This window comes from Salvia splendens, chromosome 6 (genome assembly GCF_004379255.2).
Source record: "Salvia splendens isolate huo1 chromosome 6, SspV2, whole genome shotgun sequence".
Taxonomy (NCBI): domain Eukaryota; kingdom Viridiplantae; phylum Streptophyta; class Magnoliopsida; order Lamiales; family Lamiaceae; genus Salvia; species Salvia splendens.
In genome coordinates, this window is record NC_056037.1 from 31,735,097 (window position 1) to 31,864,734 (window position 129,638).

Consider the following 129,638-nt stretch of genomic DNA (forward strand, 5'->3'; position numbering starts at 1 on the left):
CTTCGCGTCTCCCACGTCGGTCACATTCCATCTTTGGAACCTTAGAAATTCCATCGGGGATTAAATTATCAAGCTCCAACTCGACTCTCAATTAAATTCCAATTTCTCGTATTTAAATCTCGGTTCGATCTATTACAACCTTGGCCCATACTAATTAATTTCTCAACTGACTTCTTCTTTCCACCAAGCATCGGCCTTTCTCAATTTAATTAAATGGAACTAGTCCGAATAATTAAGTAGTAATAGTCCATCATTTCCTAATTCATTTAGGCCCAAACTATAATTAAATTGTAGACCCTCAACAATTAATCAAGCCCATCCATTCTTCAACATTTTCGCCCATACTCATATAATTTTTGGCCCTATTGATTTATGGGTTGCCTACTGGCCCAATTGTTTTAATTATGTGTAGGAGTAATTTATTTGGTCCAACAAAATTATTAGTGGCCCAACAAGATTTGTGATAGCACCCAATATACTCCTTCCTCCACCCATCGGTATTCCTCCCCAACGATACTTCACTCCAAATTCTCAAAATCCCCAATTTCAACCATGCCCTAATCGAAGAGGAGAATCAGCGGTGCCTTTCGCCCGACGTTACTTTCGCGGCGGCCAGTCGGTCCGTTTCCTCCGCCGCCACACGCCTGCAGCCACTCCGTCGGGGCTTTCGGGGTTCCGTTGACGCTTGCCGGTTGCTCGGCAGCCCATACTCAATATAATTTTCTGCTCTATTGATTTATATGGGTTGACTACTGGCCCAATTCTTTTAATTATAGTTCATGTGTAGGAGTAATTTATTTGGCCCAACAAAATTATTAGTGGCCCAACAAGATTTGTGATAGCACCCAATATACTCCTTCCTCCACCCATCGGTATTCCTCCCCAACGATACTTCACTCCAAATTCTCAAAATCCCCAATTTCAACCATGCCCTAATCGAAGAGGAGAATCAGCGGTGCCTTTCGCCCGACGTTACTTTCGCGGCGGCCAGTCGGTCCGTTTCCTCCGCCGCCACACGCCTGCAGCCACTCCGTCGGGGCTTTCGGGGTTCCGTTGACGCTTGCCGGTTGCTCGGCAGCCCATACTCAATATAATTTTCTGCTCTATTGATTTATATGGGTTGACTACTGGCCCAATTCTTTTAATTATAGTTCATGTGTAGGAGTAATTTATTTGGCCCAACAAAATTATTAGTGGCCCAACAAGATTTGTGATAGCACCCAATATACTCCTTCCTCCACCCATCGGTATTCCTCCCCAACGATACTTCACTCCAAATTCTCAAAATCCCCAATTTCAACCATGCCCTAATCGAAGAGGAGAATCAGCGGTGCCTTTCGCCCGACGTTACTTTCGCGGCGGCCAGTCGGTCCGTTTCCTCCGCCGCCACACGCCTGCAGCCACTCCGTCGGGGCTTTCGGGGTTCCGTTGACGCTTGCCGGTTGCTCGGCAGCCCATACTCAATATAATTTTCTGCTCTATTGATTTATATGGGTTGACTACTGGCCCAATTCTTTTAATTATAGTTCATGTGTAGGAGTAATTTATTTGGCCCAACAAAATTATTAGTGGCCCAACAAGATTTGTGATAGCACCCAATATACTCCTTCCTCCACCCATCGGTATTCCTCCCCAACGATACTTCACTCCAAATTCTCAAAATCCCCAATTTCAACCATGCCCTAATCGAAGAGGAGAATCAGCGGTGCCTTTCGCCCGACGTTACTTTCGCGGCGGCCAGTCGGTCCGTTTCCTCCGCCGCCACACGCCTGCAGCCACTCCGTCGGGGCTTTCGGGGTTCCGTTGACGCTTGCCGGTTGCTCGGCAGCCCATACTCAATATAATTTTCTGCTCTATTGATTTATATGGGTTGACTACTGGCCCAATTCTTTTAATTATAGTTCATGTGTAGGAGTAATTTATTTGGCCCAACAAAATTATTAGTGGCCCAACAAGATTTGTGATAGCACCCAATATACTCCTTCCTCCACCCATCGGTATTCCTCCCCAACGATACTTCACTCCAAATTCTCAAAATCCCCAATTTCAACCATGCCCTAATCGAAGAGGAGAATCAGCGGTGCCTTTCGCCCGACGTTACTTTCGCGGCGGCCAGTCGGTCCGTTTCCTCCGCCGCCACACGCCTGCAGCCACTCCGTCGGGGCTTTCGGGGTTCCGTTGACGCTTGCCGGTTGCTCGGCAGCCCATACTCAATATAATTTTCTGCTCTATTGATTTATATGGGTTGACTACTGGCCCAATTCTTTTAATTATAGTTCATGTGTAGGAGTAATTTATTTGGCCCAACAAAATTATTAGTGGCCCAACAAGATTTGTGATAGCACCCAATATACTCCTTCCTCCACCCATCGGTATTCCTCCCCAACGATACTTCACTCCAAATTCTCAAAATCCCCAATTTCAACCATGCCCTAATCGAAGAGGAGAATCAGCGGTGCCTTTCGCCCGACGTTACTTTCGCGGCGGCCAGTCGGTCCGTTTCCTCCGCCGCCACACGCCTGCAGCCACTCCGTCGGGGCTTTCGGGGTTCCGTTGACGCTTGCCGGTTGCTCGGCAGCCCATACTCAATATAATTTTCTGCTCTATTGATTTATATGGGTTGACTACTGGCCCAATTCTTTTAATTATAGTTCATGTGTAGGAGTAATTTATTTGGCCCAACAAAATTATTAGTGGCCCAACAAGATTTGTGATAGCACCCAATATACTCCTTCCTCCACCCATCGGTATTCCTCCCCAACGATACTTCACTCCAAATTCTCAAAATCCCCAATTTCAACCATGCCCTAATCGAAGAGGAGAATCAGCGGTGCCTTTCGCCCGACGTTACTTTCGCGGCGGCCAGTCGGTCCGTTTCCTCCGCCGCCACACGCCTGCAGCCACTCCGTCGGGGCTTTCGGGGTTCCGTTGACGCTTGCCGGTTGCTCGGCAGCCCATACTCAATATAATTTTCTGCTCTATTGATTTATATGGGTTGACTACTGGCCCAATTCTTTTAATTATAGTTCATGTGTAGGAGTAATTTATTTGGCCCAACAAAATTATTAGTGGCCCAACAAGATTTGTGATAGCACCCAATATACTCCTTCCTCCACCCATCGGTATTCCTCCCCAACGATACTTCACTCCAAATTCTCAAAATCCCCAATTTCAACCATGCCCTAATCGAAGAGGAGAATCAGCGGTGCCTTTCGCCCGACGTTACTTTCGCGGCGGCCAGTCGGTCCGTTTCCTCCGCCGCCACACGCCTGCAGCCACTCCGTCGGGGCTTTCGGGGTTCCGTTGACGCTTGCCGGTTGCTCGGCAGCCCATACTCAATATAATTTTCTGCTCTATTGATTTATATGGGTTGACTACTGGCCCAATTCTTTTAATTATAGTTCATGTGTAGGAGTAATTTATTTGGCCCAACAAAATTATTAGTGGCCCAACAAGATTTGTGATAGCACCCAATATACTCCTTCCTCCACCCATCGGTATTCCTCCCCAACGATACTTCACTCCAAATTCTCAAAATCCCCAATTTCAACCATGCCCTAATCGAAGAGGAGAATCAGCGGTGCCTTTCGCCCGACGTTACTTTCGCGGCGGCCAGTCGGTCCGTTTCCTCCGCCGCCACACGCCTGCAGCCACTCCGTCGGGGCTTTCGGGGTTCCGTTGACGCTTGCCGGTTGCTCGGCAGCCCATACTCAATATAATTTTCTGCTCTATTGATTTATATGGGTTGACTACTGGCCCAATTCTTTTAATTATAGTTCATGTGTAGGAGTAATTTATTTGGCCCAACAAAATTATTAGTGGCCCAACAAGATTTGTGATAGCACCCAATATACTCCTTCCTCCACCCATCGGTATTCCTCCCCAACGATACTTCACTCCAAATTCTCAAAATCCCCAATTTCAACCATGCCCTAATCGAAGAGGAGAATCAGCGGTGCCTTTCGCCCGACGTTACTTTCGCGGCGGCCAGTCGGTCCGTTTCCTCCGCCGCCACACGCCTGCAGCCACTCCGTCGGGGCTTTCGGGGTTCCGTTGACGCTTGCCGGTTGCTCGGCAGCCCATACTCAATATAATTTTCTGCTCTATTGATTTATATGGGTTGACTACTGGCCCAATTCTTTTAATTATAGTTCATGTGTAGGAGTAATTTATTTGGCCCAACAAAATTATTAGTGGCCCAACAAGATTTGTGATAGCACCCAATATACTCCTTCCTCCACCCATCGGTATTCCTCCCCAACGATACTTCACTCCAAATTCTCAAAATCCCCAATTTCAACCATGCCCTAATCGAAGAGGAGAATCAGCGGTGCCTTTCGCCCGACGTTACTTTCGCGGCGGCCAGTCGGTCCGTTTCCTCCGCCGCCACACGCCTGCAGCCACTCCGTCGGGGCTTTCGGGGTTCCGTTGACGCTTGCCGGTTGCTCGGCAGCCCATACTCAATATAATTTTCTGCTCTATTGATTTATATGGGTTGACTACTGGCCCAATTCTTTTAATTATAGTTCATGTGTAGGAGTAATTTATTTGGCCCAACAAAATTATTAGTGGCCCAACAAGATTTGTGATAGCACCCAATATACTCCTTCCTCCACCCATCGGTATTCCTCCCCAACGATACTTCACTCCAAATTCTCAAAATCCCCAATTTCAACCATGCCCTAATCGAAGAGGAGAATCAGCGGTGCCTTTCGCCCGACGTTACTTTCGCGGCGGCCAGTCGGTCCGTTTCCTCCGCCGCCACACGCCTGCAGCCACTCCGTCGGGGCTTTCGGGGTTCCGTTGACGCTTGCCGGTTGCTCGGCAGCCCATACTCAATATAATTTTCTGCTCTATTGATTTATATGGGTTGACTACTGGCCCAATTCTTTTAATTATAGTTCATGTGTAGGAGTAATTTATTTGGCCCAACAAAATTATTAGTGGCCCAACAAGATTTGTGATAGCACCCAATATACTCCTTCCTCCACCCATCGGTATTCCTCCCCAACGATACTTCACTCCAAATTCTCAAAATCCCCAATTTCAACCATGCCCTAATCGAAGAGGAGAATCAGCGGTGCCTTTCGCCCGACGTTACTTTCGCGGCGGCCAGTCGGTCCGTTTCCTCCGCCGCCACACGCCTGCAGCCACTCCGTCGGGGCTTTCGGGGTTCCGTTGACGCTTGCCGGTTGCTCGGCAGCCCATACTCAATATAATTTTCTGCTCTATTGATTTATATGGGTTGACTACTGGCCCAATTCTTTTAATTATAGTTCATGTGTAGGAGTAATTTATTTGGCCCAACAAAATTATTAGTGGCCCAACAAGATTTGTGATAGCACCCAATATACTCCTTCCTCCACCCATCGGTATTCCTCCCCAACGATACTTCACTCCAAATTCTCAAAATCCCCAATTTCAACCATGCCCTAATCGAAGAGGAGAATCAGCGGTGCCTTTCGCCCGACGTTACTTTCGCGGCGGCCAGTCGGTCCGTTTCCTCCGCCGCCACACGCCTGCAGCCACTCCGTCGGGGCTTTCGGGGTTCCGTTGACGCTTGCCGGTTGCTCGGCAGCCCATACTCAATATAATTTTCTGCTCTATTGATTTATATGGGTTGACTACTGGCCCAATTCTTTTAATTATAGTTCATGTGTAGGAGTAATTTATTTGGCCCAACAAAATTATTAGTGGCCCAACAAGATTTGTGATAGCACCCAATATACTCCTTCCTCCACCCATCGGTATTCCTCCCCAACGATACTTCACTCCAAATTCTCAAAATCCCCAATTTCAACCATGCCCTAATCGAAGAGGAGAATCAGCGGTGCCTTTCGCCCGACGTTACTTTCGCGGCGGCCAGTCGGTCCGTTTCCTCCGCCGCCACACGCCTGCAGCCACTCCGTCGGGGCTTTCGGGGTTCCGTTGACGCTTGCCGGTTGCTCGGCAGCCCATACTCAATATAATTTTCTGCTCTATTGATTTATATGGGTTGACTACTGGCCCAATTCTTTTAATTATAGTTCATGTGTAGGAGTAATTTATTTGGCCCAACAAAATTATTAGTGGCCCAACAAGATTTGTGATAGCACCCAATATACTCCTTCCTCCACCCATCGGTATTCCTCCCCAACGATACTTCACTCCAAATTCTCAAAATCCCCAATTTCAACCATGCCCTAATCGAAGAGGAGAATCAGCGGTGCCTTTCGCCCGACGTTACTTTCGCGGCGGCCAGTCGGTCCGTTTCCTCCGCCGCCACACGCCTGCAGCCACTCCGTCGGGGCTTTCGGGGTTCCGTTGACGCTTGCCGGTTGCTCGGCAGCCCATACTCAATATAATTTTCTGCTCTATTGATTTATATGGGTTGACTACTGGCCCAATTCTTTTAATTATAGTTCATGTGTAGGAGTAATTTATTTGGCCCAACAAAATTATTAGTGGCCCAACAAGATTTGTGATAGCACCCAATATACTCCTTCCTCCACCCATCGGTATTCCTCCCCAACGATACTTCACTCCAAATTCTCAAAATCCCCAATTTCAACCATGCCCTAATCGAAGAGGAGAATCAGCGGTGCCTTTCGCCCGACGTTACTTTCGCGGCGGCCAGTCGGTCCGTTTCCTCCGCCGCCACACGCCTGCAGCCACTCCGTCGGGGCTTTCGGGGTTCCGTTGACGCTTGCCGGTTGCTCGGCAGCCCATACTCAATATAATTTTCTGCTCTATTGATTTATATGGGTTGACTACTGGCCCAATTCTTTTAATTATAGTTCATGTGTAGGAGTAATTTATTTGGCCCAACAAAATTATTAGTGGCCCAACAAGATTTGTGATAGCACCCAATATACTCCTTCCTCCACCCATCGGTATTCCTCCCCAACGATACTTCACTCCAAATTCTCAAAATCCCCAATTTCAACCATGCCCTAATCGAAGAGGAGAATCAGCGGTGCCTTTCGCCCGACGTTACTTTCGCGGCGGCCAGTCGGTCCGTTTCCTCCGCCGCCACACGCCTGCAGCCACTCCGTCGGGGCTTTCGGGGTTCCGTTGACGCTTGCCGGTTGCTCGGCAGCCCATACTCAATATAATTTTCTGCTCTATTGATTTATATGGGTTGACTACTGGCCCAATTCTTTTAATTATAGTTCATGTGTAGGAGTAATTTATTTGGCCCAACAAAATTATTAGTGGCCCAACAAGATTTGTGATAGCACCCAATATACTCCTTCCTCCACCCATCGGTATTCCTCCCCAACGATACTTCACTCCAAATTCTCAAAATCCCCAATTTCAACCATGCCCTAATCGAAGAGGAGAATCAGCGGTGCCTTTCGCCCGACGTTACTTTCGCGGCGGCCAGTCGGTCCGTTTCCTCCGCCGCCACACGCCTGCAGCCACTCCGTCGGGGCTTTCGGGGTTCCGTTGACGCTTGCCGGTTGCTCGGCAGCCCATACTCAATATAATTTTCTGCTCTATTGATTTATATGGGTTGACTACTGGCCCAATTCTTTTAATTATAGTTCATGTGTAGGAGTAATTTATTTGGCCCAACAAAATTATTAGTGGCCCAACAAGATTTGTGATAGCACCCAATATACTCCTTCCTCCACCCATCGGTATTCCTCCCCAACGATACTTCACTCCAAATTCTCAAAATCCCCAATTTCAACCATGCCCTAATCGAAGAGGAGAATCAGCGGTGCCTTTCGCCCGACGTTACTTTCGCGGCGGCCAGTCGGTCCGTTTCCTCCGCCGCCACACGCCTGCAGCCACTCCGTCGGGGCTTTCGGGGTTCCGTTGACGCTTGCCGGTTGCTCGGCAGCCCATACTCAATATAATTTTCTGCTCTATTGATTTATATGGGTTGACTACTGGCCCAATTCTTTTAATTATAGTTCATGTGTAGGAGTAATTTATTTGGCCCAACAAAATTATTAGTGGCCCAACAAGATTTGTGATAGCACCCAATATACTCCTTCCTCCACCCATCGGTATTCCTCCCCAACGATACTTCACTCCAAATTCTCAAAATCCCCAATTTCAACCATGCCCTAATCGAAGAGGAGAATCAGCGGTGCCTTTCGCCCGACGTTACTTTCGCGGCGGCCAGTCGGTCCGTTTCCTCCGCCGCCACACGCCTGCAGCCACTCCGTCGGGGCTTTCGGGGTTCCGTTGACGCTTGCCGGTTGCTCGGCAGCCCATACTCAATATAATTTTCTGCTCTATTGATTTATATGGGTTGACTACTGGCCCAATTCTTTTAATTATAGTTCATGTGTAGGAGTAATTTATTTGGCCCAACAAAATTATTAGTGGCCCAACAAGATTTGTGATAGCACCCAATATACTCCTTCCTCCACCCATCGGTATTCCTCCCCAACGATACTTCACTCCAAATTCTCAAAATCCCCAATTTCAACCATGCCCTAATCGAAGAGGAGAATCAGCGGTGCCTTTCGCCCGACGTTACTTTCGCGGCGGCCAGTCGGTCCGTTTCCTCCGCCGCCACACGCCTGCAGCCACTCCGTCGGGGCTTTCGGGGTTCCGTTGACGCTTGCCGGTTGCTCGGCAGCCCATACTCAATATAATTTTCTGCTCTATTGATTTATATGGGTTGACTACTGGCCCAATTCTTTTAATTATAGTTCATGTGTAGGAGTAATTTATTTGGCCCAACAAAATTATTAGTGGCCCAACAAGATTTGTGATAGCACCCAATATACTCCTTCCTCCACCCATCGGTATTCCTCCCCAACGATACTTCACTCCAAATTCTCAAAATCCCCAATTTCAACCATGCCCTAATCGAAGAGGAGAATCAGCGGTGCCTTTCGCCCGACGTTACTTTCGCGGCGGCCAGTCGGTCCGTTTCCTCCGCCGCCACACGCCTGCAGCCACTCCGTCGGGGCTTTCGGGGTTCCGTTGACGCTTGCCGGTTGCTCGGCAGCCCATACTCAATATAATTTTCTGCTCTATTGATTTATATGGGTTGACTACTGGCCCAATTCTTTTAATTATAGTTCATGTGTAGGAGTAATTTATTTGGCCCAACAAAATTATTAGTGGCCCAACAAGATTTGTGATAGCACCCAATATACTCCTTCCTCCACCCATCGGTATTCCTCCCCAACGATACTTCACTCCAAATTCTCAAAATCCCCAATTTCAACCATGCCCTAATCGAAGAGGAGAATCAGCGGTGCCTTTCGCCCGACGTTACTTTCGCGGCGGCCAGTCGGTCCGTTTCCTCCTCCGCCACACGCCTGCAGCCACTCCGTCGGGGTTCCGTTGACGCTTGCCGGTTGCTCGGCAGCCCATTCTTTAAGCTAAGTCACCTTTCCCTTTTCCCCTTTCGTTTGTTCCGTAAATCTGGAGTTCTTGGTCGATTGTTGCTTTCGGACTTGGTGTTCTTATTTACTGGAGGGGGCTTGTTATTATCTTGTTTTACTAAATGTGGCTCCTGTGATTCCAAGACAAGAGTTGAGGCTTACTGGATTGGAGTTGTTCAATGTTGACTAAGTGTTGGTTTTGTCTATTGGTGCACATTATTGTTACGATTCTGAATTAAGGCATTGTTGTCCTTGTTGCTAATATTTGGTTGTTAAATCACTGGAACATCCTATAGCTGTTCTACATGATGCGAAAGGGTGTGGTTAGGGGTTTACCTCAGTCCGATGAATCCTCGGTTTGCCCTCTTACTGCAGCCGCCTTGCTAGTCGTCGCTCCTCACCTTGTGGAATTTAACAGAGTGTAGTTGTGGAGTGGGGAGGGGGGCGACGGCATTTATAGGCAAATTCCCTTGTCTTTTGTGGCAGATTTTGGGGAGTATAAATTGCTACTTTGAACTAAATGTCTCTTATTCTTTTGAGCTTGCTAATTAGGCTTCCTTGCGTACTTTGTGCAAGCCTTGGAAAGCTATCCTTGCTGATCTGCAAGTCTTGGAAAGCTATCCTTGCTGATCTCATTTAGTAATTTGGGAGAATATGATTCCTCTCATTTGGGTTTGAAGATATTTCATCTTTCTTGCTTCACTTGTCACTATTTCCATTTTGGTGAAACTTTGGAAAGGATGGCAACAGTGACTGATTTCATGCCCTACAATGCAGCCCCTGGGTTGCCCTATTTCGCCTACAATTTCCTTTTTCTTACTTGAGCTTGTGCCCCTCTTCCCGTTTATCTATGAGTCATATTTTGATCCCCCATTTGGTGTTAATTTTGTAGGTACTATGGCTGCACATTTGGGGTATTGTGGAGGTGAAAACCGAGAGAAGAGAGGGTGGAAGTCTTGCTCACCTCACCCTCCATGCCTACTTTCTAGAGTATCAACTTCCATCATCTTGGCTTTTGTTCCTTTTTGTATAAAGCTAGGAATGTATATACATGAAATAGAGTACATAGAGAAGGGTTCTCTCTTTCAATCATGTAAGCATTTGTACTAATTATGCTTCATTATTCTTGTATTTTCATTCCTTAAGTGCCCATCTAATAAAAGCATATCCTTTACTTTTATCCTTGAATAATTTTACTTGCACTTTGTTTCTCTTAACATCAATACATTTTATTTCAACTTCGGAAATTACAACGGAAATTTCTACGTCCACACGCCTTCTAAACAAGAATTAATTACGCTAATAAATCCGATTTATCTCAAAAGAAAGGGATGAAATTTTGGGGCGTCACATAAGCAATCTGTGATACATATGCAAACAACTCATCATATGGTTCCAAGCAAACCGTGATACGAAATCAGAGTACTTGGTGACACCATAGTTAAAATGACAGTCTAGTTAAGCAATGTGAGATACATAAGCAAGCAATTTACGATATATAGGTAAGCAACTCAACATATTGTTCCAAGCAATCTGTGATACAAAATCAGAGATAATCAAGCAATCCGAGATTCATATGTAAGCAAGCCTGCCATGTGGCAAACTAAGGTTAATCTGCTCATAAATCTAAAAATCATCATTATTAATAGATTTTCATTTTAATCTGAATTGTCATTTTTGTACAATTCTACCTGGTATAGATACTAGTTTATATAAATCTTTAATAGTGAGACGGTGTCATGTAGCTTTCGTCATTTGTGGTCCATGTATATTAGTATTAATTAGATAGGTTAGTTCAAATCTTGAGTGAGACATCTTTTCCTATGTTCCATCTCACGTCAAAATGTTTTCTTTATTCTTGCACATTGATATATATGACTATTCCTACACCTAGCAAGTCATTAGCCCACCAATATCAAATCTTCCAAATGCAATCACATAAAATAATTGCAAACATGTTTTTGATGTTTATTTGTATTGATATAATTTGATTGGTATACATACTTTTCATAAATCTTATTAATAGAGAGGGGTCTGACGTAATTTTCGTGATTTGTGTATTTGAGTGTAATTTAGCTTTCTGGTCGTTTATGTATTTTGAATATTTAGTCCAAATCTTGAATTTATTTCGATTATACATATACTTGCCCAGCTACGAGAAAGTTTTAAAAATTATTATAATTAAAGTTAAAAACATATCATAATTGAAATATAAAGATACACAAGTAATGCAAACACAAACAAGAAAGAAGTTTGAAATAAAATAGAGAATAATTGGAGTGGCGAAAATGAGAAGAAATTAAAGTATTTATAAATGTTGATATGAATTTAAAAATTAGGCTTATTAATAAAATTAATATTTTCTTAATTCAAATTTAAGAGCACCTTGAAGGTTGAATTGAAAAAAATATTAAAATAAATTTGATTTCTATAATTTAATAAGAATGAAGTCCAAAATTGGTCTACAAACTATCGTAGTCTCATTTGGTCATTGAAAAAAATTAATATTAGAGTGAACTACATAAAATGTTTCTCACGTTTCCATTTGTTGCACTCTAGACCCTTGATAAAAAAAATCGCGACCTTTAACATAATCACATATTGTATATTTGTAGCTATTTTTCGGACCAAAATGCTCAAATGCCTTGAAGGGCATTTCAGACATATTCTACTCTGCACACACCTGCACTTTTGGTCAGTTTAGCTCTTCACTTTTGCCAAATCAATTGATCTTTCCCAAGCTCTGCAATTTTAAGGGTTTAATAATAATAATAATAATAATAATAATAATAATAATAATAATAATAATAATAATAATAATAATAATGTTGAGCGTCGGTATTTTCTCACCATATCTAATATGACTATTCTGCATTATTAAAACTCTTTTCTATAGAATGTGGTTCATGAATAATACATTGTACTTCTCGTTGACTATGATAAATAATTGTGTACTTCTATATATTTGTAAAACTTGTCTCATTCAATAAATTAAATACTATACTGCTACTAGACTCTTTTTTTATATATATAAATTGTGTCAAAATAATTTAATTAATTCGTAGTAGTCATTTCATGTGCTATATGTCAGGCCCACAAAAACAATACAGCCATAAATTAACTAAAAATTTAGTAGCACGTGGAGGAAATTTGAATGAAGAATTGTAGCGTGGAATTGCATCAGTATAGGTATTCGACCACTTCTAGTTTTCATTGGAACAAAAAATCGGTTTTGATTTCTGGCAATCCAAAAATCTGAATTGGACCGAATAAGTTTTCAGTTTTTACACAAATCGTTAGTGTAGGAATCGAAAAACCGAATTTTGCCTCAATTTTATTATAGTTCAAATTTTCAATAATTAAATTAATTATGCTTTAATTCAAAAAATTGATTTCTCATTCAATTTGTAAAAAGAATTTAAATTAATCCGTTGAAACAACATATTCCTAATACAAAATTAATTTGGATTGATTCAGATAAAATTTTTAACAGTTCAATTCCCAAAAAAAAATTAATAATCCAACGCCAAAAATTATAGCAATTCGGTGCCTAAATATTGAAATCAACCCACAACAAAATTCATTATCATGATCTAATATTAACATTATAATTCGTTGAATTTTCGGGAAAGAAAACTAGCTCCTCGTGATCGATAACGACGCATTCAGATGAAAAGGAATTAAGAAAAGAATGGGTTGTTGTGTGTGTTTGGGGAAATGGGAAGAGAACTCATCTACGAAGTTAAACAATTGAAGAAAAAGAAACGTTAGGTCAGCAACACATTTGCTGCAACCGCGTCACTAGGTCAGCAACACATTTGTATGTATAGAAACCGAGAGAGAGAGAGATTAATTATACCCACCGCCGTCAAATCGTCGCAGGTGAACAGCAGTACATACAGGCAGATTGCACCCGCCGCCGGCTGAAGATTTACATTTGATATGACCACAGTACCCTTTTAGGGAGGGGGAATGGATCCCCTTACTGTGCTCCCACCACAGCAAGGAGTGCTGTGCTCTCACAGCACAATTTTTTATTAATAAAATAAAATATTAAAATATTAATTAAATTTTGGTTTTTTTATTGGGCTGTGAGAGCACTCCCTGCTGTGGTGGGAGCACAGCAGGGGATCCATTCCCTAAGGAGGGAGGGTGTTTCCGTCAGAAAAAATATGATATGTGATTATGTTAAGACCATCCACAATAGGAATAGCCCAGCCATAGCCTAGCCACTGCCACATCATCAGCTGCCTCCGTCGCTGTCGCCGCCTCCGCCGCCGCTGCAGCCGGTCTCCCTCCGTGCCGCCTCCAACTCGTCCTGCAGGCTCATGAGCAAGGTTTGAAGCACTCTCTTCTCCACGGGATCCGTCGCCACCCGCCATTCGGCCATCGTCTTGATCAACTGAGCGCGCGTTTGGGCGCGAGCGAAGAATTTGAGATCCTCGGTGGATTGGCCAAGGGGGGATGCCGACTGGAACTCCTGGGAAGCCCCGGCGTTCCCCCTCGCCTCCCGCTGAGCGCGCTTGTGCCCCATCGGGCGAGGTCGGCCACAGACCGAACACGGCGTGGGGAACTCCTGCGTCGTCTCGGGGAGGTCGTGGGAACCACCGCTGCTGCCGCTGAAATCGCCGGTGTAGTTCAGTCGTTGCTTCTTCGGCCAGCCAGAGTCGACACCTACTCGGAACTTCTCGGACTCGTTCAGCACAAGATAGCAGTTCCAGTAGGTGAAGTCCTTGTATACCCCCTTCAGTGGGAAGGCTTTCTCAGCTATTCTCCTGCAGTCCTCCTCCGTTTGGCCACTGCTCATCATGCGGAGTGCGTTGGTGTACAAACTCGAAAATCGGAAGACCGCACCCCTGATTCGGTTCCAGGCCTTCCAGCAATCCTCCCCATTGCGTGGCCTCCCCTCCGGGCAAAATCTCATGTAGGCTGCTGCTATCTTGCCCCACATGTTGACGATCCTCTGCTCGTTCGAAACGAGAGGATCGTCGCAAACACTCACCCACGCCTTGCAGAGCGCGACGTTCTCCTCGTCCGTCCACCTCCTCCGTACCTCCTCCTCACCCGGCTGCGACGACTCGCCGACCTTCTTCTTGCCCTTCTTCGCGGGGGCGCCACGCACCCGCTCTGCCCCCCCTTCAATGAGAGTTTCCGGAGCTCCGGGAGTATCAAACACCAAGTCATCTAAGGAGAAACTATCAAACCCAAGGGCGTTTGGGTCGATGTGTGCGATGAACCAGTCGAAAAATCTAAACTGGGGCGATAGACATCCCCCGCCGTCGCCGGGGACCCCCCATAAGTCCACTGTGTAGCCGGTACTACCCCCGGAGTCCCCTGTGTCGGCGGTACCCCCGGGCATCATCTGCATCCCTGGTGCCCATCCCAATGGTGCCCACCCCGGCGGACTCCCCCCCGTTGGCATCCCGGAATACATCTACTGCCACGGGTACATGTTGTAGTACCCGGGCATCTGACCCCATCCACTTCCCACGGGGATCGACGGAGTTTGTGACCCGCTACTCCCGGAACTAGGCTCGTTGTTGAGATCTATTTCCCTTGTTGATCTTGTACAGAATTAAGATAGAGAGAGTACTCGTTAAAACAAGTGGTGCGAATGAAAATGACGAGCAAAGCGCGTATATATAGTGTTTCGGAAAAAAAAAAATTTAAATTTCGCGCTAGGCGGTGCGCTGGGTGATCCGGGCGCTGCAATAGCGCCGAGCGGACCGCCAAGCGCACCGCCCAGCGCCACACGACTGCCCAGCGTTGCGCGGTTTCTCTCTCCATTCGCCCGCTGGGCGACTGCAATAGACCGCCCAGCGCCGACGCTCGGCTGGGCGGCATTGTGGATGGTCTAAAGGTTAGAGTCTTGTAATGATATTTTTTTGTCAGAGGTCTAGAATGCAACAAATGAAAACGTCAGAGACATTTTATGTAGTTCACTCTTAATATTATTATATGTCCCTAAGGCCATTCACAATAGGAATAGCCCAGCAATAGCCCAGCCATAACCTAGCCACAAACTCCTCCTGCCACATCATCAACACTAAAAATCCTCCTGCCACATCATAAATAGCCCAGCCATAGCCTAACCACATCATAAATAGCCCACCCACATCAATAGCCACATCACTCAAAATTATATAAAACAAATAATTAACAATCACACAAAATACGCAATTTAATTTACGAGACATATATGAGAAAATTCAATAATATTATTAAAATTTAAAAAGTACATTAATTAAAAAAAATTACATAATTAACAAAAAAAATACTGCCGTGCAGTCCTCCGCGCCCATAACTCTTCAATTAAGATAGAGAGAGTACTCGTTAAAACAAGTGGTGCGAATGAAAATGACGTATCTGACGCGTATATATAGTGTTTCGAAAAAAATAAAAAAAATCGCGTTAGGCGGTGCACTAGGCGATCCGGACGCTACAATAGCGCCGAGCGGATCGCCCAGCGCACGGCCTAGCGCCACGGAACCGCCGAGCGCTAGGCGGTTTTTAATTCCGGAAATGGCTGGGCGGTTGCAATAGATCGCCTAGCGCCGGCGCTCGGCTAAGCGGTGCGCTAGGCGCAAGGCGCTATTGTGGATGGCCTAAACTAAGATGAAAATATTTAATAGACTTAGTAGAACTTTTTAACTTATTGATCCTTTTTAAATAGTTCTCACTTTCCTTTTGCTTACTAAGAGCATTAGCAATGGGGCGCCCTAAGGCGCGTTACGCCAGCAGTTTTATCCTCATACCTCCTCACCTGCAGTGGGGCGCCCTAAAGCACGCCCTAAGGTGCGCCCTATGGCGCGCCACATCATCATTTTATTGTTTTGTTTAATTAATTTAACTGTTTTCAAATAACAAGTAACGAGTAAATAAAAAACAGTCTAAATAACAAACGACTAAGTTTTAATAAAAAAAAGTTACATCATTGAACTAATAAAAAAAAACTAAGTCGGACCAATTCCCAACTTCCGACGCAGCTCATCGAGTAACGCCCGAAGATATTCGGCTTCGTCGGGGTCGGTACACTTCTTGAGGGCCCTGTGCGTCTGCAACATCGTCCTTGCCATCGACGCTGTTCCTAACGACTCAAACGCGGTGGCCGTCTGGGTCGGGAGCTCTACCGGGACCGGAGCTTGGGTTGCAGCGGTCGACGATGAGGTCGCGGTCGCCTTCCCCTTGGCCTTCGCAGCCTTGACGCCGGGAGGACGCCGGAAGGACACCCGTGTGCTGGAACTCCCTTCATCCACGTACGTCCGGTTGAGGTCAACCGGGTGACTGCCACTGCCGCTGCTCGTGTAGTCACCAACTTCGGTGACCTTCGTCCTCTTCGGCGCACCAGTGTGCAGAATTCCACCTTGGAACTTCTGCTTGCTTCTCCCTCAAGAGCGCCCAGATGGCCTCGTGCTTGAAATCGCCGAACATCGACCGGTACGACAACATCGCTTTAGTGCGCACGTCGCTCGCGCTCTCGCTGCTCACCTGTGACCGCGTGAACTTCTCGAACTCCGCCGCGTACAAGTTCACTTGTTTCTTGACTTGATCCCAGTGCTTGCGGAGTTGCTCACGCTTGCGCTTGTACGCGGTCGGCGGCTTGACCGAATTGTAGAGGTCCCGATGCGTTCCCAGTACGTGATCTGTCGCTGGTTGTTCGCGAATTTCGGATCTTCCGATATATCTACCCAACACCGAGCCAAAGTGAGAGTTTCGTCGTCGTTGTAGTTCGTACGGCCGGGGGCGTACTCATCGCAATCACCGGGAGGCGGCAACTTCTGCCCCCGGTTCCGCTTCTTTCTGCCAGTTCCGCTTCTTTCTGGCTGGGGCGGAAGCGGTCGCGGCGGGGTAGGGATCGACCGCTGCGGTTGGGAGGTGCGGAGACGGCTCCATGTCAGACAACCCATACGATTCCGTACTTAAATCGGGATCGTAATGGGTGTTGGTGTCGAACGAACGATAATCGCCGGGTTCTGTACCCGGCCAATGCGCCCTTGCGCTAAACGTAGGACTATTGGGGCTTGAATCCATTTCGTAGTAATTATGTAAATGTAAGTTTCGAAAATGAAATCGCGTGAAATGAAATATTACAAATGAACGGTATTTATAAAAAAACGAAACCGCGTGCCATCATCCGCGACCTCCACAATGGGGCGGACGATGGCGCGGACGATGGCCATCGTCCGCGACAGCCGCAATGGGACGGACGATGGCGCGGACGATGGCCATCGTCCGCGCTATCCTCCGCGACCGAAGTATAGGGCGCAACTATCGTCCGCGGCCTATGGCACGCACCCGCAATGGGTGCGGATGATGGATGGCGTGGATGATGTACGTTATCGGGCGTGCCATCGTCCGCCCATTGCGGATGCTCTAAGGTCTTCTCTTTATCCCCAACCGGTCTCCATTTTGGTAAGATTGCGTGATTTTTTGACAACTGCAACTTGGAAATGGTGATTATAAAAAAAATCATTTCTCTTTCATGCATGATCCATGTTCAATTAATCTATTATGAAATAACTTATTAAAAAACAGTTTATTTCTCTTTCATGTATGATTCGGTAAGATTGCGTGATTTTTTGACAACTGCAGCTTGGAAATGGTGATTATAAAAAAAATTCATTTCTCTTTCATGTATGATCCATGTTCAATTAATTTATTTTGAAATGACTTATTAAAAAACAGTTTATTTTTCTTTCATGTATGATTCGGTAAGATTGCGTGATTTTTTGACAACTGCAGCTTGGAAATGGTGATTATAAAAAAAAATTCATTTCTCTTTCATGTATGAGCCATGTTCAATAAATCTATTATGAAATGACTTATTAAAAACAGTTTATTTCTATTTCATGTATAATGCATGTGTATGTTTTATGTCTCATATATCACATGTGATAGAATTCTAAACAGAATTGAATTTTTAATATAATACATTAATTTGATATAAGATATATTTTCCCTAATTAATTAGCTCTCAATTAATTATTTTATTAATTAGAATGAAAAGGGACTACCAATTAGCTATAATATGTTCTCTAAATTATTAGTTGATCACTAATATATACAGTACATTCCCTTTTCTATTAGTAATTCCAATATGGAAAAGGGCGTATATATGTAGTTGTTCAAATTAGAGCACATATTTATAAATGTCAATGATAACAATTAATATTATAATTGGATAGTGATCAATTAGTAATACGATTGATTAAGGAATTATATTCCTATAATTATGATCAATATATTACAATATTAATGCAAAAAATCGTCATGTTATTATATAGCCACTTTGATGGAAATGACTTTAAGGTTTAATAATTAGGGTTTGTCCTCTTTCTGCCTATAAATACAAGTGTGGTAATTCCATCAAAACACACACATTACAGAGAACACATAAACAAGGGAAAGAGAGTGAAACAAATCTTTGGAGTTGGAGTTGCGCCACTATGTCGGAAAAGGTTCAAGGAAATTGTCTCCTCCTTCCTCAATCGCTTCCGCTATGGATCGTGAAGGTAAGTTTTCATTATGTTTATAATTAATACGTGAAATACATGATGTTCAAAGATCTTGCTTTATTTATATTCAATTATGTATTCTTGAATACATTATAATTTCAAACGTGTGGTATCAGAGCATGGTTGAGAAGTCATGTATTTTCGTATTATTGAAAAACCATAATGTTTGAATTTTAATTTGAATAAATTATTGATTAACTTGAGAATCATGTTTGTGTATATTTGGTTCTCGGTTCCTTTGAAATTTCATGAATTGTGAATTCAAATTTAGTTGATTCATATTAAATTCATGTTTAAGTATATTTGATTCATTTTATGTATGTCGTATTTAAATTTGTGGTGTAAATGAATTCATATGACTAATTGAACAACTATATTTGGTTGTGGTTGTCCTTATGAATTCCGCATGAATCGATACAGTAGGATGGAATTGATAATTTACTTTATTTAATTTTGTTCACATAATTTGTCTGTGAATTGTACTGGTTAATTACTGTATCAATTAAAGATCGTTTATTTTGTATGATTATACTTGAAATATATTGTTTCCAAATTAATTCTATTTATGCAAATGGAGGTGAGGTAAAATAAGGAGAGTCTATAATCAAGTTTATAGGCAAAATCGTTTAAGCAATTAATCATTATACATTTTGATTATATTATATTTATTTTGCAATCACCAAAGTGAGGTAAAATAATAAGAGTTTGTAATCAAATTAAGTGAAAACCGGCTTAAGCAATTAATCACTATACATTCTTGATTATATTATGTTTATTTTGCAATCACCAAAGCGAGGTAAAATAAGAAGAGTTTATAATCAAATTAATATGAAAATCTATTTATGCAATTAATCATCATGCTTGTTGTGGCTATTCATTATCTACATAGTTTGTTTGTCATAAAAAAGGGGCTACATTCCCAAAGGAAATAGTCTTTTGCGACATAATGAACAGTAATGGAGTTAATAATATAAATTGGCGTTGATTACCTAAAGGTAACGCCAATTTATTATTACTCAATTATTAAACTAAGATGTGAATATTGAGCATGATGTTTATTATTGTATGGAGACTACCCAAAGGAGTTTTCATAATCACCTTATGATATGGATTTTCAAATTAATGTTCGTGTTATTATTCAAAGCTTTTATATGTGAGCATTGATCTTTTAATTGCTCCTATAATGTAAACATATTTTTTCTACTAGTATGTTTGCCTCAAACGTTCCCCAACTTAATGGAACTAACTTCTTTGAATAGAAAGAGAAACTTAAGTTTACTCTTGGAGTAATGGACTTGGACCTAACACTGTTGAATGATAAGCCAGTGCTCTTATGATCAAAGTAGCTGGCTGATTGCCCATAATGCTTGGGAAAAATTGATAAAACTAATTTCATGCATCGATTATGGGTTAAATTCTATGATTTTTGTGAACTAATACACGTTTTAAGTTTAGGTTCGTAGAGAATCTGCCAGGTCAAGGGAACATAAGGAAAAATCCACTAGGCAGAGGAAACTGAAGGAAAAGTAGAGTGAAGAAGCCAGTTGCAACCTGACCCGGGAGATCGAGGAAGCAGTTGTGAGTAGAAAAGTGTCTTGATAAAGGACTTTCTAGGAGGGCAAAATTGACAATTCAGCAAAGAAACTACCCTAGAAGTTCGAGCCTCAACTATAAATAGAGACAACATGAAGAGATAAGACATCATTCACTTTTCGCTCTTAGCTCATCACTCACACACATCATTTCTCTGCGCACTTAGATACTTATGGGGTAAAATTCTGGGAATTCGTGGTAGTCTAGCTTGGATTCTGTGGTGTAACACTGTCCTCGTGAAGGGCGAAGATACAATTTATCGTTTTATATTATTTTCCGTCATTTTAAGCAGAGACTTCACCGTTTTAGAAGCTCAGCATTTATTGTTTCCGAGTTGAACCTTGACTATCATTGCTATGGAATTTCATGTTTTCTGTTCAGCTGCTTCTGATGTTTGATTGTTGGTATTTACTGTTTTGGGTGCTTTTCGCAACTGCTGTTTGAATCGGAGTGGAGACCGGGTTGATCGAAGTTGGATTGTCGTTGAATTGGTTGAATCGGAGTTGAAGAGTATGGGTTTGACGTATTGGAGCGTTGATTTGAGTAGAATTGTTAAAAGGAGTTGTGGATCTGAGTCGTGAAATTCTAAATTTTGCATGGTTATGGATAATTGTTGTTTCTTGCTTGTTCTGCTCGGCCTAGTAGTTAGGTCTAGTCGTTCGTGTTCTGTCATACTGTTTGCAGCAGGTATAGTGTAGATTTCCTTTTTAATTGTCGTTCGTGTTATGGATATAGTGTAGATTTCCTTTTTAATGTTTAAATCTGAGTACGTACTTTTAGATCTGCATGGAATTGTCTGTTATTGTTGATTTGCTTGACCTGGTAGATTAGATATGGTGATATTTAGCTTAATCGTTTTGTTTAACGTTCGATTTGAAGTAAGCTCTGTTTCTATGCTCTGTTTCGTTCTTTTTCATGTTCGTTTGCTGAAGAAGATGAAGTCGATTGGTAGTTATAGTCGAGTTTGCTTTAGTTTGTTAGTTGCAGCTTTCTGGTAGTAGCCAGTTAAGGTTTGTCGTTTACTTTTGCATGCCTTGTGTCTAGCTATTTTAGGGAACTTATTTGCTTGACCTAGGAAATTTGGTGAATGGTCTAAAGTTAAATTCAGTTTCGAATCATGCATGCATTTATATTTCACGCATTTCCCATTCTCTGGATTCAGTAGATAGAATAGATTAGGTTTAATTTCCCAGGTCTAGTAGTTAAAACTCAACCCTCTCGTTGCGTGGCAGCAACCAACCCCTCCAAAGTTCTCTCAATGCATTCTAACCCTTCCATCATCGTGGATTCGATCCCGACTTCCCTATATTAGCCAATAGTATAGAGGGTTGAGGTTTTGAAGCGGGGTTGCTGTGACAACGACTGAATTCTGAAAGTGCATGATATCCTAGACCCTGTGATCTAGCGAATCCTCTGGACCTAAGAGTTTAACTTTTACAAATACGTAGCATTCTTACGCCAGCAGCACACACAGTGATCACCGCCGCTTCAAATGGCGCCGTTGCCGGGGAGCAAGAAGTGGAATTACTGGAAGTACTCAGGAGGAACAAGAAAGCCATAGGATGGACTCTGTCAGACCTGGTGGGAATCAGCCCTGACCTCTGCATGCACCATATTCGCTTGGAGGAAGGAGTGAAACCCCACCGAGACCCACAGAGAAAGTTGAACCCGAATATGAGAGAAGAGGTCTTGAAGGAAGTGCTCAAGCTGCTGTCTTTGGGTATCATATACTCGATTCCCGATAGTAAGTGGGTAAGCCCAGTCCATATGGTACCAAAGAAGTCGGGGATCCAAGTGGTGACAAATGAGAAGAATGAGCTAGTGCCCACGCGACTAATGACCGGCTGGAGAATGTGCATTGACTACCGGAAGTTGAACGAGGCCAATCGAAAAGATCACTTTCCACTGCCTTTTATAGATTAGATGCTGGAGAGGCTAGCAGGCAAGAAATTCTTCTGTTTTCTGGACGGATATAGTGGATATTTCCTGATTTACGTTAATCCGGAAGATCATGAGAAGACACTTTCACGTGTCCATTTGGGACATACGCATATAGAAGGATGCCTTTTGGCCTGTGTAATGCATCGGGCACTTTCCAGAGGTGCATGATGAGCATTTTCTCGGACCTGCTGGAAGAATGTATCAAATCTTTATGGATGACTTCACGGTCCACGAGAATTCTTTCGAGACTTGCCTCGCCAACTTGGATCTGGTATTACGGAGGAGCATCTGTGCTATATAGGGGAAACCTCGCATCCTATCCAATGGGATAAAGTAATGGCAGTAACTGGGCCAGGAGTTTCAGACAGAGGGAAATATCAGCTGAATGCAGAGCCATGGTTTGCGGACTTAGCAAACTACTTAGTCACGGGGGAGCTACCTAGTACTCCAGAGATTTCTCTGGCCCAAAGGATGAAAATCAGAAGCGAGGCCAAATATTAGTTTTGGGATGATCCGTATCTATGGAAAATGGGATCTGACCAAGTGATTAGGAGATGCATTCCATAAAGGGAACAAAGAGATGTACTGGACTACTGCCATGCATTAGCGTGCGGAGTACATTTTGGTCCTAGGAAGACCGCTCGGAAGGTTTTAGATAGCGGATTCTATTGGCCGACATTGAACAAAGATGCTTATGAGTACTGTCAGAGTTGTAATCGATGCCAGCAGACCGGGGGTATTTCCACTCGTCATGAGATGCCCCAGATTCCAGTGATTGTCTGTGAGGTGTTCGATATTTGAGGGATGGACTTCATGGGTTCATTCCCATCTTCCTACGGTAATTCTTACATACTGGTAGCAGTGGATTATGTATCAAAGTGGATAGAGGCCAAGGCGACTGCCACATGCAAGGGGAAGGAGGTCACAAGGTTCCTCAAAGCGAATATTTTTAGTAGATATGGAGTGCCAAGGGCGGTCATTTCAGACCAAGGAACTCATTTCTACAATCGGACAATGGAAGCGCTTATGAAGAAGTACGGGGTACATCTTCGACTATCTACTCCATATCATCCACAGAGCAACGGTCAAGCAGAAATTTCTAACAGAGAGATCAAAGGGATTTTGGAGAAGACCGTTAACCCATCAAGAAAGGATTGGAGCAAAAGGTTAGATGATGACTCTGGGCCTATCGAACTGCGTTCAAGACCCCATTGGAATGTCACCATATAGACTCGTGTTTGGCAAGATGTGCCATATTCCGGTTGGGATAGAGCACACGACTTATTGGGAAGTCAGAGAAATGAACATGAAGCCTTAGGCCTGTGAAGAGGAAAGGAAGCTGCAACTGCAAGAGCTGGAGGAGTTGAGACTTGAATCCTACGATGCTGCAATGTGGTATAAGGAAAAAACCTAGTTGTGGCACGATAAAAACCTTCGGGTGAAGGAACTGCAGGTTGGACAGAAAGTGCTCCTTTTCCAGTTAAGGCTGAAGCTGATGCCCGGGAAACTGAAGTCTAAATGGACCGGACCTTACACTATTGTGAGCCTCAGAACTAATGGAGCCGTGGAAATTCAGGGATGTACTCCTAACTCTATCCCTTCTCTTGTTAATGGTCATATAGTCAAGGTGTTTAGGGATAGTTCAGAGCTGTGTGTGGTGGAAGAAGTTCCACTATGCATGCTCCCCACTATCGCCTAACAGGGTCAGAAGGTTTAAGTATTTTTCGGGAATTCTTGGGTCAGGTAGATGAGTAAGAAGTTTTGAAAATTTTGAGGACTGTACCCATCTTCCCAAGAATACTTAAACGGAATTATGTAAATATTGTGGATATTCTTTTTATGTTTTCTTATAAAAATCCAAACAAAGAAAACAAAATATTTTTGAAATACTGAACAACCCCTGGAAGGTCATTTGAACTTCAAAATGTTTATGATTTAATTTCCTTTGACCTGGGAGTTCGGTGTTTCGTTTTTAGTTAAGCTTTCTTTAGTGTTGCGGGTGAGAGGGTATGAGGGAACGCAACGTTTTAAGTAAGGAGAAAGCAGAAGAAAAGGCGGGAGTTTTGATTTTTTGAATTTTAAAATTTAAAAGAGAGAAGGAAATGTACGATTGCTCACGTCACACGCAACCGTTCCTCTGCCTTCTTTTGTTTTTATTTGCTTCCTTTTATTATATTTCCCCTACCTCATATTAAAACTTCTCCCCCATGCTTAACCCTCTCACACACACTTTTCATACTTTCGAAACCCCTAACTTCAAAATTTCTAATTTTCTGTGTGTAAGCTTCCGGCGGTGCCATCACCAGACGCCAAATTCCGATACCATGGATACCCGGAGCGGACAAAGCACTAAAAGAGGGAAAGCTGTAGAAGGTAGAGCAGCGGCGAGACCACCGGTGAACCCTGCTGCTAAACGACAAGCCACATCTTAACCAGAACTCATCGATCCTCCAAGTGCATCAACCAAGAGACGGCTTGAGATGCCTATCGAACCACCGCCCACATCTGCCACACTTGCCCCCGAGACCGACCAAGAACAAATTATGAGTGAATTCTTACAAATATTCGGTCGAGGGGCGAAGGCCAGTGCAATCTACACCTGTCTGGCAGAGGTTTGCAGATCCGGAGAGACAACCGCTACTCCATCTCAGACAACTTCCATGCAACCTCCCATCTGCGACACACCTGCTTCCCACAATGAGTCTACAGAAGCAGGGGACCCCGATCAACCACGAATGGCCATGACTCCAGTTGAGGAGTTTTCTTCCCCATTGACGCACGCCGCTCCTCAGGCGACGATATTACTCCCAGCTCCAGATTCCAACACATGCTGACGAGGTGGGTGGCCATGAGGAGGACAGGGAGGAAGAGACCCACGATGAAGGGAACCCGAATGTTGACGGTGAACCAGATGAGGAAGGCGACGAGTTTGCAGAGGATGAAGGTTTAGTGAAGAGCGACAAGGGTAATGAGACTGCAGAAGAGTGTGAGGAAACGAAGAGCTGTTACAGAAAATGAGGAGACTGGAAAAGATGTGATAGAAGAAAAAGAAGAAATTGAGGAACCGGAGAGTGAGGATGCTCTGGAGGACGACAGGAAAACGCAGAAGGATAGACAGGTAAAGAAGGTGGTAGCGGCCACGAGGCTAAGGAAATCGGGGTCTGATCATCCGGCGAGTGGAGAAGAGGTAGAGGATAACGCATACAAGAGCTATGGCACGCAGCGCAGTCTCAAAGGAAAGCAACCGGCGATAGCCACAACCAAGAAACCAATAAGCTCTGAGAAGACGAGCGAACCCACTACCAAGCCAATCAATGTGCTTTTCGCTCAAGATACTGAAGAGGATGCAGGAGAGGATGACGGAGACTCCGAGAATGACGGTACCGAGGAACCCATTTATCTGCTAGAAGAAGTTATGGTCACAAAGAAACTCTTGGGAGAGATGACCTATTTAAGCGATCATAAGAAAGCCAGAACGTATGCAGAGCGAGGAACGAAGGGGAAGCAGACTAAGTCAGGGAAAAGCTACCATCCCAAATCCCTTCAAGATATCGAATCAGAGGAAGAGTTCATCTCTTATATTAGCACCATCGGATTTGAATGGCTGCTGAGCCATAGCACAACAGAGGTGCCGGTGGCCCTTGCTAAGGAATTTTTCACATCGTTCAAGTTCAAGTCTACCACAGACACTGACACTGACTCGATATCATTCCGTCTGTTCAATGTTGATACCACGATGAGCATCCGAGAGTGGTCCATGAGGTTGGGGCTGCTGACTATGGAGGAGGACATCAGCGGGGGTTGGGATGAAAGACAGATCGGTCCCCCTAGGAAAACCTAGGATTTGACACGCAGCAGGCTTGGAAGCTCATCATGCACAAATGTGGAGGGCACTTCAAAACCAGCATATCACGGAGAGTCCACATCACCAACCACCTTCTCCGTTTTGCCCAGATTTTTATCGGCTGTAATCAGATGGGTCAGGTCAGCTCCACCCCAACAACACCTGAACTTTACTTCACCTGGTGTATGTTGAAGGGTGTGAAAGTTCACCTCGGGTACTGGTTAGCTCAGGCGTGCCATCTAATGACTACCCACGCCTCTCGCTATCTCTATACGTGCCATCTTCTTGGGGTGTATCTGCAGCGGAATGTAACGATAAAAATTGCGAAGTCAGTGCCATCTCTAGAAATGTGCGACCCTCGGAGCAGTTTAATGTGGATTTCTTCTTTAACAAAGGGTTGTTGTACACGAAAGACGACGAAGTCTACTTCTATGAGGTGGGACAGACTGAAGCGGCCATTAAGGTGGAAAGAAGCTCAGTGACTGATACGACCACACTAGAGTGGAAAAAGGAGTCAGAGGGAGTGCGGACCGATATACGGGATCTCAAAACTGAGTTATCCGTGTTTACTTCGACTGTTCTGGGGCTGAAAAAGCCATTAGGGATACACACCGACAGAATGACCGAAGCCCTGACCCTGATGATGAAGATGGTCAACTTCGTGGAACAGAGGACCCCTAAACCTCAACAAAGCTTTTCCCTAGGAATTACTCCGCAGAAGTCCGTCCCAACTGCCCCAGTTACCATGCCAGTGAAGAAGAGAAAGGATCCCACCCCATCCATTACCAGTGAATCTGCCGGCACATCAAGTAAGAGACAGAAGGAAGAGAAAGAACCCACCACCACCACTGCACCAGTCAAAAAGGAAATCCCGAGGCCTATTGGAGTGAAGGTCAGGAAGGATGATGCACCACCACCACCACACCCCAAGAAAGCCCGGAAGCCTGGTCCCCGTGGGGACCAGGGAATTGATCCACCACCCCCAGTAACCAAGTAAATTTTATTTTCTGTTTTTCATTTGTTTCTTTTAGTTTAGTTTTCTTTAGTATGCATGCTAGGTTGTTATTTGTTGATTTTATGCCTTCTCCCACTTAGGCCATGGCTTGGCCTAAGTGTGAGAAGTTTGTGTGCTTAGCATGTATTATTTTCTGTGTTTCTTGTGTAACTCTTCCCACTTAGTCCATGGTTTAGCCTAAGTGTGAGGAGGCTGTTATGTATATATGTTTTGTTGTGTTCTACCTTCTTACACTTAGCCCAATTCTTGGTCTAAGTGTGAGAAGTTAATGTTTTGTATGTTTGTTTTCTCTGTTATGTTGTCGCCACTAACTGCCCTATTTTCCACCTCATTAGGATTGCTTTGGGACAAGCATGAATGATGTGGGAAGGGGAGAGCAGTCAGTGTCAAGCATGTAAATATTCTGTTAGGTCTAAGAGTTAGTAGAAGCTTTTTTAGGATCTGTGTTTATGCATAACTGGTATAATAAATAGCAAAAGCCCCTTAGGGAGAGTAGTTGAAGAGAGAAGGCATGCCAATTTATGAATCCTTTTCCCTTAATAAATCAAAGTTAGTTGGATGAAGTCAGAACTATAGAAAATGCCTTAATTTGAGACTAACTGTTAAGCCCTCTTAAAAGTGAGTTATAAGCCTATAGTAGAACACTTTCTACTAAACACATTGAAAATAATAGAGTGGCTGCCATTGATGCTAAGAGAAAAGTAACGCAGGTAGTAAGGACTAAAGGCAATAGGGATAACTATTTTGAACTTCATTCTTTCGAACTTGCTGAACCTGCCTCATTGGAAATGCACCCCGTAGTGAACTCTTTGGGCCTATACTAAACTGTATCCATTTATTGGAACCTTTAGCCTTCATGCCATGTGAACGAGGGGGCAGGGATGGAGTAGCTCGATGGTAGGGGTAGAAGATAGATTGAGAAACAAGGGAAAATGAGAAAAAGTTAGAAATAATAAACGGGCAAGGAAAGTTGTAACTTGACCCGAGAAAAAATGGTTAGAATATGGGCAGAAAAAATGGATATACATCTCATCAGGCCCAGGAAAAAGAAAAGGAATTAGAAAAGAAAAGGGGCAGGAACAGTTGTGACCTGACCCGAGAAAAAATAGATATATATATATATATATATATATGTATTCATTTCCTTTTTGTATCTTTTGTTCTATTGTTCTTTTTAATCTCAGCCCCACGATTTTGTCATCCGACGGTTAGATTGATGCCACTTGTCATTTAATAATGCAGATTTTTAGTTGAATAATGTACACCGACTAATAATGCACCATTATAGTGTAATAATGCAGATTTTCAGTTGAATAATGCACACCGACTAATAATGCACCATTATAGTGTAATAATGCAGATCATCACAACCATCCAATTCAAGTATCCAAGGGCTGTGATTAAAAAGAAGCTTGGACTGAAAAGCTGCGAAGGACCTTAACACACCCATATATATATATATATATATATATATATATATTTATCTGGCCCAGTAAAAAGAAAGTAGGGAAAATAAGGCTAATTAGCCAGGGAACATCTCCAAAATGTTGGGAAAGATAAAATCATACATGGGAGGTTGTTACCAAGTTTTGTCCCCAAGTTCACATGATCGCATCATGTTTTCACTTGTACTTCTTGAACTTAGGCCCCCCCTTAGGATTGTCACCGATATACACTATAATCCCCTAGCCCCATTATAAACCAATGAAAGGCCTTAAGGAAATGTTCTGTGACACCCGATCTTAAGGTATCAATGGAATGGTAAAATGAAGAGTGAATGATCCTAACATCCCTGGTGAAGAATGAGCGATCGAGTGAATCCAACAGATAGGGAAAACTAAGGCTATCTTGACGAACTGACAACTTCACTAGGTAAAAGAAGGGAGAGGGAAGAATCTGAGGCTGTAGATACTTGGATTGACCTTAAACTTGTGGGGATGGCTGCAAGGAAAAAAATACTAGTTTATGCACTTATGTGTTACGTTTCTCTTTGTCTTGTGTGTGTTTGTGTCTGTTTTCTGTTCTGTATCTGTTTCTGTGTCTAGGTCTAGGAGTTTGTGTTTTGTTTTTCTTTTCTTAGGGTCGGTTAAAAGGGGAAACATGCATTGAAACTTGCCTTATTTCTTTTTCTTGTCTTTCATACTTGAGGACAAGTATGATTTAAGTGTAAGCTGTTTGATAAGACTCGTTTCATGCATCTATTTTGGGTCTAAATTATGTGTTTTCCATGGTGCTAACGTGTAATTATAAGTCCAGGTGCGTGAATATTCTGTCGGACCTAGGAACGTGTTCTATTTTCCAGGGCAGAGGAAATAGGAGCAAAAAGTGAAGAAAATGAGCAGAATCCTCAAGGGCATAAACGTCAAACCGCAAAGACCGATTGCCTTAGGGATTGGAGCCGTGCCTATAAATACGAGGAAGAATATCAAAGAAAGAGTCTGGGCTGGGAGAGAGAAAAAAACCTTAGTTAGTTTCGACTCTCTACATATTTTCACTCACTTAGCTCTCGTTTGGTTCTTTGATGGGGAATTCTGAGTAGTGGTGTAGTTTCGGTGTCTTTGAAAGTGTAACACCACTCCGATAAGGGGCGAAGAAACAATTTACTTTTCCGCACGTACTATCTTTCGCCGATTTCCTTGCTGGAAATTCGGCGACTGTTTTGTGACTCATTTCGCAGTTCTTATGGTTAACCTAGCTCTATTTTCTGTTTTCGTTTCGAATATGATGCTTACTATTTTACTGAATTGGATACTTTTCGCAATTGAATGTTCATTTGAAGTTGAGATCGGAGAGATCTGAGTGGATTTGTTGGTTGTTGGTTTGAATCAGAGTTGGAAGTTATGGATCTGAGTTTTGTTGGTGTTGAATCTGATAGATCTAGTGTAGATTTCCTTTTTAATGTTTAAATCTGAGTACATACTTTTAGATCTGCATGTTATTGTTGATTTGCTTGACCTGGTAGATTAGATCCGGTGATATTTAGCTTAATCGTTTTGTTTAACGTTCGATTTGAAGTATGCTCTGTTTCTATGCTCTGTTTCGTTCTATTTTGTGTTCGTTTGCTGAAGAAGATGAAGTCGATTGGAAGTTATAGTCGAGTTTGCTTTAGTTTGTTAGTTGCAGCTTTCTGTCAGTAGCCAGTTAGGGAAATATGTTTTGTCGTTTACTTTTGCATGCCTTGTGTCTAGCTATTTTAGGGAACTTATTTGCTAGATCCAAGAAATTTGGTGAATGATCTAAAGTTAAATTCAGTTTCGAATCATGCATGCATTTATATTTCACGCATTTTCCATTCTCTGGATCCGGTAGATAGAATAGATTAGGTTTAATTTCCCAGGTCTAGTAGTTAAAACTCAACCTTCTCTTTGCGTGGCAGCAACCAACTCCTCCAAAGTTCTCTTAATGTATTCTAACCCTTCCATTCTCGTGGATTCGATCCCGACTTCCCTATACTAGCCAATATTATAGAGGGTTGAGGTTTTGAAGCGGGGTTGATGTGACAACGACTGAATTCTGAAAGTGCATGATCTCCTAGACCCTGTGATCTAGCGAATCCTCTGGACATTGGAGTTTACTTTTGCAAATACGTAGCATTCTTACGCCAGCAGCACACACAGTGATCACCGCCGCTTCATAGCTTAGTTGTTGCGTTTCTTTAGTTAAATCATCCTTTCTATTACCCATGCATGCATACGCTCTCTTTCTGTTCTTAGGTCCAGTAGATGGAGTAATATGATTATGATTTCCTAAGTCTAGTAGTTTAATTTCTCAACCCACCTCCCAAAACATCTTGAATGCAGTTTCGTAGCACATCCGTCCTCGTAGGATCGATCCTTTACTTCCCTATACTAGCCAATAGTATAGTGGGTTGAGGTTTTGAAGCGGAAAAAGCGTATCCAACGATCATTTCTGATAGATTCATGATCTCTTAGACCATATGATCTAGTGAATCCTCTGGACCTTCTGAATTGAGAAACATCAATTGCACTCGCTCTTTTTAGCTACTTCAAAAATCTAACAGGACTAAGTTTACAGTTCATTAGAATCTTTGTTGCAGATAAAGTCTCTCAACGACTAATATTGCAAAAGAATGTTTGTAGAATGTTGACGATCGCTTCACAACTGCATATAACTCTCTTGCGGAAAAACTTATGAAGGATCTCATAAGCATGCAATATGATGGTTCTCAGACTATGTACGAGGATGTGATGGACATAAATAACATCTCTTCTAAGCTGGAAAAGTTAGGATTATAGGTGGATGAGGATTTTCTTGTCCAATTCATCCTAACTTCCTTACCTCCTCAATATGGATCATTCCAAATTGATTCACTATAAAAGATAAGTGGACTCTTAATGAATTGGGAAATGTGTTGGTCTAGGAGGAGCAAAAACTGAAGGAACATAGAATGAGTGCGTCTCATGCTCATATTGCAACCTAAGGAGCGTCTAAAGGATAATATTCATTCGAATTTATCATTCTTATGGCATAAAGGAACCGGATCATATTTCCAGTGAAAGAATTGAGAGGCTTATGAAGGATAATATTCATTCGAATTTAAACTTTAAGGAGCTCAGTGCTTCTTGTGGCATTTTTCTTGTTGTGTTTAGTTTGTTTAAACTTTTTGGCGTTATGAATTTATTTATTGCAAAAAAATCTCAAGCAGCAGAAACAGTTGAACATTTTATGACTGGGGTTGAAAGGCAATTAAATAGAAAGGTGAAAATTATTCGACCTAATAGAGGTGGTGAATTTATGGTCGCGCCACTAAAATAAGTCAATTACCTGGACCGTTTGCCAAATACTTAGAAACGCATGGCATTTGTCCTTAATACACTATGCCAAATACGCCTCAGCAGAATGATGTTGCTGAGAAACGAAACCGAACTCTCATAGAAATGGTTAGAAATATGATAATTCTACCTTACCCATATCGTTTTGAATTTATGCTCTTATAACCGCTATTTATGTATTAAACCTGGTTTCTAGTAAGGTTGTACCAAAGACTCCCTTATGAACTTTGGACAGGTAGAAAACCCAAGTGGCAACACCTTCATGTTTGGGGTTGTCCAGCGGAAACTAGAGTATACTTTTCGCAAGAAAAGAAATTGGATGTTAGACAATTAGTGGTTACTTTATGAGTTATCAGAAAAATCCAAAGGGTATATGTTTTATTGTCATTGAACATAGGTGTGGAAGAAGCATCTACAGAAGTGCCATTAAGGCTTTTTCAACGAAAACGAAGGTTGACCATTTCTGATGACTATGTGATATATCTCTGAGAATCTAAATTCTATATACGTATACATAACGATCCAGTTTCATTTTCACTACTCATTAAGCACAATAATTCTAATATATGGATTGATGCCATGATAGAAGAGTTGAAATCTATGGATTATAATGAAGTCTGGGACCTTGTCGCATTGTCTGATGGACACAAGTGCATTGGGTGAAAATGGGTCTTCAAGACCAAATTTTACATGAACGGTTTAATCGAACGATTTAAAGCCGGACTTGTTGCCAAAGGTAACACTCAGAAAGATGATGTTGATTATGAAGAGACCTTCTATCCTATATCAAATAAAGACTCACTTATAATATTTTGCCACTTGTAGCCCATTTTGACTTGGAACTATGATAAAGCCTATTTCATGCATTGGTTTAGAGGGTAAAATGTAGGCTACTTGATCAGTTTATCGCGCAAAGCGAGTGTTAATTGTGCATGAATGCCGCTTGACCAAGGACAGCAAGGCCAAACTGATCATATTGGCGCAGAAGACGAAAAATGCCTAAATAGTGTGGGTTGATCAAGTTGATCTGCAAGCAGTTAGTCGGGGACCACTACATTGCATAAGAGGACACGTATAGCCGATGCGCTGGAAAGCGATCCTCAATCGTTTATCAAGGACCACTGCGAAATAGAAATGGGACACGTATAAGCTGACTCGACGGATGAGACGTGTAATTCCAGCAAGGACTAAGATTCTCTGCCAAAGTTGTTATCACAGCTGGAAGTTGTTATGAAGAGTCTATAAATAGAGGACGCATCGCCATAGAGGGGGAGCTTGGATCCTTTTATCTTCTTTTTAGTTCCGTTTTTTTAGTTTTATTTCTTTTTCATTTTAGGAGTTACGTTTCAGTTTCGTTTAGAGAGTTAGTAATGGTTAGCTAGAGAGTAAGAAGGAGTGCGACAGAAGGGAGCGCGATAGAGAAACCCAAATCTGTTCGGCGCTGTTTCAGTTTCCGACCAATGACCTTTTGGATTTATCGCTTTCTTACATTTCAGATCTAGTCACTTAGTTAAGTTCTGTGTCTGTTATGTAGTTGAAAAATCGTTCTTGTTTTGTATTCTTCACTTTCCAAGTTCTGTTCTGAATACTGTTTCGAATCAAAGTTATTTGTTTTCGGAAATCTCGTCGACTGTTCTAGCTCAGTTTCAGTTTTAATTTCCCAGATCCAATGTTTAAACTTGCATAATGATTGAATGGCAAAGTATTTCATAGATTCGTAGTATGCTTAAGTAGTTAAGTCATTTATTTCAGTTTGTCGCTTACCTGATCAGTTCACTGTTTCCAGCATGGTATGTCACTTGATCAAGAAGATAGTTTACATTCTGCCAAGCTTAATCCAGTAGTTTAAAAAAATAACTCCCAACTTAAAGCGTGGCCGCAGCCAAAACCCTGTTCACTAAACACACACTCAACGCACCAGCTTTTATATGGGTTCGACCCCGTACTTGCCGCTTACTGTTTAAAGTAGGTTGCATGTTAGGGAGTTATAAATAGTTTTGAAAGAGAGAGGGGTACCTTGATCAAGTCGCAACGACAATTGCAAACTGATCCACTCGATCGGTTATATTTTTATATTACTTGATCGATTACTCGCAATCCTTCTGCCCTTTCCAAATGGCGCTGTTGTTGGGGATGCATGGTGTTATTACAAAGATGTGTTTAATGCATAGGTGTAAATAGTTTTATTTCTTTTTTTTAATCTGTTTTTCTTTCATTTCATGAGAAGGTACCACCGCGGAGGACACTAGAATCAACCGCTCATTTACAGAAATACAAACGCTCAGTGGCGAATCCAGGAGGCCGGTGTAGTAAGCACTCGCTATAGAGCCGCGTTAGCAGCAGCCGCATCATCATCTACTGCTGAGCAACTGACCAGTGAGGAGGAAGGAGAGCTGTCCATGCCACCTAAACAGGACGAACCACGAGGAAGCAGAAACACAGATGGCCGTCGTAGACAACGATTGGGGAATTGGCTCCCTACACGCCCATGATGAGAAGGAGCCCACTCATGCCATCGCAGTTACCCAGAAATACGGACAATCGCAATCAAATCGGGGGTGCTCGCGGTGTTGTTAAATTTCTACGGACTCTCGAAGGAATGCCCTTATGCCTTTTTGGAGGAATTTTACAGATATTGTGACATTCAACCAGTACCAGCTGGATCCACGTCAGAAGATTACATGCTCAAGGCGATACCCTTCGTTTTGAAGGGTGATGTAGGAATCTGGTTGTCAAGGCTGCCAGAAAGCTCGATTAGAACCTAGGTCGAGTTCTGCATGCTCTTCCTGGACCGCTTCTTCCCAACATCAAAGATAAGTGCCCTGAAGAGAGAAATTACAGAGGCGAGGCAGGAGTACGATGAGCCTCTTGGGCAGTATTGGGACAGATTCCAGGGACTGCTGCAAGCGTGTCCTAATCACAAAATGGGAGAGCGGGAGGTCTATTCAACCTTTTATGGTGGGTTGACGGTGGACAGCAAGAATGATCTCAACCTAGCTGCCGAAGGGGATTTCTCCAAAACCCCATTCAACCAAGCAAAAAGCATTCTGGAGAGATTGATCGAAGCAAAGAGATCATATGAGACATCTCGAGGCCAGTACAGAAGAGGAGCGGTGCACGCAGCAGAAGCAAGAAGCGACGAGAAGTTTGAGGCTCGATTTGAGCAAATGGAGAAGAAGCTGCTAGAAGCAGTAGAAAAGACCAGAGTGCCTCCACCTCCAGCTCCTAAAGAAAAGACATATGTGCCACCACCTCCGGAGGAACACCATTATTACTACTGCGAGTTTCCTCCTGAAGCAGAAGCTCCGAATCAAGTAAACGCTGTCAGCCATTGAAACCTGGATGGCAACTGGGTCCAAGGGAAACCGAGGGATGCTCCATGGAAAGATCATCCAAATTTCAAGTGGAATGATCAGAGCCCAAGACAACCACCTCAACCATCTACACAACAGACACAACCCTCCGAAGGGCAGCCCAATTGGCCTATTCGAATTCAAGAAAGACCGAACACTGGAGGAAACAGAGGGCAGAGTGGTCAAGGAAACTGGTCAGGCGGACCCCATGGTAACTGGTCCAGCGGAAGTCAACCCAACTGGTCAGGAAGACAACAAGAAGGGAACTGGGGATATAGACATCAAGGCCCCCAGTCAAGCAACTCCGGGAGACAACCAAACAACCAGGTGGTGAGCTATATTCCGCCACATCAAAGAGGAAACCAACAACACCAAGGGAACCAACCATACCATCAGCCCCAGTATCAATCTGAGCACTATGGGCAGTTGGACTATCCTCAGCCCAGCCACGGTAGAGGACCTTCAAATCAGAGATATAACAGGCACGCCAATGAAGGTCCAGGAGAGGTTAATGGCTCCGCACCATCCAAATGATGCGATGCACGAAATCCAGGAGGCACAGAAGGAATATAGGGCAGCTCTGGACATGCTTACAAAGAACTTTCTCAAGTTGCCATGTCACTAGGGGAACTGAGAGGGAATGAAGGAAAGATCCCTGCTACGGTGCAGCCTACTGGGCGAGAGAACATCAACGAGGTCTCTCTGAGGTCAGGAAAGGTATATCAAAGCCCCCTTCCACTTGTAAGTACCCCAGTATTTACATCTGGACAGAGCCGCAAAGAAGGAGCAGAGTCCAGTTCCCTTGATCAAGCCGCCGGAGGAAGAGATAAGGGAAAAGCGAAAGTATGCGGCGAGACCTCAGGAGAAGGTCAAGGCGAAGAAACTGAGAAGGCCAAGCCCTACCCCTACCGCGGCATGATTACAAGGATGAGAGATGCCACGATTGATGTGGCCAGTTTATTCAAGGACGTGGAAGTCAAAGTGCCACTCCTGACGGCATTGAAGATGCCCCCAATCAGTAAATTTGTTAAAGACTACCTGGCAGGAAAGGTCACTGAAGAAGGAAGGATGGTTATAGAGGAGAATGTCTCTGTTGTGATCCAGCGGAGTGACATCCCATCGAACAAGACCGACCCAGGGATGTTCACTCCCAATCTCAATTGGAGACATTCAAGTGGTGCACCCAATGTGCGATCTAGGTGCTTCTATCAATGTACTGCCATATTCTATATACAAGAAGCTGGGAGAGGCTAAGCTTGTCGACACTGACATCATGATACAGCTAGCCGACAGGTCTTGCATTCACCCCGAGGGAATTCTTGAAGATGTTATAGTAAAGGTGAACAATTTCCTATACCCAGCCGACTTCTTCGTCATCAAAATGACAGAGCCAACAGCGAATGAGTCCAGTGGAGTCCTATTGGGAAGACCGTTCCTGTCTACAGCCAGCACAATAATCGACGTCTACAATGGGACGATTAGTCTGGACTTCAATGGAGAACATTTCACTTTCAACATTGACGAAGCGATGAAAAGGCCGAGGGACAGTGAGAACGTGCACTCGGTGGACATAACCGAGCCTCTGGTGCAAGAGTATCTAGAAGAAGAGTTCCTACAGAGACTATTCACAGACTCCGCAACAGACGAATAGATTGAGAAAGAAGTCGCTGACTGGTACGAGGCTATGAAAGTTGGCGAGATGGATGATCAAGCCATCGCGAAAGCAGTAATGGACTTCTGTGAGCGACTACGGCCAGCTGGGTCAAGCGGGATCGCTTAACTATCAAGCATCGAGAAGCTGCCTGATCAAAGCACTCCACTGAGAAGAGAAGCAGACGAGAATCCTTTGCCGACTGAAGTACCCATGCCCGCAAAAGAATTGAAGCCGCTTCCAACGCATTTGAAGTACGCCTACCTGGGAGAGAATGAAACGCTGCTAGTAATCATCAACAAACAGCTGACCCAGAGGCAGGAAGAGCAATTGCTGGGGGTGCTGAGGTGCAATCAGAAGGCAATCGGGTGGAAATTGACGGACTTGGTGGGAATTATCCCAGATGTATGCATCCACCACATCCGGTTAGAGAAAGGAGCAAAGCCCCACCGTGATCAGCAGCGCAAACTCAACCCTAATATGAGAGAGGAAGTGCTCAAGGAGATAGTCAAGCTGGTCTCCATCGGAATTATTTACTTCATTCCGGATAGCAACTGGGTCAGTCCAGTTCACATGGTGCCAAAAAAGGGTGGAATCCAAGTGGTAAAAAATGAGAAAAACGAGCTGATTCCAACGAGGCCCGTTACTGGATGGAGAATGTGCATAGACTTTATAAAGCTGAATGCTGCCACTAAGAAGGATCATTTCCCGCTGCCGTTTATTGACCAAATGCACGAGAGATTAGCCGGGAAGCAATACTTCAGCTTCCTTGACGGGTATACCAGCTACTTCCAAATTGCTGTGAACCCAGATGATCAAGAGAAGACCACATTCACATGCCCCTTCGGCACCTACGCTTTTAGAAGAATGCCGTTCGGACTCTGCAATGCCCCAGGTACCTGGATAAGGCCTATATCATGCATCGGTTTAGGGGTAAAATGTATGCTACTTGATCAGTTTATCGCGCAAAGCGAGTGTTAATTGTGCAGGAATGCTGCTTGACCAAGGGCAACAAGGACAAACTGATCAAGCTGGCACAGAAGGTGAAAAAGGCCAAAAATTGGGTGGGTTGATCAAGGTGGTGATCAAGCAGTTAGCCGGGGACCACTACATTGCAGAAGAGGACACGTATAGCCGATGCGCTGGAAAGCGATCCTCAATCGGTTATCAAGGACAATTGTGAAACAGAAAGGGGACACGTATAAGCTGACTCGACGGATAAAACGCGCAATTCCAGCAAGGACTAAGATTCTCTGCCAAAGTTGTTATCACAGCTGGAAGTTGTTATGAAGAGTCTATAAATAGAGGATGCATCGCCATAGAGGGGGAGCTTGGTTCCTTTTATCTTCTTTTTAGTTCCGTTTTTTTAGTTTTCTTTCTTTTACAATTTAGGAGTTACGTTCCAGTTTCGTTTAGAGAGTTAGTAATGGTTAGCTAGAGAGTAAGAAGGAGTGCGACAGAAGGGAGCGCGATAGAAAAACCCAGATCTATTCGGCGCAGTTTCAGTTTACGACCAAGGACCTTTTGAATTTATCACTTTCTTACATTTCAGATCTAATCACTTTTTTAAATTCCGTGTCTGTTACGTTGTTGAAAAATCGTTCTTGTTTTGTATTCTGCACTTTCCATGTTCTGTTCTGAATACTGTTTCGAATCAAAGCTATTTGTTTTCGGAAATCTCGTCGACTGTTCTAGCTCAGTTTTGAGTTTTAATTTCCCAGATCCAATGTTTGAACTTGCATAATGATTGAATGGCAAAGTATTTCGTAGATTCGTAGCATGGTTACGTAGTTAAGTCATTTATTTCAGTTTGTCGCTTACCTGATCAGTTCACTGTTTCCAGCATGATATGTCACTTGATCAAGAAGATAGTTTACATTCTGCCTAGCTTAATCCAGTAGTTTAAAAAAATAACTCTCAACTTAAAGCGTGGCCGCAGCCAAAACCCTTTTCACTAAACGCACACTCAACGCACCAACTTTTATGTGAGATCGACCCCGTACTTGCCGTTTACTGTTTAAATTAGGTTGCATGTTAGGGAGTTATAAATAGTTTTGAAAGAGAGAAGGGCGCCTTGATCAAGTCGCAACGACAATTGCAAACTGATCCACACGATCGTTTATATTTTTATATTACTTGATCGACTACTCGCAATCCTTCTGCCCTTTCCAAACTACATTAAATGGATGTGAAAACTGCTTTTCTGAATGGTGATTTGGAAAAATAAGTCTAATGAAATAACCTAAAGGCTTCATTAAGAAAGAGAATGAAAATTTAGTCTGCAAACTTAAGAAACCAATTTATGGACTGAAACAGGCTTCTCGACAATGGTATTTTAATTACATGACACTTTTACTGCTTTTGGTTTTAAAGAAAACACTGTTGATCGGTTCATATACCTCAAGGTTAGTGGGAACAAGTTCATATTTTTGTTCTGTATGTTGATGATATATTTCTTGCTAGTAGTGACATTGGATTACTACATGACACTAAATTTATCTCTCTAAAATTCCAACGTAAGAGATATGTGTGAGACATCCTACGTCACAGGGATAGAAATAGCTCCTAATCAATCCCGTGGACTTTTGGATTGTCTCATAAAAACTACATAGATCGAATTTTAGAGAGATACGGGATGAGTGCATGTTCTCCAAGTGTTGTTCCAATTCATAAAGGTGACAAATTCAGTTTGAATCAATGTCCAAAAACTGAATTAGAACGTAACGAGATGAAAAATATTTTTATACATCTATCGTGGGAAGATTGATGTATGCTCAAGTCTGTGCTAGACTAGACATAAGCTTTGCGCGCGTAATGTAAGGTTGTTACCAAAGTAACCCTGACATTGAACAATGAAGAGCTGTAAAGATGATAATGAGATACTTAAAGGGAACAAAAGATTTTATGCTCACATTTTGGAAATCTGATCAATTAAAAGTGATTAGATTCAGATTATGCTTGATGTGTTGACTTTAGAAAATCGACTTTTGATTACATTATTCTTATGGCCGGAGGAGCCATATCATGGAAAAGTGTAAATCAAAGTTCTAATTCAACATCCACTATTAAAGCTGAATTTATGGCTTGCTTTGAAGCATTAATGATTGCAAAATTTTATTTCAGGCCTTGGTATTGTCTCCCAATATCCATGTCCTTGAAATTGTATTGTGATAATATTGAAATCATATATTTATGTAAGTATGACAAGTATTCAAGGAGCTAAACACATGGAATTAAAGTTTCTTTTCGTGAAAGATGACGTTTAGGAACAAAGAATATCTATATAATATATAAGCACACAGCTTATGGTTGCTGATCCATTGACTACGCGTTACAGCCTAAGACATTTATGGAATAAGTTAACAGAATTGGTCTTGAGTATGGAAACGTCTAATCTTTATGTTTCCATGTTGGTTCAGACACTCAAGTTATGGATATTTTGAATTCAATAAAGTTGTTTCTACTTTTCTTGCATAAACTTTTTATTGATATGCATATATACGTTTTTAGTATTATTGCAGGAGGTCTTGAAATAAGACAATTATGGACGTTGTGTCACTTATAGATTATATTAGTGCAGCTATTGGTGATGTGGTATATAGAAGGAACTATGTTGACTGAATGACATACGCCCGCTATGACCCACATCAGTAGTCTCACTAATATAATGCTTATGTTTGCCAATGATGAAAGTATTTATAAAGTCCAATATTATGCGTGCCTTATGTTTATTATATCTATTTTACCGTGGCTCTGTCAAGTGTGACAAGTGGGAGAATCGAAAACTTTGTGTCCCACATATTCGCCAAGTGGGAGAATGTATATTTTATGTCTCACATATGTGATATGTCACATATATGACATGTGATAGAATGACATACGCCCGCTATGACCCACATCAGTAGTCTCACTAATATAATGCTTATGTTTGCCAATGATGAAAGTATTTATAAAGTCCAATATTATGCGTGCCTTATGTTTATTATGCCTATTTTACCGTGGCTCTGTCAAGTGTGACAAGTGGGAGAATCGAAAACTTTGTGTCCCACATATTCGCCAAGTGGGAGAATGTATATTTTATGTCTAACATATGTGACATGTGATAGAATTCTAAACAGAATTGGATTTTTAATATAATACATTAATTTGGTATAAGATATATTTTCCCTAATTAATTAGCTTTCAATTAATTATTGTATTAATTGGAATGAAAAGGGACGATCAATTAGCTATAATACGTTCTCTAAATTATTAGTTGATCACTAATATATACAGTACATTCCCTTTTCTATTAGTAATTCCAATCTGGAAAAGGGCGTATATATGTAGTTGTTCAAATGAGAGCACATATATATATAAATGGCAATGATTACAATTAACATTATAATTGGATAGTGATCAATTAGTAATACGATTGATTAAGGAATTATATTCCTATAATTATGATCAATATATTACAATATTAATGCAAAAGAATCGTCCATGTTATTATATAGCCATTTTGATGGAAAGGACTTTAAGGTTTAATAATTAGGATTTGTCCTTTCTCTGTCTGTAAATACAAGTGTGGTGATCCCATCAAAACGCACATATTATAGAGAACACATAAACAAAGGAAAGAGAGAGAAACAAATCCTTGGAGTTGGAGTTGCGCCACTATGCCGGAAAAGGTTCAAGGAAATTGTCTCCTCCTTCCTCAATCGCTTCCGCTATGGATCGTGAAGGTAAGTTTTCGATCCATTATGTTTATGGTTAATACGTGAAATACATGATGTTCAAAGATCTTACTTTATTTATATCAATTATGTATTCTTGAATATATGATAATAAATAATTTCCAACAGCATGGTCGATTAATCTATAATGAAATTTTATTTATTAATTCAAGTCAATAGTTGAAGGTGAAAGTTATCAATTTGGAGACTAATGATTGATCAGATAATTATACTTTTAATCAAACTAGGGCGAATTTCATGTGTAATAACATCATGAATCAATAATTAAAATAATTATAATAAAAATATAAGTTATTTAAAAGTCTGGATTTATAATTTTAATAACTTACATCCTATATTGAAATATCATTCTTGTAAAGCTAATGCCTAATAGTGAACTTAATATCACAACGTTTCAATTTTTTAATATGTTTTTGGTTTAGGTTGATCCAAGTCGATAATTATAATTGAAAACATGGCGACGGTTAATGATTCTCTACTATTTTCTTTATTAAAAAAGTCCTTTCTACAAATGAAATATTAAAAAAAAACTAATGTTTTTAGTGGTAAATACTTGGAACAATTTAATGTTATCAACGTATAGCTCAACCAATCCCAAAATATACTGTAACATAGTAATTAAATACATATATTATACAAAAGTAATAACTCACTAAACTACTACTTTCTTAGTCTCACAATAATAATCACATTTTATCATTTTATTTTATTTCATAATAAGAGTTACATTTCACTTTTACCATAAATAGTAAATAAGTCTCGCATTCTACTAATTCACTTCACTCACATTTTATTATAAAACTAATATAAATAAGTGGACTTCATATTCAACTAACTTTTCTAAACCCAATATTCTATACATTTCTTAAAACCTATACCTAGTGGCGGACGTATGATTTTAATACTGGGGGGTCCAACCACTGTTAATAATTGTTGCATATTTTTTAGTGTCAACGACACCCTCAACAACCCTGACATGAATAATACGTGAATAACGAGATATATACTTATAATTTAAGAATGAACACTATAAATTAAAGATACATACGATGACAATATAACCGTACAAATGAATTAATGTGAAAAATATTATATTTGTGAAGCATAATTTATGATCTTACAATAACAAAATTTACATAAATGAGAAATAAAATAAAATTTACTCAGTTGCTAGGGGAAAAAACCCAAAAATATATAAATGAATTAATTATGAGCATTGGATAAATAAACTAATTTGTCTATAATAAAATCTACTATCGTGATTGTATGAGAAATTCAAAATATATATACATAAATAAATAAATTGCAAAACAAATGGTGTAACAATGTGAAAAATTTACAGCCATTAAAATAGGCAAATGATTCTACTGACGTGAGAAATTAAAATATTAATTACCAAATAAAAGTAGCAGACGCATATGTAAAACAACTCCGCTACGTGAAACTTTAATAAGTTCCACATGTGTATAATATATATAGTCATATTTCAAATGGCTGGGGTTCCATGCCCCAACGTGGGTCCGCCCTTGTCTATACCCACATCAAATGCAACTTCTATTCCGGAACGGAGGGAGTATATAACAAAAAATATTAATTACATATAATAAATATTTAGTAGATAATATAATTAAAATGTATTAGATGATATAATATATATTATTATATTAATTTAATCAACTATTTTATCAGAGATAAAATTAATATAAATTATATTCTACCGTATATTATATTTAAAGTTCAGAATATTTCACAGCTGTAATATAAATGATATTCTACAGTATATTAAATATCAGAATATTTCACAGCTGTGCAACTAAGGTCTAAAGAGTTCACCACAAACGCATGTCATTGTCAAGCCATCAGACCGCCATTTCGATCCTTCCAAGCACTATCACATTAGACTTATAAATTTACAAACATGTTATTGATGTTAATACAAATGAGTATTTTTTTAGGGGATACAATTTTATATTTGGTATACATAACTTTTTATATATCTCACTAGTGGAGAGGATACGCAAATTTCGTGCAGAATTGTGTATTTTAAACATAACGGAAAATTGTTTTATAGTCATTGAAAGTCTATAAATAGTTGAGATTGCAACACCATAACTCGATCACATCGAGCTTCGAGACATAAAGCATCTTCACCAAAAATGTCTTATTTATTAATGCATACACCTCTTAACATTCCTCACAAGCCACCCCACCCTTCTTACACCACCTTCCATGGCGGAGCTCCGACGAAACTGCCGTGTATCGTGTCGTCTACCCGAAGGAGCTCCTCCACCCGATGCAATGCTATGCCTTCCACTCAGACGACGACCTCCACTACACGACGATCTGCAAACTACAAACCTCCCTTTTGGGATTTCAACTATATTCAATCGCTCACCACCCAATATACGGTAATTTCTTGATCTACATCTGTTATATTAGATTTTATGAGACTATGCACGATACTATCATTTATTGAAATGTACCTGATAAGTTGATATTTTTTTACTTTATCTTTTTTATATAGAACAACTCACGTGTAAATATGTCAATTAACATTATAAAGGATTAATTGGTCTCTAAATATCACTATAGGAGGAGAGACATTCGAAGCGGGCTGCAGAGCTGATTGCGCGAGTGAAGATGTTGTTGCTGCTCCAAGAAATGGAAGGTGATCAACGACTCGAGTTGATTGATGATCTGCAGAGGCTCGCTATATCTCATCACTTCAACCGAGAAATCAACCTAATCTTGACTTGTATTTACCACGAGAATAATTTTGATACAAAGGAAAGCGATTTGTACTCAACAGCACTTGAATTCAGACTACTAAGAGAGCATGGTTTTCAAGTTTCTCAAGGTACATGTTATGACTCATTACTCATTATTTATACATGCATATAGTATGATATAAATGTTTGAAGCTTTGGACTTATAATTGGGCTAATTATATTTGTTGTATGATAGATGTGTTTGATTGTTTCAAGAATGAGAAAGGCGATTTCAAAGCATGCCTTTGTGATGATAGGAGAGGAGTGTTGCAATTGTATGAAGCTTCTTTCCTACTTACACATGGGGAAGAAACCTTGGAGTTGGCCAATGAATTTGCCACCAAATATCTGCAAAGAATTGTTGATGAAGGTGACGACGATGATCATAATCTTTTAGAAAGTGTTCGCTACGCTTTGGACCTCCCAATCCATTGGAGGATTCGAAGGCCGAATGCAAGATGGTACATTGAAGCCTATGGGAGAAGATCCGAAATGAATCCAACAATTCTTGAGCTTGCAAAGTTGGATTTCAACATTACTCAATCAATGCATCAACAAGAACTCAAACTCATCTCCAGGTATATTAATTAATTAACCATCTATAATAGTAGTGTTTTCTCACATATTCTCTCATAAACTTTACTGTTTGTGAATGATATTTATAGATGGTGGAAGCAAACAAGACTAAGTGAAATGCTACCATTTGCAAGAGATAGGATAGTGGAGTGCTACTTGTGGACATTATTTGATGGACTCTCCCAACCTAAATATGGTTATTCAAGGATTATGGCCACCAAAGCCAACAGCTTAATTACACTAATCGATGATATATTTGATGTCTATGCTACCTTGGATGAACTACACCTCTTCAATGATGCAATTCAAAGGTGAGTTACTTTATTAATAGTAATAAATTATGTTGGTATTTTTACGTTGTTTGGAGGGACCACTTATACTCAGAAATTAATATACCAATGTGGTTGATTATTGATAATTACTAATAACTAGGGTATAGTACAATATATATTAGATGAGGTTCTGTCTCATTCATCGTGCCACGCCCCAAATTACTTATTTTAATAATTATTATTATTATAAAACTAAAATTTATATAAATACTACTCCAATATACCTCATAATCAATCGTATTTATTTGAAAATATTAGAATTTGAGAAAACAATATATTAATATACTTTTGACAAAATTGAAATTAAGAAACATACGTGAAAAATTTACTACTAAAATAATTACATTGAGTGAGACACAAAAGTGACCCACTTAGAATAGCGCACTCATCATAATATTATAGATACTTTTCATAATGCTACAATTCTGCCATCATAGACATAACGATAATCAGTCTAATGCTATAATTTGCTCATTACAAAATTAGAGTTTTCATATTAATGTTATAAATTTGTTAAGGAAACCACAAAATTAATGAAAATAAAGTAACATAATATAATAGCAGGACTTTAGATTAGACTATGAAAAAAGGACATGCTAACTCTCTTTTTTTTTAATTAAATATAATAATAATAGATTGTCTCGTGTGAAAATAAGATTCGTAAATCTTCAAATCTAATTACTTATTTTTTTTTTCTTTTCAGATGGGATCTAGAAGCTGTGAATCAACTCCCCAACTATATGCAAATTTGCTTTCTCACACTCAACGACTTCATAAATGAGATGGCATGTGATGTTCTAAAAGAACAAGACATTCTCATTAATAAATATTTGAGAAAATCAGTAAGACAACCTCAAAATTTGAACCACCGTATACTATGTTTTTGTTTCTATAATTAATTAATGCATTGTAATTGGTTAACAGTGGCAAGATTTATGCAAATCATTTATGCAAGAGGCTCAGTGGCATATGGCAAAGTACACACCAACACTAGATGAATATATCAACAATGGATGGATTTCAAGCTCAGCTCCTGTGATTTTGTCAAACACATTCTTTCTCACCACAAATCCAATACAAAAAATCGATGTTGAGAGCTTGTACCAATATCCAGACCTAGTCAAATGTCCATCAATGATTTTAAGACTTGCGAATGACCTTGCAACATCACCGGTTCGTACGCTTAAGTCTTATTTATCTTGGCATTTAATTTAAGGTATGATCGTAACACATTTTTTGTATGTTTGTTTGTTTAGAATGAGATGGAACGAGGAGATGTGGCGGAATCAATTCAATGCTACATGAAGGAATCGGGAGCCTCGATTGAAGAGGTGCGCGACCATGCTAGATTTTTAATATGGAAGAGTTGGAAAAGGATGAACGAGGAAGGAGTTGGAGATTCTCAATTTTCGAAAGAATTTATAGCAAGCGCTGTTGATCTTGGTAGACTGGCACAATATATGTACCAACTTGGAGATGGGCATGGAATTCAGAACCCTCGTATTAAGGACCGGATTTCGAGTTTGTTGTTTGAGCCCATCGTTTAGAAGTTGAGCATGTTAAGTTCACGAGAATTAGATGTAGTCTCTGTCAAATGAAGAGGCAAAACGGCTAGTTAGCCACATTTCAAGTACCAACTACGTGGTAATTGTTGTTGCATTTAATAGGTAGTATTTACCTAGACAAACAATAAATTAGTGAGAGTTCCTAAAAGTTGTAATATCCCTATAAAAGGGAATGTTCTACATCAAACAATTTATAACAGAAAATTACAAAACATTTCTCTTCTCTTCAAACTCTAGCCACCATGAATCTTCTTCTACTTATCACCTCTCTCGATTACCATCTTTAAGATGGTATCAGAGCAGGTTGTAGTGGTGTGGGACTCAGAAAATTCTCATCACCGTCCCGGATATACCTTTCCCGGCCCTTTTTAAACCTGCAAAAATCAGAAAATAGCCATGTCAGAATCTGACCCAGAAGCTACAAACACCAACCAACCTTTGGTGAATTTCCCAGGGGAATTCGCTGCCCAATTGGCCGAGTTCCTCAATCAGATTAATATACCACCAAAAACTCAAGAACAACCACCACCTCCTCCCTCAAACCAACCAGAATCATTGGGGGAGGTTCATGTCCAAAGTAAACTCAATGGGGATAATTATCCTATGTGGAAAACCCTGATGGAACGAGCCATAGGAGGCAAGGGTATGTTGTCTCACATAAATGGAGTAACCGACCCTCCTCCAGCCACTCATCCCAGTTACCCCAAATGGCAACAGAGAGATTACTGCTGCTTTAACTGGATAATCAATAACGTTGAATCCAGTCTCATCAACGAAGTATCACAATACGCGACGACCCGAGACCTGTGGGAGGGTCTGGCCATCACGTACGCTAGTGGAGCCGATCCATTTCAAGTTTCAGACCTGCACAGACAGGCATACAACATGAAGCAAGGAAACATGAGCCTCGAATGTCTGTGGAACAAGTTTCAAAGCCTCTGGATCTTTATAGATGAAAGGGATCCTAACCCTATGGATACCCCATCAACAATAGAGAAATACAACAAAATCATACAGAGACATAGGCTATATCAGTTTCTATGGGCCCTAGACGACAGATATGATGCCATAAAGAGAGAGATCTTAAACAAAGATCCAATACCCACAGTAAGGAACGCATATGCAATGGTTAGCCGTGAATCGGCCAATGAACGAGTTCTCAAACCCACAGGCGACTCACAAGAAACAGGAATCGGCGTCGGATTAGTAGCAATCAACCGGAGCAGACCACCGCCGCCGCCCAAATTCCACCAAAACACAGACAAGAGCAGATTAACATGCAGCCACTGTGGAGGGAGGAAACATACCGCTGAAACATGCTTCCATCTCCACGGATTTCCCGATTGGTGGGAAGACATGAAGAAGTCTCGACAGAATTGGAATCGCGTTAGTGGAGGCAGAGCGACGGCGGCCGCAGCAGTTGGCGATCGAGCTACCCACACTGGCAACACGGCGGGCCAACTCAACCAGGGAACAGCCGTCCATCAACTAGCGACGGAGACAATGAGGGCAAGGCGACAGCATCCGTCGCGGTCGCAAGGGCATGGTCAGAAGGTAATCAAATCACCGGCGGTCCCATCTCATCACCGATCGGAGACAAATCGGAAAAGGAACCGGCAAATCATAGAGATGGAGGAGGAGTGGAACCGACAGTAACTAGGGTTAGAGAAGGAGTGGAGGCGGCGAGTTTTAGCACGTTGGGGGGTTTTTTAATCCCAAATTCAAAAGAACCCCCCATTTCTTTCCTAAATCCGAAACTCCCTCCCCTCACTCTTCCAAATCCCGTTTTAAACCCCATTCCCAAAAACCTATCCAAAACTACCCCAAAACTTTCACTATCTCCAGGGAATACCCCAAAACTTTCATAAAACACCAAAATCACCCCAATATTTCCAAACAACTGCAAATCAGCCCCGACACTTTTTCAAACTCTGAAATTACCCCAAACAAATCAAATGATCTTCTTTTTCAGCCTACTATACCGTGCCACAACTCTTTTAAAGCCTTAGCCCTTACCTCATCCACCACTATTGCAAAGAAAGATAGTCAATGGATTTTTGACTGTGGTGCTATCGATACAATCTCTTTTGATCCAACAGATTTCCTCCTCATATCTAAGCCTACCAAAGCCTATGTCCAAACTGCCGGAGGGGATTTAGCTCGAGTAGAGGGGGCGGGTACCATTGATATTTCTCCAACTCTCCGGCTCTCTAACTGCCTCCTCGTTCCAACTTTCTCAAATAAGCTTTTATCCGTCAGTCATGTGATAAAGGAGATAAATTGCAAGTTACTGATGCAACCTCGTTTTTGTATATTACAGGATACCAAGATGGGGACGATAGTTGGGCGTGGCACTGAACGAAGTGGACTGTACTATGTGGACGAGATAGCTCAACAAAGTACGACATTACTGACTCATGGATCAACTACAAGGAAGACTTGGCTTTTACATCGTCGGTTAGGACATCCTTCTATATGATATATGGAAATGTTGTTTCCTAAGATTGCTTCTAGCATGCACTCTCTTGATTGTGAAACTTGTCATCTAGCCAAAAGCCACCGGCACTCTTTTAAGCTTAATAATACTCGTGTGTCTACCCCGTTTTCCTTAATTCACTCGGATGTGTGGGGTCCTGCCCCAATCCATGGGGCTCGGGGCTTCCGATATTTTCTCCTATTTATTGATGACTTTTCCCGTATGACTTGGTTATATTTCTTAAAGAGGGAATATCATTTTTGGTCCACGAACTTTGCCATAGTATCATTTTAGGTCCGTGAACTTTGAAAATATCATTTTAGGTCCGTGAACTTTGAGTTAGTATCATTTGAGGTACTTTTTACTATTTCCAAGTTTTTTTAGACGAAAATACCCTCAATACCTTAAAGTGTATATATTTTGTATCATTATGGGATTGATTACGATGAAACTTTCTCCCCTGTTGCCAAGCTTAACACCATCCGAGCATTGTTGTCAGTTGCAGCTTGTAAGGATTGGTCACTACATCAGTTGGATGTGACTAATGCCTTTCTCCATGGAGAATTGGAAAAGGACAAGGAAGTCTATATGACAGTTCCACCAGGATTTGATGGCGAGTTTGGTCCTGGACAGGTGTGCAGACTGAATAAAACCTTATACGGCTTAAAACAATCCCCGAGGATATGGTTTGGAAGGTTTTTCCAAGCAATGATCAAACATGGATTCAAACAGAGCCTTTCTGATCATACACTCTTCACGAAAAGGAGGGGGGATAAGGTTACCTGCCTTATCATCTATGTCGACGATATGATTATCACAGGAGATGATACAGAAGAAATCGATAACCTCAAGACCAATCTGTTCAAAGAATTTGACATGAAAGATCTTGGCCCCCTGAAATACTTCTTGGGAATAGAGGTATTGAGATCAAGACATTGAATATTTCTAAGACAGAGAAAATATGTTCTCAATCTACTAGCAGAAACAGGCCTTTTAGACTGCAAACCGGCCGACACACCAATGGTGCCAAACCATGGGCTTAAAATTGTTGAAGGAGCTGAGTCGGCAGATCGAGAGAAATATCAAAGGCTGGTTGGAAAATTGCATTATCTCTCACATACCAGACCAGACATTACTAATGCAGTTGGAGTTGTTAGTCAGTTCACGCACCAACCCCAAGAAGAACATATGAATGCAGCCTTACGAATTGTGAGGTACCTCAAGGGAACATCAAACTTTGGAATATTCTTAAAAAGAGGGAAGGATCTTGAAGTGGATGGCTATAAAGATGCTGATTGGGCAAGTAATCTAGTCGATAGAAAATCAACCGGCGGATACTTCACATTTATTGGAGGCAACCTGGTCACTTGGAGAAGTAAGAAGCAAAAAGTCGTTGCCCTATCAAGTGCTGAAGCAGAGTTCCGAGGAATTAAAAGTGGGCTCATGGAGATTATGTGGCTAAGAAGATAGCTTACAGAGATCGGTTTTTCCCCAAACCGTAAGAGTAGGCTATTCTGCGAAAATAAAGCAGCAATCAGCATATCAGAAAATCCAGTACAACATGACAGAACCAAACATGTCGAGGTCGACCGCCACTTCATTAAAGAAAAACTGGAAGGAGGAATTATAGAGTTCCGGTTTGTTCCATCAGAAGAACAGTTGGCTGATATTCTAACTAAGGCAGTGAATCCGAAGAGTTTTAGAGAAGTATTGTCCAAGTTGAACATCAGAGATACCGTCGCTCAACTTGAGGGGGAGTGTCAAATGAAGAGGCAAAACGGCTAGTTAGCCACATTCCAAGTACCAACCACTTGGTAATTGTTGTTGCATTTAATAGGTAGTATTTACCTAGACAAACAATAAATTAGTGAGAGTTCCTAAGAGTTGTAGTATCCATATAAAAGGGAATGTTCTACATCAAACAATTTATAACAGAAAATTACAAAACATTTATCTTCTCTTCAAACTCTAGCCACCATGAATCTTCTTCTACTTATCGCCTCTGTCGATTACCATCTTTAAGAGTCTCATATTCAATGATTCCCAGATTTGGACCGCATTCAAATAATTTGTTGTTTGACTCTATCAGTTACAAGTTGAGCATGTTAGATTTTACGAGGCTTAGATCGGATCAGATACGATCCAAGACTCGTTAGTCTTAATAAAGTCTACGAGAATTAGGGGCGGTCTCATGTTAGATAATGAATAGATATTTCGAATATTTTTATTTGATTCCATGACTTAATTAAATTATACCACTTGCATGGCATAATTCTGCAAACGGCGCTACATACTCACCACCTCTATCACTTCGAACACGCTTAATTCGACAATTAAGTTGATTTTCAGCTTCATTTTTGAAGTCTTTGAACGCTTTAATTGTCTCATCTTTACTTCTTAATAAGTAAAGGTAACAACACCTTGTGCAATCATCTATAAACGTGATGAAATACTTTTTTACCACATCTTGTTTGCACAAAAATTAACTTAGATTTCTCAATATATATTACCGTAGATTATTATCTTAGCATCAAATGCAAGTTCTTATATGATTTCAACTAATTTTTCCATTTTATGCAGGAACATTCATCAGGGGGATATTGGTATATCGGTGATGTGTTGGACTTTGTTGGGCTGCGAGCATTCAAACGGGCTGCCCGAGACTTGCACATCTTTCCCTTACGATTTTAATAGCTTAGGCTTTGATTATTTTGTAATATTGGACATGAGGAGCATGTATCAGATATTAAAACTTTTACTTTGAACTTATTCTTTGGATCGTTACCGAAAATAATTGCTAAATAACACAAAAGTTTGTCTAGATTTTCTTATCTGAACTTGAGATTCTTCAAAATGCTAGTGCCGCTTTGAAATATCGCAACATCAGCCCCAACGTGCTTTTATTTGATCTCGGAAAATCCTTTTAAAGTTTTGGGTTGTTACAATTCTATTCCCTTCAGGGATCAAATTTATTTGCAGTTGTTTTCAATTAAAATTAAAAGTTGAATTTCGATATAATTTTATTTCCTAAAGGAATTGAATTTAACTTTTCGTTTCCAATTAATAATAGAATTTTTGTTGCATATATATATATATATATAGGCTTTATTGTTAGTTTGAATGATAGATATAGAAAAATTTAATAAACGATGTTTCGAAACTTGAGTTTGCATATGGGTTGGTATTTGTTTCTCTCATATGATTCGAGTACCAATTGATGATCGCTCTTGAGAAAGACCGAATATATCAGAGATCGCAGAGATACCATGGCGACTGAATGAAAACATCCGTCGATATATGAATTCTAAGAGGAATCCACGAGAATGCCAACAAGGTGTCACTTGTGTTCGAAAATGAGGAAATGGGTGATAACTGATAACGAGTATGAGAGAGAACATGAAACTAGGTTTTTCAGATTTATTTTCTTAGTAGACATGATCTTTATCTAAACCCTATGCGGTTCGCCTATCCTATTACGATCCGGGAAAGACAAAGAAAACCCGGACATTCACTCGATTACGTAAATTAAAACAAATAAAACAAGGGGAAAAAACTAGGTTAAACATAATCTTATTGGCGGACGACAGTGGGTGGGCTTGAGACGCTGAGGGCAGCTCACTAGATGTCTTGGATTATGAGTTGTTGCTCGAACAAGGATTTACCACCGAGACGGCTTTGAGCGATGCTTGACTCCAAGTATTGTTTATACTCCATCGAATGGTATAATGGAGAGCCATCCTTTTCGACCAGTGGCGCAGCCGGCCCAACAATGGCGTCCCATGCCGGAGCATTTAATACCACCAGTGAAATTCTCTCTCTCTCCTTATTCACCGCAGCTCTATGCTTTAGAGACTTAAACCTTCCATTCGTAAATACAATTGAATCCATCTTCATAATGTTTATCCAATTCCAGATATTCAGCCGCCGCTTCCATTATCTTCTTATTATACAATTCTAGGATTTTTTAAGTGTAATCCTTCACAATTTCCCTACCATTCATCACAATATGTTTAGTATAATGAAATTCAATTTGTATTGTAATTGAATTTAAGGTTATTTTAATTCATTCTAATTCTTTATTAGTACTATAAAATAAATTTAATTCCAAATTCCCGTAGATGAAGATTTAATTACCTGAGGTGGTGAGGGCAGTGGAAGTCGGGATGGACACGCAGCCTAAGATACTCTCTCCAAAATGTGACGCTTTGGTTTGATGTATTTGCAAGTGTCAAATTGCCACATTGAATCGAATCTAACACTAACTTCGATTCATACTGCTTCTTCTCACAATCTGGCAAATCGAAGAACTCTCTCACAGCTGCAATCGCATCCTTCATCAACCTCTTTGCTATCCCATGATTCACAAGCTGCAATTTATAATCATTACTCCATTAATCACATAATTAGAGGAATAGGCGAAAATGTAGGACTACTAGTTTGCTCTTACGATGGAAAAAGCCCCAATCTCGACATGCTGCGGCGAGATCTTGGATGGCTTTGGAGCGTTGGTGAGGATCGTCGGAGATAAGGGCAGAGAAATCGACACTAGGAAGTGAATCACATGCTAAAGCTGTGTAGTCATTAGCATTATTGAATTTGGAAGGCACGGCTTCTAGAGCTTTTAGGCTTTCATGAACCCAAGCGGAAGCCATTTTCTTTTTTTTTTCACTTCCTTTTTCGGTCGTTTTTGGGGTGTGAGGATTGGTTTTTGATTCTAATATATATAGCACATGTATGGAAAACTGGTTTACCATTGCCACTCAGATATCTTTACATGTGCAAAACTACTAAAAAATAAATAAATTACAGTAGTATTTTTTATGGGCATAAAAATTGGGACGCAATTACTTGAGTTTGAAAATTTTAAAAAAAAATACAATAATTTAAGACACAAAAGAAAGTAATACTGAATTAAGGATAAATTAACTTAATATTTTGCGTTTTTAGGATGCTTCCTTTTTGCATTCTTTAATTTTAGTTTGGAGAACAACAATAAAGACACTTTTGAAGCGTTGTTGGTATATTTAGAAACACAAATTAGCAGCTTTAATTGCATTAAAAATGTTCTTAATAATTTTTTTTGTTGTAGTGAATGAGTGTTCGATGTTCAAGTTAAAATTTGGGTTATCAAAGATTGAGTTGAGTTTGTGACTATCCAAGATAAATACTGTTACCGATGAAGACGAGATTCATTGGTCAAGACTAAACCTATATGGTATTGTTTTAACTTTCAAGGTTGAGTATACATGAGCTATTCCGAACAACATTCATATGATTCAATCTTGTCTAATACTCTCTCTGCTCCTCTGTGTTTGAGACGTTTCTTTTAAACACGACAATTAATAGTTAGTTAAGTGGAGTGAGAAAAATGAATTAGAAAATAAAATAAAATAAAAAATGAAAGAGGGATTAAGGTAGGAAAAATATTTAAGTAAGACAGATTAGATATGTTACTTTTGCCAAAAAAAAAGAAATAATACAATTATAATGAAACCACCTTAAAAAAATACTGCTCCTTCCGTTTGTTGTATAAAAAAAGAATTCTTTTCTTTAAACATAAACTTTCTATTTTAGAAAATTGATCCTATAATCTGCTAATATTAATTTCACTACCGTTTTTCTCTCTTGTACAGTATCTATTTTTTTTTCATCTATTTTACTTTATCAATTTTATATTAAAACTCGTATCATTTCTAAAGTTTCAATTTTTAGGAAACAAAGAGACTAAGATAGTCCTACTCAACTAAATTATACGGAACACCGTCGTAATAGACGGTAGTACATTAAGATCACCACGAAGGGTGTTAGAAAAATAAGCCACAATAATTTAGTTGTCATAATAAATGCTACTGTTGACCCTGAGCTTGTTCACTAATGTGAAAACCAATGTTTTAAAAACCGGACCGGACCGGCCGGTTCGACCGGTTCAACCGCGAACCGGTAGGTGGTCCGGTCTGGTTAGCACTATAAAACCAGTGACATGTTCAAATGCCATGAACCGCCGAAACCGGCCGGCCGGACCGGTCTGGCCGGGAACCGGAAACCGGTTCAAATGCTTTTCAAAATTTTATTCTATAATTTTGGCTTTGATAGGGGTCGAACTCAAGATCAAGACCTCCTGGTGAACTTACCAACAATTCTACCACTACACCACAAGGACATCTTGGTAGAAATATGAACATAAGTTATTTTCATATGTTAAACACGAAATATTTTATCTATATAAACTAATAATTCGTGTTTAATACGTATATATGTATATTAAGAATATGTGATTAATTATAAAAATTTACTACTATTTGATTATATACTAGGAGTATTTACTAAATATATGTTTTTAATTTATGTTTATTCATATATCTTTGTGTATAATATTATTTTGCCGCATTACTTTTTGAAAATAATACTATAAACTTATTTATTTCTATACATAAATATTAAATTTTTTATTTACAATAACTTACTACTAGTATAATTTATATATTTAATTATGTTTGTTGATAAAAAAATAATAAAATTCTATCATTCACTAAAAATATGTTCTTTTTAATTTTATATTCTTTTAAGATAATTCATTTTAATTTTATATATTCTTTTAAGAAATTGTTAATTATAATATATTTCTTATATTTTAATTATACTTTTACAATCACTAATGTTTTATAATATAGGAGTTTATAATTATACATAGAGTTTAATACTGGTTTTTAATATTGTGTATTATAATTTATTATTCTATTTAAACTTAACGTCATTAAATATTCTAATATACTAGTACAATACTTGTTTTCTATAATAATACTATTAAATGTATAATACTATAATATTTATTGATAAAACATTTAATTAAATTTTATTATTTACTACTAAATAAATAAATATATATATATATATATATATATATAAATAGTATTCCGATTCAACCAATGGTTCGACCAGTGAACCGGTTGAATCAGTGAACCAGTAATGACGCCGGTTCGCTTGCCGGTCCGGTTTTTAAAACATTGGTGAAAACAAATTGTGATATTAGACTTGGACAAAAGTGAAAGAACGGTAAATGAACTTAGGAAACATATGAATTCAAAATTGGGCAGTAATTTAGACATAATGTCTTCATACTATAATACCCTAACTTAGGTCTCTTTGACATAAGATTAATTTAAATATGGACTAATATACCCTAATTGGATTATACAAACCAAATCAAATTAGATATATATCCGTATTGATCTTAGCTAAATTGTAATATTCCGTTTTCATTTGTGCATTAGATTATAGTTTATTTTTACAAATATTAGGCAGATTTTTATATGTTTTTTTAAGTAGTATTAGGAAGCTAGTAGTATATTTTATTACTATATTATTTTTATGTCTTAATTATATTCGTAATGTGCTTTGTATAAGTTTGATTTTTTTTCTATTTTTTATACTTTTATATACCATTAGTTAGTTTGTATTTTTATTTTTATGTTATTTAGTGGTTTTAATCTTTTGGTATGTGTTTGAAAGTTCAATTTGTCACTGTATATTCATTTTTATGGAGTATAAGATATACACCGTATTTTGTATTTTGCTGTTTATTTTGTGATTATAATATTGTTAGTTTTACATAATATGACTTGTTTTCTTAATTGTCCTATAAAATAAGTAACTATTTTAAATTTATAATATGTCTATGACTTTGAAATTGAACATTATGGTGATAATAACTCAAATTTTTAATTTTACAAAATACTCCCTCCGTATTTTAAAAATAGCAACTCTTTCTATTTTAGTCCGTTCCTTAAAAATAGCAACTTTCAAACTTTCTATTTTAGGAAATCTTTACACCCATATACATTAATTTATTTACCACTTATACCACTAATAAAGTGGACCCCATAATCACAAACTTAATTTATACCAATATATCATACTTATATCAAATTTTAATATATTTCACCATAATGAATTGAACTAAGAACTCTAATATTTTATAAAGCATATGAGAAAATATTTAATATATAAATTTTAAATATAAAATAGATGAGTTTTAAAATATAAAATAGATGAGTTTGGAACATGTGATTATTTCTATGGTTGAAGGTTAATTGTAACGTTCTAAAAATTAAAAATTTAAAGAAATTTTAGAGAGTAAAGAATTTAAAATAAAATTATAAAATTCTCAAAATCAATACCGTAAACTCAATTAGTATCAATATATTAGTATTATATATCAAAAACTTTTTTCCTTGATATAGTGAATTGACCTAATAACACGTATTTTATTACAAAAAAGATAAAGTAAGAACTATATATCTTTAAATTATCACATGATTATGTTTTGGTTGAAGTTTGACTGTAACGATCCAAAAATTAAGAATTTGGAAAGGAAAGAATTAAAAACAAATCAGAAATTCTTAAAATCAAAACCATTACAATTAGTATTATTATGTAGTATATCAATTTATAATATGTTTCATGATATAGTGAATTGACCTAAAAACTCTAATATCTTAGTACAAAAGAGAAAATAGTACGAACTGCATAGTTTTAATCTATTAAATGGATGAGTTAGGAATATGCGATTATTATTTTTATCTAGGGTCGACTTTAACGATCTAAAAACTAAGTACTTGAAAAAATTAAAATTTTGAAAAGTAAAGAATTCAAATCAGAAACATAAACTTGACTAGTATTAAAATAGTATATATTTTAAATTTGAATTTAGATCTTAATATATTGATTGAACTAAGAACACTAATATTTTATAAAGAAAAAGAAAAAGTATTAACTTTAGAGCTTTAAAATATTAAGCAGATGGGTTAAAAACATATGATTATTTCTTTTTATTAATGTTTGACGTAATGTTCCAAAAATTAATAGATAAGTACGAGTGAGAAAGAGAAAAAAAGTGTGAACAAATTTCCGCGAATAAAAAGGATACTAATTGCAGTGGACGGACCAAAAATAATATTATGTCCGAAAGAGTAAATATTAAATTTATATTTTTTGTAAAATTATTAAAGCATTTGATTTTTTAATATTTTAAAATGATTTGTTTTATTATTTTTTCATATTAATGGAAAAATAGCTAAAAATTGATAAATTTTACTTATACATTCATTAATTTATTTTACCCGCTAATTAAAAAAAAATCAACTACGTATAAAAATTACTCCCTTAGACAAATAATCTTCGAACTTATATAGGAATGTATTTGAATATTAATCCATATCTTCCATATATATTTTCCATAATGAAGTCATCTTATTTATATCATATGTAATTAATACCCCTTAGTCAAATTTTCCATTTTCTAGATGTAGGGGCAAAAGAGTACCTTTATAAAATACAAAATTTATTAAAAGTAGAATATAATGTTATATTACTCTTTAACCCTCACTATTGCATTGCCATTATGTCTCTAAAACATTTCTCTTCAAAATTATCTCATGAAATGAGTATAGAAAGTTGTGATCAATGTCATTTAAGCAAGAGCAAGAAGATATCATATCGGTAAAACACATATCTTCAATGCATCTTTAATATTTCAATAATATATTTATATTAATAATACTTTAATAAGTAGTACTCCTACTAAGTAACATATTAATCTCTATTTTATCAGTTTCTCTTTAAAACTTGTGTCATTTTCAAATTTTTGAGAGGGAGAGAATATATCCATTGTGATTTGTGGGGTGTCTTTATAACCACTATCATACGTGGATGAAACTATATGTCATTAAATATGAGTTTATGTTATTAAACATGAAATGGATTCATTTGATAAGTTTGTTGAGTGGAGCATAGAAGTAAAAACTGGAAAAAAAATGCTTGAGAGAAAGTTCTGCAATTATTTTAATTTCCATGTGAAATTTATTTAAATAATATATACAAAATCTGTCACTAATCATTAGTAAATTTTTTTACGTTAATAATGATCCTAGCATTTACCGTCAAATAGTAGCGACGTAATTTGTCACTAATTTTACTCACTGCCTTAGCAACAAAATAAGTTGTCGCAAAACCAATAGACGATTGCGAACGTAAAGCCTAATTAGTGATAGATAATGCCGTCACTAATCTTGAACAGTAACTGCCAAAAATAGGACTAATAAATTAATTCACACCAGAAGTTTGGTCAGTAATATAAACAAGTCCTATTGTCAAGATTGAAGTCTGGTCAGCAATATGTATATTACGTAATACATAATAGTACATAATACATAATACATTTATCTTTATTCTAATTATAAATGCAATCTCCAAGTCCAAAATTAATAACAAATCATTCTTTGCGCTGTTGTTTGCAAACATCGAATAGGATCCATAATTATTAAAGGGGTCATGCTCATCTGATCTTTTCTAATTATTTATACTCTTATTCTTTTTTAATATTTATATTTTATATTTCAATAAGATCATTGTGGATTGAAGATTTTAACCTCCACAATTTGTGTGTATGACTAAAATATAGTAACTCATTTTGATTTGGTAGTGGGTTGAACTGATGAAAATAAATAAAATAAACTGTAATATTTTTAAGTATTAATATGATATACTATATTAGAATGAATTAATAATAAAATTTTTGGTTATTACTCACTCCGTTCCTGAAGAGTATGCACTATTTCTTTTTTCGTCCGTCCCCAAAGAGTATGAACTTTCAATTTTGGAAACTCTCTTCTCTCTAATGAGGTAAGACATATTCTCCACTACATAATGCATTAAAACTCGTGTCGAACTCAAAGTTCATACTCTTTGGGAACGGAGGAAGTATTAGCTTTAAAGTAGTCCTACCTACATGGAGATTAATAAATTATCAACTCATACGTGACATTGCAATTATTTAAATTTCAATTTATTAATTAGTGCGGATGAAAATACAATTATTTGTTCCACACTGCCTGTACCCAAATACAAAATATCCAAATTTATAGCTCGAACTCTACCGTGATGAACCATCTAGGTTAAGTGAATTAATCACATGATCAATCCAGGTTTGTCGTGCCCACATTTCCTAAAGATATAAAGAAAGATTGATCACGACTAGGGGAAGTTAAGAGGCAGGAAAGAAAGAGGAATGAGAATCAAAGATATACACTTGGACATTTCTCAATAGCAAAAAGACTTGTAATAAGAGTAATGCTTGGGAAATAACAACTCGAGTTAGGAAAGAATTCAACAATGAAGCATAACTCATAACATTGTATCTCACACAAAAGACGCTATATCATATTCAATATATCGATGGAAGCCATTCGAGGGAACGAATGATGTTAGGTAAGAAGACACAACACATTCGTTACTAAAATGCCATAGACTCCATTGGCTCAGCCTCAACACCCACCACGATCATCATCGCCTCAACCTTCACTTTTTTTAAACATGTGCATGGCTGAGTTTTTGATATATTTGAACACATGTCAAAATAACATTTGATAAAACAAGTTTGTCAAGCCGAGTGACTCGATGTTTTCCTTTTAAATGCCTAAGACATTAAATCATTTCCATTTCGTAAAAGTCGGTTCCAATCACATACCATATCTAAACCAATTTATAATTTCGTGAACCAGAAATATGACCACAATCCACGAGTTCAATAAACAAGCCAACTCAAATGACGACTCATAGTCTCCAATATGTGCTTTGTGCCCGAGGAGGGTTTGCGGTCCATACTGAGACCCGAATTCGTTTTCCAATATATACTTTGGCAGGGCAAAACCAATAAATAGTCCATAAAACAAAACATGACAAGACAAGACAAGACAAGACAAGACAAACATTTGTAGAAATTATTTCACGTAAAAACGTGCTCAAAATCATAAAGTGTATTTCTTTAACTAAAAGAAAGCCCACATCGTTCATTTACTATCTCCTTAACTCGTTTCTCTTACTCGAATTCTCAACTGGCTTGTGCAGAATACTCCCTTCGTCCCGCAATAGGAGTTCTATTTAGTTATGATACGAGTTTTAGGAAATATAAAGAAAAGTAGGTTGATTAAGTTAGTGGAATATGAGTCTCACTCGTATATATATGTGTAGTTTTATAATAAAATGTTACTGAAATAAGTTGATGGAATGTTGGGCATATTTACCATTTATGGTAAAAGTGAAATAAGACTCTTAGTGGGACAGATTGAAATGACAAAATTGAACACTTATTGTGGGACGGAGAGAGTAATATGTTTCAAATAGAACTATTTATCAGCTCAACTGCTCTAGTATGACATTTAGCTAAAGTGCATGCATCTTTACTTTATTTTTCGGTTATTGGCGGCATCGTGAGGCGTTGCAGGAAATGCCGGGAAGGCTTTCTTCTTCCCAAACTTACTCACTTCGCTACGTTATTATTGTAGAACTTGTTAAACGGCTGAGAAGAAGGAATATTTAGTGTAAGGCTTGATATTATTTTCATTCCAATCGTCCATGTTAAATAGGAGTACAATCACCTCAACATGGTAACTAAATCATCCTTAGTCTATACATGATTTGATCAATCCCTTAATGTGATGAATTGATCCTTAATTTATTCTCCTAAATCTTTCCTTATTCTAACACTCCCCCTCAAATTGAGTAGTGGGATCTCCGATACTCAATTTATCAAGTACCTCTTCAAGACTCCTTGAGCTAACCGCCTTGGTTAGTATATCTGCCAATTGATCTTCAGAACGCACAAATGGAAATTCGACAATTCCTTCTTCAATCTTTTCTTTGATGAAATGTCTATCCACTTCGACGTGCTTCGTTCGGTCATGCTGCACTGGATTCCCTGAAATGCTTATGGCAGCTTTGTTATCGCAGTACAGCTGACTCTTGCTTGGAACAGAGTCAATCTTTGTCATCAGTTTTCTCAGCCACACGATTTCAGTCAGACCACTCTTGATTCCTCTGAATTCTGCCTCTGCACTAGATAGAGCTACCACCTTCTGCTTCTTACTTTTCCATGTTACCAAGTTTCCTCCAACAAACGTGAAGTAGCCCGAGGTCGACCTCCTATCCACTGGATTACCTGCCCAATCTGCATCAGTATACCCATGGATTTCTAAGCCTCCATTTTTCTTGAATATTATTCCATGTCCAACAGTTCCCTTCAAATATCGAACTATCCTCAGCGCAGCTTCTAGATGTTCGGCCTGGGGTTGATGCATGAATTGACTTACCACTCCTACGGCATAAGCAATATCAGGTCTAGTATGAGATAAATAGATGAGTCTCCCAACTAATCGCTGATATTGCCCTCGATCTGCCGCCTCAGTTCCATCTCGTATCTTCAAGCCATGATTTTGAACAATCGGGGTCTCGGCTGGTTTACACTCTAGTAGGCCGGTTTCTGCTAGGATGTCCAAGATGTATTTTTTCTGCCTCAAGAATATCCCTCGTGGTGAGCGAAGAACTTCAATTCCCAAGAAGTACTTGAGGTCACCTAAATCCTTCATTTCGAATTCTTTGAAAAGCTTTTCCTTCAAACTTACAATTTCCTCCGCATCATCACCTGTAATAATCATGTCATCTACGTACACAATTAAGCAGGTAGTCTTTCCCTCTTGTCTTTTTAGGAAGAGTGTATGATCTGAGTTGCTTTGTCTATATCCATAGCTTTTCATCGCGTCTGCAAACCTCCCGAACCAAACCCTCGGTGATTGCTTTAGTCCATACAGAGTCTTTCTTAGTCTGCATCATTCACCTGTCTTGAATTCGTCTGAGAAACCTGGTGGTGCCTCCATGTATATTTCTTTCTTCAACTCGCCATGAAGAAAAGCATTTGTGACATCGAACTGGTATAGTGGCCAATCTCGATTGACAGCAATGGAGAGTAGTACTCGGATCGTATCCATCTTGGCCACTGGAGAAAAGGTCTCCGAGTAGTCTATTCCGTAAGTCTGAGTGTACCCTTTAGCCACCAACCGAGCTTTATACCGCTCAATACTTCCATCCGGTCTCCGCTTAATGGTAAACACCCATCTGCACCCAACTGGCTTTTTCCTTCGGGTAGTACACACATGTCCCAAGTGTGATTCCGCATCAAGGCATCGATCTCCTTTTTCATGGCCTCCATCCAATTTTTGTTTTTCATTGCCTCCATCTGCTGACTGTGGGATCTCTTCCTCATCGTATAGTGCTTCCTCAAAGGCCTGAGCCATTTCAGTTAGATGACCTTTGGCCAAGTTCGCAATAGAGTATCTTGCCTTTCTGTTGATTCTCTCTGGAGAGTATCTCTTCGGAGGTACTCCTCTGTTCACCCGTGGAGGTAGTATATATCTTACAGTATCGGGATCGATCCCTTCAATGTCGTCCGTTTCAACTGCTTCAAGTTGATCACTAATCTCCCCCTGAGTCTCATTCACAGTATCAGATTCACTAATCTCATTGACAGGAGCAAGAGTACTTACATCCGATATCAGAAGCGGAGAGTCAATATTAGGACTTGTGTCACCTGCCGCTTCAGTCTGTACCACATCAGAGACTTACCCAGCGGAGTTGCGTACTGCTTCCTCTGGTAGGTCCGCTTCTGGTACACTTGGCACTGACACCCAGCTTAGTGGGTCACTAATATTTTGCCTACTATCGCTCTCCTCCTGACCGCTAAGATGGGTATAGAAGTATTCAGATTCAAGGAAATCACAATTCATGGTTGTGTACATGCGATTTGACTTAGGATCAAAGCATCTATAACCCTTTTGGTTCACTCCGTACCCCACAAACACACATTTAACGGCACAAGGGGATAACTTTGTTCGTTCATGTTTTGGTATATGGACAAAGACTGAGCATCCAAAGACTCGAGGTTCTAGGGAAAGATGCGGAGGTATGGTTGTGTGTAGGGCTAGGGTATCGGTTGGTGTTTGGAATTTAAGGATATGGGTGGGTAGCCGATTTAGAAGATAGACGGAAGTGGCAAGGGCTTCAGGCCAGAAGGTGTTTGGAACTTGTGATTCTATGAGCATGGCCCGGGTCATTTCGAGTAGGATTCTATTTTTTCTTTCGGCTACCCCATTTTGTTCTGGAGTGTGGGCACATGTGGATTGGTGTATCATTCCTTTTTCTAGGATGAACTGTTTCATTTTGGAATTAACAAACTCCCCCCATTATCAGATCGAATGACTTTTATGGGTTTTTGGTATTGTGTTTGGACAAGGTCACAGAAATGGGCAAAGTGTTCGAAAACCTCAGATTTATGCTTCATAAAGTATACCCAAGTCATACGTGTACAATCATCAACAAAGATAAGAAAATATTTAAAACCTTGTCCCCCAACTACTGGTGCGGGCACCTAAACATCGGAATGTATCAAATCAAATATGGATTTAGTACACGAGTTACTCAAAGGATAGGAGTTTCTATGGCTTTTAGCCAAAACACAAGTTTCACAATACATGTTCGATTTTGGAGTAATATTGGGAAAAAACAATTTTAAATAACCCGGAGAAGGATGACCTAAGCGTCGGTGCCAGAGCCAAGCTTCCCTATCCGCAGACCCGTGAGTTAGCATGGCAGCTCCTTTTTGGGCTATCTCATCCACGTAGTACAGCCCGTTACTTTCAGTGTCACGCCCAATAATCTCTCCGGTCCTGATATCCTGCAGTAGACAGAAATTCGGTTGCATTAGTAATGTACAATTTAATCCCCGGGGCACATGACTGATTGACAATAATTTATGGGATAGTGACGGAACATGCACACAATTAGACAATTCTAGGGTTGGAGAAATCTTCACAGTCCCAGCCCCTTTTACAACCGTAAACTCCCCACTAGCAGTTTGAATATGAGATAAGTGAGGTGTATGAATCTCAGTAATATCCGACTCATCATAAGTCATTGTGTCTGTAGCCCCACAATAAAAAATCCACCAATTGATTTTCCTAGATCCTGCAGACATTGAGCATGCTATCCCAACATTTTCTAGGACTTTAAAACTATTTTTAGATTCAATTGGGGCTGATTTGCAGTTTTCAAAAAACCTGGGGGTTACTTTAGAATTTCAGGAATTACTAGGGACAGAAATGAATAAATTATTGGGATGGGGTATATTTTGTAAATGATAGAGAAGTTGAGGGTTAGGTTGTAAACCTAACCCTAATACCCCTTTACCTCCTGCCGCCTCACTCGACTCGTCTCCATGTGTTCCTCCAGCGGCGAATTGAGCACTTCCGGCTGCTCTCGGTGGTGCGCCAGTTAGCTGATCGTTGCCCCGGGTGTGAGCGGCCGCGTCGCGGTTGCCCTCGGTGGCGGCGAGGCTCGCTGTTTCTCCATCTGCTCCAAAAGCTACGGCGGCGTGGCCTTTGCTCCATGGTGGCCGAGTAGCCGCCGGTTTATGCTTCGACTCTCACCAGTCAGGATATCCCACCAATTCGAAGCATTGTTCTTTGGTGTGTTTGCGTTTTTCACAGTTTGTACACACTAATTTTGACCGATCTTCATCCATTCTCCGTTCATCGGAGGTCCGATGGTTCCACCCCCCGTTTCCGCTACTGCCGCCGCGACGTGGAGCGGAGGGATGATTCGGCCTTCTCGCCGTGAACAGCCCTGCTCCAATTCCGTCTCCTGGGGATTTTCCGTCGGTGGGGCGAAGGATTTTCCGACGTGGAGCGGAGGGATGTTGTATGCCTGCTCGGCTGAGGGAAGTGGTTCCATCTTCAACACCTCTCTCTTTACCAACTCATATTTACCATCCAATGCAGTAAGAAATTGATATAATAGATCTTGTGATGTTTCTTCGTTGTAGATCTCGATATCTTCTGGGTATTTCATCCGATTGGGCCGTTTCTGGTCAATTGCAATCCATATTTCATTGAGGTCGTTCCACACCTCTTCCAGCGTGGTGTTCGCCTGTCTTAGGGTGCTCGCCCTACGGTGGAGATCGTATGTTTGTAGATAATCTCCGTCGCTTTTGTATGTTACAGCTAGGCTGTCCCATATATGTTTCGTCGTTGGTTGTTGAACAACACGGCTAACCAGCTTGGTCTCGATGTTTTGAACTAGCCACGTGAATACACAATGGTCGGCTTCCTGCCACTGTGTAAACGTTGGATCGGTTCTTAGCAGCGGGGTCGGGACTCCTGTGATGTGAGATACCATCCCCCTTCCACTGATCGCGTTATGCATCAGAACGGACCACACCGGATAGTTCTCTCCGTTGAGTTTGAACCCTACTGTCAAGGGTTGAGAATCGGTTTTGTATATGTGTCTTTCTGGTTTGGTTTCGTGATTTTCTAGTGGTTGGCTTTGCATAAGGCTTTTACGCATGAAGTTTGAAAGAGGCGTGCAAACTCATCCGCTTCGGATGTGTTCGGGCCGCCGGTGATCTCTTTTTCGGTTTCTGACATTTCTACCTTTTTACAGGTTCTTGGCCAAGAGGTTGGGAAGGGTTAAGAGCGATGATGAGATTGATTCTGAGCTCCCAGAATTGTTGTTGGCTCTGATGCCATGTTAAACGGCTGAGAAGAAGGAATATTTAGTGTAAGGCTTGATATTATTTTCATTCCAATCGTCCATGTTAAATAGGAGTACAATCACCTCAACATGGTAACTAAATCATCCTTAGTCTATACATGATTTGATCAATCCCTTAATGTTGGGAATTGATCCTTAATTTATTCTCCTAAATCTTTCCTTATTCTAACAGAACTAAGTTCACAAATTAATTAAACCAGAGTTTAATTAAATGTGTTATTCATCTCTTTAATTAAATCATAAACTTAATTATTCTGAAAAAAGAATAATTTCACAATTATTTACTCCTTCTGTTCCTAATATTTCATCATTTGAACTGGCACATGGTTAATAAATATAATAGAAAGTATGTTGAAAACGTTAGTGATATATGCGTCTTATTTTTATAAATTGGTTTTATAATGAAATATGAGTAAGAATGAGCTAATGAAAGGTGAGGTCACTAGCAAAAATAATAATAGTGAAAGTGACAAATTTTTACCCGATCGGAATAAAGTAGAAATAAATGATAAATTTCATGGGATGAATTGAGTAATTACTTCATGAATTAATTAAATAATTACCCGCAATTATTATACTTTGCCCGATTCGACTGTAGCTCGCTACCCCGAGCAGCCGTTGCTGGTCGTTGCCTCGCCGCCCAGCCACCGCTACCTGCTGCTGTCCGCCGAGGGCAGCCGCTGCAATTGAAAATTGGAGTGAAAATTAAGTTTTTAATTTGATTTTCGTTTTCTTATGTTCGATTCTTTAATTTGAGTTGTTCGATAATTACGTATTACTGCAATATGATGAATGCAAAAGGGATTTGGGACTTGAAAATATACATTTGCTGCAACTGAAAATTGGGGTGAAAATTAGATTATGCTTCTTCTTGAAAACTCTTGGGAATTGAGTTGAGTGTGTGAAATAATTTGGGCGTGCAGAGAATGAAAAGGATCCATGTACTTATAGAGCTAGGTTTATATTTTTCTCTCCAACTTTGGTTTGAAAATGAAGATAGGAAATCTATCAATATCTAAAGTGAGAGTTTTTTGGTCTGGCACCTGGCAGCATTTTGGCGGGAAAGTGATAAAAATGGAGTATGTTAGTCATCCAGCTGTAGTGCAATCTTTAGAACGCTGCCCATGCGCTATACCTTAGGCCTGCAAATATAGCTAGATCTATATTGAGTATTCTGCAATGTGCAGTATTCGAAAAAACTGGAATGTGCAGTATTCGAAAAAATAAATGGCTCAAGAAGGGAAATTAAAATGAACTATAGCCGGTCCAAAAAGTAGGAAGTGTACAAGACAATCTAATCAGAAAAAAATGAAATATTAGGCAAAAACTTGCAACAATTAAAATGATTTAATTATAATTTAATTTTAAATTATAATCAATAATGAGAGCAGGCATACCATTTCAAGCGAACAAATCAAAAAAGAGAGAGAAAAAGTCTAGATCTAATGAAATCAGTAAGAGCATCCGCAACGCGGTGCCGTCGCCGTTCCTATGCCGTTCCGGAAGAACGGTTTCGCGGCGGCACGCGTTGCAGCGTGCGTTCCGTCGCCATTCCGTGCCGCCACCGTTCCCATGCCGTGCCGCGTTTCGTTCCTCCGGAACGCGGAACGAAACGTTCCGCCACGCGCCGAGGCGACGTGGCGGACTCCCATTCGATGCGTGAAGCCCACTCGCTGCCCCGCGAGTGGGCTTCGTCCCGATGACGCAATAATTCATTTTTTTTAAAAAAAAAATTTCGAATTTAATAAAAAAAAAATAAAATTTTTTTTTATTAACGGTAATGAGACCGTTAATTTTATAGCCGTTTGTTTTTTTTTTTATTATTTATTTATTTACTCTATAAATACTCCTATTTCATACTCATTTCAATCACAAACACACATCTATTTCTCTCTATTTCCACCACAATTTTCATCTCAAATCAACTCTATTTTCCTTCTCCCAAATTTAATCAAACTAATGGATCCTTATGAACAAATGCGTCAAATATTGGAACAATCACTTGAAGAAGATCGACGACGGGAGGCGGAAGAAGCCGCTCCGCCCCAACGTCGCTCCCGTACGTACATCCATCGTAACCGGGAGGAAGCCGCCGCAAGGTTAGTACGCGACTACTTCTGCGATAACCCGGTTTGGGGGAGATACGTACTTCCGTCGCCGTTTCCGCATGGGGAAACCGTTATTTCTCCACATCGCGAATACTTTGGCAGCCCGGGAAGAGTTCTTCCAGGAAGGGTTCGACGCGGTCGGACGTCCCAGCCACACGACGCTGCAGAAATGTACTGCAGCAATCCGCCAGCTTGCGACTGGACAAACGGCCGACATGTTCGACGAATACCTCCACATCGGAGATAGCACTGGGCGAATGTGCTTGCTCAAATTCTGCAAAGGCGTCCGGGCAGCCTTCACCGACGAATTTCTCCGGAGGCCAAGCACGGCCGATTGTCAGTTCCTTCTCGACCTTCACGAAACAGTGCACGGATTCCCAGGGATGCTCGGCAGCGTCGATTGCATGCACTGGCAATGGAAGAATTGCCCGGTGGCGTGGAAGGGGTCCTACACGAGCGGCCACAAAGGTACCCACCCAACCGTTATACTCGAGGCTGTTGCCGACTACCGCCTTTGGATCTGGCACGCGTACTTCGGGGTCCCCGGGTCGAACAACGACGTAAACGTGCTCAACCAGTCCGACCTCTTGACCGAAGTTTTGGATGGTAAAGCGCCGGCCATCAACTTCGTCGCCAACAATCGGCTTTATAAAATGGGGTACTATCTCGCCGATGGCATCTACCCGAAGTGGCCTACCTTCGTGAAGACGTGCAGTGGGTCTGCGAACCCAAAGCAGGCTCTTTTTGCGCAGAAGCAGGAGGCTGCTCGCAAGGATGTGGAGAGGGCGTTCGGGGTTCTCCAAGCGCGCTTCAACATCATCAAAGCCCCGGCTCGTACGTGGTTCATGGAGAACATGGTCGACATCATGTATACGTGCATAATCTTGCACAACATGATTGTCCAAGACGAAGGATCCGAGGCGGGAAATTGGTTCGACCCCGAATCCCCCGGAAGCTCAACCGCAAGTAGTCCGCCTCGAAGTGGAGCGCATCCGTCTATACAAGAACGGTTATCTATTCGTGCAAGGACACGCGACTCTAGCGCCCACTCCCAACTCCAACATGATCTAATTGAGCACATTTGGGCAAACTTTGGCGGATGAAATTATTAAAATTGTGTACTTTTATTTTTTTATGATTTTAATTGTGTGCTTTTTATTTTTTTAAGTTTAAGTTGTAACTTTGTTTTAATGTTGTGTGTTTTTTAATAAAATGTGTTTGTTTTTTTAATTGAATTGAGTTGAAATTAAAAAAAAATGAAATTGAATGAATAGTAATTTAAGGAACGGTTAAGGAACGGTTAAGGAACGAGGGTTGCAGGTTCCGTTCCTTAGTTAAGGAATGGAGTAAAAAAGTACAGTGGGGCCCTCAAATAGTGGTTTAAGGAACGGTTTAGGAACGGTATAGGAACAGCGTTGTGGATGGCCTAATACTCCTACTTCTTAAAAGTTGTGTTGAAGCAGATGAGGCTTTCCGAATAAATTTCAAAACCCTATAAATACTAAAGAAAAATCAGAAACTCAACACAATCAATACAAGGTGGGTGAAAGAAAAAACGAAGATGGAGGACGGTGGGGCAGCGAGACAGCACGACCGTGAGCGTGGCCGCGCGATAGATGAGGCGTCGGAGAGGTGGTAACGGGGAGAGAAGAGGATGCGGTGAGGGCGGCAGCAGAGAGGGGAGAGAGAAGAGGCGGAGTGAAATTGAGGAAATTATTGAAAAGAAAATTAAATAAATTTTTTTCATCAGAATAAGATGAAAAACACAACCCAAACTTACCATGACATCCAAGGCTGACGGAGAGGGCAACAGCGAAGCACAACCATATGAAATGAAAGGCTGAGGCTGTTCGAAGAGGAAACGTCTAATTACAATCTCTAATTAACGTCCAATTTGATCACTTTTGCTACTTTTAGAGTGTATCTAACCTTTTATTTCAGGAATTTTGAAGTTGGGAGATTGGATATGAACATGAGTTCTTTTCTTTTTTGTAGAGGAAGGAAGGTGTTTGGGCTATGGTCGGTTAGCGATAGAGGTGAGTGCAGAGGAGCGGCGCACATAACAAAATTGAGGAGGAGAGAGAGAGAATTCTGTGGGCTGGTGTGTAAGCAGAGAAAGAGAGAAGGGAGGAAGATGGAGGCTTTTCTGCAGGGTTAGGGAATAAAATTGGGCTGCGATTAAAGAGTTGGGCTGATTTCTCTTTTTAGGCCCTGCCAAGTTAATTTGAGGTTAATTAATTGCCCAATTATATTTTTTGAATCTCCTAATTTGATTAAATTTTAATTATTGAAATCCCTGATGATGAGTAAATTCACAGATTTAAAAAAGAATAATTCTAATTTTTTTAGTTGATGGTATTTGACCATTGAATTGCATATACGTTCGCATTGATCAAATATTTTATGATAATTATTAATTAGTATAGTTTGTTGTATTATTTTAAGTTTTATATTTATTTCAAGTTAAAAAAGTAATAACAATACTATACAAAAAATAATAAAATAAAGTTATAGTATGTTGTGAAGTATTAAAGAGATTAATAAAAACATGATACTAGAGGTATTTTTTAATCGTAGCTTGGTTACTTTTGTTATTTCTTATTTGATTGATTGTATATTTAAAATTGTACCAGTTTGTTATTTATGCTTTACTAACATTTTGTTTTTATTGAATTTTGGGATATTGATGATCCTTCATATATGTGTTCACATTGTGGGGCATTATTTTGATATGAGGAACATCTTGGCAAACCAAATAAGGCCACTAATCCAAGATATTCGGGTTGTTGTATGAATGAAAATATTAAGATTCCAAAATTGACTTCTCCGCCCGATGTTTTGCACCAATTAATGTTCTCTAATGACGCCAAAAGTAGTCACTATTTGAAAAATATTCGTTCATATAATTCGATGTTTGGTTTTACCTCCATGGGAGGTAAAGTTGATAATAATGTGAACACCGGTGGTGGTCCCCCTGTATTTCGTTTACACGGGCAAAATTACCACTTAATTGGAAGTTTACTACCATTAGATGGTTGCGAACCAAAGGTTGCCCAGTTACATGTTTATGATACGGACAATGAGATCAAGTATAGAATAACGTCTGTGAGGTAAATTGTTTTCATTTTGTAACACATTAAATTATTATTATTTTGTGTTAAAAAATAAATATAGTAATTTTGATTTAACAGGCAAAGGGATGCAGTGAATAATCTTCATTTAGAGATTATTAGTGATTTGCAACATATGTTGGATGAAGAAAATGCGTTAGTAAAGTCTTTTCGTATGGCCAAAGAAACGATTGGACATGAAAATCGACCCAATGTAAGTTTGAGGTTGCTTGGTAAGACAGGTAGGGATGGAAGAACTTATAACCTACCTTCTGTTTCTGAGGTTGCTGTGCTTGTCGTTGGGGATTTTGATGAAGCTTTGGGTGACAGAGATATTGTTGTTGTAGAGAAGTCAGGGCAGTTACAACGCATTAGTGAACTGCATCCTTCTTATCTTCTACTTCAGGGTTTGAAGATTTTGGTGTGTAAAGATGAACAAGGTGAAGACAATGGTGATTCTACTGTTAACATTGTTTATAAAGAAGTTTTTCAAAACTTATGAACTATTGGATTTTTTATGTTTGCGTAAGCTCCTATTTATGAACATTGCATTTTTTTAATGAACTTATTTTACAATTGTATATATGTATCATTTTCTCATCTTTATTCTGTATTATATTTTATTTATTCCCCTCATATCTGCGTTGTAAATTCATAACAATTATTTGTTCATTGGAAATAGACACTTATGTATTTGTCTTGATATTTACAATGTGTTTTTTTACAAACAACGAATTCTCTGTCTGCAAGCATAATCATACAATATTTATCATCTACTTTTTTTAAGTTCATTTATCGTAGAATTTATTACAAGTTTTATGGCCCGTGCATAGCACGGGTGGTAAAACTAGTTTGGAGAAAACTTGAAGAAAAAGAAGAGGAAATCGTGCCAGAATGAATATTTGATCTTCAAGAATTAATTCCATTGGGCTCGAAGGAATTAAAATTGAGCCAGAACAAAGCATTTGATTGGGCTCCTGCCAGTACTTGTATTTTAATTATAAACCATTGTGCTTATTTGTTTGGGGCTGGCCCAAGACACAATGAATCAATTCACTCCCTTTTAAAGTCCAAACTACTCTACTGTTTATAAACACAAATACACTTTCGTATAAATAAATGATTAATAACTTCATGTTATTGAGTTATACATTTCTGATGGTATTATATGGAGTAATTTGTAGGTACAATTGATTAAAAATGAAGCGTTTGATCAATAAGTTAAGCTTTATCATCAAATACAAACTTATAATACCATTACTATATCTTTGTTGTTAATTGCATAAAAAATATTGATTATTTTTCAGGTGCAACTTCACAATGCAAAATTGCAAACCGTTAATAAAATGAACACTAGATAAATTAAATATATTAAATTCATATGCTAGTGAGTAGTGCGTAGCACGCCAATAGGGTATTTTAATTGATATAACGCGTAGTATAGCACGCCAATGGAGACTTTCATAATATTAATAAATGATTTATAAAATGGAAAGCAAATATAACAAACGAGGACATGTGGAGTTGCTTGGATCCCTAATAAACATGGAATAGCTAGCCTACAAATTCCGAATCTCTTGAATTGTAAGCTTTGATATTGGGAAAGCTACTTGACCATTGACCATGATATGATCCGTCAAAATAAGAAAATATTTATAAATTTAGAATAATATGAAATAGAGATGGATTACGTAAATACGTGCAACCCAAAAAGAGAAAATAGTTTAAAAGTAACAACACAAACACAACGTTTCAAGACAATGAGATGGATTACATACAATTTCAATCTCCCTTCAAATACTCCGATGCAAACAACACGAGTTTATAAATCGATATAGGTAATTTTTACTATTCAATGTCACATGAATTAGCCAAGATCTAGTTGTCTTGGATTATGACTTATTGCTCAAAAAAGGATTTACCATCGAAACTGGCTTTGGTGAGTTGCGATTCCATGTAGTGTATCCATAGAATGGTAGATTGCAGAGCCATCCTTTTCGACCAGTGGCGCAGCCGGCCGGCCCAACAATAGCGTCCCATGCCGGGCCATTCGGTACAGTGATTGAAATTCTCTCTCTCTCTTTCTCTTTATTCACCACAGCTCTATGCTTTAGAGACTTAAACATTCCATTTGTAAATATATATACATGCAAAAAGTACATATATATTCAATTCTCAATTTTACCATAACAAGTTTTCTATTTCTTAGAAAAGTCATGGAAGTATTCATTTAAAAATAATTGAGAAAATTACAACAAAAAAATCATTAAGTCAATTATTCGAATCTTCTTAATTAAATGGTTATAATGATTTACCTCAAGGTGGTCATCTACATTAACCAAAATGGAATTAGGAGGAGATTGGACGTTGAACCATTTGCCATCATGCTCAATTTGTAGACCCTCGACTCCATTATTTATCAGAAATGTCAGCAAACCTGTTTTTTGTACTGTTTGGTTTAATAAAAGAGAGACAACGAAACCAAATAAGAGAAGAAAGAAGAAGAAACCTGGACCTGGATCGGTATGCGGTGGGAGGCCAACGGCTTGATCAGGTTGAGGGGACGGAGGAAAGTACATAATTAAAATCTTAGAAAATAAAAAATTATATAATTAAAATCCTAAAAATTGAGATAATTAAAATCTTAGAAAATAAAAATTACATAATTAAAATCCTAAAAATTGAGACTGAGAGAGTTATTTGGTGTAGTGGGATTTTTTGTAGTGAAATGGGGGCATTTGTAGATGAAAGTGTATTGTTTGAAGCGGCCTTAGACACCACTTATTCATAAGTGTATTGTTTGAAGCGGCCTTGGACACCACTTTGGATTCATAAGTGTATTGTTTGAAGCGGCCTTGGACACCACTTTGGATTTATAAGTGTATTGTTTGAAGCGGCCCCACTTCACACTTACATATGTGATTCCTCATTAATTATCTTGCCATACTTGGTCTACTTGAGAACTTCATCTCAACGAGATCCTTTAGGGATCATTAAAAGTCATAGACTTAACCTCACCACTAGGCAAGTTTTTCAACACTCTATTGTTCTCTAGGGAATAGATATAGATGAGTGTTTCACACGAACTCTCATAGCTTAGTTTTTCCATTGAACCAAGTTCTTGGGATCTCTAGTCATCATGGTTGGATTACCACTATGACAATTCTTTAGTTTGTGAATTTTAAACTCATTCCATCTAACAATTTATTCATTTGATCACGATTTAACCATATGGTTAGCGGATCCGCTAGATTACCCAATGACTTCACATAGTCAAATGTAATTACCTCTGTTTTGATCAAATGTCTCATGGTATTATGTCGTCGACGAGTATGTCGAGACTTACCATTGTAAAAGCCATTATTTGCCCTTCCTATAGCAGCTTAGCTATCACAATGAATCAACACTGCAGGCACCGGCTTAGACCACCATAGAATATCATCAAGGAATTTCTTAAGCCACTCGGCTTCCTCACTAGCTTTATCTAAAGCTATGAATTCCGATTCCATGGTTGATCGAGCTATACATGTCTGTTTTGTGGATTTCTACGGGACAGTACCCCCAATAGTAAAGTCATATCCACTTGTTCAAACTGAGTCTTTGTTATCGGATATCCAGTTCGCATCACAGTACCCTTCAAGTACCGGGGGTGTATCGAGAATTATAGCCCATGATTTTGAGTATATTTTAAGTACCTCAAAACTCTTACAAGAGCTTTCCAATGCTTCTTGCTTGAATTGCTCGTATAACGACTCAACTTGTTCACTACGCAAACAATGTCAAGTCTAGTGCAATTAGTCAAATACATAATGCACCCAATGACCTGTGCATAATCTTCTTGTGCAACAGGCTCGCCCTTGTTCTTGCTCAAGTGAACATTGAGCTCTATAGGTGTCTCAGCCGACATGCCATCATAGACATTTAATCTCTTTAGTACTTTCTCAACATAATGAGATTGTGTCAAGATGATTCATTTGAATTAGAATTTTTCATTCCAAAATTCACATCGGCTAGACCCATATCTAGGCTTGCACAAGGGTCGGAACCCGCCGGTTCCGGGCCCGAACCGGCGGGTCAAGGGTCGGAAAATCCGCGAACCTGAACCGGCCCGCCTAGCTCCCGGCGGTTCCGGTTCAGGTTCAAAAAACCGGCGGGTTACGCGCCGGTTCAAAACCGCCGGTTCCGGGCCCGAACCGGCGGGTTGACGATTTTTTTTTTTTTTTTTTGCATTTTTCAACTTTTCAATTTTAATCAAATTACATTACACTTTTCAAGTTTGCTTTTGTATGCAATGTGAGTAAATAAAATTGAAAAAAATACGTCTAAAGTTGCAATTTTATTGAAATTGCATGTTTACAAATTACACGTTACAAGTTACAACAATTACAAATTGAAAACATATGGCGGTCTTGAATTCTTAAACAAAATTTAAATACAAATGAGACTACTAGTGAAGAACTAATTACAAATGACAAGAAACGACGTTGAAGTTCTTAAACGTATAAGTGTATTATATATATACTCTTAACCGGCGAAGAAGATCTTTCTACATAACTAAATTAAGGACACCTTTAGCAATTCAACTTTAAATGTTGAGTTTCGTCTAACAATCAACAATTATAGTAGAATTGTCAAAAGTTTCCCTCATTTAGCCGTATAGAGAAATATACTTCATCGACTAGAGTATATACAAATACAATTATGTAATTGTATTTGCATATTTTTAAAGTAGGAATTAATGGGAAAAAAAAAGAAATAAAAGAAAAAGGACTTGAGCTCAACTTAAATTAAAAATTTAAGTTGAGGTGCCTACGTATCCCAATTGCTCATTTGCATTAGGGAATCAAAGTCCACGTAGTTCTCTTACCTTACTTACCTATTTGGTTTGGCCGGCGGCGGTTGACGGTTGGCCTAATCTTCATCCCCGGTGAATTCATCTTGTGATCCCTCTTGACGATCATTCCAATCATTTTCTTGTTCTCGGACGTCAGCTTTGGCCCAATCATCAAGTAACATCACGGCTTCCATATTTTTCGCCGAGAGCTTACTTCTTGATTCATCCAAAACGCGCGAGCCAACACTAAAAGCGGACTCGACGGCGACGGTGGAAGCCGGAACAGAAAAAATCTCCTTGGCCATTGAAGCAAGGATGGGAAAATCTTTCTCGTGGGTTCCCCACCAATCGAGGACGTCGATTTGGGCGGGAGGAGTAGGACCTTCATCACCAAAGGAAAAGAGTGATTCAAAATATAAATCTAATTCACTGACCATACCTGAGGACCTTCCGCCGGTGCTGTAGTTGTATAGGTCGGCTAGTTGGGATTGCGCGTCGGGGTCATCATAATCGGCTTGAAATGCAAAGCCATAGTTATGTTGTGGAGGAGGGGGTCTTCTGACTTGGTGAGTGGTGTTATACTTGGTTTCATATTCGGTGTAGAGAGAGCGCAAGTTATACTCGAGGTTTTGTTGCACAACTGACCGGTCCGGGAGGTTTATTTGAAAGGTTTCTGAGAGGTCGACTCCAAATTCGTCACTGGTATCGGATTGGATTGCTTGAAGGGGACCAAGATCAATTGAACTCAAATTGTTATAATAAAAATCTAAAATTCTAGAGGTACCTGCTAATTTCCATTTTGGATCCAATACCTTTGCAATCAAAAACACGTTAGGAATCTCACTGAAATACTTGAGCCATTTTTCAATCATATAATACAAAACGCACATTAACTTGGGAGAAGAGGAAGCATTTTTCATTGAAGTTTTAAAACCAAGGGATATGTACATGCAATGCTCCAAAACACGAACAGCAGTGCAATAATAAACACCCGACAATTCAACAGTAGCATTTTTGAAATATTTGAACAATTTAAATAAAGCCAAACTGTTATCCCAACAACTATGCGAAAGATATAAATCACGGTAGGGGTTAGTTCTATAAAAATCACATAAAGCATCTTTATGTGTCAAGGTAGAATTCAGACAATCATATGTCGAATTCCATCTATGAGACACATCCATAGTAAAATTCGTGTACCTGACATTCTTTTGATGGCAATATTTCTTCCATGCTTTGCCAATAGCTGGCTTTTGATGGATTAATCTAACTGCATTTCTAATAGGAGAGACATGCTTTTGCCATAATTCAAGGGCATCCTGTACACATAAATTTAAAATATGGCAAATGCATCTTTGATGAAAATACTTACCTCCAATTACCGGTGTACAAGCCGCAATCAAATCGGCAATACTTGCGGTGTTGGCAGTTGCATTATCAAAACCAATAGAAAATATCTTGTTGCATAGCTGAAACTCATTCAACACTTGTATAATCAAAGAAGCAATTTCTGGTGCAGTGTGTGGACTTTCAAATTCTCTAAAACCAATTAAACGCTTGTTCAAAGTCCAACTGTTGTCCACAAAGTGAACCGTAATACCCATGTATGAATGACGGTTAAAACAATCCGTCCAAACATCTGAGCAAATGTTCACCCTGTGGCCCATGTTAACTAAATAACGTGATAATTCTACCTTTTTCTCCAAGCACTGCCGAACGGTAGATCGTTGCACGGTCATTCGACCTATTCTTTTGATTGCTACATTCAACCCACTTTGCATAGTAACCTCAAAACTTTTGTCATCAAAAACATTAAAGGGCATATGCTTCATAGCCGCCCATCTAGTCATTGTATCATCAAAATTCTTTTTATCATATTTAAATAGAGGCGCACCTGACGAACCCGAGCCGGCGCCGGCGGGTTGGAAGTTTAGTTGGCTTTGGGTAGAGGCAGTGCCACATTCTACCGGATGCTTTGCCACTAAATGGCGACGGAGGGTGCCATATCCACCACCGGCGGACCATTTGTACACTTTATCGCAATAGTTGCAATAAACATGAAAGTCCGAAGTCTCTTCTTGAGAGTTCGGATCGTGAGGACTTGGAATCACCACCGCCACCTTCTTGTAGTGTTTGATAAAAATGTCCGATTTCAAAGGTTTTGCCGTGTTAGTGGGTGCAGGGGGAGGCATCTCCTCATTTCCGCCGGTGCTAGAAGGAATACGAGAATGCGATCTATCCTCGTTGTTGTCCGAGTCCGACGATATAGTAACGTCGAACTCCTCATCTCCCCTACCCCCGCCTTGTTGCATTTCAGCAAGTAGCATGGCGGTCCTATGATCTTCTTCCATCTACAAATATTATGTACGTAGAAGTTAAAAGTATGAACGCAAAAAAAAATTAATGAAATTTTGTGCATGTGAATTGGAAAACAAATTTTTCATTACTTACTTGCATGCGTTCGGCTGCCAATCGGGAAACCTCGTCCATAACATCTCGACGACTAGGTCGTCGAGATTTTGAGGGACGCGTAGTGCTTTGATCTTGGGCTATTCCCTTGCCCCGATCACCACGTCCCGATCCACCACGAGTAGAAGACATATTGAATATATTGATAAATGAAAAGTAATATGGACTTGGAATAAAATATGTATGAAGTATAAAAGAAGTGGTAAATTATGAGCACAACAAATATAGTAGTGAGTAGAAAGTGTAGAATTAAACTTGCGCAATTAGAGAGAATGATGAGAGAATAGAGAAATGGAGATTGAGAATGAAATCCTTGTTAACACAAGAATGGGGTAAGGAAATATGAAGGAGAAGTGAGGTATTTATAGGAGTAAAATTGGAAGAAAAAAAAAAAAAATTCAAATTTCAAACTTTCAAATTTTCGGCCGAACCGCCGGTTTACCGCCTGAACCGGCGGTTCAACCTCAAAACCGGCGGTTTTTCCACGAAACCGGCGGGTTGGTCCACGGTTTTCCGACACAAACCGCCGGTTTCTGACCTCACCTAGCCCCCTACGCCTGAAAAGCTTCCGGAACCGGCGGAAACCGGTCGGAACCGCCGGTTCAAACCGGCGGTTTTCCTCCAAAACCGGCGGTTTTCGCCCAAAACCGGCGAACCGCCGGTTCATACCTATCCCTACTTTGAACCCCTACGAACCCCTACGAACCCTAGCCGTTCGACCCTTTGAACCGGCGGTTCGAACCGCCGAACCGCCGGTTTTGAACCGCCGGTTCACGGTTCAAGTTATGCCCGAACCTGAACCGGCCCTTATGACCCTCCGACCCTTCAGCCGGTTCAACCCGCCGGTTCCGGGCCCGGTTCCGGTTCATGAACCGGCGGGCCCGAACCGGCGGTTAACCGGCGGGCCGGGCCGGATTGTGCATGCCTACCCATATCCTTCTTGTCAAAGTTTCTCTTTAACAAGGTTTTCGTATAGTTAATCACTTAGGTGTTACTACCTATGATTAACATATCATCAACGTAGAGACACACTATAATGTATCCATTATCAGTGTTCTTAATGTAGACACATTTGTTACATTCGTTGATTTTAAATTCATTTGATAACGTCACACTATCAAATTTCAAGCAACGATGATCGTTTCAATCCATAGAAGGACTTAACCAGTTTGCAAACATTTCTCTCTTGTCCAGGTACTACAAAACCTTCAGGTTGTTCCATATAGATTTCATCTTAAGTCACCATTTATACTTATCAACTGTTCCAACGACCTTAAACTTGCTTTTAAGGACTCATTTGCATCATAAAGGTTTAGCACCTTCAGGTAGATCAACCAACACCCGAGTGTGGTTTAGCAAAATTGAATCAATTTCGCTTTGAACAGTTTTTCTTTAATGCAGTCCGTCTAGGCCAGCAAATGCTACTTTTATCGATGTTAGTTCTTCATCCAACATAAAAGCAATATAGTAAGGACCAACTGTCTTTGGTGTACTGACCCTACTACCACATCTTAGCATTGTATCGTTTGGATCGGGCCTTGTTTGCTTGTGCGATTCTGGCTCTTCATCCGCTGATTCAGAACTAGTGGCTTCATCCTCAATTCTCATCTCAGAATTGGATGCAACATTTTCCTTATCTTTGCAAGGAAGTATATTTTTCAAGAAATACTACATTTCTTGACTCGATTGTTATTCCTACGGTTGCAGTCTGTATTTCAGACTTGTAGACAACAAATCGATAACCACTCATATTAAGTGCATACCCAATAAAGATGCAATCAACCGTGTTAGGACCGATTGTAACTTTTTTCGGCAAAGGAACCATCACCTTTGTCAAACACCCCCACACTTTGAGGTATTTGTAGGATGACTTCCTTCTCTTCCACAACTCATAAGGAGTAACATCCTTACTTTTGAGTGGGATTTTGTTTAGGATGTAGTTGGCTGTCAAAACAGTTTCCCCCCACATGTTCTGGGGCATCCCTGAACTAATCAGTAACGCATTTATCATCTCTTTAAGTGTTCAGTTTCTTGGGTTCTGTAGCACCAATAGATTGTGGTGAATATGGTGCAACAGTTTGAAGAATTATACCACTTGTGTTGCATAATTCCTCAAACGGGGCTACGTATTCGCCTCCTCTATCACTTTGAATCATTTTGATTTACAATCCAAGTTGATTCCCGACTTCGTTCTTATAATTTTTGAACACTTCAATTGCTTCATCTTTACTTCTTAAAAAATAAAGATAGCAACATCTTATGCAATCATCTATGAACGTGATAAAATATTTTATACCACTTCTAGTTTGCACGAATTTTAAATCACATACATCAATGTGAATTTTCAAGGGGTTTCATGTTTCGTTCAATAGAATGAAACGATAATCTAGTCATTTTCGCCTCAAGACAAGTCTCACATTTGTTTTGGGTATTGACTTCTTTTGTCTTTAGTAAATCAAAGTTTACTAAACTTTTATAGCATTAGGATTCACATGTCCTAATCTATAATGCCACAAATAGGAGGAAGTATTTGCATTTTCATTATTAGCCAATGGCATTTCAACGCGGCGAATAGCCAATACACTTAGTTTAAAAAGAACCCTCGGTTACGTAACATTTTCCGATGGGTTTTCCAAACTTATACACAAAGAACTTATCAGACTCAAATACAAGTTTAAACCCCTATTTACAAGTATTGATCCAGAAACTAAGTTCTTGCGTATGTCCGGGACATGTAGCATTTTCTTAGAGTGATTGTCAAGCCGGACGTCATCTTAAGGACCACATCTCCAAAGTTGACACATTTGGACGAGGCTTGGTTCCCCATATTGAGCTTCCTCCCCTCAACAGTCTTGTAAGTATAGAACTTACTTCTATCGGCACACACGTGGGCAGTGACGCCCGTGTCGATATACCAACCACCTTTGTTCTCGACGTGGTTGACTTCTTCAGTTACCACAGTGGCTATGTTGCCTTTGGCATGTTTGATAAATTTGGCTCCACTAAGCTTCTTGGTTGGTGGCTTCATCTTTCTCCCGACATCTGAACGGGAGCCAAATGTCTCCCCATGTCTCCCGACATCTTGGTTGGTGAGTTGCGATTCCAAGTAGTGTATCCATAGAATGGTAGATTGCAGAGCCATCCTTTTCGACCAGTGGCGCAGCCGGCCCGACAATAGCATCCCATGCCAGGCCATTCAGTACAATGATTGAAATTCTCTCTCTCCTTATTCACCATAGCTCTATGCTTTAGAGACTTAAACCTTCCATTTGTAAGCAAAAGTACATATGTATTCAATTCTCAAACATTTTACCATAACAAGTTTTCTATTTCTTAGAAAAGTCATGGAAGTATTCATTTAAAAATAATTCAGAAAATTACAACAAAAAATCATTAAGTCAATTATTCGAATCTTCTTAATTAAATGGTTATAATGATTTACCTCAAGGTGGTCATCTACATTAACCAAAATGGAATTAGGAGGAGATTGGACGCTGAGCCATTTGCCATCATTGTAGACCCTCGACTCCATTATTTATCAGAAATGTCAGCAAACCTGTTTTTTTTACTGTTTGGTTTAATAAAAGAGAGAGAACGAAACCAAAGAAAGAGAAAAAAAAAACCAAAGAAAGAGAAGAACAAATCTGGACCTGGATCGGTGTGCGGCGGGAGGCCAACGGCTTGATCAGGTTGAGGGACGGGGATGGAGACGGAGGGAAGTACATAATTAAAATCTTAGAAAATAAAAAATTACATAATTAAAATCCTAAAAATTGAGATAATTAAAATCTTAGAAAATAAAAATTACATAATTAAAATCCTAAAAATTGAGACTGTGAGAGTTATTTGGTGTAGTGTGATTTTTTGTAGTGAAATGGGGGCATTTGTAGATGAAAGTGTGAATTTTAGGGTAAAAATAATGAAAAATAAATTAAAAGTGGGGAAAAAATAAATATATTTTATTGGGAAGTGGAAAATATTTTTTTTTATTAAATCTGAATTTTCAGATTTTTTCGAATTTAAAAAAATGTAATACCAACGGCATTGCCGTTGGCCAACCAGAGAATGCCACGACGGCAAGAGTGCATCGGTGAGAACGGACGTGCTCTTGCGGTCGGCACGACAGGTGCTCTTGTGGAAGAGCACCGATGGGGGTGCTCTTATTTATTTGGGATCGGATTCCGTGGAATGCAATATTGTTTAAATACTCTAATGCTCTTTCTATCCCATTAAAAATAAACATTTACTTTTTTAGTTGTCTCGTTAAAAATGAAACGTTTCTTAAAATGAAAAGCATCATTTTTATTTCTTATTATGTCTTACTTTATTTTCTATTCGTTAACTTGCAAAATAACACTATATAAAATCTCATGTATCGAAAAGTAAATTCATATTTAATTGGATAAATGGAGTATTTTCTAAAAAAATTAATATTTTAATATTATAGGATATATGTAACAGCACCACTGCCGTGCATTTCACAACGAGAGCGGATCCAAATCCTATTGCTCTACAGTACAACACGGCCTACCATCCCCAAATTGATAGTTCTATTACTACTCCACAATTTTATAGTACTTTGCAAGTTTTGCGAGGTATATGGTCCTAATAAACCTCTGGCCTAAAATTTGTATACTGCCTCTGTAACGTAATGATCCAAGTATTTGAGTTGTTTGTCCTTATTGGTTTAATTACTCTTGAATATTTGTGCTTTGGACTTTGTTTGGCTGTGTTTTATGATGGTCCAGATAGAATGTGGGCTGGTCGCTGCCCTAGCCTAATACTCAGTTGATATATATCCTGCCTTCTCCTTTGTCGATTCATATCATTCGAATTAGGGTTTAGGGTTTAGGGTTTAGGAATGCTAGGATTACTTCAACGAAGGATTGTAATAGCTAGATATTGTAATCTTGTATCCTAGCTTGTTTCTTTGTAAAGTCAGTCGCGTGGTTGAGAGTTTGGCTGAGCTCTCTTGTATAAGAACAAAGAGGTCTCGGTAATTAGTGAATCCAGACTGGTCTGATCCCTACGTGGTATTAGAGCTATGGGTAGACTAGTCCAGCACGCCGAGTCGCATTAAGAAGGTGGGCAAGTGGAATCCTCCTTTGAGAGGGGTTTCGCTCTAGTAAATTGGCTGAATCTCCTGTTTTCTTTTTCTGTTTTAGTGCCAACTATAGGCTTGGGATATTGTTTGCTGGTACACAGACTTTGGCAAAGACTTAGGTCGTTTCTTGCTTTCTCTGTGTGTTCTGCTTCTGTTGTTTCTTGGTGCTCTGTGTTTTCTGACCTCTCATTACTTGACCACCAAGCATTGGTACTGCCTAAGTGACTCACTGCACCCTTCAGAAGTGAGTGATTGCGAACTGGGATAGCCTTAGCCAGTGTTGTTCGTGACAGCCAGGGATTTGAGGTCTGATTTAGTGTGAAAGTTGTGTGAAAGTGTGCTTTGTCTTGTGGTGTATGTCTCTGTGCTATAAAGTTTTCAAGGTTCTGTGTTTCTGTCTTGGTTCCTGTGTTCTTGCAAAAGTGATTTTAAAAATGACTCAACCAGTTGGTTTGGTTCCTTTTAATGGCAAAAATGATTTTGTTATTTGGAAACAGAAATTGAAACGCATTCTTATTCAGCAAAAAGTGTTTAAGGCTGTTCATGGTTCTTTGCCTGATGACACTCCTCAAGAAACGCTGGATGAGATGAATGAGTTAGCTAGAGCTACTATTGTACTCAATCTGTCTGATTCTGTGATTAGGAAAATTGATCATATGAGTCTGCTTCTGAAAAGTGGAAACACCTTGATACTTTGTTTACTGAAACTTCTATGTCTTCAAGGATGTACTTGCTTGAAAAATTGTTCAAATTTAAGCTTGACTTATCCAAGGATATTGATGATAACACTACTAGAAAATGAGCCTTTAATGACACCTAAAATAGCTACTAGAAAACTATTGTTGTGGCACTTTGCCTGTAATGGCACTTCATGCAAGTGCATTATCGGTAGCTGTAGTTATAGGTAACGTGTAAGGATAGGTCTTGTATTATGGCAATCAAAAAGTGCCATGAAACATGACGTGTAATGTCACTAGAAAATGCCACGATATATTTTCTTAAACTACATTAACTTTTGGAAAAATATACAATATACCCCAATAAATATTTATTATTACAATTTTCCCTCATTTTATTTAATTTACTTTTTTCACCTACATATTTCTATAATTTATATTTTTATCCTTCAAATATTCATAAATTCATTTTAATCCTTCAAATTTAATAAACTACTCACTCAAATAAAATGACAACTATTAGAATAATATTCAAACCATCAAATGATTTTACACAAAAATGTAATGTGTTTGAACACACAAACTAAACAATATTAAGTGTTGGTCATCTTTGACTTAAACTACACAAACAATACTAGTACTAAAAATTATAAAGTGCTAATATCCGTTGCGTTGTAAGTTACTGTATCGGGCTTACACCCGTTTCCCCTCATCTCCTCCAACAATCCAGAAACCTCCCCCTTTCGATTAGCCTTGAAAGGCGCACTGATCAATGTAGAATAAACCGCAGGAACCAATTCCACCTTCTTTCTCAACATCTCACCCTTCAACCTAATGGCCTCATCCAATCGAAATACCTTACAAAGCCCCTTCATCAAAGCTATCTAGATATGTGCATTAGGTCTGATTTTGAAATCCCTCTCCATCCTTCTCTTCAAACTGAAAGTAGCATCCAGCTCCGAATTCGCGCAAAGCCCGTTAATCAAAGTCCCAAATGTCACCACATTAGGCTCAACCCTTCTCCTCAGCATTTCATCAAACACCTTCCGCGCGCTCACCAAATCAACCATCACACAAAATGCATTTATCAGAATGTTGTACGTACAAGCATCAGGGCTCCCGTAATCCTCAATCCGGTCATAAACCTCCATCATCTTATCGAATTCGTGACATACAAGGAGCCCGTTTAGCAACGTGTTCACTAATTATCTGCAAGTCAAGTTCGGGAGTCCAGAAGCGACGGGCTGAACCGCGACAGTCGCGCGGCGCTGCTGAACGCCGGGGAGCAACTGGCGATGACTCTCCGTCGTGAGGAATGGAGCGACGACAGTGATGCTCGCCGAGAGCGGAAATTTGGCAGAGGGGCGGCGACAGATTCGAGAGAGAAGAGAGGGCGACGGCGCTGAATCGCAGAATCGGAAGACGGCGACAGGCAATTTTTGAACTAACGTCGAGAATGAGAGAGCTAGGGTTGTTAAGTTTCAATTGGGAATTTACCTTGAAGAAGAAGAGAGAAAGAGGGGAAGAGATGGAGAGATGGAATGATTTTGAAGAAAATGTTGGGCGAAATTTTTTGAGGGAAAATATATTTGGAGTCCATTTTATTTTGAGTTGAAACAAATTTTTCAATGTATTATTTATTGGTATGACACTTGGCACAAGTACCACTACATGAATCTCTTCATGGCATTTATTTGGAGATGCAATATTAGTTTAGGATATAAGTGTGGCTAAAGATTGGTGTATTGAGTGACTATCTGTAGTGGCAGTTTTAAAAAAGTGCCACAAATTTAGTTAGTCTTAGGCTAATTTTCTAGTTGTGTAATGTGGATAGATTTCAGAAGCTTGTGCAGGATATTAAAAGATCTGGTGATATAACTATTGATGAATACACCAGTATTGCTCTAATGAATGTCATACCTGATTCTTACAGTGATGTGAAAGCTGTCATTTCCTCTGGATTTGATTATTAGCTCCCTAAAATCTAAAGAACTTGAATTAAGGGAAATGACTGCTGATAAAAATGCTTTTAACAAGGCTCTGAATGTCAGGGGAAGACCTAAGTCAAGAGGGGGGAATGAATCAAATGGTGGATCTGGTACCAACTCTAATTCTAAGAAAAGGAACAGATCTAGGTCCAATAGCAAGGACCCAAAATCTTTCAGGAAGTGTTTTAATTGTGGAGAAGTTGGGCACGACAGAAAAGAGTGTACAAAGCCTAAAAAGAATAAATCTCCTAATAATAACTCTCAGCTTGAAAATCTTGTGAATGTGGCCAAATATGATGCTGATAATGAATCTGTGTATATGGTGCATGATTTGATGTATATAAATGCTTCTCCTATGTGCCCCTTACTTCAAATGATTTGTTATGTGATTTTGGATGTATTTATCATGTCAGTCCCCTCAAGGAAGTGTTCACTGATATTAAGCTTGTAACTAATACTTATGTGGCAATGGTTGATGACAAGAAATGTGAAATTCTTGGAATTGGCACTGTGTGTTTAAAGTTTGATAATGGCCATGTGTTGAACCTGAAGGATGTAAGATATGTTCCTGATCTATGCTATAATTTGATGTCTTATACTGCCCTTGAGAACTCTACCATTGAGGGTAAATGGGGGGAAGGTTGCGTGAAAATCTGCAAAGGTTTTATGTGTCTGTTTAAGGCCAAAAGAAAATGTGATTTGTATGTCTGTACTGCTGTGCCTCTTACATGTGAAAAAGCATGTGCCAATGTTGTTAAAACTGATAAAACTATGTTGTGGCATAATAGGCTTGGTCACATGAGTGAAAAAGGTCTGAATATTCTGAAAAGGCATGATATCTTATCTGAAGCTGATGTTTATGGTAAACAGCATAGGGTTACCTTTCCTACTCATGTACCTACAAATATCAGTAGAAATGTTCTTGATACTTGTATATCGGTGTGTGGGGCCCTGCTTCTGTGTCTTTTCATTCTGGTTCTGTGTATTTTCTTTCAATTAGTGATGATTTTTCAAGAAAAGTTTGGTGCTTCCTCATGAGACATAAGTGTGAAGTGTTTGCAAAACTTGTTGCTTGGAAAACTTTGATTGAAACTCAGACTGGAAAGAAAATTAAGGCTATAAGAACTGATAATGGCCTAGAGTTTTGTAATAAACAGATGGATGATATGTGTGCTGGTTTTGGAATTAGAAGACATAAAACTGGTCCTTATACCCCACAACAAAATGGGGTTGCTGAAAGAGTGAATATGACCTTACTTGATAAAGTGAGATGCATACTTGCAAAATCAAGTTTATCTAAAAAGTTTTGGGGTGAAGCTTTGTTGACTGCTACTTACTTGGTTAATAGATCTCCCCTTGTGTCTTTGTTAGGGCAGTGCCCTGAACATGTTTTTACTGGAAAAACTTTGAATCTTTCTCATCTAAGGTTGTTTAGTTGTCTTGCTTTTGTGCATACCAAAACTGATAAACTTGAGCCTAGATCTAGAAAGTGTGTTTTTCTGGGATATCCTAAGGGTGTTAAAGGATATAGGGTCTGGTTGAGAGGTGAGTCTGGGTTTAAGGTCATTATTAGCAGGGATGTGGTTTTTAATGAAGATGAATTCTCTTGCTTAAAGGTGACAAACAACCCTGCTTTAGATATTGTGAACAATGATCCTCTTATTGAGGTGGAGTCCACAGAACAGCCCACTAGTGTGGAGCATTCAGTGGATGCTCCAAGTGAGGCGGAACAGCCTTTATGGAACTCTCATCCAGTCTATACTCCTGATGAGACACCCAATGAGGGAAATCTACAAGCTAATGATGTCAACAATGTGCCTCTACTTGATAATATTTATAATGCTTGTGATATGCTGTCACGCCCGCATTTTCTAAGGATAGAAAACACGGTTGATCGCGACTAGGGGAAGATTAAAGAAGCGGGGAAGAAAGGGGAAAACAACACAACTCGACCATAGCTCGAAACAAATGAGAATAACTCGAATAAAATCAGAGTATCTCAACAATCAACAACTGAAAAATGAATATTATTTCAGCGATACAAGAACTCAAAAGAAGGACAATTACTTAGCGTAAGCATTTGAGAGATGGAATATGCCACGTGTGAAGACATGACACATTCTAGACACTTAAATTTCTTCAACGGTCTTGCTCAACACCCACCGCACCCGTCTATCTCAACCTACACATTTTTAAAAATAAATGCAGGGCTGAGTACTTGATGCACTCAGTGGACTCATGCCGAAAACATTTTATAAAAAGTATTTATCATGCCACCATTGAGTGACCTCGGGTTTTAACTTTGAAAATGTTCGAGACACTAAAATCATTTCCATTGTAAAATTCGACTGATCAGTCAATTTCCCATAGATGTCAACCATATCTGATCCATTGATGACAAGGAATGTGGCCACATTCCAAGTCACTAGACCGGCCAACTCGAAGAGATAGCAGGCGATCTCCATAGGTGTACACTAGCCTGAATAGAGACTCACTCCCTAGACAGACCCGAATTCGATTATCCATTGATGGCAAAAGCCACATCAGATAGGTTCCATAGATAAAACAAAACAAGACATGACAAATATTTATATTATTTTCACATAAAAATATACTTAGGGCATTGCCCTTATTTAAAAAGAAAGTCCACCTCGTTCTCTTAATATTCTTAACTTGATAACTCTCACTTCACCTTACTTGCTTGCGAAAGAAAACCCATTTGAAATAAAATAATAAACTCATCAAACTCAAGAAAACATCTAATTAGAATGCATACATCCTACGTGTGTGCTCGTATTATTCCTCATCTCCTCTTAGAAAGGTTTCTAGATTCTCGTATTTTAAAAACTCTGCCCGACCTCAGCTTCGCAAAATATTTAATACGCATACACTTAGTCAAACTAAAAGTTAAAGAAATAAACAAATAACTATTAAACAAATAACTATTCCTCCTATTCCCTGCTTTTTCTACACGTACACAACCATTCCACTCCTATTTCCCCCCTCTCTCTCTCTCTCATCCTCTACAATTCACAAACAGCATTCTCCTCTCTCTCTAACTTTGGTTCTTCACCAGTCCCTACCGAGTTCACGATGGTCGCCGTTCAGCAGAATTGGAGCTGCCTTGCCGCCGTTGTCTGTCGGCGGTCAGCTCCTCCGTCGGCAGCGCCGCTTCTCCAACCTATAAGTTTTCGTCCCCCTTTTCCCCCAATTCACTCTTATTAAGTTTTCTAATTATTTGATTTCAGTTATTAATGGGCATCAAGAATTTGAGACCGGACGAAACAAAAGGCAACATCTAAGCATTAAAGATTGAGTCTTTAATAAATCATTCAACAAATTCCCAAGGGCGAATTAAATTCTCGTGGAGGAACTACCGTGAATTATGAATTATTCCAAGAAAATTGAGGGGAAGAGGCTATACCTATTCGTTCAATGTGCAGGGTGAAAACTTGATGAAACTCACGGCTGCCCTACTCCAAACGTGATGAAAATTTGTGGGACAGTTTGGGTGTATATATAAATTGTAGATTTGAAACTGATATGGAGTAGTTGAGATATATATGGGTTACACGTTTGGATATGGAGAATTAAAAAAATTGAGAATATATCTCCATAGAAAGGATTTGACTAATTATATTCCTCTTTTTCAGGGTGGTGGAGAGATAGATAACTACTGTGGATTTGAAAATTGAAGAGTGGTAGATATCTTTGGATTAAAATTAAGAGGACTAATTTTGGGCTCAAAGAAGAGAGAATTAAAAAGTTTTGGGCTCATGACAAGTGGGTTCCTAATTGACAGTAAAAGAACAATTGTTTGGCCCAAAAAGTGAAATACTTCTCTCGACAAATAAATAAAGGCGAAAAATTTTCAGATGCACAAACGATGTCACTACGAGAACAAATAAAAATGGTAGAAAAAGTCAGGGTGTTACATATGCATGCCAGTCCTGTGAGAACTAATCCTCCTGTTTCTGCCCAGAATGTGTTAAATAGCCCCACTGGTATTCAAAATGCTATTGATGCTCCCAACTTGAATGACTATGTGTTATCTAGGGATAGACCTAGAAGGCTTAATGTTCAGAAACCTTCTAGATATTATGGTTATGTGGGGTTGATTGCTCTGATTAACTTGGCTTTCAATGGGTATGAATCTGATGGGGATGAACCTCAGTCTTATAAGCAGGCTGTCATGTCTAAATTCTGGAGTTAGTGGCATAATGCTATGTTGGAGGAGATGCATTCTCTAAAAATTAATCTTACCTGGATTCTTGTACCTTTGTCTCCTGGTGTATCTGTGGTTGATTGCAGGTGGCTTTATAAGTTGAAAAATGAGGTGGAGGGCCTTAAGTACAAATCCAGATTTGTGGCAAAAGGTTTTACTTAACAAGAGGGGGTATATTATACTAAAATTTTTGCTCCTGTTGTTAAATTCACTACTGTGTGGTTAATGCTTGCTTTATGTGCTCATTTTGACTGGGAGTTCAAACAAATGGGTGTTAAAACTGCTTTCTTGCATGGTGACTTAGATAAACAAATTTACATGAAACAACTTGAAGGCTTTGTTGATCCTAAGTTTTCCAATCATGTGTGTTTGTTGAAAAATGCATTGTATGGTTTAAAACAGTCTCCTAGGTAGTGGAATATCAAGTTTAATAATTGTATGCATGAGTTGTGCTTTGTGAGAAGTACTTTTAATGCATGCTTATATGTGAAAAATCTTGATTTTGTGCTTGTCTTCTTACTGTTGTATATTGATGACATGCTTATTATGGGTCCCTGTTTGAAAACCATAAAGGCTGTACAAACTGCTTTGAGTGAGAATTTTGATATGAAGGACCTTGGCGATGTTCAGAAAATATTGAGAATAAATATTTTCAGGAACATAAAGGAATGTATGCTTGTGTTGCATCAGGAACCTTATGTGTACAAAATTCTGAAAAAATTTAACATGTTTGATGCTAAACCTGCCTCTGTGCCTTTAGCTGCTCATTTTATGTTGAGTAAAGATTTGTGCCCTAAAACTAAATTTGATATTGATGCCATGAAGAAAATTCCCTATGCAAATGCAATTGGATCAGTAATGTATCAGATGGTAAGTACCAGGCCTGATATTGCCTATGCAGTGTCCTGCCTGAGTAGATACATGGCAAATCCTGGTCTTGTTCATTGGGAAGCTTTGAAGTGGCTCCTGAGATATTTGAAACATACTACTAAGTATGGGTTGTGCTATTCTAAATGTGATGATGGTGTGTCACCAACTGGTTTTGTTGACTCTAATTATGCTAATGATATGGATAAGAGGAAGTCCACCATTTCCTATATGTTTACAGTTTGCAGGTCATGTATTAGCTGGAAGTCTCAGCTGCAGCACATAGTGGCCCTGTCCACTACCGAGTTAGAATATATTGCCATTACAGAGGCAATGAAAGAAGATGTGTGGTTAACGGGAGTGCTTTCTGAACTAAAATTTGTGAAGTCTCCTCCTACTGGCTGATTCTCGTCTGCTATTCAGTTGTGTAAAAACCCTGTATTTCATGATAGAACAAAGCATATTGATGTAAGTTTTCATTACATTAAAGATATTGTAGAAAAATGTGAAGTTTTTCTTCAAAAAGTGCATACTGATAGAAATCCCGCTGACACGGGAACTAAGAGCTTACCACTTGAAAAACTTCTTTTCTGCATAAAATACTTGCATTTTGACCTTGGATAGGTTGCATGTCCTGGGGGAAAGACCTCAGTCACCTTATCAGATGTGGTAAGGGTGTTAGGTGACTAGAGGCATGAAGTCCTTTAGACTAATGAGTGTCAGCCCTCTGGTGTCTAAAGGTAACCTGGTGGCTTCCCTAAATGCTAGTGAACTTATGTTCTTTGGAGCTGACGGGGCTGCCTTGTAGTGTGTGATGATTTTAAACCTTAGCCGATAGTGCAGATTGGTTTCCCAGAATAATGTCCAAGGTGGAGTATGTTGAATATTTGGGATGTGGACTTTATTTGGGTTGTGTTTTATGATGGCCCAGATAGAATGTGGGTTGGTGGCTGCCCTAGCCTAATACTCAGTTGATATATTGTCACGACCGTATTTTCTAAGGATAGAAAACACGATTGATCGCGACTAGGGGATGATTAAAGAAGCGGGGAAGTAAGGGGAAAACACAAATCGACCATAGCTCAAAACAAATGGGAATAACTCGAAATAAAATCAGAGTTTTGAACAAAATAGACTTGAGTCTTTTAAGATGCACAACGGAAGCAAATGAACGCGGTTCCATGTATGAAGACATGAACCTCCGAGAGTCAAAATATGACTGAATTAAATGTCTTGTCTCAATAGCACTTCCCCCACCACTTCGCTACTCAACCTGCACATTTAGAAATATATGCAGGGCTGAGTACAAAAAGTACTCAGTGAACACATTGCCAAAAAGTACACATATACATTTAAAAATATTGTCAAGCCATCATCACAGTAACACTCGGGGTGTTGTTGAAAAGACCCGAGCTTACTAAAAATACTCACATTGGACTGCAGTACCTTTTTCCTGTACTTAGCCATATCTGATCACATTGTGCCGTTGAGATGGTGTTCTCACACGGTTACCTTACATACATGTGCCGGGAAGGTGGCCACCTTCCACAGTCACCTTCTCTGCCCAATATGTCAGAGGTATCCTTGTGCCGGGAAGGTGGCCACCTTCCTCGGTCACCTGCTCTGCCCAACATGTCAGAGGTAGCTTGTGTACACTAGTCCGAGCGGGGACACCACCCTCACTGGGACCCGAATTCGACTTATACCATCATTCATAATTCACTTGGCCTTAGCCAAACAGATAGGCATCATACACAAAACATTTATGGCAGGACAACATCTTTAAAGAATCACGAACATGTATTCGTGTTTTCATAAAATACGATTTGTATTTCAGTACAAGAAAGCTCACCTCGACTGCTTAAAACTCCTTAACTTGAATTTTCCTGACTCCACCCTTAACTCACAGAGATAGCCTTTTGAAAACAAATAACGTCCATAGTCTTCCCTGATGGTGTACCGGACTTTCTTGGAGTGCGAGCACGACCGTTGAACGGGCTGCTTGAACTTTTCTCTAATTGTAATAGGTAAGGATTTGATAAATTTGTATAATAGTAATTTAGCGGACTTCGGAGATATGCCGGACATTATAAATTTTTATTTGGTGTTACCTTTTTTTTTACTTGAAATATTCATTCGAGAACGAAGCAACGATTATTTATAATTTCAAGATCAATTATCATACATGAAAATGGCATATTTCGAATACTACAACGATCACTTATTATTTATCTTTAGGCTAATAATAATAATAAGGTACGAAAGTTCGAGTTGTTACATATATATATATCCTGCATTCTCCTTTGCCGATTCATATCATTCGAAACTGCTCTCTCTCTACTCTCTTGACTCAGAAATTCCTCTCTTCTCTCTCTTCTTCTTCGATTAGTCTCCGGCTATTTCTCTGTGATCTATCACGGTTTTTTGAGTGATTGATCTTGTGTGAGTGTTGGAGAAAGCAACTGCTTCGGTTGATGTGGTGTTGGTGAGAACTAGGGTTTTGTGTGTGAGGTTCTGTGTGAGTTTGTGTTCGGAGGTTCCAGATCTGGTATGGTGGAGTCGGTTGGTGTTGGTATCTGCGGTGTGAGGTGAATCACTGGTGGATTCAATGTTGCTCCGTTAGATCTGGTTTCTGGAGTATAGATTTGTGTTATAGGCGGGTGGCTGAGCCATTACCGAGATCTATTATGTTTCTTGAGTTTCCTGTTTACTTGTGTGCATTACTCTTTAGATCCGAGAGGATCCTGTGTTGTTTTGCTAACAAGTTCACTTAGTGTGCAGGTTCTCCTTGGTGATCTAGTAGCATTCGTTCGAGGAGTGCTAGGATCACTTCAATGAAGGATTGTAATAGCTAGATATTGTATTCTTGTATCCTAGCTAGTTTCTTTGTAAAGTTAGCCGTGTGGTTGAGAGATTAGCTAAGCTCTATTGTATAAGAACAAAGTGGTCTCGGTAATTAGTGAATCCGGACTAGTATGATCCCTACAATTACGGTTGTAGAAACTTATAACTGGCTTTGAAGTGTCAAAAGGCATCTCTACTCCCGCACTCGTATTGTGATGTATTTTTGGTTGAACACGAGTTTTAATGAGTAACAAGTAAAATAAGAGAGGGATAGAAAGAAAAACTAATTAAAATATTGTTAATGGAGAATGAGTCTCACCTTATTAAAAAGAATATAATTTCCAAAATTAGAAAGTATATATGAACAAAATAAAAAAGAAAGATTGCATTTTATTCTCTTGTTATTAATGAAAGGCACCATAGACATTAAAATTCTCTTGTTATTAATGAAAGACACCGTACACATTAAACTCGATAGAGAGAAACATAAAAAAGTACAACTCCATAATTTAATAGGTAGAGAATATCATTTGCTGTTCCAAAATGGATTTCCCATCGACGCGTGATTTGGTGAGTTGCGACTCCACATACTCTTCATACTTCATTGCATAATACTTTGCTCGCCCATCTTTCTCCACCAGCGCCGCCGCCGGTCCGATCACCGCCTCCCCTGAGGGACCATTCGCCACCACGATCGAGATTCTATCTTTCTCCTCATTCACCACTGCTCTGTGTTTCACGCTCTTACACTTTCCGTTGGTGAATATCTATTTGGTTATACGCTGTTAGTAATTTAGTACTATATGTGTGTTCCTTTATTAATTAAGTCACTTCTTTTGTAAAATGATAAATAAATTTAGTGGAATATGAAAGAAAGTAAAAGTCTTATCTAAGTACATTATTATCTCATTTACTTTTATTTTTTTCCATATTAATTATTTATTACTACTATTAAAAAAATCAATAAAGAATTGAGGTAGTACATTTATACAACCTAGGCTAATTCAGTGGTTTATACCTCAAGTTGGTCAGCTGCATTGACCAAAATAGAATTCTGAGGAGAGTCGGCATTGAACCACTTGCCGTCGTGCTCGATTTGGAGACCGGCGACACCATTGTGTATGAGAAACGTGAAGAGACCTGGATCTGTATGCGGCGGAAGGCCGATGGCTTGATCCGGCTGAGGACAACGTGGATAGTAATTTGTCGCAAACATTTGAAAACTCGATTCCATTTTCAATATTTCATCCACGTAACGTTGATTCAATTCTAGGGCTTCACATACTGCTTCGATTAGCTCTAATGCTAATTTCCTTGTTATTTGGGTGTATTCCTGCACCATATCCCTGCAAACATAACATCATTAATATTTAATACTACCATCACATTAATCAAAATGTATATGAAAAAGGGGCTAAAATGTAGTACTAACTTCGTCCAAAAAAATGGACTAGTTTTATCAATTTGGGTCTGTTAGGATCTTAATATTGTTTGCTTTGGGTCAAACCCGCACGGATTTGTTTTTGGGTCACTCCTAAAAGGCCTCAAACTAATTAGGGTTGGACATGAATTATATATACACCTTCCAACTTTCCTCTCACATCCGATGTGGGACGGACAGGGTCGTCCATCAAAATTAGACTAATTCTAAAAATGGAAAGTTTTAATTCTATACTAACCACACACCATAATCCACTAACACTACTTCCACCACATTTTATCTCATTCTCTCTTACTTTGCCAATTAAGCATTAAAATTCGTATCATTTACAACTTTGTCTATTTTTTGTGAATGGAGATGGTAATATTTGTACCTCAAGAGTTGGGGTTTGTGGGGGCAGTGGAAGGTGGGATGCACATAGAGCTTAAGATAATCTCTCCATAAAGTGAAGCTCTGGTTTGAAGTGTTGGCAACGTTGAAATTCCCACATTTGATGGGATCTGAAGCACTCTTGGCTTCGTACTGCTTCTTCTCCGAATCAGCCAAACTGAAGAACTCTTTCACTGCTTTAAACATTGCTTCCATCAAGCTCTCGGGCACACTGTGATTCACAAGCTGCCAAACACGAACATAATTTCTATATTAATAAACAACATTTAATCAATATAGTAACTATATATGTTGTTATAGTATTGATCATACGATGAAGAAACCCCAATCCCGACATGCTGTGGCGAGATCGTGGACAGCCTTGGAGCGTTGAGGAGGATTATCTCTAGCGACGAGGGCTGAGAAATCGATGATAGGGAGGGAGTCGGAAGGGAAAGCAGAGCGCTCGTTGGTGAAGTGGAATTTGGAAGGGACGGAATTCAAAGAAGAAGAAGATGACAAGAGTTTAAGAGTGGTATCAAATTCGAAGTGCTTAAATGAATCTGAAACTGCAACTCTTGATGCCATTGCTAGTTATAACCTTTCTTCTCTTTTTTGTTTTGTTTTGTTAGGTTATGGGAAACAAAAAGTGCGATGAAAAAAAAAGGAAGTAGTAAGTGAGGTATATATAGAAGGAGGAGTGAGTAGAAGAATAATGTTGATTGGTTGAATATGTAGCAATTGCAATAGAGAGCATTTCAGGTACTGGGGTTTCACTATTCCGCCACGTGTTCCCACGTTTATTTTGTTAATTTAGAAATCAATTGACGGAATATTATGAAATCTATTATAATATGTGATTATGAAATCTGTTTGTATTATAATATAGCCTAGTGGCGTGCGTGCTAACAACACATGAAATCTGTTTGTATTATAATATAGCCTAGTGGCGTGCTACTAGTATATAATATGTATAGCGTGTAAAATTTAATTGTAACGAAAAAAAGCGTTAAATTCCATGATATTAAACGTTTGTATAGGGAAAAATCTTTGAATTCCATGACACAAAACTGTCCATCCATTCATTTACTGAATGCGCAATAAACCAATCAATCAAATAATAAAGCAATTAATTAAGTATCAGAGATAAAAAAAAAATAGGTATTGAGATTTGATCCGACTTAGCACAATGCTTCACCGTTAACTAGTTGTAAACAACTAGTGTCATTACATTCTCTCTAATTCATAATTTGATAGTCAGTATAAATTAAAAAAATATTTATAATAAATAAATATTGACTAATTCTGATAAATAAATTAAAATGAAAAAATAAAATTATTTTTCGTAAACGAAGGAAAATCTTGTAGCAAAATCTAATTACAATCAATGTAGCATCTATACTTTTAAAATTGAAAGTTAATTTCGTTACACAGGAAAAAATACACTCCCAATATTATCATAATTTATAATATGATACTCTCTATGTCCCTTCCCAATTATGTGTCCAAATTTATCCGACAAAAGTTTTATAAAATATAGTGGAAAATGAATTTTAAAAAATTAAGTGAAATATGAGTCTCATCTTATATAGTACTCTCTCCGTCCCGCTTTAGCAGTCCTAATCACTTTTAAGCACCCATTTTGTAAAAATGATAATAAATAATTAAAGTGGAGAAATGGTAAAGTAAGAGAGTGAATAATGTAGAGAAGAGTCTTATCTTCGTTATTCTCTCTCGTAATTTACCATTTCTCCACTTTAACTTTTTATTATCATTTTTACAAAATGAGTGCTCAAAAGTGACTGAAATTGCTAAAGCGGGACGGAGAGAGTATTAGTTTTGTAATAAAATATAAGTGAAAATGAATTAGTAGAATATACGTTCCATTAACTAATTTAGATTTATCAAATAAGACGAAAAATTATGTTATTTAGTAATAATCTCTTGGGCGCGCTCATATTGACTACCGCCTTGTCTCGATTATGTGTGATTAATTTAATGGCAGAAGGGAATCAAAATAGAGATTAATAGTGTTGATCTGTCAAATTTGGAGAGGCACACGTAGCAAGCTTCTAGAACATGATCATTCCGCAATATGCGAGATTGTGTTATATTACTCGCCCGATTTAAACGTTAATTAAAAATTATGTACTAAATTAATACTAGAAGCGTGCTTGATCTACTGGCATACACATTGATACAACCAAGACAAATGATTTCCTTGCAATTATAAAAGATAATAAAACACTTGATCTAGTTCGATGCCCGTGTGTACCAGGTTCAAATATTTACATTTCCTCTATTGCTTAATCTAACAAATTAACGAGGTTTCTTGTTTGAGTAATGCTAAATGGTCATAATATGGCCAGTCATAAACTTAAAATATTAATTAAAATTTGTGTAACTAATGCTAATTCAACAAAATCGATACACCTTACAAAGAATAAATATATTGTGTCTATTGTGCCCTTTAGTTGAAATATACAACTCCTACTACTATCTTTTATGCAAATATAATTATAACCCATGTAGCTGTATATATTTTTTTATATTTTTAATTTATTATACTCCGTAGTTCGTAGATGCATCGGTTTCATTTTCTTTTTTTAATTTTTAATTTTTAACCATATTATAGTTTGATTCCATATTGATTTATAAAATATGATACTAATATATATAGTTCAACAAATATTATTTTTTATTATTGCATCATACTAACTTTATTTAGGGAGTAATAATTAATTATAGGCATTATCTTAAAATTATTAATAATAAACTATTGCATTTTAATCCATTTTTTATATTTGAATGACTGTGAATATTAATAAAAGGTTCAATTGCTCTCCGACTCAGTTTAATATAATGATCATATATGAAATTAATCTTAATAATCATAGTTTTATAGTCATCTTACATCGGCTAGCTCATTTTGAGTCTAGGTAATTAATTTATATTATCACTGCTTATTTATAACATCATAAATATGTACAAAGTAAAGTAATAAGTAAAAGTACTAAACTAGTACCATACAGGTAATAGTAACTGATTATTAAGTTATGAAGTAGTAGCAATAATATAAAGCAATAACAACTCTTAATATTATATAGCATATTGTAATATATATTAATAATAATAATAAAATTAATTGCTATTATTATTAGATTATATCACACCTACAATTGGAAATTATATTAATTAATAAATATTATGTATTACGTTATATTTTTTGTTATTATTCATTAATTTTAAATATATTAGTATATTATAGGCTCATACATTAATATACTAGTGCAATGTGTGAAGGATTTTGAGTTTTGTAAAAGAGTGGGAGATGATGGAGATTTACGGAGAATGGAAAATTTCTCATTTTTAGAAATTTTACTCTACTTTAAAGATTTTATAATTTCTAAAGTAAAGTTAGAAACTAAGTGTCATAACTGTGTTAAAATAAAAATAAAAATATAATTATTTAAACACCACTATATCATAGTATATAAAATACTCCATAATTATTCATTTAGGAAATTATATAATATTAATTGCTGAAAACAAAAAATGAATAAACCTAAATTAAAAAAAAAGTTAGAATTGGATTAGAGAAAACAGAATAAAAAACAACTACAATTAAATAAAAAGGGTAATAGTGTAAAGTTAGTAGAGCATTAAATCAGATATTTGAATAATTAATATCTATAATATCTTAATTTACTAAAATGTCATTTTAAGGCCAGTCATAATATGGCCACATAGCTTTTCCCTTCTTATTTTGCGTTTGACGTGAATCAAATCTCTTTTTTTGTAGGAGTATAAGATTCAATAGTATAAAGTGTGCTCGATCATAGCTCGGGCTAACATAGAAAAAAATGAATTTTGGGATATAAAAAGAACATTAGAGAGTTGTACACATGCCAGCAAATTCACATTATATATCGACCGTTGCGAACTACATGGCCAATGTGGAAGGCCTTTTTTGGTCCGAAATTTATATATAGCACAAATCACGTGGTTCATCACTGAAAACCACTTGACCTGTGTAGAACTTTCAAAGTTCTGCAAAACAAAAGACACAGACCGCGTGGTTTGTCGTTCCAAACAACACAAACCGCATAAAAAACGTCATGAGCAGACACGCCTTCATCTTACCAACTTTACATAATTTCTTTTTTAAGTCTCTTGCGTGATACACCTTTATCTTACCAACTTTCAGCTCGAACTCCTCATCCACACACTGCCGTATAGCTGCCAATGGAATGTGGGGATTCGCTTTGATTTTCTCCATGTAACGCTCAGCTAGCCACTTGGACGTGAGTCATCTCTGATCCAGCGTTTGCGAGCACGATCTCTCTGCATATTCACTACCACAAAATCGGTATTGTTGTGGGTTTCGATCTTCCTTGCATACACATACCATTCACATGCCTTGCATTTACAAATGACACGAAGTCTCTTGTCATCATTTTTGGATACATGTATACGTCGTCTGGTCATTATCGCGTACTGGCGAATAACCTGATAGAAGAAATCTCGATCCTTAAAAAAATCACCAGGCTTCCAAGCTGGAACCTCATTTGTCAGCTTGAAAGGGGTGTACTTGATACCCTTTTTACGCAACCCTTCCAAATCCTCTAGATCTTGTAGCTCATCAACTGTTTCTTGCTCGTATAAAGGGTTTGTATCCGACGTGTTCCTTTTCTCCACAACAGGGGAAAACTTTCACCTTTTCGTGGACCCTCCCCTGCCTTCACCAGACTGTTGTCCAGACCCTTGTGGTTCGGTCTCCGGCTCCGCACTCCACGGTCTCCGGTTGTTGTTGCTGACATAACGACTCGTAGTATGAGGTAAACATCTGTTCATCGCGACACATGTTGGCCAGCGAGATAAAATGGCCGACCTCATCAGCATCATCATCTTCATTACTTCCCTCATTATGAAGATGACATCCGTCGGGAACATAATCGAACGAAGGACAATAAACATCATCTTCCTCCACCTGATGGGGTACTTCTCCTACCACTGGTACGGGTTCTTTAGACGCCGCTTCAGTTGGAGCTGACTCTTGCACATGGGTGTCAGCTTCGGACATGAACAATTCATGGGTAATGTCCTCAACGATTGAAAAGAAATCATTGTCTACCCGTATGTCCGATTGTGGTTAACAACCACCTTCCATGACCGGTTGGTACACGTCTTTATCCACAAATGTTCCTGCCCTGTCCGAATCTGGTTGGTGAACTACAGATTCAGATTCAGCTGCAGGTGCGTCAACATGGACACTTGGACCAATCGGATTGGAATGGTCCACAGATGAAGGTCTAGCTACATCCTACAATACACAAAATCACAAATGAGGGACTAAATCACAAATGAGGTACACAAAATGTACACAGATGAGATACACAAAATGTACACAAAATCACAAATGAGGTACTAAAACAATTATGTAAATCACAACTCATTACCTCTGGTACGTGTGCATGTGAGTCTTCACCTCCAACATATCCTCCTCTAACTTCTGCTACTTCTCAAACATATCCTCCTCCAACTTCTGCTATAGATTCAACGTCTGGTGCTGCTACTGGTACTTCTCCAACCTCAGAGACCGGGGCTTCGGATGTTACTGATTTAGATGACACCGCTTCAAATGCATTCGCCAAATTTTTAGTAGCTACCTCCACGTCCCTCTTCCTTTGAGCACGATCATCTTCTAAACTCTTCGTAAGATATTCCTTGAACTCAATATCCATATCATACCAGCCAATCATCAAAGGCTTACTTCGGTGCCCTTTAAACTGACCCCCGTGCCTCTTCTTCGTTCTGGGTTTTTGCTTTGGCACATTTGGCTCGGTTTCTTCAATCTCTTCATTAATGACTCCTGGGGGTTTCGACGCCCTGAATCTGAGAAGCTCTTGCGCTTCATCCTTCATTTTTTTCAATATAGCGTCAGCCCGGGTTATCTCCACAACGTAGATGTGAACTAACTTTGTCGTAGTAGCCGCCACTTTGAGGAAATCCGTCAAATGTGTATCCTCAACAATGGGCAACAAAGGGCCGCCGATTAAAACCCCCTCGCAGGCATGACTGTACTTTGGATCACAATAATAGAACTCACATATCATCTTCCTATCATACTTAAACTTTAACACCATACTTGAGAGGTCTATGAGCGCGAAATGATTTATGTTACAGAAATCGAAGTTTGTCAAATACCCACCAACATACTTTTTCTCACAACTAGTAGAGAAGAATGAACCTCCAAGATGGAAAGCAACTGAAAACTTTCCAGGTTCTTCCCCTCTTAAGAAAAATAATAATTGGATAATCAAAAATCAAACCAAAACATCAAAAAAAAATCACAAAACATTCAATTTTCGGAGCCCTAAATCACAAACTGAGGATTAAAAATCAATTTCCGGAGGACTAAAAAATATTCACATAAAATCAATTTCCTAAACTCTAAATCACAAACTGAGGATTAAAAACATAACTTACTATAATAATCTTCTGGGACGAAAAAATCCAGCCGAGGATCTCAGATATCCTAGGTTTCTTCTTCCACATCTATGACCACCGGTGCATGTCTCGGTGGTGGTCGCCAGTGTGGTGGACGATGCGCCTGAGGATCCAACGCGCTTCCGTTTAGGCGCCATTCATGCAAGATAGATTTTTACAGAGGGGAGCAGAGAGAATGAAGAGTGAAAACAATGTTTGTGAAAATTTTAGGCGGGGTGGAAGAGTGAAGACCGAAAATAAGGGTTGTGAAATTTTTGAAACTTATTTGATAAATCACGAATGGAGTATTGTATACGTGGCGTGTATATGTGGTGTAACTGCATACAAACAGCCGCTGACGCACAGACATCATAACTGACGGCTGACGCACAGACGTTAAATCGCGACAGGTTGCAGGCCGCCACTGCAGAACTCCATGTGATATGACCATAATGCCCTTTTAGGGCTGAAGGGTCTTTTAGTCCGAAAAAACATGATATGTGATTATCCCAAATGCCAGAGTCTTGTGGTGATATTTTTTTTTGTCAGGGGTCTGCAGTGTAATAAATGGAAACGTCAGAGACATTTTATGTAGTTCACTCTTAAAAATATTATAGTATAATATAAATAATTATTATATATATTACAATTTAATATTATATTATCTTTTTTAAGGCATGGTAAAAAAACACGTCACACAACTTCATATAATATATTGTTTAGACTAATATAGAAATTTTAATATTTTAAAATATTTTATTTTAAAATTTGTGATATGTTATGTAATTTTTTTAATCATTTTTATTATTTTAAGTACGTTTTTTTAACTTCTAATTATATAAATAATTTTATTTGTAATTTTATAAATATTAGCATTATTTTTTACTAAAAATGGATGGGTAAAAAATATATTTTATAAAGTTAAATAAGTATATTACATATGTAACATAGGTAAATGAGTAGTTACAAATGTGATTGAAACATAGGCTTTTCAGTGGGATTTGTGCGGGCCGAATACCAAACACGGGCTACGTAGATTGTTAACATAGCTACCAAATGCACAAATAAACCCACATTACTCCTCTTATCTAGACGTAGCATAGCTACAAAATGGCCTCTTAATGATAATAAACGGGACACGAATCGCTAGTACCAGCGTCTTTTCCATCTCTTAGTTGTCAGGTTGAGTAACCATACTTGGTCAGTTTCGTTTGTTTTACTTTTCTCTTTTTTTATAAAAAAAAATTAACACTATAATATAAACAACATAATATTTTAAAGTATTGTGAGATTTATAAATATCACTAACTAAGGTTTTTAAAATTTATGGGTTGATAGTTATTGTACGAGACACAAAAGTATAACAGTAGTTGTAAAATTAAAATTTAGTGACATTTAGGGTTGTAACTTTTTTGTGATATGTAAAGGTGTAGTTATTTTCATGACATATGAATGTGTAGTTATTTTCATGACATATGAATGTGAAATTAGAGTTGTGATCAACTGAGATTTTTTAGCATAACTGAGAATTGAGCTGTATCAGCCACTCATTTTTATTAAATTAGTGGTTCAGAATTTGCCACATAGAAAATATTTCAATTCATGTCAACTACACATATAATGTCAACTACATATACAATTCATGTTAACCATACACATATAATATCAACTATAAGTTGTTGACATTTGATGTGCAGGCTATTGACGATAATACCCCCGAGTTAACATAATCTATTTGCAGTTGACATTTCAAAAATGTTGTGGATGAGTGGCTGAAAATACATCTCAAGTCTCAATTAAGCTAAAAAATCTAACCTAACAAGACCTTGTGTAATTATATATAAAAATGTATTTATAATTAAATTTTAGGAATAATTGCATACAGTCGTCTGGGCCAGGCCGGGCCAGAAACGAATTTCCTTTAAGACCTATGTAGTAGTATATAGTTAGTTGTTGGGCTCATGGGATTGGGCTGTGACAAACATTAATTCATTTGTTTTAAGTATGAAAATCTTGCTCACATAATTCACGTCTGCCATGTTATTTTAGAACCTAAGGATTAAAATGCCTTGACATATATACTACTTTTCCTTACCTTAACGAAGTTAAAAAAATGTAAAGACAGTTTAAAAACTACTACTAAACTGATCCTCACAATCTTGATTTATTTGATGATATACCATTCATAGAATGATCAACGAGGAATAAACAACATCATGATATTTCCAGAAGTTTGCTAGTTTTGAATCCGAACTCGTTTCAACATAGTTTTCCCATCAAGCTGGCCACTCTGTTGTTCCAATAGATAATCCTTATATTTCATCGCAGCATAGGCCGCCACCATGCCACCCCTGCCTTCCACAAGCCGACGAGCAGGGGCTACCTCTGCGTCTAGACATGGCCCGTTTGCCGTTGCAATGGAAATCCTCGCCGTTTTATCGTTCACAACGGCCCTGTGCAATACACTCTTGTACTTTCCATTGCTAAATATCTATATTAATGAGTTGTGACTTTTGAGTGAAGCAATAGTGATATATCATAAAAATATACTTGATGGAATATCACTCTGTTGGCAATTGAAACTAAAAATATAACATATAACTGTCCCACATCGGTGTCAAGATAAAACTGAAACTAGTATATAAGTCTCATGGGCCCCTCCTCCTATCACCAATTGGTTTTAGGATGGAACCCACGGATTTCTATCATGGTATCAGAGCGGGTCGCCGACTGTGGGTCATATTTAACTGACCCAGTAGTATATCTGGGCTGAAACCGAAAAAAATGACTGACCCAACAGTATAACTGGGCTGAAAATTTGGGCCAAGTGGTCCCAACCGATCCAATAAAATTGGACCGATTGTCCAATCGATTAGAAAAAAGTCCAACCCCTCCAAGGTTCACCTTGAAGGGTTTGAGGGAGGGTTGGTTTTAGGATGGAACCCACGGATTTCTATCACACTCATTTGTAGGAAATTAGGAATGATAATTTTCCACTAGGGGCATGGAAAAAATTAGAGCTATCTTTTTTTTTCAGTCCACTTTAATTTAATATAAATTATAATAAGACGTTGATGTGATAATTTTTCCCTTTCTTTTTCTTATTATAAATTTACAACAAATTAAAAAAGAACACGCTAACTGAATCCAATGAGATTATACGTACCTCAAGATGATCGCCGGTGTTGACTAGTATGGAGTTGGGCGGAGGGTTTACATTAAACCATCTTTGGTGATGCTGAATCTGAAGGCCACCGACGTCGTTTTGTATGAGAAGTGTGAAAAGGCCGTGGTCGGAATGTGGTAGGATCCCCATTGCCGCTTCTGGATTAGGGCAGCGTGGGTAGTAATTTGCGACGAAAATTTGTAACGATGACCTCAATTCCAATTCCTTCTCCATTTCCGTTTCCTCCAACCCTAGGCTTTGCGATATAGCTTTCGACAATGTCGCTACCACATCGCGGCTTCGTTCACAATATTCCGGTAGCAATTGTCTACATATGCATTTTATGTACAAGAACAATAACTTTAATAAAGTAGTTGTTGCTTGAAGAAAAACTTTTTCCTAGAGCGATGTCACAAATGTTTTGGTGCCTAAAAATCTGTTTTCCATTGTGTGATACTCCTATATAATTTGATAGCCATTATCCAAATGTATATAGATGAGTAGTTGTTATATGGATATTCATTAGAGTACAAAATAGGTCAATTAACATAGCGTGTCCATGTTATTTTGTGCATTATCTTCTTTGCCCCACTTCAAAATATTGATATATATATATATATATATATATATATATATATATATATATATATATAGGGATGTATTCATTTCCTTTTTCCTATATTTCCTCCTTTTTCCTTCTTAATATCAGCCATTAGATTAGAGAAATGGACGGTCAAGATCAACATTGGGTAATTAATCCCGTGTTGCATTATTTGTCCTATTTTGTGCATTATAAGGGTACAATAGTAATCTAATAATGGCTGGAAACCGCTACGAATAATGCACCACATGGTCACGAGTAATGCATATAATTGCCTATATAATGCACAATATGTGAACTGCAATGCATACGAACAAGATGTGTTGTGTTATGATGTTTGACACACGTTTCTTGTTTCCCCTAAGGGTTTAATAAGCTTAGGGGCTAGGGTATAGTACGTAGACATGTATGTAATCTTCACATGGTAACGAGTAATGGATATATTTGACTATATAATGCACAATTTGTGAACTGCAATGCATACGAACAAGATGTGTTGTGTTATGATGTTTGACACACGTTTCTTGTTTCACCTAAGGGTTTAATAAGCTTAGGGGCTAGGGTATAGTACGTACGCAATAATAACAAATTATAAAACGATACGAATAATTCACCAAATTGTCACGAGTAATGGATGTTATTAACTATATAATGCACAATATGTGAACTCCAATGCATACGAATAAGATGTACCATGTTATGATGTTTGACACACGTTTCTTGTTTCCCCTAAGGGTTTAATAAGCTTAGGGGCTAGGGTATAGTACGTAGACATTACTAACAAATTGTTGTAATCTTCAATCCGTTGATTAACCCATATACACAATACCTCTAATAATGCATAATATACTGAGATAGTGACAATTAACAGCTACATAATGCACTACCTAAACCAAATAATGCACATACGTATATTCCAATAACAACAATTTGTTAGTAATGTCTACGTACTATACCCTAGCCCCTAAACTTATTAAACCCTTAGGGGAAACAAGAAACGTGTGTCAAACATCATAACATGGTACATCTTATTCGTATGCATTGCAGTTCACATATTGTGCATTATATAGTTAATAACATCCATTACTCGTGACAATTTGGTGAATTATTCGTATCGTTTCATAATTTGTTATTAATGCGTACGTACTATACCCTAGCCCCTAAGCTTATTAAACCCTTAGGGGAAACAAGAAACGTGTGTCAAACATCATAACACAGCACATCTTGTTCGTATGCATTGCAGTTCACAAATTGTGCATTATATAGTCAATTATATCCATTACTCGTTACCATGTGAAGATTACATACGTGTCTACGTACTATACCCTAGCCCCTAAGCTTATTAAACCCTTAGGGGAAACAAGAAACGTGTGTCCAAACATCATAACATGGTACATCTTATTCGTATGCATTGCAGTTCACATATTGTGCATTATATAGTCAATTATATGCATTACTCGTGACTATGTGGTGCATTATTCGCAGATACCAAAATGTGGCAGTTACTTTTCCGTCAAATGTCAATAATAACCCTATAATGCATACAACCACCTTCTATAATGCAACACGGAACCAGTTTTATAGAATCAATCTGATACGTTGATGCCTTAGATCTAACGCGTAATATTAAGAAGGAAAAAGTATCTAAGATGTGAAAAGGAGAATAACGCTCCAATATATATATATATATATATATATATATATATATATATATAGGGTCATGATCTATGGCAAACACCCCTTAACCAAATAACTAGAGAACAAATAATAGCCACAAGATCAAGAAAATCAAGGGCTAATATTAATACATGTGATTTTGGAATTTAAAGGAGAAATTAGTTCCATCTATCAAAATTTACTTCACAATAACAAGGAGGGGTATAATGGTCATTGCACAAAAAAAATTAGATTACCACCACTGTCAAAAAAATGGATAGCAGTAGCAGTAACACACTATCACGGAGATCTACACCGCCCCTTGCGACTCTCACCGCGTCGGCACCACTGTCACCGCTACCTCTCCCACCGCCGCAACTCCTCTCTCGTGGTGGGGCTAGGCGTCCTGTGGTGGGTCCCCGCCCGCGCCGCCACGCTCCAGCTCTGCGTGCTGCCCAACTGCCACATCTTCCAGCTGTACCACGCCCCCCGCGGTGCTCTGCCGCTTCCTCGTCGACCCCGACGTGATCCTGGTGGGGCTGTGGAACCACAGTGACGCGGCGATGCTGATGCGCTTGAGGTGGGGGAGCTTGTGGATGTGCGGGAGCCGGCGCACGAGCTGAGGGGGTGCCGGCTGGGGGCGTCGATGGGGGAGCTGGCGGATGAGGTTTTGGGGATTTACTGGATGGGGAAGGATAATGCGGTGGGAAGGAGCGACTGGGAGGATGAGGATCTCACGTGGGAGCAGGTCGAGTATGCGTGCCATGATGTGTTTCTTTCTTATTTGATCACTATAATCATGGATTAAGTAACAAATGTTTGTTGCAAGGAGCACCTGATTACCAAAATCACCATCGATACCATACTTCCAGTAGCTACTTTAGGATTTATGAGATTGCAATTCAGTCAAATGAATCAAAAGACTTGTACAAATAATGCTAATAGTGATGTGTTTTGTAAACAACAGTGAAGTAAAATAATGGTAAGAGTGATGTGTTTTGTAAACAAGAGTGAAGTAAAATCAGAATAAGAGTGATGTGTTTTGTGAACAAGAGTGAAGTAAAATCAGAATAAGAGTGATGTGTTTTGTGAACAAGAGTGAAGTAAAATCAGAATAAGAGTGATGTGTTTTGTGAACAAGAGTGAAGTGTTTTCTGAACAAGAGTGAAGTGTTTTGTGAACAAGAGTGAAGTAAAATCAGAATAAGAGTGATGTGTTTTGGGAACAAGAGTGAAGTAAAATCAGAATAAGAGTGAAGTGTTTTGTGAACAAGAGTGAAGTGTTTTGTGAACAAGAGTGAAGTGTTTTCTGAACAAGAGTGAAGTGTTTTGTGAACAAGAGTGAAGTAAAATCAGAATAAGAGTGATGTGTTTTGGGAACAAGAGTGAAGTAAAATCAGAATAAGAGTGATGTGTTTTGGGAACAAGAGTGAAGTAAAATCAGAATAAGAGTGAAGTGTTTTGTGAACAAGAGTGAAGTGTTTTGTGAACAAGAGTGAAGTGTTTTCTGAACAAGAGTGAAGTGTTTTGTGAACAAGAGTGAAGTAAAATCAGAATAAGAGTGATGTGTTTTGTGAACAAGAGTGAAGTAATTGAGTCATATTTGATCATTAAGCTGATTATTGGGCTATTGCCATATTAATGTTTATCCAATTTTGTTTTGACGTATTCACAGTACAATGTAGTGTCACATACACATTACTGAAATATTTCGAATCATATCCATCTTCTTACTAATACGTCAAATTTCTAACTACAATTAGAATGGGACCTTGAATCATGAAAAAAAATATGTGGGGTCTTAATTGATGGGCAACAAAAAGAATCAGAAAAATTGGAATCCCTTTATAAGGTTTCAAGGTCATTTTGCTTCACAGATAAATTCAAATCCCAATTGAAAGTGTTAAGATTACTCAACCTAATCGGAGATGGTTTATTGCGAACGAAGAAGATGAATGGAATCGAAAATATGATTCGAACTGATCGGCGAGAGATTACAGTATGGAATTGGGGAAAAAGCTTCAGCCGCACAAGCTATTATTCATTCCGCCGATTTCTTTGATTGCTAGCCGGACGACGTCGTCTTTTCTATTTTCGGCAAATTGCAAGACGCGAAATCGTTGTGCCTGTCCATGTCCACCTGCAAGCGCTTCCGATCCATCGCCCCACAGTATGTAATATAGTTATTTAAATTTCATAATGTAATTTCCTAAAATACCCTTGGCCTATTTTATATAATTAAAATAAATAATATTTGTTCCATTAAGATGTGTGGCTGAGATTTGTTCTCTAGTTATACACTTAAGATTAGTTATATATTGATCACTACCATATATATATATATATATATATATATATATATATATATATATATATATATGCCGGCAAACATAGCCGGATGCTGTCGATGTTGCTATCCAAACACAAAAAAAAAAATCATAGTGTAGGCCGCACCAGTCGTTTTCTTTTCTTCTAGTGTGATCCATTTATTGTCCTTGTTAAATTTCTTTCTTTATTGATCAAATAAAGGGCACTAAACAAAGTTTAAGGAAAAAATTAATGTAATTATGCACATTTTAGATCCGTCAACCTAATGTCTTATTCTATTTTACTACTAGTAATTACTCACACACAAATCACTTATTATAACCGTCAATATTACCTTCGATATTGTCATTAATGTGGAATACTATATAGTACTATTTCATTAATGATGCATAGTTAAATCGAAAAGTTGGTTTAGTTTAAAATCTTATAAATTAGAAGTTTAGAACTATTAAATCATTCCCAAAGAAAAGAGAAATTTACCTTAGAGATTGGGGTTTGTGAGGAGAGACGAAGTGAGGATGCACAAAAACCTTCAAAAAATCCCTCCAACAAAAGACGACGTCAGTTGCAGCATTAAAGCTGGTGCCATACCTAATCGGGCTCAATACATTTTCGGGTTCGAATTCCGGTTTCTCCGCTTCGGACAGGTTGAAAAATTCGGCCGCAGCTTCAAGCACACCCTGCCTCAACTCTTCCGGCATGCCGTGATTTACCAGCTACACCCAAAATACAAATGAAAATTCATTAAAAAGAAGAAATATATGTTTGTTTTTGACGAAGTAAGGGAATTAATTAATTACGATGAAGAAGCCCCAATCTTGACAGGCTTGGTCGAGATCATGGATGGCTTTGGCCTTGTGGTGAGGGTTGTGAGAGGTGAGAAGCGAAAAATCGATAACAGGAATTGAAGCTTGGAGTTCAGTTTGAGCAGGATCGGTGTGGTAGATGTAATTGGATGGGATAGAAGAGAGATTGGGTGATTCTGCAAGATGTTTCACGCAACTAATGCTTCGTGCTGCTGCCATCTTTCAGCTTTAGAGAGATGGATAGAACTAGAAACACAGAGTTCGTATACAACTACATTTCTGTAAATGTTAGTATGATATTTTATTGTGGTCTACTAAAGTTTGATGCAGTCATGTCACCTACTATTTTCCAATATACTATCTCTACAACTTTCGACTTCTCTTATCCTCTTTATTTTTAAATAACTGGTCTAGAATCGATCTCTCACTATTTTCAGAATTTTTATTATGCTTTTAATCTCTAAATGAGCATGTGTTATTTTGTCTTATTGTGTAACTGTTATGTGATATTTTTGTTTGATCATGTTGTCTATGGGGTTTTTGACTGCTGAATTGGGTCCATATTTATCTTAAATTTATTCTCTACTTAAGTTTATCAGTTAGGAAAATGATAATAAATAATTAAAATGGAGAGAAAGTAAAGTAAGAGTGAAAACTCTTTTTTTTATTATTTTCTCTCTTACTTTAATTTTTTTATTTTAATTATTTATTGTGATTTTTATAAAACAAGTAAAAAAATAAATCATTTTTACTGGAACACATCGACTATATGTTTTGTGAAAAAGTAATTTAAATTAAGTTACAAACTTTTGTATCCCATGACTAAATTAGAGTAAAAATAATCTAGCACACCACCACATGACTGTCACCATATTTGTATAGGAATATTTTAAAAGCTAACATTTGGTCTTGTGAAATGGAGTAATTAACATTCTCATTTCTGTCACCATATTTGTATAGGAATATTTAAAAGCTCACATTTGGTATTGTGAAATGGAATAATTAACATTCTCATTTGTGTATAATTATATATATAAATTTACATTTAACGATTCAAAAATAATTGCTTTAATATAATTAGTGACATTATTGCCGCTCATCATGTTTGCAAAAACTTACCGGCAACAGTTGTACGAGATATTCCAATGTATTATAAATATAAATATATTATTTTATTACGAATTTTGAAAAGTCACGACATTATATCTTCCTCTCAAAAAAAAAAAGAAAACAATTTTCTAACATAAATAACAATGGTAAGCTACACATAAATATATAATGCACCAATCCTCCAATAGAAAAAAACAAACAAACAATTTTATTCTAAACATGTCATCAATCTTGACCTCGTCTAATTCATTAGGTAAATGTTTAGAGCGATCGTCCATAATTTATTAATTAAGTCGATATCCTTTGCTCATCGAGAATTGATATGCCATTGAAAGTGCGGCTGAGCTGAGACTCCACATACTCTTGATACTTCATTGACCGATACAAAGCGCCGCCGTCCCTTTCCACCAGCGGTGCCGCCGGCCCCACCACAACATCTTTCCCCCGGATCGTTCCCCACCGCGATGATACGAGAATATCTTCAAGAATATCCCTCATATCTTATTAATTATTTAGCATATTTATTTCTTTTTCATTAAGTTTGGTTTATTTCTTGTTCATTAAGTTAGAATATTCTTATTATAAATAGAAGACATTGTTATTTTCTACAAGCAATCAATATATCAGAATTATTTTACTTTTATCGTCTCTTTCATTTCCTGCAATTTATTTCTTGCTCAAAACCCTATTTGGTCGATACTTGGCTGCTCGACGGGATTCTCCCTGCAAATGAACCAATATCTTCTCGGTGATTTCTCGCAGTTATCCCTCGATACGAGTTTACTCGTATCATCTGGTGCTTTCATCAGTTCTCATCCTCCAATTACTGTCATGATGTCACTCAACTATGCCAATTGTCTGTCGGGACAGCCCGTTTACAAAGATTGGCAGCAACCGACCACCCAAACACTCAATTATGTGTAGTGGCAGCAGCCGTATCAATCTGACACTTCCCAACAGCCCGACTCTCAGGAGCCGCAACATCCGTATGTTGGCCCGGAGTTGTACAGGCACCCATGTCAGTCGCCCCCAATCAACCGCCCGACCCTGGCCCCTGTATTGGCAGTACGGCTACTCGAAGTATGATCACCAGCCCCCACTAGTCCAGAATTAATATGCTCATAACACTTCCATCGCCCCTCATTCCGGATGATATCAACAACCTCATCATTCACATCCTAATATCGATGAGCATACCCTGGATCCTTACTACCGACTAGAAGCGTACCAGCAACGAGCTGATGACCAGTTGCCTGCGCAGCCACCCCATACTGACTTCAATTTGCCGGAACCACTGCCACATCGGGCTACGGAGCCTCTCGGCATGCCACGTGATCCGGTGACGCCGAATTTGGAACAGAACCTTTCGTTGGCTGTCTTGGTTTCACAGCTTGAGCGCTTGACCGCAAATGTCGTGCATTTGGTGTCCCGGATGGATGCAAACGAACTTCACTTAGGCGTTACACACGCTGCAATGCGTCCTCCACCAGCCCCACCGTGCAGCGTCTACAAACCTCTCTGTTCAGTGTCGCACTACTCAGCTGCACCTTACACCGTGCAACCGCACATCAACCCCGACATCGCAGGCAGGCAGCTGTCACCAACACAGTGCTCCCCAGCGTGCAGCCATGATATCAGGTATGGCTCAATAGAGTCCTTTGCCGATGATATGGATGCTCATGAATCAGTGCAATCTCGTCAAATTCATTATGATGGTATTTTAAGTGATCAATTACTTAATCGAGATCCAATTGGTGATGATGAGGTATTGTTAGAAGTTGAGGAATTTAGGCAAGTAGCCAATGACAAACAATTTCATCTAGATCTCTCGAATATGATTGCACAGGAAAAAGGATGTTATTCATTCTAGTGTTGAGGGTTCATTTACCTTGTGTGATGTTGAGGCATCTATGGAGTTAGTTGTGAAAGAGGTAGATAGTGGATTTAGGAGAAATGGGTCCGATACGAAGTGGAAATATGATGACAATACTAACGAGCACATAATGGTTGGTATTAATCCCCCGCACATTGTTCAACGACGCTCGATACCGATGCTCAGTTAATCCCCCGCACATTGACACGACGTGTTTGGGCATTCCTGGATGTGTTGACAGGCTCCATTTTTGGGCGTCGGATAACCACAAAGCAGAGGAATGTTTATGGAACAAGACGGTTTGCAAGGACCACGAACCAAACTTGGTAGAGAGCCTGGATGGCTCGGTTGAAGTCTCGGGAGTTACTGATGTGGAAGTGTCTGAGAACAAAGATGATGGACAGGTTTGTACTCTGAATAAAACCCCAAATATGTTTTCATCTTTTGATAATTACTGGATATCATTTACAATACCCCTTATGGAAGAAATGTGTGTTGCTATTATGTCCTATATAGCTGCTTCGCATTCTGCTCTCTTACATGAGGTCTTCAACATTAAGAATTTGAAATCGACTAGGTCGGTTGATCATATCTTGGTATACACCTTATCCTTGAAAGCAAATGGTGAATTTTTTTCAAATTTGAGGTTTGCACGAATGAGAGGGGAGGCATACAGTGATATTAGTGAAAAAGTTGAGCAAAATGAGTTGTTGAGAGTTCATTATTTCATATCTGCGATACTGAGAGGATTGGTTATGCATTCACCTCCAATTGGGGGATTTTAGAGGGAAGATCATTCGAACGAGAATGAGCTTTTCTTGGTGCAGGATTTCTTTAGATACCCAAAAGATGATGTTACTAAAGGTGTTGCTGAAGATATTTTCATCAAAATGGGCTCAGAGAAGGACAACAATGAGTTTATTGAGAAAGACATAAACTCACCCCAGAACGATACTTCTTATGGAAACAAAGAGATTTTTGTTAGTCAAGTTGCATCTGGTGATGCTTATTCTGGAAAGTCTCATGAAAGGATTGGTGGTTATGGTGGGCCTCGTGGGTTTTTCCGAGGTGGTTTCAGCAACAGAGATGGAGAAGGTGATCGCCCTCGTAGGCCGCTAGATCACCGTAGCAGAATTGGATGCGATTATGAGTCAAAGAGGGAATGAGCTGGCTGTGGATCCTGGGGTACTCGGACTGATGAGTATGATCATGTGGCTGACTATCTAGACTTTTATCCTTTGCTTTACCTCGACGCAGCAAATTTGAATGTGTTTCAAGAGGCTGAATGTGTTAAGCATGAGACAAAGACCATTTTCCTTCTCGAATGTTTCCAGGCACCAACACCTCCTGTTCTGGTACTGTGAGAAAAAAGAAGAAGAAATGGATAACATTCATGCAGATTTTTAATTGAAGAGTTGTCTATATGAGAAACTCGGCCACATGACCTATGGATTTGGGGATGTAATTTTATTTGGAAGTTGTGAGACGATGAAGAAAGATGAGTATCATGAGTTTCATAATGTGTTTCTTGATAGCCGAATTTCTGAGTCTGGATGCCTTCTTGCTCATTGGTTTCCACCTTGAGGACAAGGTGAATTTTAACCGTGGGAGAGTTGATAGGGGAATATCTTCAAGAATATCCCTCATTTATTATTAATTATTTAGCTATCATATCTTTCTAGGATATTTATTTCTTTTTCATTAAGTTAGGTTTATTTCTTGTTCATTATGTTAGAATACTCCTATTATAAATAGGAGACATTGTTATTTTCTTCAAGCAATCAATATATCAGAATTATTTTACTTTTATCGTCTCTTTCATTTCCTGCAATTTATTTCTTGCTCAAAACTCTATTTGGTCGATAATTGGCTGCTCGACGGGATTCTCCCCGCGAACGAACCGATATCTTCTCGGCGATTTCTCGCAGTTATCCCTCGATACGAGTTTACTCGTATTACGCGAGCTCTTGCACCTCTCGTTGTTAAATATCTGCCCAAAACAATGTACTTATATTCAATTACGAAGATGTACCACTACAAAAAACTTATCTTTTAATGATACAAAAATTGAGACGCTATTATTAGAATTCAGAAATTTTTTAAAATAACCATCATTAAGGACACAAAACAAAGCGTCCGAAAAAATGATCATAATCCTCTGCTTTTTAAGGACACTTCTTTTTATGTCTTGGGACACCAACAATAATTAAGGACATTTTATGAAACGTTGCTAGTATTGTTAAACACCCAAATTAGCGTCCTTAGTAATATTAAAAAGCGTCCTAGCCTTTTTTTCATTGTAGTGTACAGACTACAGTATCTAGATTGAGGGGTAAAAAATATGTAATTATTTTTTTCACTTAGTAAATTTATTTTGACGTTGTCAAGCTAGGTAGTTACCTCAAGGTGGTCACCAACATTGACAATCATAGAATTGGGGGGAGAATTGACTTCAAACCAGTGGGATTTGCGCTCGATCTGCAAGCCAGCTAGTCTGTTGTGGATGAGCAATATAGTAAAGAGGCCTGGATCGTTATGTGGTGGCAACCCTATTGTTTGATCTGGCTGAGGGCATGCTGGATAGAAATTTCCTCCAAATTTTTGAAAACTTGAATCCAGCTCCAAAGCTTCCTCTACGTAGTCACGGTCGAGCTCCATGAATTCTACTACTGCTCCTACCATTTCTCGTGCCATTTTCCGAGTTCTTTCATTGTATTCAACCAGAATTCTCTGCCTGCCAAGAACAAGTTGGTTAAAAATGGACCAACCGAAATGAGATTTCATCCTGAAATTAATTAGTGACATATTAGTCATTTAAATTGATATTCCCTTCGTCCGCCATTAGGAGTCCCATTTAAGTTCAACAAGTGTTTTAAGAAATACTCCTACTATAAAAGAAAGTTAGTAAGAAAAGATAGTGGAACGTGGAACCCATTTTTATTGTTTTGACGGAATAAAATAATTGTGTAATCGAGACAAACAGAGACGTAAAAAGACACAGAATTTATGTGGTTCACCAACGTTGTGTTGGCTACGTCCACGGCCAGAAAACGGAGAACGGGTTGTATTCAGATTGTTTTTAGATTACACCCTACTTCTATATAAATAGACACACAGATGACGAGCTAGGCCCAATAAAACAATTAAGGTCTAAAATAGAAACATATCAAGTCATACTAACATTTATATATTAGTTTAATAATAGAATGTGAATGAAATAAGTTACTATACCTACCATACAGTAAAAGTGGATTCAATACATGCTAAGCTTGTAATTAGTATATAGGTTAGGTTTTTATTTATGTCAACTCTCTAGAAATATATATTAACATGCCATGCATGTTTGTAAGGTACCTTATGGGTTGGGGTTTGGTGGGGCAGTGGAAATCGGGGTGCACGTAGAGTTCAGAAAATCTCTCCACAAAGTGAAGGTTTCATTGGAAGTACTCTTCAAGTTGAAATTTCCACAGGCGATCGGAGACGAAGTGCTTTTCGCCTCGTACTGCTTTTTCTCATCATCCGGCAAACTGAAAAATTCTCTCACCGTTGCAAATAGTGAACCAATCAACTCCTCCGATACCCCATGATTCACCAGTTGCACTCACAAACCGTATTGGTTAATGCATTTCTTATAGAACTTCATAAATTAAGTTCCATCTTAAAATCAAGGATTGGACTTTTTTCTGATCGGGTTGGACTAGTTTAATAGATACAATAATTAAATTTCATCTGATTCCATCTTAAAACCAATTGGTTATGTGTGAAGTAGCTCATTAGGATACTATCTAGTGGTTCTAGTTCGCTCTTATGATGGTGCGAGATATTTGATTGTTTTATTCGCCAACAAGGCCAAGGTCGAAGGTTTGAGTCTATTTTACTTGGTACAAATTAAATGTTGCAGTTACCAATTTTTTTTTAAAAGAGTGAGATTTACTTACGACGAAGAAACCCCAATCCGCGGATGCTTCAGTAAGTTCAGTGACGGCTTTGGAGCGCTGGTGGGGATCGGAGGAGGTGAGGGCAGAGTAATCAATGACGGGGAGTGACTCACAGCTCGAAGCCCGTGTGTCGTTGGTGACTCCGAGGTTATATTTGGACGGGAGAGCTTTCATATTGTCGGAAGCATCTACCAAGGATTGGACTGATTCGTTAAACTCAAAGGGCTGATGATGAGGAGTATCATCAGCTGAGGAGTTTGAAGAAACTGCAGCTGGTGCCATGTTTTTGTAGTTTAGGGTTTGATAAATTGATTAATCAGTTAGTTTCAGCTTATAGTAGGTAGGTACTTCATTGATCATTGTTGGTATCGTGCTTGGTCAAACGACTTTGACTAATAATAAATGTTATAAGAAATTTAATTTTGTGAAATTAAATGCAATAGCGTCGATCTACGTTCCGACTAGATGACCGTAGTATATTCATTTTCTCAAATCCGATTCCCGGTGAGTGAGAAATAATATATTAAAGTTGGTCACAATAAAGCTAGAAATGAGCTATGAGAAAAACTAAGGGATTAAATAACTGAGTGTTAATTATCCCACATCGGGGATGATAAACTTCTTTGATGAAGTATTTAATAAGATGAATTATTATGTGTAATAATTATCGTGGAATAAGATAGGTGGCAGAGCCCACACGCGCGCGCGAGCCACGAGTCGCGCACCGTGCCCCATGCACCGTGTGCCTTGTGCCTTGGATCTTGGTTTTAGGGTGGTCTTTAGGCTGCTCTTTAGAGCTGGTCGTTGAGTGTGGTTCAAGCCCCGTTTGTTCTTTTTAGATCACCTCAAACTCCACGCTATCCCCGACGGTCCCCGACTCATGGTGGTCCTGGTCTACGTCATGTCCCCGCTGGACCCCGACGCATAACGAGAGACAAAAGGGTCCCCGATGGACCCCGACGGTCCATGGTGTATCCCGTCGTGTAATATGTCCAGATGCGTCGTGTCTGTTCAGTTCCCAATGGCTAGTGCACCAGTCAGTAACCCCTGGCGATTACAGTCAAATCATCATGGCACACATAATGGCTGTTGACTCCATCAATGCCCAATGGATGGACTTGGCCTATAAATAGGCAGTCACTCTATGCATTGCATACGATTGAACCCACAACAAACTCATTTCATTTGCATAGCTCTCTCCCTCTTTGCATAGTCTTCCCGTCGAAGCTCTGCCCCCGCCTTACTCCCGTTCGCCGGAGCTCTGCTGCTAGCGGTGCTGCTACTTCAGAGACGAAGCCGTTTTATCTTTGGCGATGACACGTCAAACCGAGAGCACTACTGGGGCGTATCTCGTCTTGCGGAAAGAGGGCTCCTCGACTCGACTTACAAATTATATCTACGGTTTATAATTTCTAATTTGTTATTTCAATTCAGCTTATTTCCGTTTAGTTTCTCAGTTCTTCATTGGGTTGTATTACGCCCGGTTAGTATATCTTCGTATCACAGTCAATTTTTTCAACTAACAATCGCAAGTCGAGATATAATTGCCATTGAAGAAGGAGTTTGGACTTTAAATTGAATCTAAAACTTTCGAAACTAATACCTTAGCATGGAGATGGATCTCGTTGCTACGTTCGCCGTTGCCACTTTCCCCGACTCCAACACCGACGTGCCCACTGTTCCCCGCCGGGTCCCCGTCGGGTCCCCGCCATGACCACGACTCCCGTCGAGTCAACATCATTAACCTTGATTACCCAAGCGCCTTGAGCGCTTACTAATCCATTTGGGTCGACTAGTGCATCCACCTTGAGTGGCACCGATGGTTCCACACTAAGTGGTTCCGAAAGATCCTTGATTGGATCGGGTGTTGGGCCCTTCGGGGTCAACACGGGTGTTGGGCCCTTCGGACCAACACGCTAAATGAAGTTTCCACTTTTAGTGGTTTCGTGAGATCCTCCAATAGATCAAGTGTTGAGGCCTTCGGGATCAACACGTGTGTTGGGGCCTTAGGGGCCAACACGAGAGTTGATGCCTTTGGGATCAACAAGACTAACTCCAATGTGGGGGAGAGACCCCGTGAATGGTCAATGACATGGAAGTCCTATGGAACGTCTCCCGTCGTCCCCATGGATAGGGTAGTTAGGTGTGTCCCATTGGTCTCAAGGGACGTCTCCCGTTCGTCGGGAGACATGGGCAGACATTTCGCTCCCCGTTAGTGCCTTAGAATATGTCGGGAGACATTTGGCACACGCCTGTCCCTTAGGAAATGTCGGGAGACGTATGACACACATCCGTGCCGTGGGAAATGCCAGGAGCAAATTTTGCACCCGTCGGTCTCCCGTTCGTCGGGAGACATGGGCTCCCATCCGTGACTTAAGAAATGTCAGTAGACGTTTTGCACCCTTACATCCTATGTGAGATGTCGGGAGAAATTTTGCACACGTCCGTCTCTTAGGAGATGTCGGGAGCAAATTTTGCACCCGTCAGTCTCCCATTCATCGGGAGACATGGGGAGACATTTGGCTCCCGTTTGTGCCTTGGCAAATGTCGGGAGACATTTGGCACATGTCGGTCCCTTAGAAAATATCGGGAGACGTTTGACACCCGTCCGTGTCTTGAAAAAATGTCGGGAGTCATTTGGCCCCGCCCATTCCATGAGAGATGTTGGGAGACATTTGACACCCATTCAGATGTCGGGAGAAAGATGAAGTCACCAGCCTAGAAGCTTGGTGGAGTCAAATTTATCAAACATGCCAAAGGCAACATAGCCGCCGTGGTAACTGAAGAAGTCAACCACGTCGAGAACAAAGGTGGTTGGTATATCGACACGGGCGTCACTGCCCACGTGTGTGCCGATAGAAGTAAGTTCTACACTTACAAGACTGTTGAGGGGAGGAAGCTCAACACTGGGAACCAAGCCTCGTCCAAATGTGTCGACTTTGGAGATGTGGTCCTCAAGATGACGTCCGACGTGACAATCACTCTCAGAAAATGCTACATGTCCCGGACATACGCAAAAACATAATTTCTGGATCAATACTTGTAAATAGGGGTTTAAACTTGTATTTGAGACTGATAAGTTCTTTGTGTATAAGTTTGGAAAACCCATCGGAAAGTGTTATGTAACCGAGGGTTCTTTTTAAACTAAGTGTATCGACTATTCGCCGCGTTGAAAAGCCATTGGCTAATAATGAAAATGCAAATACTTCCTCATATTTGTGGCATTATAGATTAGGACATGTGAATCCTAATGCTATAAAAGTTTAGTAAACTTGGATTTACTAAAGACAAAAGAAGTCAATACCCAAACAAATATGAGACTTGTCTTTAGGCGAAAATGACTAGATTATCGTTTCAATCTATTGAACGAAACATGAAACCCCTTGAAAATTCACATTGATGTATGTTATTTAAAATTCGTGCAAACTAGAAGTTGTATAAAATACTTTATCACGTTCATAGATGATTGCACAATATTTTCCTATCTTTATTTTTTAAGAAGTAAAGATGAAGCAATTGAAGTGTTCAAAAATTATAAGAGCGAAGTCGGGAATCAACTTGGATTGTAAATCAAAATGATTCAAAGTGATAGAGGAGGCGAATACGTAGCCCCGTTTGAGGAATTATGCAACACAAGTGGTATAATTCTTCAACGGTTGCACCATATTCACCACAATCTATTGGTGCTACAGAACGCAAGAAACTGAACTCTTAAAGAGATGATAAATGCGTTACTGATTAGTCCAGGAATGCCCCAGAACACGAAGGATATGGGTCTAGCTAATGTGATTTTTGGAATGAAAAATTCTAATTCAAAGGTATAATCTTAACACAATCTCATTATGTTGAGAAAGTACTAAAGAGATTCAACGTCTATGATTGCATGTCGAGTGAGACACCTATAGAGCTCAATGTTCACTTGAGCAAGAACAAGAGCGAGCTTATTGCACAAGAAGATTATGCACAGGTCATTGGGTGCATTATGTATTTGACTAATTGCACTAGACATGACATTATTTGCGTAGTGAACAAGTTATGTCGTTACACGAGCAATTCAGGCAAGGAGCATTGGAAAGCTCTTGTAAGAGTTTTGAGGTACTTGGAATATACTCAAAATCATGGGCTATAATTCTCAATATACCCCCCGGTACTTGAAGGGTACTATGATGCGAACTGGATATCCAATAACAAAGACTCACTTTGAACAAGTGGATATGTCTTTACTATTAGGGGGTACTGTCTCGTGGAAATCCACGAAATAGACATGTATAGCCCGATCAACCATGGAATCAGAATTCATAGCTTTAGATAAAGCTAGTGAGGAAGCCGAGTGGCTTAAGAAATTCCTTGATGATATTCTATGGTGGTCTAAGTCGGTGCCTCCAGTGTTGATTCATTGTGATAGCTAAGCTGCTATAGGAAGGGAAAATAATGGCTTTTACAATGGTAAGTCTCGACATACTCGTCGACGACATAATACTATGAAACATTTGATCACAATAGAGGTGATTACATTTGACTATGTGAAGTCATTGGGTAATCTAGCGGATCCGCTAACCATATGGTTAAATCGTGATCAAATGAATAAATTGTTAGAGGGAATGAGTTTTAAATCCACAAACTAAAGAATTGTCATAGTGGTAACCCAACCATGATGACTGGAGATCCTAAGAACTTGGTCAATGGGAAAACTAAGCTATGAGAGTTCGTGTGAAACACTCATCTATATCTATTCCCTAGAGAGCAATAGAGTGTTGAAAAACTTGTCTAGTGGTGAGATTAAGTCTATGACTTTTAATGATCCATAAAGGATCTCGTTGAGATGAAGTTCTCAATGAGACCAAGTATGACAAGATACTTAACGAGGAATCACTTAAGTAAGTGTGAAGTGGGGCCGCTTCAAACAATACACTTATGAATCCAAAGTGGTGTCCAAGGCCTGAAATGGACACAAAATGTGAGAATGGATGAGGTTGAGCTGTTTAAGTGTTAACATCATTGTCTCGGTGCACGCCGTGGAGGAATAGTTCAAAGCATCGCGCTACTAGTCCGCATCCGATGGTGTTGACTATGAATGGTTCAAAGCCAAAAACTACATATCCTTATGCTTACATACTTCTTGAGGGTTGAGCTTGTGTCTGCATACATATGCATTTGACAATTTCCACTCATGCGGGGGATTGTTGGAATCGTGCTTGGTCAAACAACTTTGACTAATAATAAATGTTACAAGACATTTAATTTTGTGAAATTAAATGCAATAGCGTCGATCTACATTCCGAGTAGATGACCGTAGTACATTCATTTTCTCAAATCCGATTCCCGGTGAGTGAGAAATAATATATTAAAGTTGGTCACAATAAAGCTAGAAATGAGCTATGAGAAAAACTAAGAGATTAATTAACTGAGTGTTAATTATCCCACATCGGGGATGATAAACTTCTTTGATGAAGTATTTACTAAGATGAATTATTATGTGTAATTATTATCGTGAAATAAGATGGGCGACAGAGCCCACACGCGAGCCGCGAGCCGCGCACCGCGCACCATGACCCGTGCCCCGTGCACCGGGCTTTGTATGCCTTGTGCCTTGGATCTTGGATCTTGGCAATTGGTCTTTAAGCTGCCCTTTTGAGCTGGTCGTTGAGCATGGTTCAAGCTCAGCTTGTTCTTTTTAGACCACCTCAAACTCCACGCTATCCCCGACGGACCCCGACTCATGGTAGTCCTGGTCCACGTCATGTCCCCGCTGGAGCCCGACGCATAACAGAGACAAAAGGTCCCCGCGGGACCCCGGCGCATAACGGGAGACAAAAGGTCCCCGATGGACCCCGACGGTCCATGGTGTATCCCGTCGTGTAGTGTGTCCAGATGCGTCGTGTCTGTTCAGCTCCCAATGGCTAGTGCACCAGTCAGTAACCCCCGGCGGTTACAGTCAAGCCATCATGGCACACATATTGGTTGTTGACTCCATCAATGCCCAATGGGTGGACTTGGCCTATAAATAGGCAGTCACTCCATGCATTGCATACGATTGAACCCACAACAAACTCATATCATTTGCATAGCTCTCTCCCTCTTTGCATAGTCTTCCCGTCGAAGCTCTGCCCCTGCCTTACTCCCGTTCGCCAGAGCTCTGCTGCTAGCGGTGCTGCTACTTCAGAGACGAAGCCGCTTTATTTTTGGTGACGACACACCAAACCGAGAGCACTACCGGGGCGTATCTCGTCTTGCAGAAAGATGGCTCCTCGACTCGGCTTACAAATTATATCTACGGTTTATAGTTTCTAATTTGTTATTTCAATTCAGTTTATTTTCGTTTAGTTTCTCCGTTCTTTATTGGGTTGTATTACGCCCGATTAATGTAGCTTTGTATCATAGTCAATTTTTTCAACTAACAGTCCTGAGTTAATTAACATATATATATATATAGAAAGAGGGTGGCTTATTGAATTCATTGTATGCGAATATCAACAACGAAGAGCTTGTAATTTCGTTGAAATTGATCAAGTTTAACTGTTATAAATTGTAATTAATTAAAAAGTCCATTTGAAAGAGTCTTGGTCGATATACGGTAAAGTTTATGGTTGAACCGTTACCACAGCAAACAACATATCTCATACATGGGTCAAAATAATTGTGCTGGCTAGAGGCAATATATAATGTATATGGTGATAAAAAAGTGTTTTCAAGGAATGTGGCTGGCAGGAAAGTTAATATGCATGTAATTGATGACGTTCTCTAATATTAAAGGGTAATCCCTCCATTTGCTAATAGGAGTCCTATTTTTATATTTTGGTCCATCAGCAAATAGAAATCTTGGTTCATAATTACTATAACTAGTAAAGTGGTCTCATATTTCACTAACTCAATCCACTCACATTTCATTTAAAATTAATATCTATAAGTATGATTAATATTCCACTAACTTTCTTGTATCCATTTTTCTTAATATTTCTTAAAATCCATGCCGGAAAGATATTTGACTCCTATTAGCGGACTAAGGGAGTAAAATGGACTAAGTGGAAGAAAATTTGATCATATATATAATCACGACAAGGAATGAAATTATATTCTATAACTTGAATTAGAAATTTTGGAACGGAGGCGAATGAGACTTTTGCTATATATATTTGTCATCTTATCTGTATGTATTTAACTTATTGTTCTTTGCATGACTTTAGTTCATCACCAACTCTATGCACTAAAATGTTTCTTACTCTCTTATCCTCTTTTTAAATTAAGCCGAGGTACGCGATTGACCAAGATGTCCGCGTGAGCAGCACGTGCTGCATCCTCGCATACATGCTCTTAGTTAGATGTCTTTTAGAGCATCCACAATGGTCTAGGACCTTCCATAGCTCTCACATAGCCTTCCCACTGCCACATCATCCAGCACTAAAATCCTCCTGCCACATCATCTGGACATGCAACTGAACATCAAATAGCCCTCAAATAGCCTATCTACATCACTAATAACAATTATATAAATCTATGCTTCGAGGATCATGCCAAATCCACAGCCGGTAATCAGCAACGGCCTCGAGGATCATCGTGGGATTCTTTCCCTTGTAGCCGGTCGTGTAGAACCCCTTCCAGGCAGCGGGACAGTTCTTCCACTCCCAATGCATACAATCTATGCTGCCTAACATTCCCGGGAACCTATGCTGTTCCCCGTGCATCCGCGGCAGATCCTGACAATCTTCAGGGGTAGGCTTTCGGAGATACTGATCACCAAATACTTCAATCACGCGCTGACAGAAATACTTCATACATTCAATGGCAGTCGTCTCACCGATGTGGAGGTATTCGTCCCACATGTCTGCCGAAGTGCCGTAGGCCAACTGCCTAATTGCCGCAGTGCACTTTTGAATAGGGGTGTGGCCGGGTTTGCCAGCCGCATCGTGCCTGAAGCGGAAATACAGATATCGCTGCTCCAAACCGTTAACAATACGCATAAACAAGTCCCGCCTCATCCTAAAACGACGCCTGAAATGGTTGGCGTTAAAACGCGGCTCCTCTGCGAAGTAATCTGTGAACAGGCGCTGATGTGCAGCTACATGATCACGATCAACCACTTGTCGACGGCGTACAACTGGTCGTGGGCGAGGTACCGGTGGCTGCATATAACTCTGCATCCATCGATCAACCTCACGACTCGTATAGGCATCTAGCTCTTCGTTCAGCATACACTCGTACTCATCAGCATCCCCATCACTACCACCACCACTACCACCGGCATTACTCATTTCTTAAATTGATCTTGTACAGAAAGAAAGATAGAGAGAGTACTCGTTAAAACAAGTGGTGCGAATGAAAATGACGTCCAAAGCGCGTATATATAGTGTTTTCGAAAAAAAAAATTTAATTCTGACGCCGATCCGTGGCCTACAATGTCGCCGTGAGGATCGGCGTTAGAACCTGCGTCACCACACGAATCGGCATGGGTACGCAGAAATTGACGCCGATTTCGCCGACGCCGGTCGCAATGGTTCTACGTCAGAACCGGCGTCGGTGAAAAATCGGCGTCGCGGTTTTGACGCCTCCATTGCTGATGCTCTTATCTTTAAAATTCTCAAAGGCTGAATGTATGTTGTCCAAATAATCCTATTTTGTTTACTGTATATTAAATTTTTGATATTTTCAGTTATTTTTTAGTAAGATATGAACGGTATTTTGATATTTTTTCTCACCCAGGCCTAAACGGAGGGAGTATATATTCGTGCGTGTGCGCTTGTGAAAACTAGATAAATAAAATAATTATGTATGAATGGTTGAAAAAAATTTTGGAACATATGTTACTCGCGGTGGGAGTTCATTCAGAATTTAACCAAATAATTAAATCTACACATAAAAGCTTCATGATCGACAGATTGGAAATAATGTCCTCTTCAGCCTATTCTTATTTTGGATAAATATAAAACCTAGATATATTTTAGTAATTAATAAAGGCCAAAATTGGTGATAAACATGCTCATTTTATGATTTCAAGAATATGAGGGATGGGATTTTCAAGAATGTAAGTGTGATTTCAATGGTGAAGGGGGGTTTCGGTGGAGGAGCTGGGAGGGATTTCAGAGAGCAGGCTGCAGGATTAGGAGTGGAGGGGTGATTCTTGATTTGGGTGATCTGAAATGGGCGGTGGAGCAGCCGATGGCGGTGGCGGAGCTGGGAGGGATTTGATCCGTACATTCATTGATATAACCCATTGTATTTCATTTTCTTTTTCAATATTATTTATTATATTATTAAAATAATTAAGGATATAATTAGTGAGTAAGTAATCATACTTAACAACTTAATTTGGTCAAAATCGAGTTTAATGTCGTTGACCGTTAAATATAGACGGAACAGTTAGTGTAGGACTGATTGTTATCCAAGTTGAAATGTTCAAGATGCAATAATTCAAAAGATAAAGTCTATGACCAAAATCGTAAAATTGACATATATTCAAGATCAATTTGGGTCTTTACTCTTTAATCATTGCATATAAAATTACAATATTTTTCATGAAATAATGATCTATTATAAAATAAAATAAACATATAAGGTATGAATATTTTATGTTCACATCTGATATTTTACTGCCGTCTTCAACGAAATGGCACTGCAACAGTGGGTTAACATAGAAAATTTTGGTATCACTTTGACCGGCCGCCGATTTAGGATACATTTTTATTTACACTAATAATATTAGTCAAAATTAGTAGAATTACTACAGTGATATTGTGGAAAGACGTTAGAGGAGGGGCGGGGAACTTCGAATTTTATAAAATCTAGAACAAGCTGTGAACAATTGTAGGAAGAAGTATATAGTAACTCCATCAAACATCAGATGTGAACATAACGATGTGGCTTAATCTAGAAAGGATGGAGTATATATCTATATAGGCGACGACATCAATTAAGACTTTTAACTTACTTAAACTATTAATTAGTGTCGAATCACTAGATGATTTCAGTATTTAATTAGCATCTTATTTAATGGTTTATAAAATTGATGATTTCAGTTTTTAATTAGGTTACCTCTGTCCTACAAGAATATGCGTTCTTTTCTTTTTAGTTCGCCCCACAAGAATATACACTAATCTAATTTTGGAAACTCGTTTGTCTCTAAAAGTATGACTCATTCTTCATTAATAATATTTTAATTACTTTATCTCTCTACCTCTCTCTTACATTACTAATTTATCATTAAAATCTATTATAAATGGGTCACTCACCTCTTAAAAGGCCTTATAAGAGGGAGGGTTATTCATACTTATATAGAGGAGCTATGATCATCACCAAGTCGATGTGAGACAATATTTTAAGAGTTTTAACACGCTCTCTCACGTGTGGGCTGGAATGATACATCGGACTTCTATCACGTGGGTAGACAAGAGAAGAGATAAAGATATAAAATACATCATCGACTTGGGTCCGCTCTGATACCACATTAGAAATGAGTCACTCACCCCTTAAAAGGTCTTATAATGAGGGTTATCCATACTTATATAGAGGAGCTAGGATCATCACCAAGTCGATGTAGAACAAGATTTTAAGAGTTTTAACAAAATCTGTGTTGAACTCAAAATGCATATTCTTTGGGGACGGATGGAGTATATAAATGGGACCCCACATTCCACTAATTTATTTAACTCATTTTTTTTTACATATCTTAAAATTTGTGCTAGACTAAATAGGACTCATATTGTGGGACGGGGG

At 39.1% G+C, this 129,638-nt stretch overlaps 6 protein-coding genes, 1 long non-coding RNA gene and 1 pseudogene across 8 annotated transcripts; 3 read left to right on the top strand and 5 right to left on the bottom strand.

The window, feature by feature from the left end:
* The first annotated feature begins 36,004 nt into the window (after positions 1 to 36,004).
* LOC121809119 lies at positions 36,005 to 37,040 on the top strand. The gene is made up of 2 exons (XM_042209662.1): positions 36,005 to 36,577; positions 36,630 to 37,040. Exons 1-2 carry the CDS (start codon positions 36,005 to 36,007, stop codon positions 37,038 to 37,040), a joined length of 984 nt encoding a protein of 327 aa, XP_042065596.1.
* A 6,844-nt stretch (positions 37,041 to 43,884) lies between these two features.
* Positions 43,885 to 47,222, top strand: LOC121807041 (terpene synthase 10-like). Its single transcript, XM_042207222.1, has 7 exons — positions 43,885 to 44,184; positions 44,369 to 44,633; positions 44,741 to 45,122; positions 45,210 to 45,431; positions 46,156 to 46,294; positions 46,377 to 46,625; positions 46,709 to 47,222. Exons 1-7 carry the CDS (start codon positions 43,933 to 43,935, stop codon positions 46,997 to 46,999), a joined length of 1,800 nt encoding a protein of 599 aa, XP_042063156.1. The 5' UTR covers positions 43,885 to 43,932; the 3' UTR covers positions 47,000 to 47,222.
* Positions 47,223 to 53,111: 5,889 nt separating this feature from the next.
* Positions 53,112 to 54,145, bottom strand: LOC121809120 (flavonol synthase/flavanone 3-hydroxylase-like). Its single transcript, XM_042209663.1, has 3 exons — positions 53,927 to 54,145; positions 53,628 to 53,860; positions 53,112 to 53,352 (listed from the first exon to the last, which is right to left on the bottom strand). The coding sequence occupies exons 1-3, from the start codon at positions 54,143 to 54,145 to the stop codon at positions 53,112 to 53,114; spliced, it is 693 nt and encodes a 230-aa protein (XP_042065597.1).
* A 6,216-nt stretch (positions 54,146 to 60,361) lies between these two features.
* LOC121806861 lies at positions 60,362 to 71,343 on the bottom strand. 2 transcript variants are annotated; one of them, XR_006051712.1, is made up of 4 exons: positions 70,818 to 71,343; positions 67,973 to 68,071; positions 67,493 to 67,609; positions 60,362 to 60,495 (listed from the first exon to the last, which is right to left on the bottom strand). It is a non-coding gene; the product is annotated as an uncharacterized LOC121806861 (long non-coding RNA). The 2 variants fall into 2 exon arrangements; XR_006051711.1 differs by lacking the exon at positions 60,362 to 60,495 and adding an exon at positions 64,737 to 65,055.
* Positions 71,344 to 91,990: 20,647 nt separating this feature from the next.
* LOC121809121 (secreted RxLR effector protein 161-like) lies at positions 91,991 to 92,716 on the top strand. The gene has a single exon (XM_042209665.1). It carries the CDS (start codon positions 91,991 to 91,993, stop codon positions 92,714 to 92,716), a length of 726 nt encoding a protein of 241 aa, XP_042065599.1.
* A 2,903-nt stretch (positions 92,717 to 95,619) lies between these two features.
* Positions 95,620 to 97,588, bottom strand: LOC121807434 (2-oxoglutarate-dependent dioxygenase 19-like). The gene is made up of 4 exons (XM_042207668.1): positions 97,299 to 97,588; positions 96,970 to 97,211; positions 96,174 to 96,501; positions 95,620 to 95,922 (listed from the first exon to the last, which is right to left on the bottom strand). The coding sequence occupies exons 1-4, from the start codon at positions 97,551 to 97,553 to the stop codon at positions 95,665 to 95,667; spliced, it is 1,083 nt and encodes a 360-aa protein (XP_042063602.1). The 5' UTR covers positions 97,554 to 97,588; the 3' UTR covers positions 95,620 to 95,664.
* Positions 97,589 to 105,599: 8,011 nt separating this feature from the next.
* LOC121807475 (2-oxoglutarate-dependent dioxygenase 19-like) lies at positions 105,600 to 112,358 on the bottom strand. Its single transcript, XM_042207711.1, has 4 exons — positions 112,005 to 112,358; positions 111,685 to 111,920; positions 106,621 to 106,948; positions 105,600 to 105,945 (listed from the first exon to the last, which is right to left on the bottom strand). Exons 1-4 carry the CDS (start codon positions 112,227 to 112,229, stop codon positions 105,691 to 105,693), a joined length of 1,044 nt encoding a protein of 347 aa, XP_042063645.1. The 5' UTR covers positions 112,230 to 112,358; the 3' UTR covers positions 105,600 to 105,690.
* A 4,478-nt stretch (positions 112,359 to 116,836) lies between these two features.
* LOC121809122 lies at positions 116,837 to 119,213 on the bottom strand (annotated as a pseudogene).
* Between the last annotated feature and the right edge of the window lie 10,425 nt (positions 119,214 to 129,638).

What these genes read in the sequence shown, in the direction of transcription:
- LOC121809120 (XM_042209663.1), bottom strand. Translation starts at nt 54,145, where the DNA reads ATGGCTTCCGCTTGGGTTCATGAAAGCCTAAAAGCTCTAGAAGCCGTG. An exon ending in TCCATCGTAAGAGCAAACTA is followed by an intron (nt 53,861 to 53,926) that starts GTAGTCCTACAT and finishes TATAAATTGCAG; the next exon opens with CTTGTGAATCATGGGATAGC. An exon ending in CACTGCCCTCACCACCTCAG is followed by an intron (nt 53,353 to 53,627) that starts GTAATTAAATCT and finishes TACGAATGGAAG; the next exon opens with GTTTAAGTCTCTAAAGCATA.
- LOC121807041 (XM_042207222.1), top strand. Translation starts at nt 43,933, where the DNA reads ATGTCTTATTTATTAATGCATACACCTCTTAACATTCCTCACAAGCCA. An exon ending in TGGTTTTCAAGTTTCTCAAG is followed by an intron (nt 44,634 to 44,740) that starts GTACATGTTATG and finishes GTTGTATGATAG; the next exon opens with ATGTGTTTGATTGTTTCAAG. An exon ending in ATGACCTTGCAACATCACCG is followed by an intron (nt 46,626 to 46,708) that starts GTTCGTACGCTT and finishes TTGTTTGTTTAG; the next exon opens with AATGAGATGGAACGAGGAGA.
- LOC121809121 (XM_042209665.1), top strand. Translation starts at nt 91,991, where the DNA reads ATGGGTCCCTGTTTGAAAACCATAAAGGCTGTACAAACTGCTTTGAGT.
- LOC121807434 (XM_042207668.1), bottom strand. Translation starts at nt 97,553, where the DNA reads ATGGCATCAAGAGTTGCAGTTTCAGATTCATTTAAGCACTTCGAATTT. An exon ending in GGGATTGGGGTTTCTTCATC is followed by an intron (nt 97,212 to 97,298) that starts GTATGATCAATA and finishes CGTGTTTGGCAG; the next exon opens with CTTGTGAATCACAGTGTGCC. An exon ending in CACAAACCCCAACTCTTGAG is followed by an intron (nt 96,502 to 96,969) that starts GTACAAATATTA and finishes TTATGTTTGCAG; the next exon opens with GGATATGGTGCAGGAATACA.
- LOC121809119 (XM_042209662.1), top strand. Translation starts at nt 36,005, where the DNA reads ATGTCACTAGGGGAACTGAGAGGGAATGAAGGAAAGATCCCTGCTACG. An exon ending in ATTCAAGTGGTGCACCCAAT is followed by an intron (nt 36,578 to 36,629) that starts GTGCGATCTAGG and finishes ATATACAAGAAG; the next exon opens with CTGGGAGAGGCTAAGCTTGT.
- LOC121807475 (XM_042207711.1), bottom strand. Translation starts at nt 112,229, where the DNA reads ATGGCAGCAGCACGAAGCATTAGTTGCGTGAAACATCTTGCAGAATCA. An exon ending in CACAAACCCCAATCTCTAAG is followed by an intron (nt 106,949 to 111,684) that starts GTAAATTTCTCT and finishes ATGCATATGTAG; the next exon opens with ACAATTGCTACCGGAATATT. An exon ending in ACACCGGCGATCATCTTGAG is followed by an intron (nt 105,946 to 106,620) that starts GTACGTATAATC and finishes TCATTAATATAG; the next exon opens with ATATTTAGCAATGGAAAGTA.